The sequence below is a fragment of the Glycine soja genome, chromosome 12 (genome assembly GCF_004193775.1).
Source record: "Glycine soja cultivar W05 chromosome 12, ASM419377v2, whole genome shotgun sequence".
Classification (NCBI taxonomy): domain Eukaryota; kingdom Viridiplantae; phylum Streptophyta; class Magnoliopsida; order Fabales; family Fabaceae; genus Glycine; species Glycine soja.
In genome coordinates, this window is record NC_041013.1 from 3,018,823 (window position 1) to 3,161,309 (window position 142,487).

Sequence of the window (142,487 nt, forward strand, 5' to 3'; positions counted from 1 at the left end):
TTGTTAATGAGCTAATGATGCTGAATAAGGGCTGTGTTGGTGAAAAAAACAATACAAATTTTCCTCAGTGCAAAGAAAATCCATTAGCAGAGATGCAAGTATAATATTAACCATTAAGAAAAATCATACAACTGTACCAAATACCTTTAGAAACTGCAAACTGATTATTTTGTACCGCTTTTTCCCAAGATGCATTAACTTGCTTGTCAATCACTGGGACAAAGGTGACCTGCCAAATATGTAAGGAGAGTACCCAAAGAGCAGGTTAATTATGCAGTTATGTTTTCATCAATCATTTGTTTTACATTTCATTCAAAAGGAAGGTGCTTGTTCCCCACCATATAAATTATTAAATGTTATTCTGCTACATAGCCTTGAGTTTGTAAACACTGTCAATTACCATTTACCATGATTAGATGAATTATCTGCATCATGCTAATATATGCAGTTTCCTTAACGGCTTGGTTCAATTTGAAATATTTAGAATGGAAGCAACAACTAATTGAAATCTAAGAAACTTACTTCTGGAACAGCACCGAGTTGCACAGGGAACTACTCCACGGCAACAGATTCTTTGTTGAAAGGATCGTGTTCCTTAATATTATAGGAATAAAATAAAAGCAATCAAATCATCAGATTTTCTGGCAAACAAAGATGATGGGAAGAAGAAAGTTTCAGAACAAGACTGAACTTGAAACTGTAAAGTAGATAACTAGGTACCTTTTGGCATGCTGTTTCATCTTGAATGATTGTTTTCTCTTCAATCCCGGATAAGGTTTTCCTCTTGCATTTTCCTTCGCCATTTTGAACCATCTAATGCATTCAAAGAAAACACTTCATTATTTTATTTTCTAATTAAATAACTATAAAGAATTTGATCATACTACCTTCATGATTTCAGTGTCATTCCATGGTCCCTTGTCTGAGAGCATACAGCCACCTTTGTCTGCACAGGTACAAGTACCACCCAAGAACTCTGGAAGTTCACTGGTAAATAATAAAAATAAACAAGTTGTTATGTATAGTGCTAACCAGTAATGTTCTTCACTTATTCAGTCACATATATACCAACATATTCAAAGAACATCCTCATTAATCAATTTGATTAGAGATGGTTATTACTCAATCTAGACTATGTATGAGTATGGCCTTGATGCCATAAATTTCAATTTGAGATGAGAGTGAGATAAAATACTTCAATGAGAATGGAGAAAAACATTAACCTGGCATCAATGATTTCAAGCAACTTGCTCTGGTATTTGTTACCTAGGACCTGGTCAATAAAGCAGAAATCTATTAAGTGCTCCTACTTAACTGAAACCTACATTGCTTCATGGTGAAAAGTATATAAAAAATGCTTACATGGATTTTGGAGGTGGTCTTAGGATCAAGGAGCGACTACTTAATACTGTTCCACAACATTCTAAATCCAGAACCAGCATTGATGATGAACATACTGTTCAAGGACTGCAAAAAGAAAAGTTCAATCAGGGTAAATCCAGAAGATGTCATTTGAGCTAGGGAGGTGTCCAATATGACTGAGTAGTACCTCAGGGTAGTTGTCACCATCAATCTTCTGAAGACGCTGGATGAGATCCCTTGCAGCTTTGTTCAAACTTCTGAGACCCTAAACAACCATGCTAGTCAGCAGTGTGAAACTTCTTTTACATATGTAATAGGTGATAATATAATATGATATCTACAATTATAATAGGAAATGAAGAGCACCTCCTTAAATGTAAGGTGACTATATTTAATTAAGGTCTTATAATAGTACTTTTACTCTTGCTGGTTTTATTTGGGAAGAGGGGTTAGAAAAGTAAAAACTATTTAGTAGTACTGTTGCATAATTTCATACATACCACTCCTTGCACATCCAAGATAGTTGTGCTTTGGTCAATGTGCTTCTTTGCTGCAATTGAACAGGCAGGGAACTTAACAACGAATGTCTTCTCAAACTCTCTAACTGGGTACTTAAGATAGCGATCCATAGTTGTTACTTGCATCAGCTTGTTAGAGTCAACCTGACCCAGCTTTTCAATGTAAACAGGTCTCCCTTCCTTATCAACTCGATGCCCTTGCGAGTAGTATTTTTGAACTTCATCTATCTCCTTGAGTTCAAAATCCTTAACAAAAAACAACAGAAATTTTCCGCATAAATAAAATGTTACATAGAAAAGTCTAACTGTGAACATTGTTTTTTCTACATCCACAGGAAAATACCTCCATGATGGTGTCAGCACCAAACTCCCTCCTCCACTGAAGCATATCTGCCCACATTTGTTTTTGTTTTGTTAATGTCAAACTTCCTTGCTCTCAAAAGAATCTGGATCATCACACAGTAAGGCATTAAATGATACCACTCATGCTACAGCTGTTAGTAAATAAATGAATGAACAAAAAATTATGTCCTAGGGCTACCTTAACATCTTATGATGATCATCATGTTTTGCAGGTAATAGCTCTTCCAAGATAAGTGCTTGGCGAAAAGCATGAACTACTTGCAACTGTTCTGCGTCAACATCATCCTCAATAGCAACAGCCAAAACCCTGCTATGCCTTCTCCCCTTCTTTTGCAAGGAATGCTTGAACTTTGAAGATGCACTGATTGCTACCTTCTTTGAAGAACCAAGCTTTGTTTTCTTATCATCCTCTAGTATTCCATCTCATGACCTGTTTTTGCATAATACAAATTACTCACAAAATTTTGAACAAGAAGACAAGATAGAAAAAAAAATTCACAAACTAAACATCATACTGTTGCTTTTTGTTTCTGCAGTTATTAATAAGTATAACGTACATGTTTATTCGACATTAATAGTACAACATTAAATTGAAATCGTAACTGCTCTCTTTTTGTTATCAGCCTCACATTACAATCACCCTAATGAATTCTTTTTTTATATATATTTAATCACCCTAATGAATGACAATGAGTGCAATACACCAATAGAACTCTAACCGTTGTAAATTTTTTATCTCTCATATTTATACATATATCCATAATGCATATGTACCACAAATAATTATGCAATGATCATATGTTTAGACTAGAGATATATTATAAAGGAAACCACAGAGAAATAAATCATCATGATTTCTCTACTTGGTGAGTAAGCTTTAATAAGATAAGAGCATTCTAAATAGTAAATGCTTATCTGTTATATAATCATCTGATTTCAGCTTCCTTTAATTTTCATTTTTCTCAGTCATACATTAAACAGCATGCAAAACTGTTTAATTGCAAAAATGGCATAAAGAACATATGAAGATTTCTTTCATAGCACATGCATATATAAAAATATAAATTAACGACCAAGAAATGCAAAGAGAATTAATGGAATTGCAAAGCATAGAGTACCATCTTTAACAGGTCGATGATCTGCAATAGGTAAGGACGACATAGACATAGTGTCACACATGATTAATTATTGAACCTTCGTAGGCTTCCTCAAATGAGCACAGACACACACACAGAAAATGCAAATTCATGATCCGAATATATATATCTATCTCTGATGATGATATATAGAAGCTATGGCCAAAATGTGAAGCGAGGTTGGTGCAACTCATTTTTAGAGTTTGCCGTTTTTTGTTTGTTTACTTATATTAACAGGGTCTTCATGACGTTTGAGAATGGAGTTACGATTACCCAAGCGATTAAAACTATTGACATTTGAGTTGGCCGGTTGAAAGGATCATGACTTACAAGTTATAATACATGGTACTGCGCCAAGTTCAGATTAATGCTTCCTGCATCCATTCACATGAAAACTTAAAAATATAAAGAAATTGAATCATGCACTTGCGCTTGTAATTGATCACTGCATTGAGGCTGACTTTTTCCCCTTAATTCAATTATAACAATCTGCATTAAATTAATGATTACTCAATTTGTTGTAACTTCAGGATGATTTCAATTGGTGTTACAACTTTTGCTACTTTGTTTTTATTCATATATAACTGTTATGAGGATATCTGAGTATTTATTCCTAGCTCCTCAACAAGATGTATTTGTTAATCTTGATGGTAAATTTTATCTTGAAAATCATATTATAGCCGCTGCAAGCATTGCTAGTAAGATGAATAATGCTCTAGGAGTTCCCTGTTTAGGCTGAAGCCTAGTGTCCTATGAGTTGTGAATTGTGCTTATAATTATATCTAGAATTCCAGATGGTAGTAATTCATCATACCAACAACTATTTTTTTTATAAAAAAGAGTTATTACCTAGCTCATTAAAAAAGAGCTTTGGCTATTATCTTGTAGTATCCTCATTTTAATATGAACTCTTAATTAAGTTTTGCACGGATTGGATCAATGCTGGGCAGGACCAATGACCAATCCGTTGAACAGAAACATTGTTTAAAGGTAAAATTGCATTTTTGGTCCCCCAGTTTATCTCCAGTTTCGGATTTGGTCCCGAGTAATTTAATTTACGAATTTGGTCATCCTATTTTGTAAAATCGTATAATGTTGGTCCCACAGGTCACAATTGGACGTTGAGTGTTATTCTGTTAACAAGTGATGTCGACTGGTACGTGTCACGTTCTTATTGGATGATGACTGTGACATGTCATGTTCTGATTGGATGTCAACTTCATGAAAGATGAAATGCATTGTTGTTTTCATTGACCAATCAGAACATGACACGTGACAGTCAACATCACTGGTTAACAATCAACGTCCAATTGTGAATTGGGAGACCAACATTGCACGATTTTACAAAATAGGAGGACTAAATTCGTGAATTAAATTATGGGGAACCAAATCCAAAACTGGAGATAAATTAGGGGACCAAATTTATAATTTTGTCTTGTTTAAAAGACAGTGTAAAAGAGAAAAAAAAAAAAAAGGTCAAAATACAAAATCAACCGTTTGTGGCTTCCTGAATAAGTTGAAGTTCTTAGACAGAGTAATAGAAAATGGTAGCGTATATGTCGTTCGGAGTTCTTATTATGCAAAAAACAAGGATATTGAATTGCTCTTTGCTATAATTGATTCATGTCTATTGAATATGCTATTCTAACTAGGCTGAAGATAGCCCTTTCGTACTTCATCTTTTAACATATACTACCATTTCTTTCTTATTTCATTAGATGGTCAATCCTTTTCCCGATTATTGAGACATCCATTCTTATTGCCTCCTCTATCACCCCTCTTATTAGATGTAACCGTGTATGGGAACAACTTGCAATGGAAAGTAATAAAGATTATTTAAATGAAGCTTCTTATTATCTAGAATGAAGAATGAAGGTGTGAAGCTAGAAATAATAGATTTTTCAGCACTTAATGAAAGCAAGATTAGGTTGTAGATCTAGCAGATCTATGACTAGTCTGGCAGTTGGTTGACTTTGGAGTTCATTATAGTTGACACCTTTGTTAAACAATCCCCATTGAGGTCGATCTATAATAGCATAGCTAGAACTTGGTAGTTTTGGGTATTTGTTCCAGATAAATATAACATGCTATGAATAAGAGATTAACACATATTGTCTAATAAATCATTTTTTTACACACTATTATTTATAGAATTAACGTGAGACATTAAATAGAGTTATAGAGAATGAGACCTGATGAGTCTTGCATAATTCAATAATAATACTAATAAATGGTAGTATATTTTTCTTGTATACTATCATATGTATATCATACAGGTCTGAGAAGGCTAGTGTGTGTGTGTGTGTGTGTTTTTTTTTTCCAACTAATTAAGGCTTGCTGGTCCCGAAAGAAAAGGAGTAAAAAAGACAAACTGGGAAGGTTATAAGGGGCCCTTTTTTCAACAGATGCATTCATCTACCAATAGGCAAGTTAATAAGTAGGGAATGGTTACTTTCTAGATGTTTATTCTGTGGAAATCCTCTTTCCCACGTTTATTCTTAGTTCAAATTTAAGATTTAACTTTACTTTTTTCCCCTGCTACGATAAACCATGAAACTTGCATTGTACATATAGTAGTCTACTAGTCTATCACTGATAGGCATAAATAACTGTAAATGAATAATAATATACATTAGAGCAAAAATCCCAGAGAAACTTTTCTGTTTCTTGTGAGCATTATTGAAAATATATAACTAAATCATTCAAACTTTAAGCTTATACTAGTACTTTTGTTCCGGATGGGTTGACACTTTTCCACCTAAAGATAAAGAGACTGTGACAAAGAGAAGGGTTGCTGTGATTCTAAGCATTAAGGCATGGGAAGCCATTTGCACAAATGATGACAATCTTGATAGACAACGCCATTGGCCAATGGCCAACAAGGACTGATAATTCGAGCATTAATGCTACCCAATTACTACCTTTATTTCCAAATTAAAGCATCAGTTTGTCTGCTCTTAATTCTTTTTTTTCCTTTTCCTTTTTACCCTTTGGGTTTTCTTAGGAATGAGGACAATCATGATGTTAACTATGATAAGGAGACACTTTTTTATGTTTGTTACACTTCGATGAAGCTTTCCATCAGACAATTTCGAAGTGTACCAAAAATAGTGTGGTGATAAAGAGAGATTTGGCTACTAATGTGCCCATACTTTCTTGTTTCAAGGGCAATATTCAAAATAATGTATTTGAGTTTCTCAAATATAAATTTATTTTATTATCAATTATTGCTACATCATTTAAAAAGTCTTCAATTAATATTTAAATATGGTGATTACACAAAATATTCTATAAACATTTTTATTGGGACGAGATTAAGCTCAATCACAATAAAGAAACTATTATTGTGAAAATATTTAGATACAATCCTTTGGGTGTTGTCTGCTAATAAAAAAATAACAATGTTGTCACCATCGGTTTGACTCTATTGTTTTTTCTCTTACTCTTGCTCTCGTTTACTTTTACGTTCATTTTTTTTAACTCTTTTAACAAGTTGGAAAGATACAAATCTTACCTTGATCTTTGGCAACACCTAGACACTTATGAATTGTGTCAATTCTACAACGATAACTACCTCTTTGGCTTCAACACCCGAAATTTGAGAATGACGAAGAAGAAGAATGTCGACACAATTGCATTGTCTTCACAACCATCCTTGTTCAACATCAACATAGCTTGTATGTGCAATCCAATGAACCCTAACCTTGTAACCTACAACTAATATAAATGGGAGAGTAAGTCATTACAAAAAGAGAGAATAAAAATAGCAAAAAGGGTGAAGAAAATAGTGAAGTGGATGAGATATTGGGAGAAATAGAAAGGGGGGTTTGTAATTAAAAAGAAGGAGTTGAGGAGGATTCTTTGTTTTCGCTCTAAAGAACACAAATAACTTCAAAATTAGCCACAACCTTACCAATGTTATTTATTTTAATATGAAAAACTTGTAACAAAAATGAGATTTGAAAGATTGAGTTAATGTAGGCTCGGCTCATTGATGCAACGTTCAGTATTTATTAGTCATTTAATGTTTTGTGAACTTAACGTTGACCTAACTGATGCCAAGACCCACACTAAGTTCAACATTTATTATGTATTTATTATTCATTTATTAGTTATCAATTGGGTGTCAATGACACTAAGTAAATAACTTGGTTAGATCAACACTATGTATTTAAATATTAAAAAAAACCATAGAATTAAAAAGGTTGCATGCAAGTAGCGTTGTAGTTAACATTAATGCTAAACTTATAATTCTGAATAACCTTTTCTTGTAATGTTCTCTTTGATTAAGAAAATAAAAAATATATTTTAAATTAGATGGGATAAAACAAATTCACCTCATTCCATTATATTTTATTTAAAAAAATCTAAACAATGAGAATTAATTTCATTATATTTTAATTATTGTTTATTTTAATCATTTTCATCAATGTGAAGATAAATATAATTTTGTTTGGAAATCACATTAGTAATTTGATACTTGAAATTAGAAGTTAACACATGTTTTGTAAGATATTTTAATTAGTTTTTAATTTTTTTATGAGTTAAAAAATTTGTTTGATTTTTCAGTGAATAATATCTTTTTAGTAACTTGTAACATTTTTTAAAACACTACTTGCAATGATATTTTCTAAAACTCTAGCTTATACCTTTTAATTTTTTTATATTTTATTTCTTTTTTATCCATAAAATATTTATTCAATTTTCTTATTATCCATTTTAAATAGAACATGATTTTATTTGTTTGCTTATTTCACTCATTTCTCCTACACACTTTTTATATTACACTATTTATTTTAACCATTGTTTAATTTATAAATTAAATATATTATTTCAACAATAATAAATTTTAGATTTATTATATTTTTAAATAATTTTATATTAGATAATCAAAGAGTTGGATACTAGCATGAATTATCATTTTTTAGATTGACTTTTTTCAATCTTGCAACTCATTCTCTGACAAATGTTTCAAAATTTCATACTAGCATCCAGCTCTTTGATTATCTTTCTCATTTGTATTCAATCTCAATGAAATGCATTAATCTTTTTCCTTGAAAAATGTAATTAGAGCTCAAAGATATTGTTTTAATTTTCATTTAAATTAGTTTAAATTTAAAAGTCAAATTAATTTACATTAAAAATTTTAAATTAGATGTCGTTTAAAAAAAATAAATGCTTATTTTAAAAATATATAATTTAATTTTAGAAAGAAAATTGAATAACCAATAATGTGACTTTTTTTTACTTATAAATTGTCCTAATCCATTAAAAACTAGTTCGCAATAGAGTGGATAAAAGTATTCGCATACTTTATCGAGTTATTTAGGCCAACATAGCTTTACTATAACCGTACCAAAATTGATACTGTTCCAAACATAGGCATTAGGGAAGTTTCAAATGAAACTGAAAATTACAGTTATGTTGTAGATGAAGAGACATGGACGGCCAAGATTGCATCAGGAAATGTAATCTAATCAAGACGTCCACGCACCTACATTATTTATTGGCAATTAATTAACTACCAAAAGCCAATGATGTTACATGTGATTGCCAAGTGGACGGTCAAGATCCAAAAAGCGGACCCTACGATGCAAAAAAGACAGATGTCATGATATAACTGGGTATCCCCGAATTTCCCGCCCTTGAGCACAATGGGACCCGCTTATGCTTTTTGCTTGTTGTATTAATGTCATGTACCTACAATTTTTAATTATCCACTCCACACTGTAATTCATAAAATGCCCTCAGAACCTCCCTATTGTAATCAAACTATATTTTTATTGTATTATATAATTAAAGTTTAATGTTTTTTTCTATTATGTTTCATAATTATTTTATTTTGATATATTAAATTTTAAAAGTTTTATTTTTATTTTTTATATTTTTTAAATATATTATTTTTGTCATTCTTTCAATATTTCATTAAAAATGTTAGTGTTATGTCAATTTTTAAATTTTAAAAAATGAACAAAATAATATATTTCGAAAACATAAAAAATTATAATAAAATTTTTAAAATTTAAAGTAATAAAACAAAATAATTGTGAAACATAATGGATTAAAAGTGATATTAATTTTTTTAAAATAATTAACTTTATATATTGATAGTTAAGTCTATCATTATCTTTATTTTTATTTTAGAAAAATTAAAAATTAAAAAAATTTATCATCTCTTTCAATCTCTTTTAGATATAAAAGGTAGAAGATGCAACACCACACAAATTACATTATGTCAACACATAATCTCGTTGGAACCATTAAAAATTTTGGCCGCATAGAAATGTTGTGTAAATGATTAAATTGAATGAAGAAAATAATATTAATACTAATATGAGAGTAAAAGTTGTTTTATGTGATTTTCAAATCCATATTTTCTTCATTTACTTAATGTTTTTTATTTTTTTAAAATAAAAAATATTGATAATTTTTAGCTATTATTATGTTAACTTAACTATTATAAAATTTAAAACATTAACTGACACTGAATTTTTAACAAAAAATTCAAAAAGGACCAAAATGATGCATTTCAAAAATAGTAAAGACCAAAATCAAATTTTTAAAACATAATGGTCAAAAATGACATTAAATCATTTTAAATTTTAAAAGTTAACATAACACTAACTTTTCTAATGAAAAATTGAAAAAAATATCAAAATAATACATTTTAAAAATATAAAAGATCACAAGTAAACTTTTAAAACTTAATGTATCAAAATAAAATAACTATAAAACATAATACACCAAAAATCATTTTTAGACAATAATTAATTAACTCCTCAGCTAATTAATATATTATCTTCTTCATTCAACATTCGAAAATATCAATAAGCATTTTGTATGGTAAAAGTTAGAGAAATCATTTAATAAATAATTAAAAATTATTCATTTAAAAATAATAATTAAAATTTATACATAATATATTAAATAGTCTCAATTGATTCAGATATTATTTTAAATTATATAATGCATTAAATAATATATTAAATTACTTAGGACTTTTTAATGTATTTTATATTTAATTATTTATTAAATGATTTTTTTAAATTTTAGTATATAAAAATATTATTAATATTGTAATAAATTTAATGCAAAAGATAAATGTTAGAAAAAGAGTGTCTTTCTAGTCTTTATACTTCCAGCCATGATTAAGGTTCCTATATCATGAAGTTAGTCTTCAAATTTTAAAAAGCACGTGGATTTAGTCAATTCTCTAAGAACTTATTATATTTTTTCAAAATTTACAGGAATTATATTTATGTATATCCTTTAAAGTTTGAAGACTAAATTCTGAAAATCGTTTGATTGAAAATATATGAACTGTAAACGTATTTTTTTTATTTTATATAAGTAAAATTTACAACAAATAAATACTTTTAAGTGTATAAATTATATTACAATTAAAATTTATAGTTGATAAATATTTTTTAACATGCAAATTATATTTTAGATTACAGATAAATAATTTTTATTATGATATACAATTATTTTTAGTTACTGATAATTTATTTTAAGAAAATATTTAAATTCAATTTAAAAATAAAGATGAAAAAGATAGATTGAATGAAAAAAGATTAAGAAAAATCTTTAAAAATATTATTGATAAATAAAAATTCTGAAAAGTATTATCATTAAATAATACTTATTAAAAATATAAATAAAGTGGAATTTATCAACCAACTCTTGATACAACAATCACAATTTTTATCTGTTAATGAAATGATTCAGGATTTAAATTTTGACGATAGAATACTCATCTTTTTTGGGCACTCATAATTTCGGCAAAGATGAGTGAATACTTTTTGGAGAATTGATTTAGACCAATTGTCACGGTGATAAAAGAGGAATTTTATAATTAATTATGTATAATGATTTATTTAATGGGAGTGGTTTGGTGAAAGGGCATTTGTGGAAAAAGACTTAATTGGTATAGACACCCACTATACGGTAACGTACACTGGGGAACAGCCCACGCATACGCTCCTTGGCGGCATTTCGCGTCAACTGTGGTTTTGGATTTTCTTCTCTCTCTTTCTTTCGCTTCCGTTGTTTTTTCTACCAACAAAAGGATCGAAAGCTCTGCATTCGGGAGCGTTTTCTCGTTCTCTTGCACCCTCACTTTCAGTTTCAGCTGCTTCTTTTCTTTCATCATTTTTTTCTGCTTCATTGTTCAAGGGCTGAAAATAGTTCGCGCTAGATTTTTAGGTCAGTGCGTTTCCGAAATCCCGCGCTTCGTTTTAGATCCGCTAGCTCCTTTGTTCACATTTCGAGTCCTGCATTTATCGGAATTCTTTTGGTTGGTGAATCTGTTGCATTTGTTGTTTATGGAGTTTTAGACGATTGATGTTCATTCATATTATATTAGATTGCGCATGAGTTTGGTGGTGCTGTACCTCGGATATTTTTTTTTTCTTTTTGACCAAAAAAAATTGTTTGCTTCTTAATTCATTCGTTTTTTCTTGATTGTTTTGATAGTTTCAGTCGTCTGTCTATGTTTCTGTTACTAGGTTATTGCGATGCATTGAGGAAGATGATTGTGTTGTATTATGTTTATGATTGGATTTTGGAAAACTTTCGTTATACTAGTTTGGATTTTACAGTCTTTGAATTAGTGCAGAGAATTTTATTTTATGCAGACATGGAAAGGGGGAGAGGATGCCTTTTTTTTATTATTTATCAACTCATTGCTAATTGTATATTGCATCTGTTTCATCTCATAGTGTTTGGATTTTTTGCTATGTTGGGTTTAGATTCCACTTAATTTCTGAAGGAATTTGCTGTGCAGGCTTTTGAGTCCTATTATGGCAACTGATGCTCTTGTGATTTCCAATGGCAATGGCAATGGCAATGCCAAGTCAGAGCTGCATCCGCAGAGGACTTACCAAGTAGTAGTGGTTGCAACCAGAGATATGGGCATTTCTAAGGATGCAAAACTGCCCTGGACATTACCCACTGAACTCAAATTTTTTGAGGAGATCACTACAACAACATCTGATCCGGGGAAGAAGAATGCCGTTGTGATGGGTAGGAAAACATGGGAGAGCATCCCTCCTGAGAACAGGCCACTTCCTGGTCGCCTTAATGTTGTTCTGACTCGCTCGGGTAGCTTTGATATTGCAACAGCAGAGAATGTTCTTATATGTGGAAGTATGGCTTCTGCTATGGAGCTGTTGGCTTCTTCTCCTTACTGCCTATCAATTGAGAAAGTATTTCTCACAGGAGGTGGAGAGATATTTAGGTATATTTATATTTTTGTAACCTTCCTTCTTTTTTCTCTCTGCTTCTCTCCTTTTGTAATCATATTAAGCTCTTTCACTGTTGTAGCTGATGACAATTTTCATGTACAGAGAGGCTCTTAATGCACCTGGATGTGAAGCTGCCCATATTACAGAAATTGAGGCAAGCATTGAGTGTGACACTTTTATGCCTCGAGTTGATACCAATGTATTTCAGACATGGTATTCATCTTTCCCTTTGGTGGAAGACAACCTCCGCTATTCTTTCACCACTTATGCGCGTGTAAGGAGTTCTCCACCAGAGTCCCTGGATCAGAATGCTGATCCATTTTTTTATAATAATTCAGACTCTTTCAAATTTGAGGTCAAGAAATTTTCTTTTCTTCCCAAAATGGTTTATGAGAGACATGAGGAGTTTAAGTATCTTAGGTTGGTTCAAGAAATCATTTCTGAAGGCACAACTAAGGATGATAGGACAGGGACTGGTACCTTGTCGAAATTTGGCTGCCAGGTAATATTTTGATTGGTCTGTTGATGAGTTGCTATGATTTATATGCTTATTTCGTCCTCTATAATTCCACAGATGAGGTTTAATCTGCGCAGAAACTTTCCTCTTCTAACAACAAAGGTATGTATGAATTTTGGTTTTGGGTTCATATATACTACTGCATAGTAATTTCTTATTTGTGTGCTACTTATCTGATGCAATTGTTGTTTGTGTTTATTGCTTGAAAGTTTATTGGAGAAGACTGAAGAATATCTGTTGTACATCTTGATATAAAAGTTGACATGATTTATTCATTTGGTTCCTAGAAAGTATTTTGGCGAGGGGTAGTTGAAGAGCTTCTTTGGTTTATCAGTGGCTCAACAAGTGCCAAGGTAATAATCTATTACCAATCTTTCCCACACACAGGCATGCACACATGACTTTTTCTAGTTAGGTTACAATTCACAAACTAGCTAGCATGAGCTAAATATCAGTGAACTTTAGGATGGTGCACTTGATATTTTTTATAGCTGGGGGTAGAATATGGGTAGTAGATATATGGAAAGCTTTGGAGTCTCCAACTGAACTCACTATCCCAATATTATTTTGTTTTCAAATTTTTAATCAACTTATAAATTGTTGATCAAAACTATATAATATGATTGGATTCTTATTAATCTATGCACAAGTGAATAAAATATTAGTACCTTGTATGCTCAATGTTTTCTTAGTTAAGAACGTAAAGATACAAAAGAAACAATATATGTGCCATATGCTTCACAAGATCAAAAAGAGTTTGTTGAAGTATGAGTTTTTTAGTGAAATAATAAAAGGCCAGGCTTAAGAAGCTCTGAACTCATATCTGTTACTGGATTCACGAATTTATAGGCTGGGATGATTACATAAGTTGACTCTAATTTTGATATTAGATCCCGACGATCCTTTTGGATGTTCATATAATTGACTTATTGTATATACTATTTTTTTAAAAAAAATTATTTGCAATTGGTATAAAATATCAGTATAAAACAGTTTCATGATGGCATGGTTAGCACCTGTTGCATTATTTATACTCTAAAAAATGCCTCTGGACCAAAATTCAATTCAATTACTGCATTGCATGAAGTGGTTGTTATTGATTCACAAGAAGGCCTCTTACTGGTTCATTAGATATGACTACAATGATTTTTATTCTGGAAGCATGTTATATTGACAGGCGCTGCAGGAAAAAGGCATTCATATATGGGATGGCAATGCATCCAGGGAGTACCTTGATAGGCAAGCATAACCATCTACTAATTTTTGAATTGCTAATTTTTTCTTTTCTATGCAGTTATTAACCGGAGTTGCTATTTATATACAGCATTGGTTTGACAGAAAGGGAGAAGGGTGACTTAGGACCTGTTTATGGGTTTCAGTGGAGGCACTTTGGAGCCAAGTAAGTGGATGTGCCTTTATCTTTGTAAGTCATTAGGCTGCATTTCGTAGGATTGCTCAGCTCTGTATTTCTCATCTACATTTTACAGGTATACTGACATGCATGCTGACTACTCTGGCCAAGGATTTGATCAGCTTTTAGATGTTATTAACAAGATAAAGCATAATCCCAATGATCGAAGGATCATTCTCTCAGCGTGGAATCCATCTGATCTTAAATTGATGGCACTTCCACCCTGCCACATGTTTGCACAGGTCCGCAGCTATATTTGGGTTTCTCTTTGGAAGAGCTCTCTCTCTTTTTCTCTCATGAAGTTTTGTCAACTTCCTTTTATTGTTTTTTCCCTGCAGTTCTATGTAGCTAATGGGGAGCTATCATGTCAAATGTATCAGCGATCTGCCGACATGGGCCTGGGTGTCCCATTTAATATTGCATCTTATGCACTCCTGACATGCATGATCGCTCATGTTTGTGGTATGCAAATTATGCCAGCTTTGCTAGACTTAAATTTGTACTCAGACGCACATACCATCTTAAATCCGACTTTCATGGGTTCAATAGAGATTTCTCATTGTTTGATTGTAGAGAAATACAGCTTTTATATAAAAGGAAAATTGACATTAGATATCGGACTGATCAATCCATCTGTCATATCCTGTTTTTGTCAGACCTTGTTCCAGGTGATTTTATCCATGTTATTGGGGATGCACATGTTTACCGCAATCATGTGAGACCCTTGCAGGAACAGCTCCAGAACCAACCAAAACCTTTTCCAGTATGTGTAAATGTTTAAGGATTTCGTTTGCTTTAATTTAGATGCTCACAAATATTTACCATTATGCATTCGTATAAATTGCCTTTTCCTTGTTGATTACCTAAACTTCTATTCAGATTTTGAAGATAAACCCAAAGAAGAAAGATATAGATTCTTTTGTGGCAGCTGATTTCAAGCTCATAGGATATGATCCTCACCAGAAGATAGAAATGAAGATGGCTGTTTAGGGATCTTGTGAGATTCTCAATCCCTGCTTCAGGCCGTTATGCTTTCTGATGTGAGGCAAGTAATACATATTTATTTTTCCATGATTTTATTTATGTAAAGGAGATTTGTATTATCTGGTTGAGACTTGTCACCTGGGCAGTATGGCAAACCCAAAAATAGGATTTTAGGATTCATTTTGAACTAGTTTTGACTTGATTTTCTGAATTTAAGGGCACACACTTAAAATACGTTATTAATTTCTCTGCTTTTTAGCAAAATTTATGTGGAGAATACACAGGTAGTACACCGTACATTTTTTTGAATATGTCTAGGCACTTGTTTTTGTGTTTCCATATTTTGCTCATCATACTGAAACATGGCATTGCCATTTTTTCAGGCGCAATCATAGGACGTATATGATAAATTTATGGACAAATAAAAGAATACTTGCTGGACATACTTCAAGCTTTGCATATGTTACTATAGTATTGGGAATCCTTTAGGTCCACATCACATGTATCGTGGCTCTAAGGTGATTTAGGTTAATTTCATTTTCATTTATTTTCGATGTAGACGTTCTGGTATATTATTGAGGGATCAGCGACTTGACGCTTTAAGATTAGAGATGTCTTATTTTGTGTTTGGCAATTTTAATTTGAGAGAAAGGAGGGACAGCCTAGATTCACTATTCGAATGTTGCATTGCTACATCCTTTTTTCTGGCTATGTTTCATCGTTTTACAAACTGTTCGTTGTTTCTTATTTTTTGGTGCTTCTGTACATATTGTCCTTTGCCAATTTTCGGTTCTGATTTGAAGAGATCAGCGCGAAAACGAGGAAGGGATGGATGGATTAAAACAATACATATTATGTATCTAAACTCAAAGTGCTCAAAAGAACATTAGTTGAATTTTACTATTTTTCCCCCCTCTAAATTATCCATGGATATCTGGGTTCGGTTGCACTTTTTCTTTTGTAAATATTAGAGTCTCCACAGTCCACCAGGATTTTCGTTTATAAAAATGATAGTTTTTGTTGAGTTTACATTTTATGATAATACATTAAAAATAAAGGAAATGGTAGACTTTCTCAATGGATTTTTTAATGCACTAATAGTTTAGCTTCGGCAAAGTACATAATAAATTTTTATTTTATATAATTAAAATTTGTAAAATAAATATTTTTTTAATATATAAATTGTATTTTAGATTTACAATAAATAATTTATAATGTAATACAAAGATGTTTTTAATTATTGATAACTTTTCAAAAAATAAAATTTAATTTAGAAAAAAGATGAAAAAATAGATTAAAAATGATAAGAGATTAAAAAAATAAATATTCAGCTGGAAATAAAAGAAGAGTGGTTTGAAATAATCCAAAATTAATTTTTTGAATTAGTTGTTAAATCAAATTAATTTTGAAATTAAAATTAAGAATGATAGATCTGATTAAAAAACTTAGTAAGATTGAATGCTTCCTTTTTCTTGCAAGTTGTTTTTGTTATTGAATCAATCTCTTTATTTTTAATCGTTTTCGATATTTCTTCACCTTGAAAAAGTAATCACTACCGATTGATTCCAGGGTACCCTTGATATTGATGTTACTGAGATTAGTAGTGAAAAGCACATTTCTTGTCATCTTTATGTTTTCTTTATTTGTCCTTTTATTTAAAGTGCAGCGTCATAAAATATTAACATTAACAATTACTTCCATTTATTTTTATCTATTATTTTGAAAGAATTTTTATATTTTATTTATTGTTTTAAAAGTCTAATTAGATAACATAAATTTACATTTTCATAATTATGCATTTACCTTTTCACTCATGAAAGAGAAAGAAAAATAACGTAAAAAATGTTAAGAGTAATAAATAACACATATTGAAGATGAATTAAGAAAAAATAAGAAAATTCTTAATAGAAATAAGAATATTAATTGTATTTCTTATTTCACATATTGTAATCTTAAATTACAAATAAAAAGGAACAAAGAGAGAAAAAAATTGAAGTGATTTTTATTTTTCTCGGTAGAGTTTTTTTATTTCATACATGTGAGCACGGATCAAAATGTATCTCTCAGTTGTGTCAAACTTAAAAGATTTTTTTTTAATTAACTAGAAAACTTCATGTTTTTTTTACAATCTTACTTGCTTAGCTCTATAAGTATTATTTTAGAAAAGTATTATTATTACGTTAAGTTTGAGGGTGGATATTTACCAAAGGACAATGGTTGTTGTTGATGTTTTATGGAGTGCATCCATTTTGTATGTCATTTTCTTTACTTACTTTTTGGTACCATAACTTTATTCTTTCTTATGACCTGAATATATTGTTTATCTGATGAGTCAGTCGGCCAAAAAACTATTCTATCTTTAGTGATGTGAGTTAAATACATTGTATAATTAATATATTTAATTTATTACTGATGTGATTTGTATGATTTATTTAATTTAATGACCCGGAAAAGAAACTATTCTTTCTTAGTTGATATTCACTTATCTTTGGATAAGAAATTTCAAAATTTTAATAAATTTAAAATGTCTAGAATTTGAATTAATTTATTTTTAATTTCTTTCATTTTTTAAATGTTTTATTTAGATAAATCAATTTAAATTTTTTTTAAATTCTTTGTTTGGATAGGGCAATTTAATTTCCTTCATATGTAAAATTTTAATTTTATATTTTAAATAAATGAAATTTTAATATTAAATTTTATAGAAAATAAACACAATCTAATTTTGAAATATTAATTAAAAAATATTTTCAATTTTTAATAATTTATAAATATAAAATATTGATAATTTTAACTAGGGTTAATTTGTTTGACCACAATCAGTGATGTTTTTAAACCCACATCAACCAAAGCTATTTTTCGGTCGACATTAAATAGGATTTTTTTTGTCAAAGTATGCCGGGAATATTTGTCAACTGACATCAGTCAGGACTATTTTTTGGCTAATGTTGGTTGAGTCTATTTTTTAGCCAATGTTGGCTAGATTTTTTTTACTAACATCGACTAGGGTTTTTTTGACTGACATCGGCTAGGGTCTTTTCGAACGACATTGACCTAGGCTATTTTTAGTCAACGTCGGCCTAAAAAATTCTAGCAAGCGTTGACAAAAAAATCTACCCAATATCGACTAAAAAATAGTTTGGTCGATGCCGACCGATAGAACCTATCCAATGTCGGCCGAAAAACATCATTGGTCAACATTGGCCAAAAAATCCCTAGTCGAAGTTGGCTAAAAAATAGCTCTAACCGATGTCGACTGAAAAAACTCTAGTGGATGTCGACGGTAAGAAACTAGTTGATGTTGACTAAAAATAGTCATGCCCAATGTTAGTAAAAAATACCTAGTTGGTGTTAACAGAAAAAATCATAGTTAATGTCGACCAAAAAATCTAGCTAATATGGTTAAGAAATAGTTTTGACTGATGTTAGCCAAAAAATCCTAGTCGATATTAGCAAAAAAATCCTAACCAACGTCGGCTAAGAAAATCTAGTTGACATCAGCCAAGACACCCTAGCTAACATCAGCTAAAAAATAACCTTAACCGATATTGACTAAAAATAACTTAGGCTGATGTTGGCTGGAAAAACCTAGCTGAGGTCAACTGAAAAACCCTAACAGATGTTTACTCAAAAGTTAGTCACGATCGATGTCAGTAGAAAAAATCTAGCCAATGTTAGCAAAAAAAATCATTGGTCAATATCAACTGAAAAAACCTGGATGACAACGGCAAAAAAAAATCCTTAACCGACATTAGCAAAAATTTTCCATGAGTGACGTCAGTGAGAAAATAACCCTAACCAATATCATCTAAAACAAATCTTAATCAATATCGGCAAAAAAATAGTTTTGGTTGACATCATATAAAAAAATTCTGACCGGAAAAACTTCGATCAACGTCAGTGAAAAACAACTTATGTCGATATCGGCCGTAAAAACTTTGATTACCTGTGAGTGTTGAGCGAAAAAGAGTCAAGAGCAAGAACGTGAGTTAGAGTGAGCATCTCCGAAAAAAGAATTTCAAATTCTATATTTTTTGAAAGAATTTGAAATCACACTATTTTAGTCAATCAAAATGATTCATAAAAATACCAGAAATTCAATTCCTTTCAAATATTCTATCCAAACAAATTATTTTATCATGAATCATTTTAAATTCCTAGAAAAAATTAATTCACTTGCTAAATTGCTCCATCCAAACACAGCGTTAGCTATGTTTTAGGATTTTCTCTTATACAATGTCTTCTAACACTCCAAGTTGTCTCCGTGCTGGAAAAATATGTTTTGATTCATATGGTTGAAAATTAGGGATAGGCGCACACAGAGAGAGATCAGACAGAAGATTCAATCCTTAGAATACTGTGTTCATGGTCACACTCATATAGTTATTGCTTTTAATCCTTTTTCATTCTGTTTTTTTATACAAGTTTTGGGTTTCGTAATCATCCTTCATTTTCAAAACTCTCTGCGGACTCAAAGCATTCAATGGTGAGAGCTGCTTTGTTCTTTTCATGGTTTCGTCCCTTCTCTATAAGGAGCTCCATCAAGCTTTCTAATGCAATTTCCGGGTCTTCATTCTTCAAAAACTGCTCCCCCACCTCCGCAGGAGTCACATTGGTCGTCTTCAGCAATGTCTCAACTTCAACAAAAAGTGGGTGCTCTGTGATCCCAAGGTAATTAAAAGCCAGCATTTTGAACCCACATGGGGTGCAGTAAGTCATGTCGATATGCACATCCATACGGCCAGGGCGCAACAGAGCAGGGTCCAATTTGTTCTTGTGATTGGTCGTGAACACTATGATCCTCTCATCCCCACAACTAGACCACAACCCATCTATGAAATTCAGGAACCCCGATAACGTCACCTGCAAGAAAGAAAAAGTAAACAAGCAAAATTACAACATGACAGAAAACATACACACACACACAGATTAATAGATTATCACACCCACCACATCAGAATAATATAGTGAAAATTCAGTTGCAAGTTGCTTCAGTATTTAATTTTGTCTCAATAGTTTATACTGACACTCTCTCTAATTTTAACTGAAGAAAGTACCAAAAGCATGTAATAAAATATATCAGTTTTGTCTACATAGTACTGTATAACAACAATATTAGCTACAATACCAAAGCTTTTGAGTATCATAGACCACAATTCAAAAAAGAGTAAACTAGTAATGTTTCAGTTCCTGAAAGTGTATTATGATGTTGTCAAAATAGTCCATGAAACTAAATCAATTTTAAACAAGAAGTTTCTTTAATTCCAGGGATTAATATGATAGTTTCAGAAAAAAAAGGTGGTTTAATCTTCCAAACCTTGTATAGTGAGCTGATTTAGTGATTTGATACCTGGGGTTTTGGATTGTCATGTGGGTGGAAAGGCCATGGTGTGATAGCAACTGGTTGCGATGATTTGGGTTTCGCAAGCCTATCCTGCAATGTAAGGGAACAATCAATATCCTCAACAACAAGAATAGAGCGATTCCCGGTGCCAATCAACAGCTTCCTGAGGTCAGTGTTTCTCCTAACATCAGTAAGTTCCAAGTCATAGACATCAAAATTCAGATAATTGGCCATGGCAGCGATCAAGCTCGATTTCCCAGTGCCTGGAGGACCAGATAGCAAGTATCCTCTCTTCCAAGCCTTTCCAACATTCTTATACAAAAACTTCCTCTCAAGAAACGTATCCAAATCCTTTATTATCATCTCCTTCATCTCCAAATCCATCGCCAGCGTCTCGAACTTGGCGGGATGGTCCAGATTCACGCCCTGCCACATCTCGCACCCTCTCCTTCCCACCATCCTCATGTCCGCCGGCGTGAAGAGCTTCAGCGTCTTCCTCCGCTCACGCGCCACCTCGGCTTCCTCCATCACGCGCGGGAGGTACTCCGAGAGGACCATGTCCCTATGCTTCTTGTGGAATCTCAGCTCGAAGAACCGAACCTCGGATTTCGAAAAGGAGTGGAAGGAGTCCTGATGGATGAACCTCGCGGGGACGCGTTCGGAGACCAGTTTCCACCGGAACTGGACGGAGTTGAAGGTGTCGGTGGTTTCTCCGTTGCGCTCCACGAGGAGGGAAACGTGGCGCGATTTCGGGGGCAGGGTGGCGCGGAAGCGTTTTGTATCGGGGGCGGCGTGGGGTTTGAGGTAGAGCTGCGCGGCGCTGAAGAGGGGATTTGGCGTCAGCCCGTGAAACTCATCGATGACCAGAGTCAGTTCGGAGGAGAATGAGGAGAGGAGTTTCGACAGTTTGCAGCGGAGGTAGTGGTGGAGCTCCGCCGGGACGTAGTCGCGGGCGAGGGAACGGAGGAGCATCGCGGTGGCCACCACGGAGGCCGCGGTTTGGAGTTTGGGAGTCATGATTGGGCCGGGCTGGGCTGCTGTCGGATTTGAAACGGACAGTAAAACAGAGCGATCAAGGGGAATCGATTAATTGATTATTCATGTAATTGTGAACGTTTACTACTTTAGGTATTTACTCTTTCTTCACGGAAATTTCTACGGAAATTTCTTTGCAGTTCAGTGCGTGACGAGTGACGGTCCCCTAAATTGGATTCCCGGGCTGAATACCACTATTACCCTTAGATCCGAGTGTGAGGTACGCTGTGTTTGTCAAACCAAATCACTGTTGCTAGTCCATTATTATTATTATTAATTATAACACAAAAATGATTTTTAGATATTCAAATATCTATTTGACATCAACAAAAATAAAAGATAAAAATGATAAGTGGTGTAATAGAAAAATAATAGATTTTTATTAAGAGTTTAAAAAGTGAAATATTTAAAAATATATTTTTATATAGCTTGGTTCAAAAGTTTGTTCATTATCAAATTCAAATATATTTAACATATTGCGCTACAATTTAACACTAGTTCCTAACTAGGAACATACACTTTCTCTTTAACACTGCGTATAAACACTTTTTTCAATATAAACACTGGTCGGGTTATTGTATAATTCACAACTTACAACATAATTATTGTCACATCAAGTATTAAACACACACACTTATTCACAACCAAATAACATGTCCACAATTTAACATCTCATAATGTCACAATCCACCATCACAGGTTTACATGTATCTTACAAATTAACACATGTTCTACTTTGTACTTATACTCGATTTCAACAATAATATTATAAGGAAGCACTGCTCATGAATTATACAATACTCACGACCTCACATTCGTGTTTCAAACACGTTTAACACAATGCACACATTGGTTCCTAATTAGGAAACCTACATTTTCCCTTTAACAATACGCATCAACATTTTTTAAAAAATAAACACTGGTCGGGTTATTGTATAATTCACAGCTCACAACACAAGTAATATCACATCAAGTGTTAACTACACACTTATTCACAACTAAAACTCATGTTCACAACTTCGCATCTCATTATCTCACAATCAACCATCTTATGTTCACGTGTATCTCGCAATTTAACACATTCAACTTTGCACTTATACTCAATCTCCATAACAATATTATAATCTCAAAGTAATATATTATTTTACAATTAATCATATATTCAATTTATCACTTATATACAATTTCAATCACAATTTCATAATCTCAATATAACAATTTATACAAAAGGTTTATCACAACATGGGAGAGTAAAACCCCTCAAATAATTTCACCCAATTAATCAAAATCGTAGGTATAAAAAAACAAAAACACTAAGAACACTCAATTTTATCAACCAATTCACATCAAGATATCAATATCGTATTTATAATCATAAAGGAAAAATTATAATTCAATAAACATAAAAAAATAAACCACAATTTAATCCTCTAAGGATCCCTACACATGTTCATTCTAACCTCAATTGTGATAAATTCATCCCTTACCTCTAAGCGGGTCCACATGTGTATTGTGAGAGCAATAACAACATCTCTAGCAGTTTCATGAGATTTCTCAAGATTTTCCTTTGACTACTCTGATAGGGTTTCCAAACGTTTGAGAGAAAGAGAATAGATTGAAGTCTTCATTCCACTGTCTACGTGCGACGAGTATTTCTCCATCCAAATATATTATTTTGAACCACATATCAAAATTTCATGACAATCCAACGGTTAACGAAGTTTCTGCGGGAAAAGAAAAATCTAAGATGAAAAGGGTATTTCTCTTAGCTCTTACATGTTTTCATAATTTCCAACGGTGATAATGTTTGGAAATGAGTTCCAAACCTGATGCTCAAATTTCGAGACGATCCGACGATGAATGATTTCGAGATCGTTTTTTTTTCTGAGATAAATTTGGTGGTATGCAAAAGAAAGAAAGGATTTTAGGAGGAAAAAAGAGAAAATAAAACTGAGAGGAAGAGGATGCATAAAAATTATGGTCGGTCTTATAACTGATCTAACATGTCTCTATTAGGATACTCACAACCTATCATTTACTTTATTTATTTATTTTTATTATTTTATAAAAACAAACTCTATTTTATTCCTTATCAAATGAATAAATAAAATATCCTTTTTATTTTCTCTCAAATTATTATTTTAATTAATAAAATTATTTCTCCTTATTTATTTATTTATATAAAACTCAATATTTTCTAAAACTCTATTTTTTTTAATAAATATCATTTTAATTTATATACGAAAAAATGGAATATTACACATTCCATAATTAAGTATACATAATTCCATAATTACTCATTCTGGAAGTGTTCAATTTTTTTTTCTATTTCAAATTCTCCAATCCGGGAGGTGAAATGGATATGAAGGAAAAGTAAAGAAAGAAGCAAACGATTTTTTTTTGTCCATTCAAGTTTTCTATGAGGTGCAAAAAAAAAACCTGGGTGCATTAAGCAATTTCATTTAACTTTTTATTCTTTTACCTTGTAGGCCATTTTTTGGGTTAGATACTAGATTTAGGGGTTGGGGTCCTCTTTTGGATTTTTTTTGTCAAAATGAATTAACGTTATTTGAGGTTAATTTCTACATTAATTAATTTGATTATTATTATAAATGATAGCTTATGTCGTAATTCAATATCAATTAAAAAAATTTATATTAAATTTAGGGACTACCATTTAAAATGATAAATTATATTGCAAATGATTTAATTTAGCTATTTTTACTAAATATAATAAAAATAATTAATAGACCTCATAAATTTAAATTTTTCTACTATCTGATTTTTCCTTTGTCAAACATACCGATCCTTTTATTTCTCATCTATTTTTCTCTTTATTCCCTATATAAAACACGTGATAGATTGTTTCTTGCATTACATTGTCTTGTTAGTTGGGGCCACACCAGTGAGAAAAGTGATTAAGTACCCAACAAATATCTCACTTGTGTATTTAGGAATCTAGCACGCCTGAGACGATGTTACGGAAGGGGCGTTTTATTCTATTCACAGAAAATGAAAGTAAAGCATAAAGAGATATCACGTTGATAAATATAAATCATATAATAAAATTATACCACAATTTATGTAGTATTCCCTTTTCTATTTATTTCTATTAGATTATTTCTCATTTTTATACCTCTTATTTGCATAACATATTATATTCTATATATTTCATGCTTTCTTTCCTTTTGATATTCAAATACTTTATTCTTTTATATTTCCTTTCTTGAACAAATTATGTATTTTAGCAAAATATGTATTTTTTATTCACAAAAAATTATTTGCTCAATAGATTTTTAGCAAAATATAATTTTAGTTGACAACAAATCGTTTTTTAATCACTACTTTTTTTGTTCAATTGTTGTTTTTACCAAAACAAAAAAAATTGTGGAAATAAAACTTATGCTCCAAGGCAAATAGTCAAATAGGAACATGCTCTTTTTTTAATCTGTTTTTTGAAATTGAAAGTGTGTTTGGTAAGATTTTTTTTTTCTTTTTTCTGCACCAGTGAGATGTGTCTTGAAACGCATGCCGTTGCAAATTGAACCAAAACCCAAACATACACTTACAACATCTTTAATGATAGACTTAATTTTGAGATAAGTTACTTTTTTTAAAAATCTACAATGTCACATAATTTAAGATTTCTCTCTCTTTTTTTTTTTTTTTTTTTTTTCTAATGAACAACGATCTTACATGATAGAGATTATGAGTCTATCTCTAGAGTTGAATCTTAGCAAGAATCCATCCTAAATGCAAGAACCATCTCCAAAATCTTACACTAAAAATGTTCTTATTAGTATATTAACTAAATAGCTCACTTATAAGTTGGTTTTATCATTTTTTTTTATCATCATACTATAAATTAAGGCTAACTAACTTATTAACTAAGAAGTTATGATCATCATATTTCATTTTTTTATCCCTCTTTTCATTTATCATGACACATTTATCAGTTTCTCTTTTCTTTTCTTTGTTGATTTCTTGCATCTCGAAAATTAAATGTATAATGTTTCATTTTTTTTCACTCTAAACAAACCACATCGACACGACAACTTTGGCATAAAATATTTTCCTTAAAAAAATAAACACAAATATATTCTTAAAAATTTGAATGCATATTATTAGTCGAAACCAGAGAATAGCATCTATTATGTCTTATGCCTCCGGGAAGTTCCCTCAGCTGCATGCTATTCTAACATGTAAAGAATCAGAATCAGAATACCTCGATGATGACATAACATAGAAGAGACAATACTCAAATTGCACCCTTGTTCACACTACGATTCACAACCCATTTGATACATTTTGTTTATTTTTTATTTTAATACTTTATCTACGCTCTTTTTACACAGATATATTTTTTCACATTAAATAATAATCTTCTTCTTCTTTTCTCATCCTCTGTTGCCTAGCAATGAAAGCCTCCACAGTGCGACGAAACTCCTCGTTGCTCATCCCATCTTCAGGGCACGAAATTCGCGCCACTTCTTCAACAGGAGCGGGTTCAATGCTTTTCCTTCCATTCTCAGTCTCACACCTGCGCAACACACGACTATGTTTTTGGCATAAAATCTCTGTCTCACACCTTCTATAACCTTTCTTCAAACCATTATTCACTTGCCCTGTTTTCATCCTCTGTTTTTTCTTGCTATATTCTGCCACAACTGTTTCTGTGTGTCTGTGATTTTTTGTGGTGTTCTGAACGAACTCCTGGTAAAGATCAGGCTCTGGAACGTTGTTACCCTGAGCAGAGAACTGAGCAAAGAGTGCGATGATTATGACATTTCCGATGAGGAAAACAAAGCGGGGGCTGTTCATGAAGAGTGACAAGTCCTTGAAGTACACGCTGGAGTTTTTTACTGCTACTGGTAGCTGCATGGAGAACCTTGAAATGAAGACCAAAATGGTACACACTTCAATGATTCGAATGAAGCTTGCGACCCTTCGAAGCTTGCGGTGTTTTAGGATTGCATTGGCTTTCTCTGCTTGGAGGTTGTTGAAACTGAACGAGTCCATTTATGAAGGGTTAATAGAGAGAGAAACAACGTGGGTTGTCTGACTCACTCGAAGGGGAATATAAACTTGTCAATAGCAACAGAACATGATGGTATAGCAAATAGTGCAGAGGTTTCTACACTTGGAAGCATGGATTTGGAGAGGAAGTTGAAGAAAGGAAAGAGAGTGAGTGAATATTATGTGAACTCTGTTTGAACAGAGTGGCTCTGTTTGTTGCGTTGCTAGGAAGTTGTGCTATTCCTCTTGGTCTTGGCCCCCCTCTTCTTTTATAGACCCGAATCCAACCTATTTAGAAAATACTAAAATAAAAATCTCTCAAATCTCAATATTCCATTATCTACTTTTCTTTATCCTTGCCCTGTATATGTATCAAATTATCTCTACTTTTCTGATACGTCATTCAGCAAAGCAGTTGCTAACGCAATGTATAGTTTTATTAGTTAAAGTTTTTATATATTTAAGTTATGAATAATGTATGCAACTGCTGCGAACAGAATTAATAACTAGGTTAGATTTTAAAGTACAACTTTATATAAAATGTTTGTATTGGTTGGTAGTGGAAGTAACTCAATCAAATATTTAAGAATGTAATCTTAGATTTGTTTTCAGAATTTAAATAGGTTCCAAAAAGGCCGTATTACTATAAAGGCTCTTGTTCATTTTATTTTACTTAATATGTAATTTTCATTTTTTTTAAATTTTAAAATTGAAATATTTAGTGATTCTATTTTAAAAAATCCATCATTTTGATTTCTCTATTTTAAAATATAAAACATTTAGTCTTCATATTTTAAAAAATCCATAATTTTAATTTTCATATTTTAAAAAATTCACTATTTTTATTTAATATTTAATTTTGCTACATCTTATTTCTTATTTTATAATTCATTAAATTATTTCTTGATGATACCTTAAATGAATATATTAAATTTAAAATTCAATTGAACCAAAACAAAAAGAGATAAAACATATATAAAATTAAAAATTTAATCAAAATTACAAAATTTCTAAAATCAAAGGATGAAAATCACAAAATTTTGATAATAGAAGAATCAAATGTTAATTTTAAAATAAAAAACAAAAAATTACGAATTTAATAAAATAAATAGATCAAAATTACATTTAATCCCTCGTAAAATTTACTATTAAAGCTACATATAAAAGTTAAAAAGAATAAAATAAATTTCATATTTTTTCATTAAGCAAAGAGAATATACTTATATAGTTCTAAGTAATATTAACCAACTCATAATAATTATTCAAGTGTGAATATTATATTATTCTAACATAAGTAATATAAAAACTATCATTTATAAAAAAAAAACATATTTAAAGTAATCTTTAGACCATTTAATTTTGAGCCTAAAACTCATCCTGTTGAGTAAAAAATAGTCCAAGAAAAATACATAAATCACCATCACCCTCTGTATACATTCTACTTTGAATTATGGATCGAACCTGGAATGTGCTGTTCTGAAGTATTTATTCTGAGTATTAATTTTTCAATCCGGTAGTAAATGAGAAGAACATAGAATAGAAGATGAGAAACACTAATCATACACGCCTTACCCCCTTTAACACTCGTTAAGAAAATGACAAGCACTCTTCCTTCTATCTGCATTTCTTGCTTAGATTATATTCCCTCAAGGCTCAAAAATAAAAAATAAAAAAGCCTTTGATTCAACTTTCAAACGGTTCCCAGTCCCCCTTCAGCCCTCAATAATAGACCCACCAATAATGTAAAAGGATGCAACTATTCTGCCTCCGGATGGAACATTGCATGCAGGAAAAATAAATTGTTTGTTCAAATAAAATACTTTCATTATATTCACGAATGATATCTATACATAACTTTTAGAATAAATTGTAACAGATTGTCTTAGAATGAGATTAGTCGTATGTGAGTCAGTAGACATGTAGTACAATTATCAATGCCTTAAAATTTCGAATAAGAACATGATGTGACATTAATGTTTCAAATTCAATCAATCATTCTCAGCTTCTTACGATATTTTTGAGTTATCTTCTGGATATGGTTCCGGATTCTGCATTATTGAAATCAGGTCCTTCCCACAGAATCACTAAAAAACGATGGGGAGCACTATAGATATTGGTGTTCCCTTCAAGCATTGCTTCTTGTTGTATGCATCCCTTGCTTCTAGTAGCCACCAAACGGAATCTCCACGTTGGTGGAAGGTAACTGGTCATGGGATCTGGTATAGAATTCAGGATAATACCTCTTATATAAAGTCAAAAGGTGAAACTAGTTACATCTAAAAAATTATGAGTCAAATTTTGAATACATTAGTAGACCGCATAAAGATTTATTTGATTAACTTCTATCTAAAGTATGGAAAAGGTTTTAGATTTAGAAGACTGAAAAAAGGTTCGTTAAACGCTTTACTACTGCTATGCCATAATAGATCTAAATATTTGTCTTAGATTGTATTGGAGTTCATAAAAGTAGAATAAATTAAAGAAAATATATAGTTTTTTTTGGTGTCGAGAAATTATAAAATATATAGATGGGAGATAGAGGAGAAAGAAATTCACTATGTACATCTTTTTTTTTGGTGGCTTCACTATGTACATCTTTCGCAAGTTCACTGAACTTGTTTCATCATGTTGACGGGTTTTTTTTGCATGTGTTATCTAAAAAAATGGAGGATTCAAAGATTATTTGTTTCATCGTATAGGAGTTTCATAAAACTTCTTCTGAAGAATCTTTTATTATACTCAAAAATTAAAAATATTCAAATTTTTATACAATTTAAAATATCACTAGTCTAAAACGAATTTGGCTGCGATGGCTACAAACATGAAACATCACTGCACAGTCGCCTCAATAGTCTGCCCTTTGCTCCTCACCCTTTCATATCCCAATATGAAAGAGATATTCATAAGCAAGAGAGAACCTCAAAATAGTCGATGGATCAACTATTAATTTAGATTTTGAGGGAATAAATTTTGAACCTAATATTAGGAAATCGATTTATCAAGAAAACCATAAATCCAAGTTCCTACAATACCCACCAATGTTCTCAAGAGATGAATATTAGTATTACAAGAGATAAATTATAAATAAGACAAGATTTTGAAACTCGTTAAAATAAAGATAGACAACAATGTTTTTTTTCCCTTCCAACCTTCTCTGAAGAACAAACCCAGAAATTTAGGACTATTTTTTATTAATATTTATAATAGAAATAATATTTTTTTTAAATGACTAGCAAATTATTGTAGTGATAACAAAATAAAATATCCCTAAAAGAAAAGTAAAGAAATACATCCTATTGAAAATTTTATTTTATTTTCTCTACTCAACAACATAGGTTAAGAGGTATGAGATGTATTTTAACTATTTTCATTTAACAACATAAAAATCAAAGATTGAATAATTTTTATATTTTTAATACAATATTTTTTTTTTTCATTTAACCCACATGTCGAGATGCAGTACAGAAGTATCGAGACCAACCTTTCAACCCATTGGGCTTTACGTCGGGCCTGTGCCTAGACCGGACCAAATACGAAGCAGAAAACGGATTTTATACATGCCATGTGCCTCTTATAAAGAACCTAGGGTTTCTGTTCGTGTGGTTGCGCCTCTGCTTGCAAGAGTGAAAACCTTCTCTTACCCTTCTCTCAAGTTTCAAGAGATTTCATCATGGTGCGTTTCTCTGATCTCTTTCTTTCTCCTATTCGATGATACTTATCTCATCTCATTTCTGCAATTGACTTGGTGGGTTTGATTGCTTGCAGGCTCCAAAGAAGGACAAGGCTCCACCACCTTCCTCCAAGCCCGCCAAATCTGGCGGTGGCAAGCAGAAGAAGAAGGTTCATTTCTCGTCAAAGTTTCATTTTTTCTTAGTCTTATAGCCGTTTGGTCAATTGGGTCTTCCTGGGTCGGTGACTTCAACTTTGTGTGTGATTAATGCAATATAAGGAGATATGTGATGTTGTGGTCAAATTTGTGTTTAACAGAAGTGGAGCAAGGGAAAGCAAAAGGAGAAGGTGAACAATATGGTGCTGTTTGATCAGGGCACCTATGACAAGCTCCTTTCTGAAGCTCCCAAATACAAGCTCATCACTCCTTCCATTCTCTCTGATCGTTTGAGGGTATTTTTTTTAATTTGTTGTTAATGCAATTTTCGCTTGTTTCTTAGATTTGTTCATATTGATTGCAGATTGTATGTGTTGTTGTTGCTTTGACGCGTGTTCTGTTTTGTGAGCCAATATGGGCTTGCTGGCTACCGCATTATTTGATCTGTCATTGGTTGTGTTTTATTTGTTTTATACTAAGATTTAAGCATAGTATAACTGCATTTCCTGTTTTGGTTTGTGGCTTCATTCCCTGCTGCTTCATTACCCAAGACTAAATGCGTTTATGGTTCTGCTAGTTTTTGGAGAAGTAATTGTTAATTTTTGTTAGCTTCAGGAGAGAACTTTTAAAGAAAGAGCTATTGTTTTCCTAAATGTTACCTTGACTTGGGCCAATCATGAGTTTGAACACGTGATTTTCTTTGTGCTGTTTTGTTGGCTATTGTTTTGGATAGTTTTGTTGGATTTGTGATTCTGTTTCAGGGTATTTCTATTTTCTAAAATGCATGTGGAAACTGATTATCTCTTGAGAAAACCAAAAGACAATATTCTCTCACATCTTGACGTGATATTTAGTTGCTTGTATGTTATAAAAATATAAACTGTTGATTTTCCATCAATTATTGTCAATTTCATATTTCATCCTTCATATTTGAGATTCTAATTTCTTTCAGATTTTAAAGTATTTTTCCTTGATAATTTCCCTCTATGTTTGTGAGTTTAGGGGGATAATATTCATTCAACATTAAAATTAAAAGTAAACTTAGTTTTGGTGAATTTTTAGGACAGAAAGTACTGTGTATCTGGTTAGGATTCAAGAGCTGGCATCTTGTAGGACATGTACATGTAATTGTTGTAGTTGAAAATTCAGATTTCTTATTTTCAGTTTGCTTTGTGGCAATGCCCTTGGACACATGTTTACTATACTTTTGTTATGCATTTCAAGTAGTTTAATCCTTGTTTACTCATTTTGAATTGGTACATTTCAAGTAGCATTTGTACCTTGTCCTACGCCTGATAGTCTGAAATTTGATGTCAGTTTGATAATGTTATTGTTGTGCACTCTTTTTGTCTTCAATTTAAGCCTCCCTTTGTAATGCACACTCATACTTACACTTGCATGCATGCAAGAATATTATGATTGTCAATGCCTGAGCACTATATGAGTAATGCTTTATCACAAAAATAAATTATATATCAAATAATATATAATATAATCATTTTACAGATTAATGGATCACTTGCAAGGAAGGCTATAAGAGAATTGATGGCAAGAGGTTCAATCAGGATGGTGTCTGCCCATGCAAGTCAGCAAATTTATACCAGGGCAACAAACACCTAGGTGGTGAACTGATCTTAGTTTACGGAGTATTGGTAGGAATAGTGAAGTATTGTTCTTTTGAAGTTTGAGATGCATCTCATATAGCTTCTATCAGATCTAGATTGTTGCTGAATCCGAGGCTGAGATTGTATTTTTGGTTTCCTTCAATGTTTTATCTTTTTGGATATTATGGCAGTTGTCTTATACTTGTTTTGTTTACTTGAATGAATTGTTAATGTGGCGGAGATTCTTTTTGAAAGCCAAACTAATTGGAATATATTCGTGTGGTGTTTTGTTATTTGTGATTTTACCAGGTGGGTATAGTAGTTAGTACACGAGTTCAGATGATTTTATTTGAATAAATTCTTTAATCTTTATTCGAACATTGATATAAATAAATTCGACAACTTGATCAACTTTTTACCCATGTGAACTTAAGAACTTAGCTATTAACGAGTGGAGTTATTTGTGATTTTACCAGGTGGGTATAGTAGTTCATTAATGTATACTATTACGATTGAAGTATTTCAGGCATTCTTTAAGCTTGGAATTTTATTCTTAATGGTATGTGGTTTTCTTATTATTCATAATCATGGATAGTCTATTTTGCAGTTGAAAAATTCGCAGTATATCCACGCTGTAAATACACCATCTAAAATTTGGGATTTCCATTGTGTGGGAGGGTAAATTTTTTTTTTTTATTTGTCCTTTTTTTATTTCTTCAATGGTAAGCTGATGCTGATGGTTGCAATATCCTTCATGGATCTTAATAAATTCTGTTTCTTGGGGCCTTAGCCCCTTTGTTCACAAAAAAATAGTTGATGTTTGATTAATTTGTTTTCCAATTTCATTTTTTCCTTTCCTTTTTTATTTTTCTTCCCTTTCTTTGTCACTGCCCTAAGAAGTTGGTAAAGTGAATGTGGAAAATTATTGGCCAAGCAATATGCTAATATTTGTGTCAGCTTTTATTGCATGGGCATAATGCGTGTATGCATGCTGACAATGTGCCACTGTGTGCTTGCATGCGTTCGAACACCTTTTGATGTACGTCTTACTATGTAGGTAATGCGCCCGTGCAGGCAAATGAGGACAATTTCTTGAACTAAAGAAGGGGTTGAATTTGTAGAAAACACTATTTAAGAATTTTTATCCTTTTTAATGTGAATATGAAGGGATCCCAGTGTCCCGTTTATGTTCTGTACTTTGCTGTAGTATAGGATTCGCAATCACTGTCAAAATCCATGGTGGTTTAGGGTACAATCTAGCAACTTAGCAGCATGTTATAATCCTAAATATTTCAATCAAATGAATCAGGCATCTAGGCAGAGTGCATAACCAACCAGAAAGCAAAAGTAGCTGCAAACAATCTTGAATAGTAATAGCTTTCTGGTGTAGAAAGAAAAAAAATAAAAATTATTCGTTTAATACATATATTCGTGGTCTGGGGTTTGGGAACAAGAATCGAGCAGCACCTGATATAAGGAACATTTTCAGTGTATCCATCACACGCATGATGCGCCCTTTGATTTTATAAATCAGAGACCTGTTTAAGCTTAGGAATGCACTCATTTAGCCCCTTGTATGGCAGATTCCTAAGTTGGAAATTGGCAATGAGCTGGGAACCATGGTGCGAGGGAAGCAGTTCACAGACAGCACCAAGGTGTCCTAAACAACCATATCATGATGATGATATGATGATATTCTATGAGAACTTTGTGACACTTTTGAGAGGAGTATATTCCTCGTGTCTCCCCCAACAACTTGGCTATAAATTTATATATATGTAGCATATGGTAGCACCAAGTACATCATTGTAGCCTCACTTGTCTAAGAAAGGAATTTGACTGCAATGGCTGCGAACATGAAAACATCACTGCATAATCGCTCCAATAGTGTGCCCTCTGCACCTCACCCATTCATTTCACAATACGAAGAGCAATTGCACAGATTGAAGGCTTCTGAAGCCACCTCATCATCATCAATAAGCAGTAAATTTGATGGTTTGCATGCTTTGCATGAATACACTGATAAGATTCTTCAATTGCCAACCATACAACAAGCGTTGGCAAAAGAATCCTGCAAAACACAGGTTGATGAGTTACTAGAAGGGTCTTTGAGGCTCCTTGATATCTGTAGAGCCACCAAGGGTGTCCTGCTACAATCTACAGAAAGCAGAAATGGACTTCAATTAAGTGTTCGCAGGAGAGGGGGTGAAGCAGCATTCAAAGTTGAGGGTGGCAAATACATGTCATCAAGGAAGAAGGCAAAGAAGACTATTCAGAAGGCCTTAGAAAAAATCAAGGGATTTAAGAAGGGTCTTATCTTAACTTCCTCAAACACGGACAATGAGACACTTTCAATGATCAGAAACTTCAAAGAAGCTGAAGCTGCCACTCTGGTTCAACTAGAGTCTTTGTTATCTTTTATCTCTGGCTCAAGAGGGAAACCAAAAGAGAGAAGGTGGTTAATTGTCTCCAAGTTGATGCAGCCTAACAGAGTACACTGTGATTCTGATCAATCAAACACAAATGAATTTGAGGAGTTGGATAGAGTATTGCAGTCTCTCTTTCACAAGCCTTGCAGTAATATGTCTGTTGAGACTTTCCAAAACCATATCGAAAATTTGGAGTTGTGCATTCAGGGTCTAGAGGCAGGAATTGAGCGCCTTGAAAGGCAACTAATTAGGAAAAGAGTTTCCCTTCTTAACATCTATAATCACTGAATTCATTTTGACCTCATTGAGCATTGACTATGATATGAGTATCACATACTTGTACATGAATGTAACTAAGATTTTACAAATGATTATGTATTATCCAACACTCGAATTCTTGATGTTACGTTTATCCTTCTTTCCCCCACTTTCCCTCCTTTCCTCAAATAGATTGATATAGCTCCAATATATTATTTTTCTTTGGGGATAAATCTACTCTTGTTTGGAAACAAGTACTACAAAAGAGTTAAGGTGTTAAGAAGTTTGAAGCATTGATGTCTAAATAATTTGATTAATCAATCATTTAAGTTACCAAAAAAAACGTGTTTAATATGGTTAATAGGCTGTTTTTTCTTTTATCTAAAAAACATGTTATGGTCTAATTCAAACCTTCACGTTTCTAAGCATATTATCTCCAACCACGTTGTAGACTTAGTTCAAGTATTGAAATCCACACGGTGTTTTGGATGAATATCGAAGATGATTGAGTTGGTTGTTGAACACTAATCAAGATGTATTATTGCCTCAATTATAAATCATGGGCTCAAATTTCATTTGGTGAATGCAATGAACCATTTGATGCGTGGCTTCTTGTTTTTGAGGACAATTAAATCAATAAGCACTTTCTTTATGCTATCTTTCTACCTAATAGAAAAACAGCACAGCAAAATCCATAATACATTATCAACGCCAGAACTCAAATTGTGTTACAAAAAGAAATTATTTGACAATAATATTTCAGCAACTTCCACATAATTGATAATTCCTCACAATCAAGGAAAAAAATCCGTCACTTTCGTTGTACCTGATCCCTAGTTTGTGTTGGAGGATTTAAATTAATGACTTGCCAAATAAGTTGGTAAGACAAGGGATTGAAAACTCGCTAATATGGTAAGACAAGGGATCCCTAGTAATTATTTTCTGGGTATGGTAATTCATACCCAGAAAATAAGAGACTTCTTTGGTAAATTCTATTGATTCCACGTTCATACGAGTCAGACTACCATGAATAGGATAAGGAATTATAAAATATATACAAGGTGGTTACTATTGCATTGTAGCTGGGCAGGGTATCATAAGCTACATTCATGCATATACATAAATATCAACAAATTAATTATGACTTGGGAACACTGCATCAACATTATAATCCAGATATGACCAACCATAGATGTCTGAAGATTAAGAGATACCCCCCAAATAATTTTATTTATGTCTTAAACGAAATTGTTATTTATAAATAGAACTGCTTCCCCTCCTGCAGACAAATTCTGATTATAATGTTGATGCAGTGTTCCCAAATTGTTCCAGCTTGAATTTTTATATCTTGGATCTATAATGATGATGAAGATATGACAATGGTATCACATCTACAGCGGAAACAATATTCATGTGATTCCCAAAAATTAAAAATTGTAGGATGAGTTGTGAAGCTTGGTTCATGGGAAGCATTGAGCAAACAATGCTGTGGTAGCGTTAAAATGATAAGATCCAAATTAAGAATAGTTGAGTTGCATACCCACTTTGTGACATTTGAAAATAAAAATATTGTTCATGTCTATTCAATTAGTTTCATATATATACATAAGCACATACCAAATACTTGAGTACTAACCAGAAGTTTAGAACAACTTGTATTCTTAATCACTAAGCCGCCTCTTCTCTGAGAAGAAAAAATGGCAGCCATAGAAACAAACACAAAGAGCTCCCTGCATATTCGCAGCAACAGCTTGCCCTCCGCACCTCACCCCTTTACATCACAATTTGAAGAGCACTTGCACAGATTAAAGGATTCTAAAGCCATCTCTTCTTCAACATCATCTTCAATAAACTACAAACTCAATGCCTTGCAAGATTTGCATGAGTGTGCTGATAAGCTTCTCCTATTGCCAATCACCCAGCAAGCCTTGGCACGAGAGTGTAGCAATGAATGTGTTGATGAACTACTAGATGGATCTGTGAGGATCTTGGATATCTGTAGTACAATTAAAGATTGCCTACTGCAACACAAGGAAAGAGTGCATGAACTTGAGTCAGCTATTCGCAGGAGAAGAGATGCCGAGGCCGGATTCACAGTTTCGAGTGGAAAATACTTGGCATCTAGGAAGCAGGTGAAAAAAGCAATTCGGAAGGCCTTAGGAAATTTGAAAGGATTCAAGAATGAACTCATATTTGCTTCCTCAAACAAAGACAACGAGACATTGTCCATGCTTAGCTTCTTAAAAGAATCAGAACTAGTCACCGTGAGCTCATTAAAAGCCTTCTTGTTGTTTATCACTGGCTCAAAGGGACAATCAAAACAGAACAGGTGGTCAATAATCTCCAAGTTGATGCAACCAAATAGAGTGGGATGTGACTCTCAAGAGGCAGATACAAATGAATTTGAAAAGGTGGATGCTGCTTTGATGTCTCTCATCAATCACAAGTCTTCATCTATTGATAATTTTCAAAGCCATATGGAAAATTTGGGGATGTGCATTGAGAATCTAGAAGTAGGATTTGAATGCCTCTCAAGGCAACTAATTAGAACCAGAGTTTCCCTTCTCAACATCTTCAACCACTAGGCAAAGAAAAAAAGTTTTCCCCCATGACAAAGTCATGCTTGTAGACATATGTATAAAAGAAAAAAAGTTAACATGTATTGAGATATTTGATCATATGTCAATCTTTCTAACCCTCCATATCTCTCTTCTCCATTTTTACTCTTTGCTAGAGAACCATAATTTTTCTTTATTTTCCTTCCAGATTATTAGGTTTAGAATAACCCTGCAAGAGTTAAATAAGAGAAAAAAGTATTAAAAAAATAAAAATAGCTTGCCTCTCAAGACGAAATGAATAATTATCACAGGATGTGCACATTTCTTCTAAGAATTAATCATTCACGTTATTGCTTATTTACAAATTTTATTCCCAGTTTGATACCTATTTTTTCTTAAATTACTTGTAAATACCACACGTTTTATTTAAAGTTTTCTGTATTAAACTAATCTGTGACAACAACGGAGAAAACTATTGCAATGTGGGAGTGGCCGAGAAAAATTGTTCACAATTTTTTTTACAGCTTCAGCTATTCACACGGTTGCCTTTGATTAAAAAATACAGTTTGTGGGCGAGAAAACAAAAGAATCACGTGTGCATGAATCACTGATCGACTAATCAAAGACGTTGCTAAGATAACTTATTTTATCATTTCATGAACAATAAATCACACTGCAAATTAATCAAGAGTGACTAACTTTTTATTTGTTGATTTAATATTTTTAATCTAATAACCGAGACTGAACTTTGATTAGTATTGATATAAGAGATTTTTTGTCGTCTTATCATTTTCCATAGTCAAACTGTACAACACTAAGAAATATAGCATTGATTATTAGGACTTTGCAACATTGATAGAATATAATAAAAGTGTGCAATTTATCTATTTCCCTACTTGACATTGACAGGCTGTTGCATTCCTTGTATTTGAACACAATCGTTTGATCAACTTTTCCTTCTCAAAATTGTTGATTCAGAACGTTTTTTTTTTGGCATATGAGCGTGTACTTAAAGATTCAGTGGTTAATTGATGTAGGAAATTGAAAACAACGCACGAACATGGCCATCCAGGTATGACCAGCCACTGGCATCAGAAGATTGAAGATGGAAAAAGATTCCTTTTATCCTTGACTCATTTTTGTTGGCAGGCAAGTTGAGAATAATTGGTGTTACAAATAGAAACAGCTCCTCCTCCTACAGACAGAAGACTCAATTATGATGCTAAGTCCACAATGGCTCCTCTTTATATCCCCATCCCATCTATGCCAGATGCATTCATGTGATTCTCAAGTCAAATTTTGAAGGATGAGTTGGGAAGCTTGGTGTGTGGGAAACATGAACTAAACAATCCTGTGTGGCAGCTCCAAAAATGAAATCACAATAGACTTAGCATGCCAACTTGGTGACATTTCTAAAGAAAAATATTCTTCTTGTCTCCTTTGTTTCCTTTAACCTGATACCATCAAGAATTTCTTATGATTGCATGGGAACAGGTTCATCTTTGAAGTATTTTTCCCTTCCAATATTTTAATATATATGGATCAGAGACATGCCAAAATTTCATATTCTATAATTTACTTATCCAGAGTTCAGAACTAGTAAATATCATCTCCTAGAATTCTTTTTGCCAAGTAGAGAAGATGGCAGACAAATACAAAGAGTTCTCTGCATCTTCGCAGCAACAACTTGCATATTGCACCTCACCCCCTTGTGCCACAATTTGAGGATCATTCAAATAGATTGAAGGATTCTCAAGCCTTCTCTTCTTTGTCATTATGTTCATAAGCCAAAAACTCATTGGATTGCAGGATGTGCATGACTGCACTGATAAGTTGATCCAATTGCCGGTCACCCAACAATCCTTATCGTGACATTGCAGCGACAAATGGATTGATGAATTACTATAAGTGTCTCTGAAGCTCTTGGATGTCTGCAGTATAGCTAAATATTGCCTACTACAATCAAAGGAAAACATGTATGGACTTGAGTCAGCTTTTTGCAGGAGAGGTGCTGAAACTGGATTCACAATTGAAGGTTGAAAATACCGGGCATCTAGGAAGAATATGAAGAAGGCAATTCGAAAAGCCTTTGGAAGTTTGAAAGGAATCAAGGATGAGCAAATTTTTACCTCCTTAAACAAAGTCAATGAGACTTTGACCATGCTTAGCATCTTAAAAGAAGCAGAAGTAGTCACTGTCAGCTCATTAGAATCTTTGTTGCTATTTATCCCTGGCTCAAAGTGGTCAGTAATATCCAAGTTGATGCAGCCTAATAGAGTGGAATGTGATTCTCAAGAGTCAGACACAAATGAATTTGTAAAGGTGGCTGCAGCTTTGCAGTCTCTCATCAACCACATGCTTTCATCTATTGAGAATTTTCTAAGCCATGTGGAAAATTTGCATATTTGCATTCAGAATCTAGAAGTAGGAGTTGAACGCCTCTCATGGCAACTAATTAGAATCATACTTTCCCTTCTCAATATCAAAAATCACTAGTCTGAGAAAAACCAAATATGATTAATTTGAACACCCAAATCCAATTTTCCCCAAAGTGTCTAACAGTTGTAAAAAATGTATCGTAATAAGATCAGTTGTTCTGTTACTGAATATAGATTATCCGATCAAACTATAGTCACTTTTATTCTCCCTTTTCTTCCTTTAATATGATCCCACTAACATCTCATCTTTCAATTTTCCATTTTTTTCACACCCCAGCTTCAATTGAAAGAGGGTAAAATAAAGACTAGACTAAATATAAATACTCAAATTTATCTTCCAAATATTCAAGGGATATCAGGGTAGTCCTAAAAATTTTGTCTTTAAATTTAATTTGGACCTGCAATGTTTAAAATGAATATCATTTTCTCCCCATAATAATGTATATTTTGACATCAATTTAATCCCTAATTATGCTTGTTTCATATTACACGACAAAGAACTGAGTTGATGTAAAAAATCTATGAAAGACCAACTTGATGGTATCCCTAATTAATTATGCTTGTTTCATTTTAAAAAAAAAAACTTGATGATATCCCAGGTATCTTTGGAGGAGCAATTTGAGTGTTTAATTTCAAAACTATTTGTATTGAACAAGACACAACTCCATTTGTTGATGATGACCCTTCAACAAAACCACACTTTTCTCTTCAGAACATGTAAAACTGTGAAACTGTAAAGTGTAAACATCCTTTTCCTCTTCAATCAATGCTGATATGAGGAATGTTTTGATAGATTGGTGGGTGGATATTGTAGAGGAATACAATTTTGTTTCAGGTGCTCTTTATTTTTCTGTATCTTACATTGATTGGTGACTTGTTGGTCATGGGTTCGAATCCGGAAACAGCCTCTTTGCATATGCAAGGGTAAGGCTGCGTACAACATCCCTCCCCCATACCTTCGCATAGCGAAGAGCCTCTGGGCAATGGGGTACGAAGTTTTTTTTTACATTGATTGGTTTTTACTTTTTTTATGCCTGAGTGCTCTATGTAGACAGGCTCAAAGCCTACAACTACTAGATGTTTCTTTGTTGTTGCTAATTGTTTCATGAGTTCACCAATGTCTTCAAACTGCAACCATGTAATTGCAAAGCCAAGTCAACAACTGATCCATAAATAAGCAACTTAACAAAATATATACATGTTTTCTGATCTGCAACAGTGTATGTGACTAGACCAAAACAGGAAAGCCCTATGGAATAATTTATCACCTCCATTTAGGAAACAAAATAAAGTTTAATGTCTATGTTTCATACTGACCTGCATTGCATACTTCACTTCCAAGCAAGTTCCTTTTCATCAAATATTGTACAGTGCCTGCACGCACCCTCTTTGTGGTACGTGTGTCTTGCACCATTTTAGTTCATGTTTCATATCTGAAATTGAAAATTCATGTTGTCTTCAATTCAGCAGACAAGTTTGTAGACCCAGTTCTGTTTAAGAATAGAAGCAGTTACTCAACCTCCAGCAAAAGCTTCCATTACAACGCATGCTCCATGAAGTTAGAATTTTTTTATCTGCAACCTGCAAAAGATACCATTTTCAGACAACCATGTGATGCTCAAGTAAAAATATCTAGAAGTGAGTTGGGAAGCCTGGTGAATAGGAAGCACGGAGTAAACAATACCATCATGGATCTGAGATTCAAATCAAGATGCTATAATTGCTAACCCATTTTGTGACATCTAGGGAAAAAAATATTCTTCTTGTCTCCCTCAAGTCAATTGATATATTTGGAGCAGATGGGACTCAGACTTCAGAACAATTGTGCATATCATCTCCTCCTTCTATATCCCCATATTTTCTTCTCCAACAAGAGTAAATGGAAACAAGCACAAAGAACTCTCTTCACATTCGGTGCAACAGTTTACCCTCTGCACCTCACCCACTTGTATCACAATTCGACGAGCACTTGCAGAGATTGAAGGACTCTGAAGCCACCATCACTTCTTTGTCATCATCTTCAATAACCCAAAAACTAATTGGCTTGCAGGATTTGCATGACTATGCTGATAAGTTGCTCCAGTTGCCCACAACCCAACAAGCCTTTGGACACAAATGCAGTGACAAGTGGGTTGATGTCCTATTAGAAGGGTCTCTGGGGCTTCTTGATATCTGTAGTACAGCCCAAGATTGCCTCTTGCAATCAAAGGAAAGTGTTCACATGGTTCAGTCAGTAATTCGAAGGAAGTGCCCTGACACTGAATTCGCAGTTGAGGGTGGAAAATACTTGGCATCAAGGAAAAAGATGAAGAAGGCAATTCAAAAGGCCTTAGGCAATTTGAAAGGAATGAAAAATGAGTTAATGGATTCTTCCTCAAGCAATGATAGCGAGGTTTTGTTTATCCTTGGCATCTTAAAAGAAGCAGAAGCAGTCACCATGAGGTTGTTAGAATCTTTGTTGATGTTTGTCTCTGACACCAAGGGACAATCAAAGCAGAGAAGATGGTCAATAATCTCTAAGCTGATGCAGTCTGATAGAATGACTTGCGACTCTCAAGAATCAGAAACAAATGAATTTGCAAAGGTGGATACGACTTTGCAATCTCTCATCAGTCACAAGCCCTTATCTATTGAAAATTTTCACAGCCATATGGAAAATTTGGAGACATGCATTGAGGATCTAGAAGTAGGTGTTGAACACCTTTCAAGGAAACTCATTAGAACAAGAGTTTCCCTACTTAACATCTTCAGCCACTAGTTAGAGAACAAATCTAAGTGTCGAACCGAAGTTCAATTTTTGTCCCTCAGTTGTACATAGATGTGATTAAAAGTTGATATTAAATACAATATTACCAAAGGATCAAACTATAGCCAATTTATCTCTCTCTCTCTCTCTTTTTCCTTTCTTTCTTTCTTGCTTGCTTTCTTTCTTTCTTTCATTCTTTATCTGTTGAGAATTTTCTCTGTCTTTCTTACTTGCTTTCTTCTCTTTCTTTCTTGTTTGCCTTTTCACTTTCTTTCTTTCTTTCCTGCTTACTCAATTTCATTCTTTCTTTGCAAATTCTTGCCTATATGTCTGAATTGTGTTTGCTTGATTGAATGGACAGAAGAAAGTGAGTCCCAAAGTTGTATATAGATGTGAATTTTTCTGATTCTTTTTTCCCCTTACTAAGTGTCTTTCTTTCTTTGGAATTTCTTTCCAAAAATTGTGGTTGTTTGATTTAATGGATAGAAAAAAGTGAGAATGTGAAATTTAGAGCAAGCTTCAAAGTGAAATTGTATTTTTTTTTCTTGATTTAGTTGTACTGATAAGTATGAAGTTATATTGATTTGAAAATTTTCATTTTCTCACTTGTCAGGTACTCATCCAAGCATATCTTCAGGAAAAATAAGGTAAAATAAACCTTTTTTTTTAACTGTAATGCATAAACAACCCAATGGCCGATGCCTGATATACCAAGTTGCCGACTAAAGTTGAATGGAGAGGAGTCCTATAGAATAATATTTTTTTTCTTCTTTAATCCCGCTATAAATTGTATAACCCATTTCAAATCCAGTATTTCGGGATAATCGATCACGTTGTTTCCATTCCTATCTCTAAATGAAGATTTATTTCTCATTTCACTATTTCAGCAATAAAAAAGTAAAGAAAACGAAGGATAGATGAGGCTGAGTAGCATAATACAATAATTACGTAATCAGCAACCCCTCCATATCAATTATTATGCCCACATGGGATTCAAAGTCAGTTAGAAATTGAATCCATAGCCCACTTGCCAAGATTACAATTTTACAAATGCAATTAGGTTGATGATTAAACAATTATCAAAACTAAGTGTCTGCACATGTTCTTTTATTTCATGTGCTGAAATTCAATGAACAACGTGATTTTTGTCTTCCTGTAACGAGGGAAAAGCCAATTTAGTTGTCACTTTTTAGTACCTTATATGATTCATTATTAAGTTTCCTGTGTTCCGAGCAGTTGCTAATCTGTACAACAGTTCATTTATAATCCGCAAGTGATTCATGTCAAACTGATGGTTTGCATTTAAAGTTATTCTATTTGCAAAAGACAATTTTATACCTGCATTTATTGCAATGAAGAAAGACCAATCAATCAGGCAATGCCACTCGTGAGTTTAATGCTTGATAACACCAATATAGATGACTGCAAGCGTGTGTTAAGAGGAAAAAAAAAAAAAGTCCTGAGTTGTAGTGTTCCTATGCAAGAGACATTGCATTAACATTACTGAGATTTTCGATAAATCTGAATCTGAATCAGTTAGCCCTTTTTGGATTTTTGTTAATATTTGATTCCTTCTGTCTCCTGAATTCCCAATATATATTGAACTAATCTCAGTGGAAGGAAAGGTATATCCAAAGACTTAATTGTAAAGAGTCAACCTCGAACAAAGCCTTTCTCTTCTCTCAGAAAATGGCATTCACTCCCTTTAGCCCAAAATCTCATCACCAATCTCGCTCAAAGAGCCTTCCCTGTAGACCACACCCTCTTATTCTACAATGCAATCAACACTTGGGAAGTTTAGAGGCTTCAGCTTCTGATAATTCAACTTCCTCTTCATCATCATTGTTCAGACACAAACTAACTGGCTTGCAGACTTTGCACGATTGCATTGAAAAGCTGGTCCTACTGACTCTTACTCAAGAGGTACTAGTCCAAGAGCGTCAAGAGAAATGGGTAGATGAGCTTTTGGATGGATCTTTAAGGCTCCTAGATGTATGTACTGTAGCAAAGGATGCTCTACTTCACACAAAGGAATGCGCACGTGAACTTCAATCGATTATGAGAAGAAAGAGGGGAGGTGAAATGGAGGTGACAGCTGAGGTTAGGAAATTTTTGGCCTCTAGGAAGGTAGTAAAGAAGGCAATCCTAAAAGCGTTGGAGAATTTGCAGGCAACTGTGAAGAAAGCAAAATTCTCTCCAAGCAACAAGGACCACCCAACCGCAACCTTGGCTAGCTTGTTCAAAGATGTGCTAGTAATCACTCTTTCCATATTGGAGTCACTGCTGAACTTCATCTCTGGACCAGCACAATCCAAACCAAGCAAATGGTCTTTGGTTTCCAAACTAATGCACAACAAAAAGGTTACTACCACACAAGAATCAGATCCGAATGAATTTTCCAATGTAGATGCTGCATTGCTATCGTTTGTGTTTCACATGACAAGAAAGTCAGACAGTGTCAGTCATTTGCAGAACCAACTGGAAGATCTAGAGTCAGTCATTCAAGACTTTGTGGAAGGACTTGAAACTCTTTTTAAACGTTTTATCAAAATTAGAGTTTCCCTTCTCAACATCCTCAATCACTAATTGTACATGGGTGGGAATGTTTTGTAATTATGTCAAAGAAATTGGCATCTAATATACAGTTTTAGAAGAATATCTTTCTCTACTCTTTTTTTTCATATGTTGATTATTTCCTCGGTAACTCTTTCTTTGTGAATATGACTAGCATAATTTTTGCATTTTAATGCATTTTCCATATCAAATTGAAAAGCATTTTCCATATCATATCTAATATGGCTATCAGACAACAGTGGTGTTTTTAATTTTTCCTGCATCCTTTTGTACTGTTAGTCCCATGGTTAAATGATCTTGTATCGTTGATTTTGATAATTACAAACCCTTAAGTAAAGTGCTTATAGCCTTTAGTGCATCCAGTTTCTTTTAAATTTCTCATAGCACTATTTGTTGGAAAATATTTTGTCTTTCATATATGATGAATTGATTTAATTACTTATTATTATAGTTAATTGCTGGATAATGAAGAGCTGTTATGGAATAATAATACAATTGTTACTATAGCTATAATAAGCATTTTATTGTTATTAATGGAGGAACTGATGAGGGCTGTTATAGTATTGGTCTTGCCTATAAATTGTCTTTGATATTCCATTGATTCACACACTTCAAAAAAGACAAAGATTAGAAAATTTCTCTCTATGTATAAATGCTTATATACTCTACATTTTTACCTGTAAGAAAGCATATTATATAGAGTTTGATAACAATAGATACAAGAGGTATGCTTTTTGTGTACGTTTTTACTTACTGAATAATTTATTCATGTTTATATCATGAACTAAGATTTTAAATTTCTTACACTATTGTGATCAGGGTGTTTGAAGAGGTCACTATCTCCTTTGCCCGTACAAAATCATTCCCTTACAACCAAATACTCCATGTTGTTACATCAAAGATAACTTAAGAGATCTCCATGCTTATGGAGGAAGGTGTTTCAAATAATCCACTCTCTTCATATCTAGAGTTTTAGACTGAAAAAAAAATCTTCATTAGTAAGATTATTATTAGCCATATTTGGGAGCATGAACAACAATCTCTATTAAGCTATAGTCTGAATTCTTGCTTCCACTTTTATTTCACAATTAGAATAAGGATAAAATGATATTGAAGACATAATCTGTAACATTGAAATATTAATGGTTGATACTGATAATTGTTTGATGAGTGAGATGCCAAAGAAACTTCATATCCCTAAAGTTTCCAATCTTGTCTAGCTCCAAATATGCATTAAAAAACTCCTTTTCAATCAAAGACTCAAGAAAAGAAGACTTAGGCTGCATAAACCTGTAAGTAAATATATTGTTAACTGTTAGAATACAAGTGTGAGGTGAAGTCCCAAGTAAAAATGAAAAAGTTGAACACCATATAAGTGAAAAGAAGACTTATAAACATGAACCTTAAAATTTTAGGTTAAGGTGTAGACGTGTAGTATTAGGTTTTCTTATATCAATTATATGGTTACTCATGCCTATTGATGTAAATATGACTCAATTTCCCAACCTTAACTCTCCATTTTAATGTATATCGTCCTACGTATACCAATTACAATGAACTTTGCAATCACAAACAATATGATAAAAATGGCAAGAAAGAGTGAGTGCATGATTTTTGAGCTGTCCTTGTTAATTTTCAAATCACAGGATCAAAAGAAAAGGCAACAATAAATTACTAATGACCTCCACTTGTGAAAAAAGAATATTCTGAAGAAAAAAATAATGTGAAATTCAGAAAACCAATTTGAATTCACAAAAGAAAAAGCAAACCAATTTGCATTAATTAGTTATTCACGTGTTAATGAGACAAGTAACTTACAACCTACAAAATGGTAGCAGAAGGGGATTAACTAATATGTATTGAGCTGGGGATAGTGCATAAACATTGGCACCAACAAGTGACCGATATATTAGTATCTGAAGATGAAGAGTCCTCTTGTCGTTAATCTGTCCTGTTGTAGGTAGACAAATTCATAGACTGAAACTCATTTATGTTAGGCAACAGCTGCTCTCATCCTCCAGACAAAAGCTCCCATTACAATGCATGCATCACACAGCATGAACTATTATATTGTCAAGATATTCCACTTTGCAAGAACCCATGTGATTCCCAACTCACAAGTAAAAAATTGAGGGATGAGTTGGAAGCATGCTGTATAATGGGGAGGATGCTGAGATTCAAATCCAGATGATATAATTGCATACTCATCGGGTGACATTTGAGGGGAAAAAAAGTTCCACTTGTCTCCCATAATCTATTAATCTGTTTCTTCATTTGCTATCTATAAAGCAAAAGCCAACCACAACAAGTCAGGCTTTGAAACAAACTCTACACATTACCTTCCAGCCATCTGTTTCCTAACAAGAAAAAATGGCAGCCATTGAAAATAAAACTCAAAGCTCTCTACATCTTCGAAGCAACAGCTTGCCCTCTGCGACTCACCCTCTTGTATCACAATTTGAGGAGCATTTGCAAAGATTGAGAGGTTCTGAAGACACTTCTTCATTGTCATCATCTTCAGTGTGCCACAAACTTAATGACATGCTTGATTTGCATGACTACACTGATAAGTTGCTTCAATTGCCTATCGAACAAGTCTTGGCACAAGAGTGTGAGATACATTTGTTGACTGTAACACCCTATTTTTTCATAAATAAATTAAAAAGAATTTTTGTTTATAAATAAATAAAATTTTAGATAAAATAATGAGATTTTTATAATTAAATAAATAAAGAAAATAAATTTATTAATTAAAATAATGATCTGAAGAAAAATAAAAAAGATATTTTATTTAGAAAATAAAATAGAGTTCATTTTTATAAAATAATAAAAATAAAGAAAAATAAAGTAAATAATAGACTGAGAGTATGCTAGCTATAAATAGAGACATATGACATTAGTTTCAAGATTGACGATGTGTCTTTACACTTTCTCTTCCTCTCAAATTCGTTTTCCCTTCTTCTTTTCCAAAACCCTCTCTTTTTGCCGCATACACTCAATCCTGTCTTAGTAAAACAATAATCCCGGATTTATTAAACATTGGATCATCGTGAAATTTGAAATGGTAGTTCAGAACTTAATCTCACACACACCCACCATTTGGATTTTTGAGGTAATGTTTATGATGGAAGAAATGTCCCTCCCACTAAGTTTTCTTTTTCACGCAGATACCTAAAACCTGTTCCAGAAAAGCTACGATCCCGGACTTGTCAACCGTTGGATCATCGTGAAATTTGGACACCACCTTCGAAATCCATTTTCACATATTCTCACCGTTGGAATTTGCGAAATAATATTTTTGCATAGATAAATTAGTCTCGCACGTTGACAGTAAAATAGAGGTTACAATCTCTTCCTTTTCTCTCTAACGCTTGAAAACCCTAACAGAAGTTTGAGGAATCTTAGGGAACTGTTAGAGACGCCACTATTACTGTCGGACTACACACATGAGCATGTGTAAGGATCCTTAAGGGATCAAATTGGGATTTATTTTGGGATATTTATTATATTGTAATTCTTCATGTATAATTATAACTGCCAGATTGTTATATTGAGATCATGAAATTGTGTGTAAGTGATAAATTGAATATATGATGAATTGTGAGATAACATATTGCATTGAGATCATAATATTGTTATTGAGATTGAGTATAAGTGCAAATTATAGTTGAACATATGTTAATTTATGAGATACACGTAAACATGTGATGGTGAATTGTGACATTATGAGATGTTAAATTGTGGACATGAGATTTGATTGTGAATAAGTGTGTGGTTAACACTTGATGTGACCATATTTATGTTGTGAGATGTGAATTATACAATAATCCGACTGGTTTGAGTGCTCCTTTAAGTCTATATTGATCCCATATGATTGGAGCATTCTCATAAAACAGAGTGACCCTGACTGATTACCTTATGATTTTACTTAATGAGAGTGACCTGACATACTCGTTGTGTGGTGTGTCTTGTTATATACTCCTAAGTGTCCCAATGTGGTTTTTCACTAACATGGTACCACATTGTATAAAGGCTTGAGTCTTAATATAATTGTTGCATAACGCCTGTTAATTGTTTATTATGAAATTAATGAGTGTTATTACGTCTTAACGTGAGTGTGTGATCCATGTGTAATGTGATTGATGATTGAAAAATAAATTTTAAATGATAAAGTAGTGAAGTGACGTTGATTGTATTAAGTTGAACTATGTTATAAATACTTCTATAATTTATTTTGATCATATCTTTGTTTATTTGTATTTTTTTTAGAAATGTTATAACTCACTCCATGTGTATTATTTGTCTTTAGATCCTGTGATGATCTCGAACCTTGTGTTCATGGGAGCAGATAATTAAGTGGATAACTTTAAAGAATCTCGTGTTAGAGGACGCTCGGATACAATACACTGATACGATATGACATTGGGGATGAGTTTTATTTTAATTGCATGATGTTATTTTATTTTACCTCACTGATTTAACAAAATTTCTTTTGTAAACTTTGATGGTCTTGTTCTGAGTCGGATATGTTTTTAATAAATGTTAGTTGATAACAGTGAAGTGAATGTGAATCTTTTACTCACGTGAATTTATTTATGTATTTTTATATGTTTAATTTATTTATATGTATGTCGGAGCAGAAGGTGTCACATTAACCACTTACTAGAAGGGTCTCTTAGGCTCTTGGATATCTGTAGTAAAGCTAAAGAGTGCCTTCCGCAATCAAAGGAAAGCATGTGCGACTTATAGTCAGTCATCCCAAGAAAGAAAAACAATGAAACTGGATTCACGGTTGAAGTTGCAAAATACTTAGTTGTGAGAAAGAAGATGAAGAAGAAAATTCGAAAGGTCCTGGAAAATTTGAAACAGAAGGACAACAACACTTCACCAATGCTCAGCTTCTTAAATGAAGCAGAAGCTATCACCCTGAGCTCATTAGAACAATTGTTACGGTTTATCTCTGGCCCAAAAGGACACTCAAAGCAAAGCAGATGGTCAGCAATTTCCAAGTTGATGCAGCCTAAAAGAGTAATTTGTGATTGTGACCCTCAAGAATCAAACACAAATCAATTTGAAAAGGTGGATGCAGCTTTGCAGTCTCTCATCAGTCACAAGCCTTCGTCTGAGAATTTTCATAGCCATATGGAAAATTTGGAGCTGTGCATTCAAGATCTAGAGATAGGAGTTGATTGCCTCTCAAGAAAATTAATTAGAAACAGGGTTTCCCTTCTTAATATCGTCAACCACTAATCATAGTGTCTATATGATTTTTGTGCACTCAATTCTCCCCCATGAGTGTCACACAACTATACATGAATGTGATTAAATCTGTTTATATTTTACTGAATACATACTATTATTTAAGGATCAAACTATTGTTACTTCAGCTTCCATCTATTTTGTCCGGTTCCCTCAACATTTCATCTTTCATGTTCCCTTTTTCTTCCAAATGGTCACCATTAAAATAAGTGAAAGGAAAGAGACGATAAAACATTAAACAAACTTTTTCACTTCTAGAGTCACAAAAGCAACTGCTCAGTAACTTTTTCTGTTTATTTAGTCCACCTACAGATGTTAACTCTATTATTTATTTTTCGTCATGTTACATGTACCGATGCCATGTTGCTAATCACATCTTTTAATCAAGTTTTATTTCTTCTTTCTGGGAAAAACAGAATTAAAGGATGAAAGAGAAGTAGGAGGAGTAAAATATATAATTTAAAACTTCTGCAAATCAAGTGCTGAACCCACAGGATACTCAAGGTCAATGTGAATGCATATCCTAGCTGTTAATCATACAACTGCCATGAGGTTGATGATTAAATCAAAACCTAATGCCTGCACATGTTCTCAAATTTTATATTCTAAGGATAATGAAAAATAAGCTAGTTGTGTTCATGTAAAGAGGACAAGTGAATTAGCATATTATAACCAAATATAACTAACGTGGATGTATACTAATATTGATTAATTAGTTGAAATGGAATTGGGGACATCACAAAACATAACTATCATTTTGAGATTGACAGCTAGGATATGTATTTTAAATTATTAGATACGTATGCTTTGCAGTGTCCCCAATACCCCTAGTTCAGTTCTTATATCATCATTAGCAACCTGCAAAGATGCTATAATTTTCAATAAATTGTCCGTGTGATTAGTAGGTTATAGAATTGAAGGATGAGTTGGAAGATTAATGCATGAGAAGCATCGAAAGGAAACTGACATATATAATTGCACACTCATTAGGTGACATTTGAGTGAAAGCACTCCCATTCTGCTCATTATCATACCCGCGTGAAATGAATGGGTCCTGTCATCAGCCCAAAAGAAAGCATAGCAACCAACTTGAGGCCTCTTCTTCCCACACTCTCTAAATATCACCTTACACCCCCTTTAACTTTAAAATAACTCACTCGTCAGTCTAACCCTCCTTCCCTTCCCATGTATTCTAGAATGAAGGTTTTCCATTCTAGAATGCCTAATCTGTAATTTATCACAACGCATGTATTCTAGAACAGGCAATCTGGATTGTGTCATGGACTGGGAAATTATAAGGTTTGCAATTTTGTGATGTTCTAGATCATATGATTCATCATATTATTGTATCTCTTTCAGAATAGGTGTTTGGAAATGTCACAACTAATCCAAATCCAAAATTTATCACAACACATGTATTTCAAAACAAGCAGTCTGGATATTCATTAGATTTGTTATGGATTGGGAAACCCCTAAGGCTTGGATTTCTTAGAAGGTTACAAATCACATGATATGTAATATTATTGTATCTCTTTTGGAATAAGTTATTTGGAATGCCACAACTAATCCATAAGGTGTTCCAGACACAGTAATATCACAAATCATGTGATCTGGAACCTCCACATAAATGCAAACTTTATGGATTTCTCAGTCTGTAACACAACATTCTTTCTGGAATGGGTATTCTAGAAAGAATACATCACAAAAAAAAAAAATCATGCCTATTAGACAACTTAAAAAAAATAAGGATGTGCTTGGAGGACAACGTGCAACGACTTTGGAGATTTAAGTTTATTTTAAACTTAAAAGGTGGTGTACGGTGAGATATATGGTTGCAGGAAGATAGAGTGCCAACCTAGCCCATGCCTACTAACATATGCTCCTCAGGCCAGATCCTGATCGAACTAGCCTTTGTTGCCTTGTTTTTTCGCCCGATGGATCTGAACTTGAGATCCAAAAAGAATTAAATAAAAAAGTTAAGATTAGAGTTGCCCTTCTTAACATCCTCAATCAATAGTTAAGATTATCTAAGGCATCCAACTTTTGTAATGTATATAGAAACATGGAAACAATTTACTCAAATTTTGGTTGCAGTATCCTAATTGAGCAATGATCCTTTCGTGACTCATGTTATTTCATGACAACACTTTGAGTACGTATCATTAGAAAGTGGCATTAATTAAATTTCAAGTATGCTAAGCTTTGATTTGACTTTTTTAAACTGAGAAAGTGTGTAAAGTTAGAAAGTAGCGATATTAAGGGATACCTGAACATGGTGATTGAACTCTTTTATTATAATAAACTGTTATTTCAAATTCGAATGTGTAGGATGCACCTTTATATTTTAATCTGAACTTTCAAATGGATGCAACAAAGTAAGATTATTTACAAGTAAGTGGAAACCATTGCATCAACAGCAACAATTTTGGGTTACAGTGTTATTATATAACATGGAGAAAATAGTTGAGGTGGATCCGTTGGAAAGTCTCACATCGCCTACATCAATTCTTGGGATATAACTTATATATCTGTTATGCTATTCACTTAATTGATTTTAAGATCAAATCTAACATGGAATCAAAGTGTATAGCCCATCTTGGTGAGTTTGTGTAATATCTGAATTTATATTCTAATTATTTGTCCTTTAGTCATAGGAACCTTGTTTTGAAGGCTTCTGAGCTAATCGACAACTTGTTAATAAGTTGGTTATTTAGGAAAACTTGCCATTGATCACTTTGGCAAAAAGTAATGGTCAATATCTAGAAGTTTGCTGACTGACAATATAATCAACAAAATCATCCACGGAGGTTGAAGTAAGAAAAATGGAATCCAACATCTTAAGATCAATTCATTTGTAAATTCTATAGCCAAGTCCTAAATTAAGGAAAGTATTCAATGCCAGTTCTGACACATTTTTTAGGCTTTCATTGCTTAATTTTTGTGTGCTTCTGTTAGAATTGAGACTTTTCTTGTTATTTTGGTATTAAAATATGTTGCTGTTATGTTTCTGATATAACTTAGTATTAGTCAACATGTAGTAGATGAAATTGAATGAAAGACCTTGTTTTAAGGGGGTGGTTAGGCTAAGTCAGTATGGGGTGTGTTGTGTAGCTTGTAACTTTGTATTTTCATCGACTACAAGTCACCTATGTATGCTGGAAAAACCAGAACGAAAATATATTTTCTATCTTCCACCATTTCCTGCTGGTTGTGATCTTTCTTTTATGCTTTCTTCTCCCACTTCACTCATGTTCAGTTTTTAGTTTCTTACTTTAACAGCTTCTCAATTTGCTTCAAAATATCATAATCTTCTTCAAGCAATTTCCAGGTTCTCAGCTAGAAATTCCAAAGTAGCTCGTTCGAATGCAATTCTAAGAAAATTAAGGTACAATAAGGTTTAAATTTAAATGATTACAAAGAAAAAGAAGGTATTTGCAACCATAACCCATTAGGAATTTCACTGATGATTGAAGTAAAATTTTGTATTTGACTTTGATGGAAATTGAAAGCAGGGAGTTCAGGAAAAGAAGGTACTTGAAAGCAGTGAGTACATGATTTCTGAGCCGTCCTTGTTAATTTCCTGATCACAGGATCAAAAGAAAAGGCAACCAGAAATTAGTACTCACCTCCATAAGGGAAAAGGAATATTTAAAAAAAAAATAAAAAATAATGTGCACTTTAGCAAACCAATTTGCATTAATTATTTTTGGAGGCGTTAATGAGACAGGCAACTTATAACATGCAAAATGGTAGCAAATAAAGATTAATTAATAGGTAATGATCTGGGGACACTGCATAAACATTGCCACCAAGAAGTGACCAACATATTAGTATCTAAAGATGAGGAGTCCTCTTGTTGTTAATCTGTCCTGTTGTAGGTAGACAATTTCATTGACCGAAAGACAATTATGATAGACAATAGCTCCCATTACAAGCATGCATCACACAAGTAAAATATTGAGGGATGAGTTGGAAGCATGGTGCATAATGGTGAGGATGCTGAGATCCAAATCAAGATCATATAATTGCATACTCAATAGGTGACATTTGAGGGGGGAAAAATTCCTCTTGTCTCCCATAATATGTTACTTTTCATTTGCTATATATGAAGCAAAAGCCAACCACAAGAAGTCAGGCATTGAAGCAAATTCTACACATTACCTTCTAGCCATCTGTTTCCTAAGAAGAAAAAATGGCAGCAATTGAAAAGAAAACACAAAGCTCTCTGCATCTTCGCAGCAACAGCTTGCCCTCTGCAGCTCACCCTCTTGTATCACAATTGGAGGAGCAATTGCAAAGATTGAGGGGTTCTGAAGCCTCTTCTTCATTGTCATCATCTTCAGTGTGCCTCAAACTTAATGACATGCTTGATTTGCATGACTACACTGATAAGTTGCTTCAATTGCCAATGGAACAAAAAGTCTCGGCACAAGAGTGCAATGATAGATGTGTTGATGACCTACTAGAAGGGTCTCTTAGGCTCTTAGATATCTGTAGTACAACTAAAGATTGCCTTCTGCAATCAAAGGAAAGCATGTGCGACTTAATGTCAGTCATCCGAAGAAAGAAAAGCAATGAAACTGGATTCGCGGTTGAAGGTGTGAAATACTTGGCTGCGAGGAAGAACATGAAAAAGCAAATTCGAAAGGTCCTGCAAAATTTGAAGCAGAAGGACAACAACACTTCACCCATGCTCAACTTCTTAAATGAAGCAGAAGCAATCACCCTGTGCTCATTAGAACAATTGCTACTGTTCATCTCAGGCCCAAAAAGACACTCAAAGCACAGCAGATGGTCAGCAATATCCATGTTGATGCAGCCTAAAAGAGTAATTTGTGACTCTCAAGAATCAAACACAAATGAATTTGAAAAGGTGGATGCAGCTTTGCAATCTCTCATCAGTCACAGGCCTTCATCTATTGAGAATTTTCGTAGTCATATGGAAAATTTGGAGTTTTGCATTCAAGATCTAGAGATAGGAGTTGATCAGCTCTCAAGAAAATTAATTAGAAACAGAGTTTCCCTTCTCAACATCTTCAACCACTAATCATAGTGATAGTATCTGTATGATTTTTGGGCACTCAATTTTCCCCCGTGGGTCACACAACTGTACATGAATGTGATTAAATCTGTTTATATTTTACTGAATACATATTATTTAAGGATCAAACTATTGTAACTTCAGCATCAATCTCTTCTTTCCAGTTCCTTTGCTTACCTTCAACATCTCATCTTTTAATTTCCCTTTTTCTTCTGAAATTTCACCATTAATATAAGTGGAAGGAAACAGAAGATAAAACAGTAAACATACTTTTTTCTCTTCTAGATTCAAAAGATTAAAAGCAACTGCTCAATGACTTTTTTCTTTTTTAGTCCACCTATAGATGCTATAGTCTATTGTTTATTTTTCATTCGTGGACATGTAACAGGAGTCAGGAACTGATGCCATGTTGCTAATCATATCTTTTAATCAAGTTTTATTTCTTCTTTCTGGGAAAAATAAAATGAAAGGATGAAGGCATATCCTAGCTGTTAATCTTACAACTGCCATCAGGTTGATGATTAAATTTAAATCAAAACCTAATGCCTGCACATGTTCTCAAGTTTTATATGCTAAAGATAATGAAAAATAAGCTGGTTGTGTTCATCTAAAGCGGACAAGTGAATTAGCATATTATCATAAAAAATGCTATTACAAAATGTGGAGTTAACATGCATGTATACTACTAATATTGATTAATTAATAGATATGGAATTGGTGACACCTCAAAACATATCCATCGATTTGAGATTGACAGCTAGGATATGTATCATAAATAAATAGATATATATGCTTTGCAGTATCCCCAATACCCCTAATTCAGTCCTTATATCAGCAACATGCAGATATGCTATTTTTCAATAATCTGTCCGTGTGATTTGTAAGTGTGATCATTATGCAAGTGGGGAGAAAACAATAAGTATTGAATGGGAAAGCATCCCTTATAGGAGACATTACGCTATCATTTCTTTGATATGTATATAGATTTAAAATTAAATTAATTAAAACTCACAGAGATTTGTTTAACATGAGATTTATTGTGTCCCCTGTATCCATATTATATCTTGAGCAAAGGCCTATTCACGCGTCCAATTCCATAGATCCAACACTTGTGCTACTAAAAAAAGTGTTGTCTTGAGCACCTAACATTGAGTTTATTTTTTGCAATTGATAGTATATTGCAGCACCTAACATTGAGTTTGATGATGTCTTGAGCAGTGGACATAAGAGATGCACAATGAAATACTATTTGCTTTTTTGAAATTAATTGCCAAAATAGTATTTGCCGATCGTGCGTTATTGCATATTAATTAAGACAAGCAATGTGTCAGGGGATTCCTTGTGGGAGACATTGCACTAACATTAGATTCAAATCTTGATTAATTAGCACTCATTGATGTTTGTTTAAGAAGAGACTCCTTGCATCTTCAGTTAATGCCCATTATGTGTTCACGTGGCAGTGGAAGGAAGTTAGATTCACATACTCAATTCTTACATTCATCTCAAGTGTTGTCTTCTTTGAACACAAAAACCTCTTCTTGAGTCTTGACTACACCCCCTCATTCTACAATGCAATGAGTATTTGGACAAGTTAAGAGGTTCCCATGAAAACTCTTCTTCAACCTCATTGCTAAACCATAGATTATAGAAGGCATGCAGAATCTGTATGCATGTGTTGAAAATTGTGTCCACTTCTCCTCACCCAAGAAGCTCTTTTCCATGAACTTCAAGAATCTTGGGTAGATGAGGTTTTGGAGTTTGGATGGATCTTTAAGACTCCAAGAGTTGCCAAAGATGTTCAGATTATTTATTTATGAATCAACATTAATTAATTATTTAAAATAATCTCTTGGAATTATTAAATATAATAATTATAGAGGATTTTAATTTAAGGATTAAATATATTTTTAATTCCTATAAATATAAAGATTTTAAATTTTAGTCTTTCAATAATAAACTGTCTCATTTTAGCTTCTCATTTTTTTCAAAATGTATCATGTGTAGTTTATGACTGGTCTATAACTGGTCTATATTGGTTCCTCATTTTTTTTAAATGTATCAGGTGTAGTTTCTGACCTTCACAAAAAATTGTCCCAAGTCCCTCTTTTTTAAAACGTGTCATGAAAGGTAAGTATCTATCGAGTGTCTATATTTTCTGAATCGAATATTTAATTTAGATGGTAGGCACGAAGCTCAGACCTCACGTTCCTAACCATTAGACAGTTTTATATTAACTGAGATGAAACAGAGACACAGGCTCGGGCTCCACTTCACCTCCCTTCTTTTCTCTCACACGTCTTTAGCTTTTATTTTAATCAAAGGAACAACAAGTAATGAGATTCTTGTTTCTGCAAGAGAGACAAGCTCGGCAGAACTTCAGCCATTGTTTTAGCTATCAGAGCAGTCCACACGTGTAGATGAATTACATTATTGCATGCAAGTTTTTGATAGTAAATGATGTCCATTGAAAACATTAATCTTGGAAGTGAGAGAGAAAAATAGAACAGTGTAATAGCTGGAGAGTTTTCATGTGGGAGACACTTCCCGAACAATTATGTGATAATGTTAGATCCAAATCTTGATTGGTTAGCACTCAATGATAACAGTTTAAGATGAGATTCCTCGTGTCTCCAACGCCCTAATATATATTGAGCACATGGCATTGGCAAGAAGGTAGATCCAAAAACTCAACATCTAGGCCTCTCTTTTCCTAAGGAAAAATGGCAGCCTCTCAATTGAACACAAAATCCAATTTCCATGCTCGTTCAAACAGCTTACCCTCTAGACCACACCCTCTCATCCTACAATGCAATGAGCACTTGGAAAGGTTAAGGTCTTCCAATGAAGCCTCCTCTTCCTCTTCATCCCTTAGCCATAAGCTAGGAGGGTTGCAAGATCTGCATGAATGTGTTGAAAATTTGTTCCAACTTTCCCTCACCCAAGAAGCACTTCACCATGAGTGTCAAGAAAACTGGGTAGATGAGCTTCTGAATGGATCCTTAAGGCTCTTAGATGTGTGCACAGCCGCAAAAGACTCTCTACTGCATACAAAAGAGTGCATGCGAGAACTTCAATCAATTATGAGAAGACGAAAGGGAGGTGAAGTGGAGCTCAAGGCAGAGATTAAGAAGTTCTTGACTTCAAGGAAGGTGGTAAAAAAGGCCATCTCAAAAGCCTTGGCAAATTTGAAGGGTACTACAAAAAGTTGCAACATCTCATCTACAAACAAAGACAATCAATTGATTAGCTTATTGGAGAATGTGGAAGTGGTCACTCTATCAACATTTCAGGCATTATTGCAATTGATCTCAGGGACTACACAATCAAAGTCAAGCAGCTGGAGTTTGGTTTCCAAGCTAATGCAGAGCAAGAAAGTAAGTTGCTCACAATTAGCAGATGAAAATGAATTTTCCCAACTTGATGAAGCATTGCAATCCTACATGTTTTCCCAGACAAGTAAATTTGAAAACATGAATAAGCTGCAAACCCAATTGGAGAAAGTGGAGTCGCTTGTTCAAGATCTTGAAGAAGGTTTTGAATTTCTGTTTAGGCGTTTGATAAAGACTAGAGTTGCCCTTCTTAACATCCTCAATCACTAGTTAAGATTATCCGAGTCATCCAAATTTTGTAATGTATAGATATATAGATACATTGAAACATTTTACCCAAATTTTGATTGTAGTATCATAAGTGAGCAATGATCATTTCGTGACTCAAGTTATTCAAGGCAACCCTACAAGTACGTATCATTAGAAAATGGCATTAATTAACTTTTCAAGTATGTTAAGCTTTGATTTGACTAATTTAAATTGAGAAAGTGTGTAAAGCTAGAATCACATATAGAAGACAAAATGCATAAGATTGAATATTTCACAAACAAACCCAAGAGAAATACATTACATAATGAGAATAAGTTGCACAAATGGGAAGAAGTACATTACATAATAACAACACCAAGTACATTACATAATGAAATGAAACACCACAAAGGCACAAACTAACATATATGTTGATCATCTTCGAAATAGGAAGTAATACCACTAGCCAACAATTCAACTGTATTAAACAAAACAAAAATGAAACAAACATTAAAATTGAAAAACTTTCAAACAAATAAAGTACAAAATACCTTCATCATCAGACTCCATTTCATTGAGCATAGTAGGACATTCCTGGACTACTTAAGAATTTAGACAACCTATATATATCATACATAAAACAACATAAAGAATAATCAGATAAAATATACAGTTTATTAGCCATTACAATGAAGAATTTAAAATTTTACCAGTATTCTGAGCACTCCATAACCAACTTTTAGCACACATCAAGGCCTCTAAAGTAGTCCAATGAAGTCAACTACAATGGGGGCTTAATATTTGACCATTAGTGCTGAATGCAGATTCAGAAGCTACAATAGAGATAGGAATAGCCAATATATCCTTTGCAATTGCTTGAAGTGTTGGATACTTGATTCCATTCAACTTCCACCACAATAAAACATCAAAATCTGAGGTCATTGGGAAAAGCTCCTCCTCTAAATAATGATCCAACTCTGTTTAACCATATGAAGTTCTAGCCTTTTTTTCTTCATCATATACTTTTCAAACTCATTTAATGCATCATCACGAACATTACTACCATCCAGTGATGAAGAGGCACTACTAATAATTGATATGTTTACGTAATTTGAATATTTAAATCACATAGCAATTATCTAATTTTCCTCTTTTTTATTGTTTCTTTTGTGTTAAAACATTAGGAATTTAGCTTCTTTTGAGTTTTTGTCTAGTAAATGTTAAAGTTAGTTAATTTATAGTGTTTTGGGGTGTATTGTTTTTGTAGAATTACACAACAGGAAGCTTGGAAGAGGGTTGAAGAACTGGAGCAGCGCGCTTTGAGCGTCAACATCCGCTCAGCGCGAGGAGCCAACTTGGAGGCCAGGCTTAGTCCGCATCTAGCAGCTTAGCACGCATCTACGGCTTAGCCTGCATCTTGCGGATTAGCGCGCATCTGACGACTTAGCCTACATCTAGTGGCTTAGCGCGCGATCACTTATGTCAGCTGGACTTTGCATGTGCGCTTAGCGAGCACATACAAGCTTAGCGCACAGTCAATGTCGAAAAACATGAATGTGCTGCATTTTAAAGGGAGAAAAGGGGGAAATCAAAAGAGTTCTTTTGGGGGACCAAAATAAGAAGTTAGGGCACGAGAGAAGAGAGAACCCATTCACTTAGGGACCCTTTCCTCCATTTTCTTCCACACCTCTTGTTTTCTTTTTGTATTAGTAAGCCTCACATCACAATGAGAAGCTAAACCACCCATTCTTGGGAGCTCAAGAACCAAACACTCTTGATGTAATGATTGTAACTATCTATTTAATGTTATTTTGATATTATTGTCTCTTTTCTGTGCTTAATATTATGTTTATGGCTTGGTCACCCATGCTCATGTAGTGTTATAGGGTTTATGCATTGAAAAATGTTTATCTCTTAAGAACTTGAAAATAGCATTTAGGTAATCCATGTCTAGGGATAGAATGGTATTATTTAGCCTTATTTATGCATCTTTATTCTTAAAGCAAATTATTTGATATAATTCTTAAGGGATTAGGAGTGAAATTAGGTAATCTAGGCTCTTTCACATGAGGGATCATGGTTAAGGTATGTTAGTGGATGAAAGTAATAATCGAAATAACATTAAATAGTGAAAAATCCTTAATGTTGCATCAAGAGTAGTTTTGGTAAGTTGAGTCTCAACACACTCCGTAATTCTACTTCAATCGACAACTCATCTCCTGAATGTTTGTATTCTATCTCTTTAATGTGTTCTGTTTAATTATCTTCATTTATGTCAAAATTTTATATTCCATATCATTATTTGACTAATATCAAATTCAGTTCATTGATTGCTTAAAATTGGACATATACAAAATCTGAGTACAGTCAAAGTCATTGTGGACTCGACACTCGGTCTTACCGTTTTAATGACTACTTGAACAAATTGGTGCACTTGCCAATCGGTTAACAACTACTAACAGAGTCTTTTTTCATTTTCAATTGATAATCACGAACCAAATCATAACACAACTGTCGAACCATCCTAACTTGACCTAAACAGTCATGTTCATACAACTTTTCATAATAATATTCAAGTAACTCCATTTTGTATTTAGGATCTAAAATAGTAGCAACTACCATTATGTCATGAATCACATTTCAAATTTGTTTGACATCTTTTCTGCCATTTTTTGAATTAACTCATCAGGGGAGTTAATCCATTGCGATATTGCTATCTTAATCTCACAAATCATAGGAAAATATGTATTAAGAGTTGGATATTTAGTGTCACAACAAATCTCTTCAGCGATATTATTAAACAACTTCAATCTTCGACAAACATCCTTTGCAAATAGTCATTGTGAATTAGTCAGCAAACAAGTGGATTGAGAGTCACGTGATTTAAACAATTAAATACATCCTCATATGATAAGCCAATTTCAAGCATCTTGTAAGTTGAATTTCATCTAGTTGTTTAATCTAAAATCAAATTTTTAGTGCAAGGAATTTTCAATTGTTTAGCTGTCTCCTAAAATTTTTCCTTTCTTGACGGTGTTGCAGTTTAATATGCTACACTATCTCGAATCTTTTTCACCCCACCTTTCACTATCAAATTTAAGATATAAGCACAACAACACATTTGAAGTAAAGATCCATCCCTCAATAAAGTCTTCTACTGCAACTTATCTTTAATTTTCTCAATGAAACCATCATTCGTGCAACAATATTTAAAGTGATAGTGGACAATTTTGTATCAACATTTTAATCCATCAAACATTCAACTAATGCATTGCAAAGTCTATCACTTGAGTGAGGAACAGGAACATATATGAACCTAACATAATAAATTTTGCATTCAATCATTTTATCAAAGAAAAAGGTCATATAATTATATGCAATATCAAATATGACTAGGAAACTTATAACTATAAGAATTTTTATTATTACCTCCAAATACGACTTTGTAAAGTACAAGAACTATCAATATAATGTGCAGTCACAGCCAAATATCCCATTCTTTGATTGCTTGAAGTCCACATGTTTGATGTAATGGCCACTCTTCCGTCAAAACTATCAAACAATTTCAAATCTCTTTCAGAATCATAAACTTCAGATATCTCTTTCTTGAGCATGTTTCTAGAAGGAACTTGGAACAATGGTTGGAGAGCAGCCATGAATCTCCTAAAACCAAGATGGTCCATTATTGAAAGTGGATAGTCATGCATAATAATTGCTTTTGCAAGCTATTTCCTTGCATTTTCTGCATCAAAAAATCCAGTATCCCACTCTTTCATACTTCTTTCAGAAATTGGTTGATATGCACTTTCTTGTGAAATTGGTGATTGAGAATTATCAACATCTGCCATTACTTTCCTGTAAAACAAAAACAAACATAGCCAACAATTTAACAAATTGTAATCAAATTAAACTATTCTTACATAGTACTCAAAAGAAATTTAGAAATGAATCAAAGAAAAAATGTTAGAAGCTTTTGTAGAGAGTTACTGAGTAATATTAACGATTGCTATTTGATATCAATTAGCCCAACCCACTGTGCTGAAACTAACTATACGCAACAGAATATATATATATATATATATATATATATATATATATATATATATATATATATATATATATATGTGTGTGTGTGTGTGTGTGTGTGTGTGTGTGTATAATATATATATGTATAAACTAAAATCAATCAACAAGCTAAACTGAATATTCCCATCAACATCTCAACAAAAATTAGTGGCTTAATTTGTTGATGAAATGCAACATACCAGAAATAGATGTTCATTATTTATTTTTTTCTATCTTAACAGTTGTTTAGTGTAATATTGATTTGTAATGCAAATCTGACTCCACTTGTTCAGTCTAGATATTACCCATCCCTACTACTAGCTCTAAGTAGAGCATAGTTTCAAACTAAATATTACAGCAAGTGAGCAAAATTCAATATTTAAATTTTAGGCTTCAGGGTTTGCCCATTATAAAACCTAGTAAGTAGAGATAATAAAATACCAGTAATAAAGATGTGCTGAACTGATATTTCGAAATTGATATCAATTTCTCCAATATCAGGTAATAAGAAGCAGTAATAGTTTCATAACACCTAGTCATACACTAAAGAACAGTGGCAATTCTACTAGCGTCCATGAAAATTCATATTCCATGCAGACAAGTTCATTACACAAAGCAGAGAGAGTCTGCAGAATTGGATTCCCAAAAGCCCTTTTAAATAATAAGGGAGAAAAATAATGATGAGAATGTTACAGTATTTAAAACTCAGTAAAAGTCCTTACTCAGGACATCGACCCATTTTCAGGTGAATCGTGGAGATCATTGTACAATGTTATGGCTACAACGTTAAATGCTTGAACAAATTTTCACCCCAGTTTTATGAAAATGAAGCATAAACCAGTGAATAGGCATTGATCAACAGTGAAAAGTAAAAAGAAGAAACAGAACAGAGCTTAAAAAACCTACCTCGCGCGGAGGGAACAGAAAAGAGCAAAGGGCACCTAAACGACAGCGACAGACAAAGTGAGGGCGGGAGGATTAAAATAATATTTTTAATCAAAAAGGGATTTTATAACCATCCAAAATAAATTAAAAACGTACTTGAAGTATAATTTTCAGCTTTTATAATTTTCTTAAAATAAGCTCCCTTAATCACTCACTCGTTCTAAAAGGTATCACATTTGAAGAAAAAATAATTCAAAATAAGAGTTATGTTAATTTTGAAATGCAATATTATTTTTTTCTATTAATACTCCTAATAAATATCATCTTAGCTTTTCATTTAATATTAATTTTTTTCTATTAATTATATAAGTTATGTTGATAAAAATGAATATTTAAAACAAAAATAATAAGTTAAAATATATAGTTGTAATTTAATTTTAATTAGATGAAATATGAAAAAAATAGAGAGATTACTAGAAAAGAAATAATTAGTACACTTTTTTAGAATGACAAATAATTAAGTGTTAAAATAATCAATAATTCGGTAGAATAATTAAAAAATGAGAGGAAAGTGTTTTACCCTAATATAAAATACAGTGTCATTAGGGCTACAAATTTTACAAATGATTTTTATTTTATCAGTAAATATTAATTTAGTTGTTAATTATTAATTTTTTTTGACGGAAAAATTAAACACACAATTTTTTTCACTTTTTTTTCTTTTTTTATCATTAAATCAATCTTGTAATTAATATGTGGTCCAGTTCAAAAGTATTTATCTTTACTATTCACACATAATTATATTAACTACGACAAGTATTAGTTCCAGCTGTTCAACTCGACTATGTAACATAGCCTGTGGCAGCAATTTTCCTACTTGCCATGGCCCATGAGTGACCGTGAAATTGCGTAGAAAATAATTATTACATTTTTCTCTGAATGCTTCAGGATCATAATATATCGAGTTATTTGTATATCCATGTGTAATTTGGCATTCATTTTTTTATATACTTCGTGTCACTCGCAAAAAAAAAAATCTAGAATAATGATAATGCACCTCTAAATATGCCTCGTTCTAGCATAAAATACTAAATTTTCTACTAATTTAACGGATTGTTGGTATGTTGCTATAGCTGTTGTTCCTTGCTTGATATCTCTTTAGACGAAAAGAGTTATGTCTGTATGTTTCAAGCAATAAAGAAAAACCACGCAAGTGTTAAAAATTATCGAACGTCTTCTTTGTTTCTAAGTCAAATATTTAATTTAATAGATGCTAGGCTCGAAGTTCAGACCTTATGTTCATTAAGCATTAGATAGACAATTCTATATTAAATGAAATGCAACAAAGACACAAGGGCTCAGGCTCTACCTTACCTCTCTGCTTCTTTTCACTCACAAGTCGGTAGCTTTATTTTTAATGTGCAAGAGAACAAGTAATGCGATTCTTGTTTCAGCAAAGAGAGACATGCCCAACACTGCTGCAGCCATTGTTTCAGCCATCAGAGCAAGTCTACGCGTGCAGATGAATTACATTATTGAACCCAAGTTTCTTATAGTAAATGTTTTACATTCAAAACATCATAATCATGGAAGTGAGAGAAAAAATGTAGCAAAGTATTAGTTGGAGAGTTTCCATGTGGGAGACACTTATCTTACAATTGTGTGATAATGTTTAGATCCAAATCTTGATTAGTTAGCACTCATTGATATTAGTTTAAGATGAGATTCCTTATGTCTCCAACACCCTAATATATATTGAGTAGATTGCATTGGCAAGAAGGTAGATCCAAAAACTCAACATCTAGGCCTCTCTTTTCCTAAGGAAAAATGGAAGCCTCTCAATTGAACACAAAATATCATTTTCATGCTCGTTCAAACAGCTTGCCCTCTAGACCACACCCTCTCATCCTACAATGCAATGAGCACTTAGAAAGCTTGAGGTCTTCCAATGAAGCCTCCTCTTCCTCTTCCTCTTCATCCCTTTGTTATAAGCTAGGAGGGTTGCAAGATCTGCATGAATGTGTTGAAAAATTGTTCCAGCTCCCCCTCTCCCAAGAAGCACTTAACCATGAGTGTCAAGAAAACCGGGTGGATGAGCTTCTGAATGGATCCTTAAGGCTCTTAGATGTGTGCACAGCCGCAAAAGACTCTCTATTGCACACAAAAGAATGCATGCGAGAACTTCAATCAGTTATAAGAAGGAGAAAGGGAGGTGAAGTGGAGCTCAAGGCAGAGATCAAGAAGTTCTTGACTTCAAGGAAGGTGGTGAAAAAGGCCATCTCAAAAGCCTTGGCAAATTTGAAGGGTACTTCAAAAAATTGCAACATCTCATCCGCCAACAAAGACAATCAATTGATTAGCTTATTAGAGAATGTGGAAGTGGTCACTCTATCAACATTTCAGGCACTACTTCAATTGATCTCAGGGACCACACAATCAAAGTCAAGCAGCTGGAGTTTGGTTTCCAAGAAAGTAAGTTACTCACAATTGGCATATGAGAGTGAATTTGCCCAACTTGATGAAGCATTACAATCATGCATGTTTGCCAAGACAAGCAAATTTGAAAGCATGAATAAGCTGCAAAACCAATTGGAGAAAGTGGAGTCTCTTACTCAAGATCTTGAAGAAGGGCTTGAGTTTCTGTTTAGGCGTTTGATAAAGACTAGAGTTGCCCTTCTTAACATCCTCAATCACTAGTTATAAGATTATCTGGGGCATCCAAATTTTGTAATGTATAGATATACCTTTACATAGTAATTGTAAATATAAATATCTAGTTATAATACATTGAAACTGTTTACTCAAATTTTAGTCGTTCTATCATCATTAAGAACTGATCATTTCGTTACTTGAGTTATTTCATGGCAATACTTTGAGCATTAACCTAACTTATAATTTTCTATTCCCATCCAGTAACTTTGAGGCCAGCTTTTTATATTAAGCAAAAGAAGAGAATGCTAAGGTGAAATGCTGAGATGATCTCAACTAGATTGGCACCAAATCAACAACCCACCATAACAGCAAACCAAAGAGAAATAACAAGCAGCAATGGGGGGCAAAACCAAACCCATGCGAAGAGCAAAACAAAAAGCTATTTAAGCCTGTGACTCCACGAAAGGAGCAAAATAGAACTCTATATCTAAACCTGAAATGATATCAAAGCCTTTGAGAACAGCTTCACATTTGCTCAACAATGTAATTACAAAAAAGTGAGGTTCATCCTAAAATTGCTCAACACAAATTCTCCAAAATTTATCCAATTAACTTTTTTTTTAAAGTTATTTACTATCATGATTTCTTCTAAAAAATAAGTTACTTCAAATTTTAAGAGTTTTTATATAAAAAGTGGGCTAAAATATCATTTTCATCTAACATTTTTGTATTTTTCTAATTTGGTTCTTTAATTTAGTTCTTTATGTTCATGAATGGACATCAAAAAGAATGTTTCCCAATGAATTCATTTTGGTCTTTTAAGTTTTAAAAAGAAATCAATTTCATCCTTTTCGACAGTTTTATTTTAGTTTTTTAAATTTAAAAAAAAACTAATTTCATCATTTTTCAGTTTAAGATTAACACCATTAACTTTTATATTTAAAATAATTAATTTTAGAATAATGATGGTTTAAAAACACTAAAATGTTTAAATTAATTGTTTTTTAGATGTTAATTATCCATGATATAATTTGTGTTGTGCTTGGTCGTATTAACAAGGTTTCTTGGAATCGTGTGTTTAGAGATGCTAATCAAGTTGAGAATGGAATAGCCAAACAAGCTTTGAGTTTTACTAAGGGTTATCATGTCTTTGAATCTGCTCCAGATTGTATTTCTAGTGCATTGAGGGTTGATCTAGCTCATATTTTATCTGCAAGAGTTTCTTAACCATGGTTCTTATTGAAAAAAAAATGTTATCATAAAGTTAATGTGAAAATATAATGGCCAAAATGATATTTTAGACCAAAAATTATTTAATATTGAGTTTAATTGTTATTCAGTTTATTATGATATCAATCAATCATAATTCATAATATGTATGACTTTTTTGGTAGTTAAGATTCAATTTTTTAAAAAATGTGATATTTTGTGATTGGTTGACAAATAAGTTAAAAATAAACTACTACTTATCAAGTGAAAAAAAAAACTACTATGTCGAAGTCTTTTTCATACCCAAGTCTATTGTCCTTGATTTAATCAATTAATTCTCATAATTTGTATATCGAGTCAAGTGCTTGTTTTTTTCATTTTTAAAAACATCTAAAAGATTAAATAAATCGGGATAATAAGACTTTTTTTTTCCTGAACAGGATAATAAGATCTGTACACTCATGTTTACTATTATTTCTTTTAAAAATATTAATTTTCATATTAGAATCAATTGAGTTGTACCAGAGGAAACAACATATCCCTTTCATCGCTAAAACATGTGATGTACTCTGTCTTTGATCATGAAAATTTTCTTATTGAAAGAAATATTTGGCCGAGCTTAAAGGATTTTACTTCTCATATTTACGAAAACGTGTAAAGTAATAAATTAGCATTATTCATATTATTGATTTAAATTAAGTTAATTTTACGAAATAGTCAATACTTAACTAATTCAAATTAAAAATAATACACTTTTACTATGTAGCATTGCACAATTGTCAATTTGGAGAGTCAAATCAAAGCTTTACGATACTGATATACAGTAACTAGATATTTACATTTACAAAATCTTAGATGTAAAATTAGGTTTAATTACTTATTTAGTTTTTATAATTTCCAAACTTATGCAAAGGCTAGAAATGGAGAGGAAGAAGGTTTTGACGACACAAAGTACGGCATGATTTTTCCATTTGAGACGTAGCACTCAACGATGATGAATCTGAACCCGTGGTTGTTGTCGTGGGAGCGGCGACGGGGATAAAAAGAAACAAAACATTTGTCATCATCGTGAGTGCTATGTCTGAAACGGAAAACCCCATCGTACACCGTGTCGTCAAAACCTTTCTTTCCATTTCTCGCCTTTGCATGTGTCGGAGAGGTTGATGGCGACGCCGATTTTGCAACGGGTGCCGGCGGTGAGGGTTGGGGTGGAAGTGCAATATTTGTTGCAAGGCGGGGGCCTCCCGGAAGAAAGGGAGCTCCGAGGAAGGACGTCCGGCAACAATAATTTAACGGTGTTAAACAATTTTAACGGAACCTATCAAGAATTAATAGTAAACTATAGGGACTAAAAAAACCACTTTATTAACTATAGGAACTAAAATGGATAAATTTGAAAACTATAGGGACTAAATGATTAATTAAACCGTAAAATAATATCTATGCCTTTACAAAATTTGGATGCCCCACATAATCTTAACTAGTGATTGAGGATGTTAAGAAGGGCAACTCTAGACTTAATCAAACGCCTAAACAGAAATTCAAGCCCTTCTTCAAGATCTTGAACAAGCGACTCGACTTTCTTCAATTGGTTTTGCAGCTTATTCATGTTTTCAAATTTACTTGTCTGGGCAAACATGTTGGATTGTAATGCGTCATCAAGTTGGGCAAATTCACTCTTATCTGCCAATTGTGAGCAACTTACTTTCTTGGAAACCAAACTCCAGCTGCTTGACTTTGATTGTGTAGCCCCTGAGATCAATTGAAGTAGTGCCTGAAATGTTGATAGAGTGACCACTTCCACATTCTCTAATAAGCTAATCAATTGATTGTCATTGTTTGCAGATGAGATGTTGCAATTTTTTGAAGTACCCTTCAAATTTGCCAAGGCTTTTGAGATGGCCTTTTTCACCACCTTCCTTGAAGTCAAGAACTTCTTAATCTCTGCCTTGAGCTCCACTTCACCTCCCTTTCTCCTTCTCATAACTGATTGAAGTTCTCGCATGCATTCTTTTGTGTGCAATAGAGAGTCTTTTGCGGCTGTGCACACATCTAAGAGCCTTAAGGATCCATTCAGAAGCTCATCCACCCGGTTTTCTTGACACTCATGGTTAAGTGCTTCTTGGGAGATGGAAAGCTGGAACAATTTTTCAACACATTCATGCAGATCTTGCAACCCTCCTAACTTATGATTAAGGGATGAAGAGGAAGAGGAGGCTTCATTGGAAGACCTTAACCTGTCCAAGTGCTCATTGCACTGTAGGATGAGAGGGTGTGGTCTAGAGGGCATGCTGTTTGAACGAGCATGAAAATGAGTTTTCGTGTTCAATTGAGAGACTTCCATTTTTTCCTTAGGAGAAGAGAAGCCTAGATGTTGGGTATAGAATTCAATTTTTGGATCTACCTTCTTGCCAATGCCATTTGCTTTATATTAGGGTGTTGGAGACAAAAGGAATCTCATCTTAAACTAATATCAATGAGTGCTAACTAATCAAGATTTGTATCTAAACACTATCATAAAATGTTAGAGAAGTGTCTCCCACATGGAAACTTTCCAACTAATACTTTGTTTCATTCTCCTCTCCCACTTCCATGATTATGACATTTTCAAAGCAAAATAATTTACGATCAAAAACTTCCATTAATAACTTAATTCATGTGTACGTATGGACAACTCTGATGGCCAAGACAGAGAGCGCAGTTCTGTTGGGCATGTCTCTCTTGTAGAAACAAGAATCGCGTAACTTGTTCCCGTGCATTAAAATAAAGCTAACTACGTATGAGAGAAAGGGGGATCGAGGTGAAGTGGAGCCAGAGCTTTTGTGACATTATTGCCTCTCGTTTAATATTTCTAATGGAGTAATGCTTTAAGGAACGTGAGGCATGAGCTCTGCTCCTACCATTTAAATTAAATATTTTGACCAGAAAAATGGAAGGTGTGGGATAATTTTAAACATTATAACTAAGATCAAAATGTAAGAACTGGATCATACTTCACTAATAGTCAAATGAGTAGTTAGACAAGTAGTTTTTTCCTTCTTTCTTCTACACTTGTGATGAAAAAAGATAAAAGTGATTGGTATATCACATAGGCTCTTGGCAGAAAAGATTTGAAGATAAATTGGTAATAGGGAATGATGCTAAAGTGGCTGCATCGGTAGTAACTTTAATTCTGGAATGATGGCTTTAAGATCAAATGTTGGATAGCTCATATTGGTCATTTGTTAGCATGACTGGTTCTGTATGTGGTAGGGTACTATGTGGTTTGGTATCTGATAATTGCCCTTTTCAAATGTAATTATTGATGCTTTTTGGACAATTGTTAGTTCATTTCTTTTCTTTTGGGCTTGTATTTGCTTTTTTTTTTACTTAATTTTGGGAAGGAATTAGAATAGATTTAGATAGTTGTAATTAAGCATTTTACCTTCCTTTTTAGTTTAATTTTTTATGTAAAGAAGAAGTTAGGAAGACAAGAGTTTAGTGAATTTGAAGATTTGAAGAAGCATTGGAGCTTAAGCGTTGGTTCAAACAAATCCCTGTACATTTCATATTTGAAAAGGCATTGGCACTTAAGTGTTGATCCAAACAGGCTTAAGTGCCAATTCTAATGCATCCCAAGTTTTTGAAATAAACACCACTCACCCAAAAAGAGTTTCATATTTAGCTTATTGATTTAGTTTCAGTTTTGAATACTATCTCTTAAACCAACTTTTATATGTAATTTATTGATTCTTTGTCCTTTGTGAATAATTTATGTATCAATTTATTTGATATTGTGCAAATCCTTTGGGAAACGATATTCTTGAGATACTTCAATACTTGAGCCATTGGTACACTTGTCATATTGTAATCAGTATCAGCACCTATTCCTATTTGGCCTACGGATAGTGGCAGCATATAATAAATTTGGTTAGCTTTTAAAAATCAAAAGCAATGTCATTGATCAACAATGGGAGAGGTGGGGCCAATGTTGCAACAATGTCATATGGCAAAATGCAAATACAGCTTTTGGTTCTTGTTAGCATACATTATATATAAATTCTGTGGTATGTTCGATTCTTAGGATATTATATATACGTTTTAATGTAAATGTAAAGATGAAATTGAATAGGTGAAATTAATACATGTTATAGTTAATTATCTGTATGAAGAGTAAAAATAGGCGTGTGTGATTCATTTTGTTCTCTTGTTTTAATTTATCATAGAATATTATCGACATAAAAATTGTTTGGAAGTTAAAAAAAAATTCATTTACAGAACTCCGAAAATCAAAATACAAAAATATAAGGAAAATACGTTAAAAAATGTATGTAATCAAGGTATTGTGTTTATATTTGCGTGAATAATAAAATGGATACTCTGCAATTTATTGAAAAAATAAATAATTCATTAAAAAAACTGCATCATCCAATAGTTAATAAAATTTAATATATTTATATTTATGATCTTTTTTAGTTATATAATTTTGGCGGTGGATATAATCGATATCCTCCACAGTTAAATAGCTGTAGATCATGATCCTTTCGAGTATTTTATTTTTTTTACCATGATATATATTAAATAGTACTAGTCTTTATTAAAAATTGTGAGTATACATAAAAGAGTATTTGTTTTTTAATATAATTTATTTTATATCCAAAAATTAATAAAAAAAATTAACTTATTAAAAAACACACCCCCTATCCTCGTGCTAATCCTTCATCAATGCCATAACATTAGCATGCCACGTGAGTTTTGTCACTCTTAAGTTGTTTTTTTCTTTGTTGCGCGCCCACTCTAACGGAATTTGGCAAATGCTTGTAAGTTAACGATAATAGTTTTTATTTTTGTAGAACCATAAATATATTTTTTTTTATAGAAACGTTAAATATATTAGTTAACGCGATAAAATTAAAAAAAGCATTTATAAATTTATTTTTATATACTATTGATGTAAAAAAAATTACACTATTAACCTATTAAATTAATTATTATAAAGTCAACAAATTTACTAAACATCTTAATTTATATTTTAATAACAATATAAAAAAATTATTTTTAATATAATGCAATTAATTATATTTTATTTATCATATTAAAATATAAAACAATTTTTTTATCATAATACTTTTCCATGATATGATTTAGTGAATCTTAATCTTATCATAAATGTGTTAGGAATTTTATTTTTCATTTTTTATCTTATATTAAAGAATTGTTTCTATTTTTATTTTAACGAAATTAGGTTTTTTTTTTTCAAAATTTTACATACTTTATATATGACACGAATAACTTGATAACTGATTAATATCGTCTATACGTTGCATGGGTCACATACATAATACATTAGTAATAAAATATAATCCTTACTGGTGTTGAAGACATGTAACCTTCACCATGATTTTTATTTTGTTTTACATTTTTAAATTTCAAAATCATTTTTTCCTTTTCATGTGTCACGTACTTATATTTTCTGTTAAATTCATTTTTAATTTTTTAATTTTCACTTTAAGTTCCAAATTTCTCCTTCCCTCTAAATTTCAAGTATTTATACTTTCAAAATAATCACTTTTATATATTAAATAAAATATTGTTTTCGTTTTTGAAAATAATTAAATTGTTTTTGTATATTAAGAATGACACATCTTTCTCAAGTGGTTTTAAGGGTTAATTTAAAATATAAAAATCTTAGGTTCAAAGAAAAAAGTATTGCGAAAGCATATTTAAAAATAACTGATAATTTATAAAGTTAAATTAAGTTTAAATAATTATATATTAATTGAGACTAGATAATTTTATAATTTCATAACATATCAATTCGATTCAACTCTTTTTTTTTATGTGTGTTTGATATTTTAGGGCACTTGGTGGAGAAAACACTGTGGATAACCAGTGATGATTCGATTTGCTGGGCACGTGTACGGTGGAGGCAAAGAGCCAAATAAGAACTTGGCAATGGGAGGGAACCTATGATTACCATCATGTAATCTATATATGAATCAAATAAACGATCAAGCATGGTTGAATTTAGTAGAAGAAAATAGAAATAGATCTTTACGGCGTGCAAATAAAAGTTCTAATATTTGTTTAAAAAAACATTTATATTATGTGTTTCTTTCTTGCAAAATGTTATTTCCCACTCATCACTGAGGCCTAATTGCACAAACACAAGTTGTAGTGATCCATCAATCTCTTTCAACACTCTGTAATCCTTATCTGCCCTTCAAGGCTTCATGTTGATCCCTATATTCTATTGTGGTAATTCATCTATTGTATTCGACCCCCAAAACAAAGTTCTTTGTTTTTAGAATAAATATCAAATTGTTTTGTCAATATTATGTTATTTGACAGCTACATGAGTTGGATCGTGAAATTCAGTTTGTCATTTACTTTCAAAATGGAACTGAACCATTTTAAACCGTTAAATCAATTAAAAATAAGAATGAATTAAATTGCTAATTACAACATTCATATTTTTTTATATCGGTTTATTTTAATTTTTTATTCTATTGTTAAAATTGAACTAAACTAAACTGAATTGCATTTTAGATTGTTTTTCTTATTATATTATGTTCCACATAAAATTAGTGTTTTTTTCTCTTGATGGATTGTATTAGGTATGTACGTAAATTATGGATTCAATCATGTGTGATCTTTTTTTGTTGAAGATATGTGATCTTTTGTTGATCGATCTATTGATTATAGTTATGCATATTTAATCAGAATTGAAGTGATTGTTAAATTATGTAGTGTATCTGTTTATTTAGTAGTTGTCAAATTAAACACATTTTTTTTAAAAAATATAACAAATTGAAAAATCTAAATACTATTTCAGAAAACAAAGAAAATTTGATTCAAATTTGATATTGCATTCAAACCAAACAAAGACAAATCACGTTATTTTTATATTTGATTGAAATGAGATCTTTTTATTTAAAAATCAAACTAAACGAATTGCGAAAACCCTATCCATTTTGTCCTTATTACTTCATGCACGGTCTACATTAAGAAAATATAAGTTTACAATTCCATTTTTATTTTATTTTGGTTGCCAGTTTACGATACATCTCGTGCACATCCAAAGTGATATTAAAATAAAATCAAGTAAAAAAAAAAAAAAGCCTATCAAATTTAATAGGAACCTGAAAATTCAGCGAGAATGGCCCGCAAAAAACACAAGACGAGAATAATTATTCTCTCTTATTTATTCATAATAAGATATCTATAATATCCATTAAAAAAATTTAAGCCAACAACTTATTTTGTTATACTTTACGGATTTTTTGTGGTTCTCCTTCTCCTTCTCTTTTTTTTTTTTTTTATCAAAAGTTCTCCTTCTCCTATGAACCGTATTATTCAGAAAAATGTAAAGTACAGTTAGTACATCAAACAGTATAGATGATATTTTCAATTATACATGCGTTTTTAAATATTTGCAATAATTTATATCAAACATTAAAAAACAGTGATTAACAAATGAAGAAAACAAATCATAGTTAGGATAAAAGGAAAAGGAAAAACATAAAATGATTATAAATAGGTGTAGATCAGATAAACACAAAGCAGAGTTAGGTACTATGGGAATAGTTTATTCTCATTTGTCAATTATGTTTGGATCGTAGCTAAACGTACTCTTTATGAGTTTATGGGTTAGCTAAAACGTACTGTCTCCTCCCAATATATTTTGATGTTTTAGTTTTCTAATTTTTTAGGTAAAATTATTAATTTGGTTTTTTTATTTATTTTAGAATTTGATTTTCATCCTCCTATAATTTAATTAACGAATTTAGTCCCTAAGTTTCTTACAATTTCGTCTCAACCCCAAAATTTAATGTTGATTATTAATTGTTTATCTTAATTGTCATGTGTCATGTTTTTATTTAACGTTGACCGTCATATGTCTTAATTTTTTTGGAAATTGATATTAATTAGATATATGAAACTAACATCCAATAAATACACAACAATTAGCGATCAACATCTAATAAAAATATGACGCAACGTTACCAATTAACATTCAACGTCAAATTTTGAAGGTGGAAACTGAAATAGTGGAATTACAAAAAAAAATAAGTAATCAAATTTGTAAATTAAATTATAAGGGGATCAAATTTGTAATTTTACCTTTTAAAAAAATTGTTTTACAATTTCAAAGTTTAATAAATATTTTTTTATCAAATATCAAGATATTAAATAAGTATATTTTAATTTGAATATAATAAATTTAAGTTCTACTAAATATTTCTTAATTTTCGTTTGATAACTGTAAAATTAAAAGAACAAGAAGAAGGTGGTATTTCATAATTGAGTACAATGCTAGTTGCTTAACTGAGCGAGATTGCATGCGAACATTGGCAAGGGTCAGCCGGAGTGCAGGAGATCCATAACCACAAACACAGAATTTGATGGTGGGCCAAATGGGCCCACATGAGAAATTGAGAACCGTGAATACTGCTGGATGGGCTCTATGTACAAAATCTGGAGGAGAGCTCTGTGACCCGACATTGAACTATCCACTTGAAACTTGTTCCTTAATGGGTCCCACTAAATCCACCAAACATCACCATTTTTTGGATTCAAAAAGAAGAAACTTATTTATATCAAGGTCTCAATCAAAGAAAAAACTTGATGTAAAAAAATTTAGATTGTGAACTAATAAAAAATCACTATAGATACTAATCAATTGTTGTAAAAATTAATAAATTTATCATATAAATTAATTATGATTAAATAATATTATAAAATCTTTTTATATTATTATTGTATAGTCTATTTTTTAATTTTTTTCATTAATATTGAATATAATTTTAAACGCAATTAACATGATTGTCCTTTTGAATTAACAAGAAAAATGATAACTTTTAAACGCATAATTACATTGGAAAATGATGTTTAGACACTCATTAAATAAAATTTATAAATAACATAGCATAATACAAAGAGAAGAGAGATATATTATTGATAATGTGATATGATGTAATAAGAAAATAAAGATAAAAAAATAGGAAATATCACCATCACATTTATACTTTAGAAATATCCAAAAAAAGAACTCAATTACACCCACTCAAAGTTTTTAAAAAAGTGTTTTTTAAGTTATATATATATATATATATATATATATCGATTTTTTTTTTCAAAATTTTTATATGAACATTTTAAGTGAGTTGGAATATTGGAATGGGAAAAAAAATCTCTCTTATAATAATTTGCTTTATATGCCTATCATGATTCTTTTGTGAATAAATGGGGGAAAAAGCACACCAAAACAACACCTAAAAGTCTCACAGACAGGAACGAATCTAATAATATATCAAAGAGAGGTTGAATTTTTTAACTACATAACTATTTAAATATTTAACTTCTAATAAATAATTATTTAATAAATAATAAAATTTTAAAATATTTTATTATTAATTTTATGAATAAAATTAAATATATGATCTACTAGAGAAATTTTAAGCAAATAACAACTTAAAATCTATTCTTATATATTTTTCTTTATTAATGTTTTTTTATTTTTTTATTTTTTCTCATACATACGCAAAAGATTCTAATGGAGGGAACTAAGGCCCCTGAACTACCATCTGAGCATCTACAGAATAAACATAATAGACTAAACAATTAGCCACCTTATTACCCTCCCTCAAAGTTTGACACCAGAGAAAGGAACCACCGTCCTTAACAAAATAAAGAATTATAGCTACAAGACCATAAGCTGGATGCAATCTTGAACAAGGGCTTGAAATCAAACTGATGGCAGCAAGAGAAATCATGATTTGTTTACTAGTTTTACCTCGATTTCATCAACATGATACTAGTTTTATTATGTTGCATTATTTGGAATAATTTTAAGGTACCGGGTGGGGGCAGCAAATTTTTTAAGAAATTTCATTTTGATTATGAAAATGAATATACTTACAAATACATATAAGTTATGTTCAGCAAGGTGTATTTTAGTTAGTTTTTAAATTTTTTTATTAGTTGAAAAATTTATTTGACTGTTTGTTTTAATAGTTTCAACTCTGAACAATAATTGGATGGGGAAATGCAAGTTGGCCATGGCCAGCATGAAAACAATCTATACCAAACTCAATCAATTTGAACAATAATCATGTGTACGCAGATTAGCTAAGTCATGCTCATAATCAACTAAACAAATGTTGCAAAATGTCAAGTAGTGTCTCTCTTGCACAATGAAATTAAAGCCCCGTCTTCAAATGACAGCCGTAGAAATTCACATTAATTTGTTGATTAATTTTATATACACATTCCTTTTTTTTAAAACTTATCAAAACTTTTCTTTGATTTCACGTACGTCTAGTGCCTGAAATTGACAGTTATTTGTTTCCTAATGACTTTTCCATCTATAAGAGGAGCCTAGAAACTTGGACTACGGGAAACGAGAGACTTGATCTACAGATTATAGAAAGCAAACCAACATTACTAGCTAGTGGAGTATTTAATTATACTTCACATGCTCCCTTATAATTTTTGGAAATTGATATATACCAAAGCCGTAAGATTTTTCCCATCTTTCTCGTGATATAGTTCTTCTGGCTCACAAGCCAATAAAGGCAACCACAACCTTCAACTTCAACAGCACTTGATCACATTCACTGTCTAGTGATCCACCTTCACTTCCCGTTTCCAATAATTTAAATCACACTCTAATCAGTTCTCAGGATTCCTGTTTGCATCATATTCACAAGTTAGTTCAATTCTGGTTCTTCATAGTTCATACTTCATACTCTAACTGTTCACCTTAAATTTCCTGTCCAAGTAACTTGGGTGATGTAGAGTTTTTTTATTTCTTCACCTTCCTGGGTTTTACTTTTCATATTCCTACTTCATTTGGGGTAGTTTAAAAGTAAGATTTTTCTTTCTGTTAATTGTTATTATTTTAGTATCACTTTAAGTTTCTGACATAATAAACTCTGTGTCTCTGTCTCCTGCTTTGTGTTGTACTATTTTAATGTAATGTATACTTCACTTGGTTTGCTTACAGTTGGAACTTCAAAGTACAAGCTTTTGAGATTTGGAGGTTAGCTCTTTGCAAGGAATTGAATTGTTGCACCTCATTACCATCTGTGACATCTGAAATTCAGGTTTCTTAGTATTATTTGAGACCAACACAATGGTGTCTGCTTGTGTGACCTTGAAAGCCAATACCCATTTAGTAAAATCGAGAAAAGACAATACTTTTCGTCAAGATAGTGGTTTTTTAGGTGAGAGAATCAAAGGGGGTCTGAATTACAGTCCCTGGATCATTAACCAATTGGCCTCAAGTTTGAGAACCCAAGAGAGGGTGAAGAAGGCCAAACCTGGTGTTGTTTCTGCTGTTCTTACATCAAGTAACACCAAAGAATCAGTGGTAGGTTCAATTCTGTTTTTGGATCCATTTTCTAGTTCCTAACCTTAAACTTTTTTTATGGTCTTGATCAGTATGGTTGTTGTAAGACTAGGTCCTTTGTTTCTGTGGCTAACACTTTTTGTCATTATTTGACAAATGGTCGTATTCTCATTATTGTGAATTTCGTTTTCAGGCTTTTCAAATGCCATCGTTTCTCAGAAGAAAGGCTGATCCAAAAAATGTTGTTTCCATCATATTGGGAGGGGGACCTGGGATTCAACTCTTTCCTCTTACCAAGCGAGCTGCCACACCTGCTGTGAGTAAATCATTGTCTTCTTGAGTGAAGAAACATCACTTATTGGAGAATAAAAAGAAAGACTAAAATTATTTGGAGTTCCATGTTAAGATGATACTGTATTCGTTTGCAGGTTCCTGTTGGTGGATGCTACAGGCTTATAGACATCCCAATGAGCAATTGCATCAACAGTGGCCTTAACAAAATATTTGTACTGACCCAATTCAACTCTGCATCCCTCAATCGTCACATTTCCCGCACCTATTTTGGAAACGGAATCAACTTTGGGGATGGATGTGTGGAGGTATGGTATCACAGAATTTGATCATGGTGATTGTTAGAGGTCCTAAATAACTCATACATCATTCTCTGGTTGCTTTTTTGTGTTTAAGATATATTTGTGGAACTTATAAAATGATAAAATGTTCATAAAATTGTATTATAGTTTTATTAAAGATACAGTTTTGGCTGTGATTGATAGAGAAGTATGAGCCATGAGATTCTTGTTAGTATATTTTGGGAGGAGGGGGCTCCAGGGCAAGGATTGTAGACCAATCAATGTTTTTGTTCATTATAATTTAATATGATAAAAACAAGTCGAATACTGAACAGGTTCTGGCGGCTACGCAAACACAAGGAGAAACTGGAAAGAACTGGTTCCAAGGAACAGCAGATGCTGTGAGGCAATTTACATGGGTATTTGAGGTGGGAACATAATCTTTAGTACACGCCAGATTTCTGTATATACGTTACTGCATGTCCCTCCTTTTTTTTTTATTCTCAAGTTGAATTGGACAGTAATAGTTTGAATGTATTAGGATGCCAAGCACACAAACATTGAGAATGTATTGATCTTGGCCGGAGATCATCTATACCGAATGGATTACATGGACCTTGTGCAGGTATACTTGTTAATTGTTACGTATCAGAGCTGTGTAATTCTTCTCATTCGTTATTATTGAAAATTATTATTAATTGTATTCTGTCAATGTTTTGTATCATTCACAGAATTAAGGCAATTAATTCACTCAAAAAATAACTAGTTCCATGGTTCTTTTATCTTACCATTCTTGTGTTCATACACTAAGTCTTTTTAATAATTTTGCCAAATGTTCCAAAGTTTTTAGACACACCCAGTTCATACTTGGAGTGTTTCTTCATTTTATTTTCACAATTTTTGCTGATTATATCTATCTTATAATAAATATGCAGAGTCACGTTGACAGAAATGCAGATATTACAGTATCATGTGCTGCTGTAGGTGAAAGGTGTGTTCAGTCTTCTTTTATATGTGTTTCTTTTTGTTGCACGTTTGTTTGTACTGTGCTGCTGGGAGAATATATTCTCTTTCACTGGGAAGGAAAGGGTCGCAATAGAAAAAGTAGAGACACACTAACTTCCTAAACAAAAAACATTAAAAGTTCAATCTTATTTTTAAGTTTCATTTCCAATTGCCTGTTTTTCAGCCGCGCATCAGATTATGGATTGGTCAAGGCAGATGGCAGAGGTCGCATCATCCAATTTTCAGAAAAACCGAAGGGTGCTGATCTGAAAGCAATGGTAAGTCCAAACACAAGGAACTAAAATTGGTTACTGGTCACTATCAGAAAGAACGAAACAAAAAAAAATACTATATTTCAACTGTCTTGCCTCAACTTTCTCAGAGTGAACAACCGAGCATCCTACTAGCACTACAGAAATTCCAGCGAAGTTCATATATGTATCCAGAATGACTTATCATACATCATACGATAACATCACAAATTGATGTACTAAACATATTAAGAACGTGCAGATATATATTTAAAACATATATATTATATAGGCTCAATTTGCAAACTTCTACATTTAACATTTGAATCCAAAAGTTGCCTCAGGCTCTATTTCTACATTTACTTTCTACAAGTATGAAATAATCCTGCAAACTTGCAGGTCCCAATATTTGAAATTATAAGTTGTGTTGTGGCATATTAATGTGATCATGATATATTTTCTCTACTCTCAGTCTAATCATGTTTTCCTGTTGCTTCTCTGCAGCAAGTAGATACCTCTGTGCTTGGGTTGCCACCCCATGAAGCAAAAAGGTCACCATATATTGCATCTATGGGGGTTTATGTATTCAAGACAGATGTTTTACTCAAGCTTCTGAAATGGAGATATCCTACATCCAATGACTTTGGATCTGAAATCATTCCTGCAGCAGTGAGGGAAAACAATGTCCAAGTAAGAGAAATTGCACTAAACATATCTCTTTTCAAATGTTTTGATCTATTCTAGAAAGAGTCTTATCTTGCATTTACAAGGAACTAATCACTATTTTAATGAGGTAACAATACAAGTTGAATGTTTATTGCCCTCTTTCAGGCGTATTTTTTCAATGACTATTGGGAAGACATTGGAACAATAAAATCATTTTATGATGCTAACTTGGCTCTTACTGAAGAGGTGGGTTCAAGACATTTACTGTTCCTAAATTTCTTATTTAATGGTCTTTCTATTTTGTAGGTTTAGGCACTACTATAGAACCGTGCACTAGTTACAAGCTACAATATCAAAGAAGCATACTTATTTAGTTTCCCTTATTTTGCTTTCAGTGTAATATAGCCCGGTGGTCATTTAGCATTAGGTTACCATGAATAAATCAACATAGTATATTTCAATTTGTGGCATACTAAATCTGTAAACCAGAGGAGAATGAATCAACATAAAGTGTATAACCAGTAATGGTTCCTTATATATGGAAGCTTGGAGTATGAGGAAAGGCATGCCCTTGGAATTTGGATATGTTCAAGATTCATCGGCCAAATACAATTACACTCACAGTTCAAATAGCTGCTAGAATGTAGCAAATTGTCATTGACCTGAAACTAATACCTGTTTTATGCTATGCTACTCTCTTACAGAATCCAATGTTCAAATTTTATGATCCCAAGACACCCATTTACACGTCTCCAAGATTCCTACCACCAACAAAGATTGACAAGTGCAGGGTATGACTGTGACCATCTATCTTAAAAGTTTGCTCTTAGTTTCATGAGATGTATCACTTATCATGTTTGAGTTGCTCCGTAGATTGTGGATGCAATAATCTCCCATGGATGTTTCCTAAGAGAATGCACTGTCCAACATTCCATTGTGGGTGAACGTTCACGTTTGGATTATGGTGTTGAGCTCCAGGTAAATTTCCTTAGTTTCTAGACCAAGGATGCTAGACCATTCTATTTAAGGTTCCTACCATCTAAAATTCTTAAATCATCTTTTACAGGACACTGTAATGATGGGAGCTGACTATTACCAAACTGAATCCGAAATTGCTTCTCTGCTGGCAGAGGGGAAGGTTCCCATTGGGATTGGAAGGAACACCAAAATAAGGTAATAATCTCACCCTAAGATGAACACTACACTACCTAATTGGCTAATTCAATATATTGGTTTTAGAAGTTCACACTAAATATTAGTGTCTTTATCATGATAAAGAATTAGCTTAAAATGTACCAAATACTAATAGTCATCTGATCCTTGTTACTTGTTGTCCTTGTTAAAGGAACTGCATAATTGACAAGAATGCAAAGATCGGGAAAGATGTCATCATCATGAACAAAGATGTGAGCATGATTGCCTTATCTTGTTTTTACATTTGAGCCAATTTTGTTAGTTAATAGTTTTTTTTTTTCTAGTCTTAGATAATTGTGTAGCACAAGTCATTAGTATAATGTTGTTATCTATAACCATGCAAATTATTTGTCTGTAGGGCGTTCAAGAAGCAGATAGACCAGAAGATGGATTTTACATTCGATCAGGAATCACAGTCATATTGGAGAAGGCAACAATAGAAGATGGCACTGTCATATAAAGGGGTGAAAGTACTTATTTCATGGACTGGTGAGGTGGCCAGCAGTAGCTCGAAGAAGCATTCCAAGGAACTTTGGGGACAGAAGGTTACAATTGAAAAATCAGCACCCCCTTTTGCTATATATGCAAAATAGAAGGCTCTCCCACTGCATATAAAAATATAGAATGAATAGTGTATGAAATCAAAATGCATAAACGTAAATAAAATTAAAAGCTGGATGTGAACTGCCAAACTATTTTGTCCTTTAATTAGTATCACTGAAGTATTTTACTATTAATTACTTGGGATAATGAATTTAAGTGCACAAAAGAATTTGAGGGATTCTTTCATTGTTCTCTTCCTCTCCACAATGAGCAACAGCTTTAAAGTATAGCTCGTAATTAATTAATCAAAATTTAAAATAGTACTTGCGAAAATAGAACTGTAAGCAAATGTGCAATAAGAAACTAGCACAGGCACTGAAGCACGTGTTTAAGTATGGAAGGTTGCATACTTGGAATCCTTTGAAAAATGCCACGTATTAAAACCAGGGTAATAGACTACCTAAGGATTGACACGTAGAACTTTGGATTTGTGAAATTGAAAAGGTTGCAAAACAGTAACAGAATAGGCTAAATGTGAAATTGAGTAAATCGGTGTCTAGGAAAAATGAGTAGTCACTTGTCAGAAGTGGGTGTAGATTGATTCTGACTATGTCTTTCAAAAAATTATTGATCACACACACGTTAATTTAATTCAATATCAGCATAAAAAATTCACGTGGCGTGTTCATAATTGTTAGCAATTTTTGTTGTTTAAAAAAATGGATACTCGCATGAAGGCGCTTATGATTCTTCTTAGGTTATATTGTGGGGACACTGTAGGGACGAAATTCGTATATTGTACGAAAAAGACGGATGCAAATGCTAATCATTTTCAATTGGCGTGAGTGGCTTTTTCTATCCTGGACCAAATTCCTCGGATTCGAAAAACAATCTTTCCCCTCTTTTCCTTCCGCTGCCTTTATGCCTTTCTATTTCATAGTTATGTCTTCTTTTTTTTTCTTTCTTAACCCTCTTATTCATAACAGGAAAGGAGAAACATGACTAATCTAAAATTGAGTCAGAAGAGAAATAAAATCTTATCAAAAATTATTTTTCCCAAAAATCAAATTCTGAGTACCATCCAAATGATTCAAATTTGGTTATATATATCTCCTTTCGGATTAGGGATACATTGTGCTTGTCACCTTTGCTTGGTGCCTTGGTCCTCCCTAGACAATAGTAAATTAAATCATGCAAAAATCAACTCTGTTCGAAACAGCTTGTTCGCACCAGGCAAACAAACTTCCTTGCAAACCCTGCTCTTTTCCCCAGCAGATGAGCTTTATAATCCAGTTTTGCTATTGAACTTTCAGCTCAAAAAGTAGCAGAAATCATCACATTGAGGAAGCTATTCACGAATGAAAAATTCAACCAAAAAGTGCACAATCGTATATGAAACTCCTTCAACAAGATATTCCATCAAACCTTACTATTAACGCTATTAATATATGCTTAACTTGGCAATATGACTAGGTTGGTAAGACAGGATTCAACCCGTCTTGAGACATTGCCCCCTTCCTGAGTTATTGCATAAGTATATACATTACATACAAAAAATGCACGCCCCGATACATAACTTCTTCAGATGCATGCACCGCTTATATTTGTTTCAATTATGCCAAATCAGAGAAAAACAAGGAATTGGGATAAGCAACTATTCAACATGATTGTGGCATACACATGACCCCGAGCATTTCTCACTTCTCCGCATGACTTCGAGTACAGAAGTAAGCATCCATAATGTCATACATGTATTCCTCTCAAACTAATCCTGAGAATCTCCCACCATAAACTTCATGAAAAATTGATATCACCAACGGCCAACAATTTCAAAATCCCTTCATATTCCAAACTATCACAGGTCCCTTTTTCGTAAGCTCGGAGGGATTCAAACTGTTCATTGCTTTTCCCATCATGGCCATGGCAGCAATGCTTGGAAACTGTTTCTTTTGAAACTCTTCTAGCACAGTATTTGAAGACTTTGGTTCATGAAGCTCCCCTAATTCATGCCTCTTTCGGGAAGATGTAGCACGATCATGACTCCATCTCTGTATCCAGGGATGTGAAAGGGTAATTTCTACAGTTTTCTTTGCTTCAGTCAAAGAGGACTTGCCATTTGTTGATACTGTTGCAGGTAGATCCGGTACCATCTGTCCTTCAGCATGATGTACCATTTTGGGTTCCAGACTAGTTCTGCTATCTTTCATAATTTTGCCATATATATTGTTAACTTTTTCATGTGAAGAAGTTTCTCCAATTTTTGTACTCCCAGTACCATGAGCAGAGCCCAATGTGCACAACTTGAGTCTTTTGACCCATCTGCTGCTTGGGTCTATTCTTAAAGTACTATTTCCAGAACTTGACCTTGCATGCTCATCTGAATGAGAAAGAAAGTGATCCAAATCAAGGCTGTGGGTTCTTGATGTGCTAGTCTCCCTGTCAACCACAGGACTTTCCTCGGCAAGAAGCTCCTGAGGCTCTTGGTTTATATCTGGTATTGTTGTATTCACTGATTTTGCTATAGTTTTCTCTCTAGCAGAAATTGTTGCACCTTGAGACGTACGCGAGTTTTGACTATCCTTGGAGCACTACAAAATTCAAAAGTTGGCAACTCCTACCTAATTAGCCTCTCAAAGTTTAATATAGTAACAAATTTTACAAGCACATGTTTGTTAAATTTAAAAACCAATTACAAATGCAAATAAATACACTATATGTAATATGTGTGGGTACATGTGTGCACATGTGTGTATTCAAAGTCTAGGTGTGAAGAAACAGTGCCACTCAAATTAGCTGCTTCTCTGTAAGACGCCATGCAGCATTCATCATAATCAATGTGAATGTATAAATTAATGATACAAAAGCCAGACTAAGATGTATTAAGTCTCAACTACGAACACTGAATCAAATAAAAAATAAAGTGTCAAAAACCAGGTCACAATTAATATTATCTAAATGCTTGAGAAAGAAGGTGGTGATTGAAAATTAAATGCCATGGTATCAAGAAGATCAAACATTAATATTTAGAAACATTACCTTATTTGTTTGCAATGGAACATCACCTGCAACAGACAAGAGAAAGAATCATCAGCAGTTAAGCCAGAAAACAACATTAAAGCCACCAAATTGCAGACACAACATCATCCCCCAAAAACTAAAACTAAAGTTAACTGAAAGTAGAACATTATGAAAGTAATTAATCAAACTAAGAATACCAGGAAAAAAAAACTAAATGAAGCCTTATGTATAGCATGATAGATATATCCTTCAAGAGTGTGCATACATACCAGGAAGATTATTCTTATGTAAAGCATTGATGTCCATAGTATCTGTTTCAGCAGAGGATTCATTCTTCAGGCATGTTGGATATTTGAAATCTTGGACATTTTCCTTTACTTCACTCTTCATGGAGCTCCCTAGAGCTTCCAGCTTCAGACCTTTCAGAGCATGGCCATTTGTGGGTGGAGAAAAATCAAGGATCTCATTGAAAGCACTTCCCTTGAATTTGATAGGTGCTATTGGCTCTCTAAAGGACTGACTGTCAGAGAAGTTAACATCAGTGTTTTTCGACATTAGAAAATGGTGAGTTGTCTGGGAAATTTTGGGACGACCTCTTGATGATTCTTCAACTGAATCTATATCGGTGTATATCTTCATACACCCCACATCATGAATAGAACAAGGCATTTGCGCTGCCACGGAGCTTAGTCCATAAAGGTTTTGTGGCTTAGCTGACTCTAAGGATTCAGTCTGGCATGTAATATTTGGATTAGCAACATATTTTTCAATCTCATGGTGCTGACCACGAATAAAATATCTATCATCACTACTAGCCATAGAATTATGCGGTAAATGAGCAGTACCACCTTGCATCCATCTCGGAAAAGAAGATTTTTGAGGATCTAAGAGGCTACTCATTTTCTTCTCGCTGATTAAAAGAGACGAAAAGGTATGATATTTGGTACTTGTGAATCGCCCTCTGGATGCTAAATTGTAGCTTGATTGACAAATTTCAAAAGGTTCATGGGTGAACTGGGGTATCACAGTTTTCCCTTTGTCACATCTATTTGGCACTATGTCAGAATCTGATTTTACAAAGTCATTCCATAGTGATGTTGAAACAGCTAGGTTCTTCTGTTCAACATCCCAAGGAGATTTCATTAGCAGAGCTGTCGGTAAAACTTCTTGAGACAATACTTGACACTCTTTTACTAGTGTTTCTATTTTAGGAGAAGCATGTGCAGATGTTGATGATAAGCCTGCTCCAGAAGTCCCAGTTCTGTTGAGAGAAATATTGTCATCTTCATCTCCAGAGCAGGGTTCAGTTTCAGATTTTCCACCTTCCCTGTCGTGCTGTTCCCTCTGCAGAGACAATCCTCCATCTAACTTTCGAGAAAATTTGAATGTAGGAAATGATTTGGAATCACTGCTTGCTTTCTTTGATTTTTCATCGTCTGCCTCATTGGTGAAGGTAACACTTGTAGCCCTAGCTGCTTCTCCAACTGCTCCAGCGTGCATAGAACTATCTAAGCCACCAAGTAAATCACGCTGCTCAGCGCCATTGTCTTCTTTTTCTTCTTTCACCTCACTATCAATCCTTAAACGATTGCAAGCAGGGGTTGTTGATTTATAATCTGTTTGCTTCCAATGAGCCATCCACGCCGATTGGTTCCTATGCATTGCTTGAGCTTCAACCCTCTCACCATCATAACGTGCTTGTGCCGCCGCAATATCATCAGACTGAGGCATCTTGATTGATAGATTAATTGACTTTCTCCGGCACGACACTGCTATTTTAATATTTTTTTACCTCACAAATATAGTCTATCCGTACAAGTGTTCAAAACCTAGATTTCAAGAAGCATAAATTAGCAATAATTAAAAACCAATCACATGCAGATACAGAAAAATGAACAGAACTAGATCATACGACTCAGAAATCAGAACTGAAAACCATCACTAAAAAGAAAGCAAAATCGAATTTTCGTCAAACTAACACAGAAATCACTACTATATAATTGAATATAGACTAGTAACTTTATCTTTTAGAGTAAATTCAAATTTGAAATCATTTCAGTGCAATTGAATTTAACAAAAATAAACCAAGGTAGCCAATCAAATTTCCATTGAGTTCATCAAACATTCAAACAACAAACTCAACGAAGAAATTAACTGGAAAACCGCAGAGATTGGAAGTTACCTTCAAAACTCAGAGACGCGGAAGAGCGAAGTCGGAGAAACTGAGAACCGTTGAGCTGAGAAGCAGAGAAATGAAATAAGAAGAAAAATGACGACAAAGAAAACACTGAAGAAGGAAAAGTGTGCAACTGTATAAAATCAACGCTCAGATGTTCGTCGTACGTGGGTCCCATGTGTATGGGATAAATCTGACCGTTGATTTTTATGCTGTGTAGTTGGGATTAGCTTGGCTTCCTCAGCCACACGAATCGAACTCGAACCGGTGGGACCCACCATCTGCACTTTTCCTTTCTTCCAATTGGCTCTTTCCTTTATTTTTTTTGGCCTTTTTCTTCGAATTACGCGTAATTATTGTGACCACCTTAAAACTTCACGCTAATTAATAAAATAATCGCCTTCTATAGTTTTTGTGCTGAATGCATCTAAATAAGAAAAAGAAAACCATTTGTTTTCTGTTTCTAAGGAAAATATCTTCATAATAAGTTCATTTTCCTGGACTCTATCTACACAACAACTTAAACAAGCAAGAATGTTTCAACTTTGCGTATCATTTACTCCAACAACATTTTGGTATCTATGCAGTAATATCTATTCTTTTGTAATTAATTAATTAAAATTTAAAATTTAATAACTTTTTTTCTTTTTTAAAAATATAAAACAAAACAAGTGACATTCTTGTAATAAATGAAATATATATCATCAGAGAATTCAAATTTTATTACAATATATCGATTGTGAGTATTTGAATTAATTTGTTTTAAAGGTGTATTTTATTTAGATAGATTAGGACAAAGAGATGGTGGTTCAGTTCAAAATAGGGAATTATTTAAATTAGAAAATTATTTATAAAGTATTTATATTTATCTCATTTTTACTTATATCTCCCTGAAATGCAGTTAAATTAAATCTTTTATAAATACTTTTTAAACTCAATAGCTTTCTCTATCCTAAATAGAAGCACCATCCTCTTCTCTAAAAAATTTCATCTACCAAAACAAATTTACAGTCTCAAAGCAAATTATTTTTCTTAATAACACATTAAGAAAATGTTTAAAATAATAAGACGTGTAATTTATTTGAATTCATATTTTAAATTTATGAAATAATATCAAATATAAAAATATATTTATAGATTTTATTAAGATAAAATGTTATTAGTTAATTATGTAATAACCCTTTTTAACAGGGATTCTGTAAGTACGTACGTTACGTTGTTATGATGACATGATTCTGTAGGTGTCATTCTCATGTCGGTCACGTGTACGTGCATATTTATTGTACCATTTTACTATAAAAGAATTACTACTGTAATAAAAAGTAAAAACACGCATGGAGTTCTTCAGTATGCTTGAGCAAAATATGCATTCTGTAAAAAAAAAAAAAACAGTTAAATATGCACGGTGCAATGAAAAAAAAAAGATGAATAAAATGAACATGGTGCACGATTTTTGTGCGGTGGGAGGTTTAACAGGTGTGTGGATAAGTTGGTAAAATTAATTTTCAATATGATTGATTTTTTATAATTAATTTTGATTTAAATTTATTTTAAAGTAATGTGATTTACATATATAGATATTTATATTATAAAATTAAATTATAAATAAAATTCGTATAATTTTTTTATTTAATGTAAAAGATATACAAAATTATTTAAATCAAAATTAATTCTAAACACACAGTCAATTTCAAACTTTTCTCAAACTTAAAATCAAATATTTAAAACTATCTAAAATTAATTTTTGGAGTAAAAAATAACTGTTTAACACGAAACCAAATACATATTAAGGAAGATAAAATGGAATAATAAATAAACAAATATAAAAGAAGAAAAATTGGATAAAAAATGAAAAATTATTTTTATTGAATTAAAAGGAATTATGACCGAAAAATAAATTTTAATAAAGTCATTTTATTTTTTTAACGTACATAAAATTAGTATTCTGTTTGTTTACTTTTTTTTTAAATTTAGTCCATTATTTTTGCAATTGTGCTATTTTTATAGCTAAATTTTGTTGTTTCTTTTAAGAATTGTAACATTTTATTAATATTAATGGTTTTTATTGATCAATAAAAACAATAACAACCTGAAAAAAAAATTATTTAAAAGAAGAAAAGGAGTTAAATAGTGGAAATGAAAAAAAAAATCATAACACTTTTTGTTTCATACTGCCTAGCGTGTAGATTAATGCGTATGGGTTGTTCTAATATAATTAACAATTAATGGTCTGAATTTCAATTTTGGATTACTTAATGGCAGGAGTTTAATATACTCCCTTTGTGTATTTTAGATAATATTAAATTAATTTCGATGTTTCCTACGATATTATATTATATTTAAAATATTTATATACTAATTTGCTTGGATGACCGAAAAAATTCACTTTTATAATAAAAAATTTCTCATTTGGGTCATGCAGAAATTTTTTTTATTTAGAAATAACCCAAATTTATAGACTATGTGCTTCTTATTTTTAAGAAACTTTTATAGATCATTTGCTTCTTATTTTTAAGAAACTTTGATTGTCACATCAATAGTCTCCCACATGAAAAAAATTTAAAAATGAAATATTATGTGATATTTTCTATCTTCACATATATATAATTAAGAAAAATATATAAAAATATTAAATTTAATAAAATCAATTTAATTCAAATTGTTTAAACAAATTCATGTGGATAAAAGGGCTGTTACCAAATAAGACTCATTAAAAACATTTTCGACTCAAAATAATGTTCTTCAAGTTTACAAAAGAACTCTTGTTAAGCAATATAATAAATAAAGTAAAATAACATCATGTAATTGAGATAAAAACTTATGTCTCAATGTCACATCCAATCAGAACATTGTGTTCTGACGTCATCTAGCATAAGGTTTTTCATAGTTATCCACCTAACAATATGCTCCCACGAATACAAAGTTCGAAATCATCATAAGATCCAAACACAACCAGCATACTGGGAGTTAGTTATCGCATTCCTAACTAATGGAGAGAAATGGAACAACATAGATATACATATTATGAAATACAACTTACTTCAACACAGTTCACGTCATTCCACCACTTATCGCGTAACATCACATCTCAATACTACATGTCTCACATTTTCACACCATTCCCGTACTCATGGATCAAAACACAATATCACTTAACCAGTCAATATCAATCAATACACAAGCGTTATGCAACAAATATACTAAGATTCAATCCTATATGCAATGCAATACTATGTCAATAAAAAATGTTGTTGAGCGTCTAGGAGTACATGACAAGACAGACCATACACTGGTAAGTCAAGTTACTCTCACTAGGTAAAATCATAGAGAGACTAGTTAGGGTCACTCTATTTTGCAAAAACATTTCAATCATATGGGATCAACATAGGCTTTAGGGAACATTCAAACCGAGTGTATTTACCCCTAAGGCCTACATTCCAAAGAGTTTGTCAGGGCCTCTCCCTCATGATTCAAGTCCAAGCCAGAAAATATTTTAATACGCAAACTATATCTATGACAGTACAAAACAAACGACTCCACAATTATTCTCAAACTAATTTTTACTCGTTGCGCTTCAAAGTGATTAAACTCGTCAGGTTCTCATAGTGGATCACATCACAATACTCATCACACATTAACTTGTTGCTCTTAAAAGGTTTTACAGTTATGTGATTGTACGGTTCGTAGCTCACAACTCAATGCACATAATATCTCAATACATGTATGATCTCACAATTTAATACATACTTAACTTGTCACTTATACACAATTCATCACACATCCATAATCCCAAGATAACATGTTATCACGTCTCACACATCATATACATGTCACACAGTAATAATATTAATATGTTATGCTCATATGATTAAACCACTAAAACAATTTCACATGATCATATCAAAATCAAATGAATCAAAATCACAGGTCAAAACACAAAAACATCAAGAACACTCAATCTTATCAACCAATTTGCATTAGGACATTAATTGGCCCATCAAACATAACAATCTCGTGATTATAATCATAAAGACAGAATTACAATATAGTAAACATCCTAAAATAAATCCCAGTTTGATCTTGTAAGGATTTTTACACATGTTCATTCTAACCCCAATTGCGATAAATTCATCCCTTATCTCTAAGAGAGCTCACGTGTGTAGTACGATAGTAATAGCGACATCTCTAGCAGTTCCTTAGGATCCCTCAAGCTTTTCCTCTGGCTGTTCTGCTAGGGTTTCTAAGCATTAAAGAGAATAAGAAGGGATTGAAGCCTCCATTTTACTCTCTCTATGCGATGAACATTTCTCTCACCACAGACACTATTTTGCAAACTCCAATGATAAGAATGTGAAAAAAATGAGTTTTGAACTTGGTTTTCAAATTTCATGACAATTCAATGATTTACGAGTCTGAGATCTTAGTTTTACTAAGACATGTTTGAGTGTAAGCGAGAAAAAGAGAACTACATGCGAGGGGCATTTCTTTCACCATATATATGATTTTGTAAATCCCAATGGTGGGGATTTGTAAAAATGAGTTCCGAACCTGGTGTTCAAATTTCACGATGATTCAGCGGTTAATGACTGCAGGATCTTAGTTTTACACGGACAATTTTGAATGTATACGTAAAAAAAAATGGTTTTGAGAGAGGAAAGGAAAACAAATTTGAGAGCAATAGAGAACATAAAAATGAATGTTAAATTTAAAATTGACATAATATGTCTTTATTTATATTTAGAATATTCTCAGCCTATTATTTACTCTATTTTTTTATTTAGTATAAAGAAACTTTATTTTACTCCATAATAAATGAATAAATAAAATCTCATTTTTATTTTCTAAGAACATATATTTATTTACCTTAAAATCATTATTTTAATTAATAAAATTATTTCTTATGATTTATTTAATTACAAAAATCTTATTATTTTTTTAAAATTATATTTATTTTTAAATATACTTATTTTTAATTTATTTTATAAAAAATGAGATTTTATATTTCTTTACTCTAAGCAACTTTTAAGTTTTCAAGGTTGGATATGACCTTAGACTATGTTTGATAAAATTAATTAAAAGCTAAAAAATTAGTTTATTAAATAATAAGTATATGGTAAAACTACTTACTGAAATAACTAAAAAATGTAAAATGATAAAAAATAATAAAATTATAATTAATTAAAAAGATAACTAGAAAATTGAATATATATATTAAGAATAAATATAAAAAATATAAAAAATTAAAAGCTAAAATTTTAAAAATAATACTTCAAATAAAATTTTAAAAATACTAAACATTATTTTAAAAATTTATTTATTTAACAAACTTTCAACTAATAAAAAATAACTAAAATATTTTATAGCGAGAGAAAAAAAAATTATTGTCCTCCATAGCTTGTTTTAGGTAGCATGAAAGTATGGAAAAGCGTGAAAGATGATATATTTCACTCACTGGTGGACCTACATCGTGGTAAAGGATAATAAAAAACACACAAATGTTTTTATTCAAAATAATTTTTTTCTTTTTTTACCTACAAGACATTTTTAATTAAATATTTGTTCTCAATTTTATTCTATTTCTTTTTTAACTAAACAATCTCGATTTTTATTTCATTTCTTTTTTCACTTACTTACTTCTCTTCCCTCTATTTATTTTCTTTCCCTACCAAAGAAAGCATTAAACTAGTTCAAGCATAATTGCCTTCAGAAGATACCTTTATCAATTCAAATACTTTTCTCTCTCTCATTTTTTTAGTTGAGATAAAACAAATTTCAAGTTTTGATATCTATTTTTATTTTCCTTTTCTTTTTTAAGTTTCTGTACACGTTTTTTTTTTCCAAAAATAAACAGAACATCAAGGAAATAAAAAAATTGTCAGATTTTATCTTTCTTTTAATTATTTGCATTTATCTTCGAAATTAAATATTTTTTATATCTTATTCATTCATTTTCATTCGTTTTCAACTTATACAAATAAAGATTTTAATGATTTTCAGATTGGTAAAATTAAACTTTAAATTTTAAGCAAATATTTTTAAAAAATATATTGTCTAGTTATTTCGTAATTTTTTTTTAAAAAAATACTGAAATGGTAATCTGCCAAACATGCTATTATATGATGTGACTTTGAATTATTCACATCAATCATTTCTGTCGAGAACACACAATTTGTGGCTAAAATAATTTTGTCGGCCAAATTATTAGCACTGGCTCAAGTATTTTCCTAGAAAAATTGGTGCAAAATACAGTGATCTACGGGATTAAAAAAAAAAGACTGTACAATCCGGTAATTAATTACCTTAAAGTTTAATTTATTGCAAACAGATGATATTTAAGTTATTTTTCTGTACCTTATGGGTGTAATTAGTTATACAAATTGAGTTTGTGAAAAAGTAGATTCAATTAATTTTTTTATAATATATTCACGAGGAAGAGTTAGAAACTTTAAGTATATCTATATTTTGGATTATGAATTAGTTTCGTCTAAAAAATTGAAATTTATGAGATTCCTTTGAATTTTGATGGAAAGTTAAAGGGTATAACTATAATGATTATCAAAAGTTATTTCCTTGAATGTGAATTAAAAAATTATCTTATATGAGAGTACTTTTATAAAAAAAATTATTAAGAACTTTTTTTCGACAAAAAAGTTTTTTATGAATTCTCCTTAATCTTTTTTATTATATTTTTTCTTAATCTTTTATCTCTTTTAATTTATGGTTTTTGTATTTATTTCTAAATTAAAAGGTCTCTTATTGAGAAAAAAAAGTTTTTTTAATGTTGAATGTTATATCAAATTCAAACCCAGCCTTATAAAATTGTCCCTTATGAAAAAGATTCTTGTAATTATCGTGTTTGAGAAGCGTGATATTTCATAGAGTCGTTCTTCTAGGAATTTGAATGTGATGAATATTAGAAAGGAAAAGTAACGAGTTATGGCTAAATATGATAAACAAGGCGTGTGAATCTCACAAAACTTACATCTTTCTATTCAATGCTTATGAAAAGTCCAACAAAATAATTGACGAGATGTTGGCTAAAAAATTTATGGATGGAGAAGAGATTAAAATGTATATTGTATACATATTATTTACAAATCACAAAATTAACAATAATGTGAACACTGTAGATTGTGGTGAGGTAAGAGATACAAGAAGAAGTGAGATGGTTGATGCAAGGTAAAAAAAAAAACCCTAAATCTTAGGTTTAAAAAATGATGTTAAAATTTTTTTATAGTGTAAGAAAAATTCGAGGAGATAAATACTATGAAGATCTATAATAATGAGACATGAATAATTATATAAGTGAGTTTAATATCACATTTTAATCTTAAAATCATAAGGTTCAGGTTTATGGATCTTTCCTTCATTTATATGGTATTCAACCTTCTCATTCTTATCAAACGTGGAACTTCACCTCACATTTGTAGTCCAACAATCTTTCCCCTAAGTGTGAGTTTCTTATTCTATATGGTAGTTTTCCCTTCAAGTGAAAGTCATTTTTAATCCACGAGTATCTAATGATGATCTTTAAAGCTTAACCCTGGTTGCTCTCGCTTGCTTAGCCTTTGATGTCAACTTACTCTAATACCTTGCATTGTTGCAATGTTCGTAGGACTCACTTCCTGACGATACAAGAGATTCCATGTCCATGGATCACTAATGCCATTATACTCGTCTGAGCTGGTAACCATGTTGAATCATCGACTTTGATACCAATTGTTCGAAAATCCAATGAAATTAAACACCAAGGAAATATATACTAATAGATCATGAATAATCACATAAATAAATTTGACACTATACTTTCATAATGTTTGATTGCTACTAGATGTGAACATCACCTCACACTTATAATTCAATATATAACAAAACCCTTACGACATGGCCTGGAAAATTTGATACCATCATTATTCCATATTTGCTATTTGAAGTTTTATGGTGTTGTCGGCCATATCTGTTATATCCCACCATGGTCGTGGTGCTGCCCACCATGGCCATTAGCAAATATTGTCTGAATAAAGATTAAATGATGTTGTATGACTAAAATAACTTCGTAAATCATTTAATGTGTGTTTAGTTTATTATTTGCAATTAAGAGAACATGAACAATATCAATCAAGAAACTAAAATAAATGAGAGAACATGAATAGGCTTCAATAGATATTTAAAGATAATATCCAAAATCATATACACAGTTTGAATGGTCGTATCATAAAGAGAAAGCATGCTTATTTCTCTAAAAGGGGTAGTGATCGGAGTGAAAGATAATTTCATGATTTTGTCTAATGCAGTTCTTTTTTTTAAATTATTGAATTTCTAAGAATAATGGTGTTGCCGACGCTATTGCAGGATGGATGATATGTTATGATTGATCTCCCTGATTTTATTTTTCTCGCTATTGCAGAATGATGTATCAAGCTAAATGCTTGTTTATTTTAGTTTTGTATGTTGTTTCGGATTTTGCCCCTTTCCTCCATAAAAAAACTAATCGAATCACTAATTAATACCTTATATCTAAACATGAAATAAATATATCAAGGTCGAGTAATTTAATTGAATGAATAATATGCATACGTACCGTAAATTTCGTGAATATTATCTTCGTTTCCTACTATTAAAAAAAAAATAAGCATGAAATAAATTCTGAGCAGTTTATTTTATGCAATTTAAACTAATATATCTAACTTTACAGTTTACACAGTTTTTTTGGGTCCATAACTTTTACTATTAAAGTGGACCAAATGTTATTCATGGGCTGATTCTCCTTAAATTGAAGCCCAATATAAAAAACCAAGGTTAACTCGATTGGATTCTATCTTGTGTCCCAAAACCCTAACAAAAACCCGAAGGGGGGAAAGCTTCAATGGGGAAGGCGAAGGGGAAGCACCGTTTGGACAAGTATTACCACTTAGCGAAAGAGCACGGTTACAGGTCTCGAGCCTCATGGAAGCTGGTCCAGCTCAACTCCAAGTTCGGCTTCCTGGAATCGGCCCGCGCCGTGCTGGACCTCTGCGCCGCCCCCGGAGGGTGGATGCAGGTGGTGGTCCAGCGCGTACCCGTGGACCACCTGGTGATCGGCGTGGACCTCGCCCCCATCGCCCCCGTCCGTGGCGCCATCGCCATCCAGGAAGACATCACCAGGCCCGAGTGCAAGTCCCGCATCAAGAAGCTCATGAACGACCACGGCTGCCGCGCCTTCGACGTCATCTTGCACGACGGTTCCCCCAACGTCGGTGGCGCCTGGGCCCAGGAAGCTATGAGCCAGAACGCCCTCGTTATTGATGCTGTCAAGTTGGCCACTCAGTTCTTAGCCCCCAAGGGCAAGTTTGTAACCAAAGTAATCATAATCATAATAGTCTCGTTTTGCTTTAACCTATTGATGCTCTGTTAGCCTAATTCATGCTCTAATAATGTAATTGTTTCTTATTCTGATTCTGATTAATGTGATCGTTACTGCTTTGCTGTTTGATAGATTTTCAGGTCGCAAGATTACAGTTCTGTGGTGTATTGTTTGAAGCAGGTAATGTGTTGACTTATATTGACAAAAAAGATTGTTTGTGTTTTTGTGTGGTTTTTTTTGGTGGGATTGTTGAAGTTTGGTTGTGATTTTTTTTTTTTTTTTTGTTTTGCAGTTGTTTGAGAAGGTTGAGGTGGATAAGCCTGCGGCTAGTCGTTCTGAATCAGCTGAGATATATGTTTTGGGGCTTGGGTATAAGGCCCCTGCTAAGATTGATCCACGGCTTCTTGATGTGAAGCATCTCTTTCAGGGATCTGTGGAACCACAGCCTAAGGTAATAATTCAGTTTGTTTTCGGGGATGCTGGGTTGGCATTTTTGGTTTTGTTCGTTTTTGGTTCATTTGGTTTGGTTTTTTTGGGTGGTGATTGGTGTATTGGTGATGCAGGTGGTGGATGTACTTCGAGATACTAAGCAAAAAAGGCACCGTGATGGGTAATTAGTGCTTCTTTAAAAAACTTGGTTTGACTTTTAATTTGTATTAGCTTTTCTGTGGCATACTTTCTCAAATTATTCTGGTCATCTTCTTGCAATGGAATGTATGATCTTAATTTTTTATCTGCTATATTCATCACAAGCAATATTGCATAACAAACTAATTACAATGATTGGTAAGGTATCCTGCAAAACTGAAAACATTAAGAATGCAAAATAGTTGGCAGTTCAACTGCTTGAGCTGATTTATTGCTATGAATAGCAGACTTATTGTTCCCCATTCCCACCCCCTTAATTGCATACCCTTTTATTGTGGTTTTGTCTTCCAAACATTTGGTACTTGTTGTTGCTAACTACTTTGTGACTACAGCTATGAAGATGGAAACACAACTTTGAGGAAGGTGTCTTCAGCTGCAAATTTCATTTGGTCAAATTCTCCTCTGGAGATCCTTGGTTCAGTCACTTCCATAACCTTTACTGATCCAGCTGATTCACTGATCAAGGATCATGACCTAACTAGTGAAGAGGTATTTTTTGTCTAAATTATGTGATTGTGCATTTTTTGGTAATCAGTGGGGGTTTGAGCAACTATCAATGTGATTTTTTTGCAGGTAAAATCTCTCTGCGATGATTTAAGGGTTCTGGGGAAGCAAGACTTCAAGCATCTTCTAAAGTAAATACATTGCTGGAGTTTCACTTTGTGATTTTTGGCTTATTAAAAAAAGCTCAATACTGATTCTCTCTCTCTTCTATTGGTTTGGTTTCATATCTATTGGTTACGTGTAGGTGGAGGATTCAAGTTAGAAAAGCTCTTTCACCAACTCAAAAGCCTGATTCTACCACTACAGAACTGATGGACAATGAGCCTAAGGTGGTGGATGAAGAAGATAGAATACTCAATGAAATGGAGGAACTGACTTATGTAATGGACCGCAAGAAGAAACGTGCAAAGAAGCTTCTTGCAAAAAGAAGAGCCAAGGTTTTTAGCTTCTCAGCTGCCACTGATTTAGTTGGAACTTGGGATTGGCCACATACTTGAATAAGTTTGGAATCTGTGCAACATTATTGTTAATATTTATTTGCAGACTATGATAGGATCATATGCTTACAAAATTATACATGATGTCTGGTCCAACAAATAGTTTTAGGAATTATACTGGATGAAAACATATTGTTTACCCTCTATGTGTCATGACATTCTTAGATCAATTCTGTCCATTCTAAGTGGATGTGGATGAGATCAAGCGGATTCATTCCTTTTATTATTTGAATCTTATAGGACAAGGCACGAAAAGCAACAGGGATGCAAATGGATGCAATAGATGATGGTTATGTAGATCAAGAGTTGTTTGCACTTTCCTCTATTAAGGTTTGCTTTAATTTTTTCAACTTCTCTTGGTTTGGAAAATGATATAACATGTTGAAGTGCTTCAACTGCTTTTTCATCTTGAACACTTTTTGCCTCTTTAAAACTGCAAAAGTACAGGTTTGTTTGTTTGATGTATTTCCCAGATTCTACTTCTCCTTTGTAACTGGGAGGTCTAGAATATAATGTTAGATTACTCATGTTGGGCAACATTGTGAGTACCTTACTAATCTTTGATCTCTGAATGGACCCATGCATAGCAAACAGTCTTTTTAGAGAGTTACATATTTCTTTTTTATGTTTGCAAATGTCCTCTGTAGCCCCTCGCCCCTTCCTTCATAAGAGAACCAGGCCGAGGCATCTCTACATTTTGAATTGGGTTTATTCTTTCTATTCATTTAATGGTATATATTGTGAAGTATGTAATTATGGGTTTGTGGTTGAATTTTAATAGCAAATCGTCTTTACATGGTTGAAACATTTTCAACTTGCCATTTATGTTGTTTCTTGTTTGTTTGTCTTTGGGTTTCAGGGTAAGAAGGATCTGGTAGCTGTTGACAACACTGAGTATGAAGGTGATGAAGGAGAAGTAGAAGACAGTGAGAATGAAGAAACCCATGAAGGCCGCCCAGAGCATTCATCCAGTGACTTGGAAGATTCTGATGAGGAACGTAAAAGGTGATTGACATGTTCTTTTGATAATTGCTCATGTTCTGTTATGTTATCACTTATTGCTTAAATTATTCCTTAATAAGTTGTATGATTTCTAATCAATGTTATACTGGTATCAGATACAATGAACAAATGGAAGATTTGATGGATCAAGCTTATGAGCGGTTTGTGATCAGAAAGGAAGGAAGTGCAAAACAGAGGAAGCGAATTAAAAAATCCTATGATGCAAAGGCCCAACTTTTGGAGGTATGGATTCTTTTTTCAATAATTGTGGTATACTCACCCTGTTTGAGGTTTATATAAAAGGAGATTAGGAAAATGAGAGATTATAATGTGATTCTAGAAAATCCTCCCATGTGTACTTTTTTCTGAATTTTTTGGAGTTCTCCCAAAATATTTAGGATTTTAATATTTAAACATTCGGAGGGAAGAAAGACCATTATTGTTTTATTTTTCTTTTTCTTTTGCTGAGTGGGTGCAAATAATTTTTTTTCACTTATATTATCACCTTTTGGTTGTTCAGGGTGGTGAGGATGATGATATTGTTCAATCCAAGTATGATTCAGATGAAGATCAGGGTGATCAAGAAGCAAATCCATTGATGGTGCCACTTAATGATGAGGCAGAGCTCACCCAGGAGGAGATCATGAATAAGTGGTTTAGTCAGGATGTCTTTGCTGAAGCTGCAGAGGAAGGAGACTTTAAGAAGGATGAGAGTAAAGATGAAATGGATATAGATGAGCCTAAGGAGAAGATATCCATTGCCAAAAAGGTAAAAGAAAATAAAACAGCAGCCCCAGCTGTAGCAACTCACCCTCAGCCTCAACCATCCAAGGCAGGGGATGATTTTGAAATAGTTCCTGCACCCGATACTGATTCAAGTGATGATTCATCCTCTGATGAATGGGAAGAAGATATTGAAGCCAAAGCTGAGATATTGGCTTATGCTAAGAAGATGATGAGGAAAAAGCAACGGGAGCACTTACTGGATGATGCATACAACAAGTACATGTTTGATGACGAAGGATTGCCCAAGTGGTTTCTAGATGAGGAGAGGAGACATCGCCAACCAATAAAGCCTATTACCAAAGAGGAAATTGCTGCGATGAAAGCACAGTTTAAAGAAATTGATGCTCGACCTGCGAAGAAGGTGGCAGAGGCCAAAGCACGGAAGAAGCGTGTTGCAATGAGGAAACTTGAGAAGGTACGGAAGAAGGCCAATGCCATATCAGATCAGACAGAGATATCTGATCGTTCGAAGAGGAAGCAAATTGAACAACTATATAAAAGGGCTGTTCCTAAGAGGCCTAAAAAGGAATATGTAGTGGCAAAGAAAGGTGTCCAGGTAAGGGCTGGCAAGGGAAAAGTCCTTGTTGATCGCAGAATGAAGAAGGATGCTAGGAAACATGGATCGGGTAAGGGTGGAAAAGGAGGTTCTAAGACGAAGGGCAAGGCTCCAAAGGGCAAAGGAGGATCTTCAAAGGCCTCTGCCTCTGCAAAAAAAGGGAAACAGAGAACTAAATGAAAATATGTTAATACGGGAAGATCTTCAAAGGGGTTTTGTCTTATTTTCAGTGCCGAAATTTTGTTTGTTCATTTTTTCCGGCTTGTTATTGTGCAATTGATATTATAAAATGATCGAATAGAGCTGTTTTGTTCTTAAGAGGCAAATCTTAATTCAAATGAAATTTGTCTTAATCAGCAGCTAATAAAGTTCTTAATTTAGAATTTGATTATGGAAACCGGTATCTTTAAGTGCTCGATTAGAGTTCTGTACAATTAATTTTATAAAATTGGTTTTAAATCATTAAATGTGATTCACGTACGTATATAAATTGGTTAATTACAAATTTATTCTAAAATGTGTTTGTTATTTTTTGCGGCGTCAAAATGTTTGTTATACGTACAGGAATTATATCTTTAGTGGTCTTTTATTGTGTTTCAAAGTAGATTATCCTAACCCAATATGGAAACTTAGTGGTTGTTTAAATTTTATCGTCATTATCTTAAAATAGTTTGACTGTCCCTTTCAAGTTCAAGAGAACTTGTGTTATAATTAAAATCATAATTCTCATGGGTATGTTTTGTTTTTTTAATTCTTTTTTATGCTGAATCTATGGGCATGCTATAAAATACTGAAATGTTACATTCTTTGATTATTTTGTTAGTGTTTGGAGAACTTAGTCCATCCCTACATCATAGATTCCTATGAGAAATATTTGTAACACTTTTTTTTAGCGTGCGTGAATTTGTAAAATTTTTTATGATTAAATTTAATTTTTATGAATAAAACATTATTTTAACACATTTTTAATACATTATTATTATTGATTGATACTTAATTATAGAATTATAAAATCTTATTTCTTAGTTGACAAGTGTTTCTCGTAATTTTATAATTTTTATTAAATTTTAACTAATAAAAAAGTGTTGTTAACACTCATCTTTCTATATTTAAATAGTAGATAATATGAAATCTAGATTTAATTTCTACTTTTTTTAGTCATTATAGTTAAGTAACAACATTAATTAATTAATTAATTAATGATGTGACATTAAAACAATCATATCATTGTCGAGTCTATGTAATAATTATATATTTTTCTTTCTTTTTTAAATTATAATCTTTTTGTTTCAAAATGATTGATATTTATGATTTTTTCTTTCACACAAATCAAGAAAATAAACATTTTAAGAGTATTAACATTTATTAGTGGACACTTTTATCAAAATACATTTGTTCTTTTTCTTCATTTTAATAAATGTATTATTAAATCTTTCAAGATAATATTATTTATTACATGATAAAAATGGAATTGATTTCATTTAAAAGCAAGAATATCAATCAATTTGAATATTTTTAAAGGTTAAAATTGTCGTCAGATCATCAATTAGTTTTATTATAGGAAAATGTTAATAACACGTTCTTTTTAATATATATCTTCTTATTATTGATTAAAATTTCTTGAAAATTATCAGAAATAGTAGATCTCATGTCTTGTTTAATGATTTTTTGTATGATCGTGTAATTTCTAATAAAATTCAACTAATAATAGAGTATATGTTTAGAGAAGTGTGTTATAAAATTATTGTTAATATTTCTTTTTATCATTTTATGCTGTCAAGATGAGAATGAATAGGAAAAATAACCATTCACTCGTTAATAATATTATTTAAGAAAATATATTTATAATAATAGTAATAATTTATTTTGTGTACACCTGTGTGTACGTTATAGCGATAATTTAGTTTGTGTTTGTATTTATAACAAAAAGCAAATTTAACATATTCATAATTATATTTAAATAAAATATAAACCTACATTTATAATTTATATGTAAAATTAGAGGTAGTCGGACAGCCAATAAACATATTTAAGCTGTAAATACATATAGAAATTATTAAGTTGATGATCTTAAAAAAATATTAAAATATATGGGATTAAAATGTGGATTTAATTTAAATATAATTATATTGTAATTTTTTTACACAGTTATAATACAAGCACAAATTATATGAATTTATAATAATAATAATAATTAATAACAGCTTCAAAAATTATACATTTAACATGATTTATGGTTAGTTTCACTGTGCACAAAAATATATCTACCATTGATTTTTTCCCCGTATATTTTCATTAAATTATTTTAACAGTTATATAATGACTAATGAGTGAATCCTAACAACCTTTAATTGGATCCCGCAAAAGATAGAGATAAAGAGAGAGTGATAGTGATAATTGTGATTGTTATTACATTAGGCAAGGCAAGTTAGTTTGGAGAACCATGAAAGTGCTTAATCAAATTGGAACGAATAAAGGGTGAGATATGGAGAAGAGCAAAATTTTGGTTATTGGGGCGACAGGAAATTTGGGTTATGATTTAGCGGAAGCAAACCTCAAGTTTTGTCATCCAACATTTGCTCTTGTTGGAGACTCTGCTTTCTCTGACCCCATCAAAGCCCAGGAGCTACCATTCTCAAAGTACTTCTTATATCTCTCTCTTCAGTTTATTATTTGAATTTCTTATTCTTATTGTTCAATTTTGTTTTGTGGTCAGGGTTCGCTGGAAGATGACTGAGGCTGTGAGGTTAGTAGACGTGGTCATTTGTTCCGTTTCAGCCAGAGAGACTCTGCATCAAAAGCTTCTTATCCGTTTCATCAAACAAGTTGGCTCTATCAAGGTCATCATCCATGTAATTTTGTTTCTCTATTTCTTGTCTTTTGTGTTTAATTGTTTTTTGAGAATAAATTACAAGAGGGTTAGATTCGTCTTCCACATTGGTTGTTTCAAATAGGTCCTGCATGTTATTCTTAAAATACAATTTAGTTAGTGCATATGATATAAGGACTAAATTGCCTTCTATTGATAACATGCAAGAAAACGAAGGACACATGTGAAAGATGAATGTTACTTTTGGACTTTTAAAACTCATTTAAATGTGACATGTATCCAATGCCACCATGTCACTAACCACTACAAGGTGACACATAATGTGACATGTTTAAATACAGGTCACTATTTCAACCCACTAAAATAGGTTAGATTTGGTTGTGATTTAATCTGCATAATCTAACCCGCATAATCATCAACCCAACAGGTTATAGAGTGAGTTGGGTTGGGTTGTTCTATTGAGTATTTGAGTTAAAATTATTTTTTGGATGTTGTGATGCTATTAGTTAAATATTATTTTGTTGGACATGATTTTTTGTGAACTTTAGATTTAATTTATTTTTTAACTTTACATATTACTATTTAAAAGAATTATGTACTATTAGCTAGGTATTAATTAAATTTAAATAGTAATGTTTAAAAAGAACAAAAATCATATTAATTTTTTTTATATAAAAGGTGAGTTTCTTCACACACAAAAAATCATAACAAGAGTTCATTATGAAAATGGGAATTTATTAAATACAAGATTTATTATTATTAAACTTCTTCAATATTTCTTTTTAATCAATAATAAACTAATGAAGCTTATTAGTGAAGTAAATGGTAATTATATTAATTAAAACAAAAACTCTAATTGCCTGGCCTTCTCTTTAAACGGATAAGTTGTTATATCATTTGGGATTTATTTATGATTTTGATTAATCTTCTGAGACATAATCAGATTTTTTTAATTTTAAAGAAAAGTTAATAAAACTTGACTAAGTAGGGATTAGCTCGAGGTGATCTGGGACCATAGAATAATTTCTTTTAAATGTTGATTTCTGACCTTGTTGATTGAAGAACTGTTGAGAAGGATTATCTATCCTTTATCCGTAGAAGATGTTAGAAATAATAATAATTAGAAAATGAAAAGTTGAGTTAGTATTAGAAGATGAATGAGTATGAATTAATAAGCATTAAGAGATATTAGGGCTATTGTCACTATGTTCTTTAAGTGTGTTAATGGAAGAGTTATGTGATGGCTATGGGTTGCTCTACTATAAATAGAGCACCAAATCATGTGCCAAGTGAACAGAATCTCCTCTATACTCTCTAGTCTCCTCTTCTCTTTTTCTAACAGAAGACTGTAGCTGATTGGTTCTGCAGTTTCTAAAGCAGTTATTGTCATACTTTTTTTCTTTTATTCAGATATACGTAACCAGAGTTCTCACTATACATCTGTGTATTGGTGAAGCATCATTTCCTTAAGTTATTTGAGTTGTTAAATCTGTTCAATAATCTGTTATTAATTAATTGTGTGCCTCAGAGGTTCATCCATCTGAATTTGGGTGAGATCCTACCAGGGTTCGAGTATCTGTGCTTGAAGATGGCTATAATTTCTATGCACCCAAAGTTGAAATTAGTAGACTTGTGGAGGCTGAAGGCATTCCTTACACTTTCATCTCATGCAATTTCTTTATGAGGATTTTGCTTCCTTCTCTTGCTCAGCCAGGCTTAGATGCTCCTCCAAGGGACAAGGTCACCATATTTGGTGATGGGAATACAAAGGGTCTGCTCCATCAATCCAGACCATTGTTTGTTGTTCTTTCACTTGGTGCTCTATTGCTTTTTCATGAATGGTTTCTTTGCAGGTGTCTTCATGAAGGAAAGTGATGTTGCTGCATTCACTATCAATGCAGTTGACGACCCTCGTACGTTAAACTAAGTGTTGTATTTGAGACCCCCAGGAAACGTTTGTTCTTTGAATGAGCTGGTTGAGATGTGGGAGATTAAGATTGGCAAGAAGCTTGAGACATTGCATGTCTCTGAAGTAGAGTTGCTCCAGAAAATCAAAGGTATTATAATAGTATATAAAACTTCCTTGTCAAGAATATAGGAGGCATGGACAATCATCTCATACAATAATTAGTATTATATGTTTATTGTATCATCACATGTCTATTGTCCTGAACAATCTTTACATGACATATAATTGGGGTTTTCAATTTACGGAAGAGTTAATAACATTTGATTACATGCCACATAGAGACTAATCCAAACCATAGTAATCACTGAATATAATAATTTCTGTGGATATGAATGTCTCTTCTTAAATATATGTATACACCATCTCATTTTAAATAGAAAAAGTGAGGAAAAATGCTAACATACGCCTACATTTCTTTTATAGTGTGTTTGGATGGAAAAATTTAAAATTCTGAGAAATTTAAAATTCTAAGAATTTCAAATACTTTAATTGAAATTCTTTTATTTTCAAAATTTTGTGTTTGGATAAAAAAAATTAAAATTATGAGGATGAAAAAAAAGAGAAAATATGATTTGTGTGCTAGTTAGACGTGTTCCTCTATGCTCATAGCCGATCGATATTTTAGTAGCTCAGACGGTGTTTCTTGAAAAAGACTATAAGAAGAGAATTTTAATTTCTCAATTTTTAGAAGGAAATTGAAATTTCAGATTTTTAGTTGTTTAAAATTCTGTTTTAAAATTCCAAAATTTTAAATTCTTGATATAAAGCATCCAAACAATGAATTCTAAATTACAGAAACTCAAATTCTCTGATAAATTACTTTTCTCAGTTAAAATTCTCTATCCAAACGCACTATGGCATTACAGGGACTTCTTTCCCTGCCAATTTCTAGATGCTCTTCATATATTCTGCTTTCATAAAGGGAGATCACACGTACTTTGGGAAAAGTGTGCAGTGCACATATTTTTACGTTGAAAAATTGTATTCTTTCTATGTTGTTTTTCCTTTATATTTCTCTAAACACAACTTAAGAATGTATGACTGCGTTGAACAAATTAATAATGCGATACCCCGGTCTGTTTCTTGATTTCCTTGTTACCCTAAAATTAGCTACAAGTGACAGACTGGTTGGCTAATATTACCTTGAATCTTACGTTGTACAATAGTGGAGCAGGATAGAAACCTAGCATGAAACTGGTTTTTTTTTGCACTTTGGTTGTTGAGAATATCATGTATTAATTGCACCGGAAAGAACTGCAGTTTCAGGAAATTCGTATTACAAAAACCTGTTAGAGCATCCACAATTTTTTTTATAAAAGTTGTTTAAAATTAAAGTGAAGGACCCGAGTCCAACACAAAGCGTATGCCTTGGACCAGATTGAGTTACCAGGCCACACGCACCCAATACCGAAGAAGAGGCAATTGCTAACTACATCTCCCTAAAACACTAAACATACCCTGTTTATATATTTGATGTTTTTTCTTCCAAAAATACCCCTTTCTTTAATGTGCTTTTGCCAAAGGATATTTCCGAAATTAGTTTAGAGTGTGTTATGAAACTACACCAAAATTACTTAGTAAATATCACTCAAGAAAATCGACAATAGAAGCAAATCGATTCTTTTTAATGTTTGGATGATTTTTTCTCAAAATTGATTGATTTGGTTCGGTTTCAAAAACATAAACCACAAATTACTTAGTATTACATGTTTTGTGTATATCACTCTTAAAGATGTTTTTGTTTAAAATGAATGGTAATTTGATAGATTTTTATTGGATAAATTGTTATAAGCAATTTTTTTACTCTTAAACTTCCAATTCACAGATGTTATGTTAGATATATGGTCACCTTATATGTAAGTTACTCTTCAATATCTCACCATTCACTTCCTTTTAATCTATTGATTAAATGTGAGTTACTTATTAAAACTATATGTTAAAAAAAATATTGAATAGTAGTACAAACAACACTTCAAATTACGCAAGTGTAAAGTTTTACGCTAATTCTCACTCATTGATTTTATTATCATCTAACAGTTCCAATAAACCAACTCCTATTTATCTATTTTTATTTAATCTCATCCCTTTATTTAATTTACCACCACCCGCAGCCACCATTGCTGCAGCTAAGTTGGTTTGAGTTGGGTTGCCTACTTAAAATATTATTAGTATATATTTTCCTCAAAAGAATTAAAACATTACAGTTAGTCACCCCAATTCTATCAACCAACTATGAAAAATGACACCCAACATTATTTATAAAAATTTGACAACCGAAGAATTACGTGAGTATTATTGTTTTTGTTTATTATTATTATTATTGCTTCCGATTAGTGTTTCGTTTATTTGACCAAAAATCGTATTATAGAGAGAAAGGGCCAACCAGTGGTAGGTTGCCATCAACACCTTATGTCAATTGGATTAGGTGCCTGGTCACACATGTGACCATCGCGATCAACTTTTTTTTTTTTGTTTTTTCTTTATATTATCAGCTATATAGTACTTTAAACGTGCACATGCACGTGTCTCAAGTTAACAGGTATTAATATGATCTTATTTATTCTACGGAGCAGTATACAACCAATATATGCGATGTACTCTAATAGAAAAAAATCTTGACAAAGGCATTCCGAGTGACCTAATCCAACATATTGTAATAATGGATTATCTGGTTTACATCTCCATTTTTAGATTGCTAGCTTCAACTAGACCTGCAGAGACATCAACATGCATTTAGAATTTTCATTCAGAAGTAGCCCAGTTCAACAACTTTCTCTATCAGCAAATAATCTTATATTGTTTAAAATAAGTGATTCTGCAATGGCCTAAAAGTCTCTAGAAAACGATTGATCCTTGGCTCATCATCTAAAGACCTTAGATGAATTTCAAAAAGAGAAGTTTCCTGATTTTGTACCTATTTTATTTTACTAAATACACTTCCAATCACATAAGTAAATTGTGTTGTATCACAAACAACTACAACTTGTTATATATGCATCTAGCAATTAGCACTGATTTTTATTTCGGTACATGCCCGTAAATGATGCATTGAGTAAAGCTGCAAAAAACTTTACTAGGAGTGAAAGTTGTGGGAAAGGGACGTAAGAAGCAAATAAAAGAGACAACTGGCTTGATGGGTGAATGATTAAAAGATCCCTTCTAAAAACATTTCTTCATTTTGATGGAAAAAGGACTTGTCAATAATCTGTGGGGCTCTCGGGTATCTATCACCCATGAAAATCCACTCTGCTTTGCTTCTACTTTCTACTTTTAGGATATCAGGCTAAGGAAAAAAGTGATTTTGACAAGTGACAAATTTGTAGCTACCTGTAAATGGCTGAGGGGGAAAAGATGCTGTTCGCCCTTGATCAAAAGCAACGTTGTAAAGGCTTTGGAAATCACCACCTTCCCAATTTGAGGAGGGTAGAATTTGCTGCAGTACAAAAAATTCAGATCAATATTTGGACAAGACTAATCATTAGAACAAGAAGAACAAAGAGAGGGGAAAACCTACAGCGAAACAGGAAGAGTCAAGAAAAGTTTCGGGCAAAGGTACAGTGCTAGTACTAATAATGTTCGTTCGGAGTCCCATGTTGGGAGGGCTTATTCCCATGCTGTTTATTAATCCACCACAGCACGATACAAGTTGCTGCGCTGAATTGAACTGAAGATACGAAGGGTTGTTACTAATACTCATATCTGAGGGAATCCCTATGTTTGGAAAACTTTGAGCACAAGAAGGAAACACCTGTGGGAATCCAATCAAAGTTATGTCATTAACAATAACAAGAGTGCTTATACAAGTTCTAAATTCTTTTTTTTGTTGTTACTCTTCTAATATAATTCGACCAAGGTTTTAAAAGAACAGTCCATAACCATACTTTTTGATGTAACATCAAGATTTTTAATTTTAACATGAAGTTTGGAAATTCTATGTTTTTTTTTACTCTTTGGATATAATTCGACCAAAGTTTTAAAAAACAAAACAGTCAAAGACCATGATTTTAGTTGTAAAACCAAGGTTTTTTTGGTTAATTATAATTATATTGGTGACATTTATCTGGAATTTCTCATAATATCAAAGTACACGATGAAATCACGACCATGTTTTAAAACCTTTGAATCCTAATAATAGAGAAAAAGGTGAAAAAATTGTGTCATCAGCAATGACCTTACCTCTTTGGCAAACAGTTCGTCAATGTTGAAGTCAAGCCTTGGGTTTACAGCCGCTAATTTCATTGACAAGAACTGTATGCAGAAATAAATACAATAAAATAAGTGACCTGACACATTCCAATAGCCTAAATAAATGAATTTGGTATAATATTTAATTAACTAACGAATAGGAATGAAGTTGAAGCATGTAACTAACTCTAACCTCAACTTGGCGTTGAAGAGACTGAACATAGTTAATAATTTCATCAAGCATTCCAGCTTTCCCTGCAACTTTGTTGCAACCCGGTACTAAATCTTGCAAATACTTCATTCTCTCGCTAATCTTCTCCCTCCTTACCTGCACCAAACAAAACTCTAGCATTAAGTACAGAGAAACAAAACAAAACAAAAACGAGTACGAAGCTTAAGAAAATGTTAATTAATTAATTTTGACTCACTCTTTCAGCTAAGCTATGACTATCCGTGGCTTGTCCACGACGCGCTCGGACATGAATGTAGTCTGGTTTCTGATTTTGAACCTCGGAGCCTTTGGAAGTGTCCGCAGAGGTTTCTCTGTTGTTCTTATTTGCGTTGGATTTGGCATTCTTGTTTCTGGTATGGTGCTCGGTTACTTTGGATTCTCCTTCCTCGCCAGTTACTTTGACTCTCTTGTCCTTGTCCTTGTTATTATCAATCTCCGCAACAACCTAAACAAAACAAAACCTCATCGTTTCTTTACCGTAATGCATAGCACACGTTAGCATCAACAAGTACTACTACCTTGGAGTTCTGAGGCTTTCTCTTCTTAGCATTTTCTTTCCCACTGGCCATGTTTTCCTTGGGCGAAACCAAGTCTCCGTCTCTGCTACAAGTTCTCGAAATGGCGGGTAGAAAACCGAATTCGGGCCAGACGCCCGGGTCGGGTTTGACGGAGTGAGTTAGGACCTGGCCGAGCGAGGAATCCGAGCACATCATGAGCAAGCCCTGACTATGAGAAGAAGAAGAGGAAGAAGAAGAAGAAGAAGAAGAAGAAGAAGAAGGGAAGACGACGTTAAAGTCCGTTAAGTAGGGTGGTTGGTGGTTCTGGCACTTGATGGTTGCTTCCCGTTGTCTTTCCAAGACTGTGATGTCCGAACAGGAAGTGTTGAGACAATGCAACATGGTTGGTTGTTGTAATTCGTTATTCTTAAGGATTAGGCACGGCGTTGTTGTTGAGTTGGCTCCGAAGCAACAAAAAGAAAAAAACGACGTGTGCGAGCAAACAGAGGAAGCGTGAAATGTTGTTAAGGATGAGGAGAGGGATAGGATGGGTATATATATATACGGGGGAAATTAAATTATATTTGTTTCCTTTTCAATAATAAATAAATATGGCCGGAATAATTAAGAGAGAAAGAGACTGTGGGCTCTGGGCCCCACTGATATGACCGCCACGTGGGTGTGTCCAACACTTCTAAACGGCACCGTTTTCTTTTTCTTATTGCATTTTATTTGGTTTGGATAAAACATGCTTTAACTTGTGGTGAATTGAGGTCATTAGTAATTTCAAAAATACAAAGCATGTTTTTGAAAAATAAGATGATAGTTTTAGTATAAACATTAATTATTTTAAGTGATTATTGATTTTCAATATTATAAATCAAATAATTTAAGATTTTTATTTTAAATTAATTATTTAACAATATTAGACACCGGTCGTGTAAAATGAGAGAAAACTAAAACTAAATATAAAAAATAAAACATGCACCTTTACGAGAAGAAAGTTGCATGCTCCATTTTATAAACCGTTTGGATAGACCAATCAAGTATAGTAAAGTATCCAGGCCATTCAAGTCGATAAATGTTTGAGGAATATAAATTACTCGATTGAGGACTACTTACATTGGGTGAGCTTTTAATCTTTGGGTCCAATTACAATCAATAGACAGGCGTGATCCTCTTAGATCACACCAAATTGACTTAATAGAGGTTTCTAGGATTTATTGAATTCTAGGCTTTAGGACTTTCTCTAAAGTCCTCGTATGTGATCATTCAAGTATAGGATAGCTCTTTAGGATTTCTTGAATTCTGAACAAACCTTAGTACTTCCTAGAATCTTGAGATATAAATACATTGAAATCATTTAATAAAAAATATTCTAAAATCTAAACATTTTGAGATGTTATGTTATTAAATAATAAAATGAGAATAGGAGCATTATTATCTTGTTTAATTTAAATATATTTTTAACTATTAGAAATGTGATGAATTTTAATTCTAGTCTTTTGAAAAAATATTGGATTTGATTTTTGTAAATTTATTTATTTTTAAGTAGTATCTATTCTAACTTAATAGTAATGTGGCATAAATATACTACTATTTTTAAATAATACATAATATAATATATTTGGATATATGTCAATTCATCAATAAATATTAACAGGAATGATTTTTAAAATTTTTAAAAATATATAAATACAAAAAACTGAAAAAAACGAAAACTAAAATTCGATATATTTATAGAAACTATAAAGAAATGATAATTATTTTTTTCTGGTCCTGAGAAGAATGGCAGGAAGTTTTGCCCAACCTAGTTCTCAATGATTCACGTGTTAATTTAAGAAAACTGAGTAATATGAAAGACTACAAAGTATTATATATAGGAAGCTGCGTATTTTAAAAGGTCACGCAGCAATGATAGCATTATGAAAGTTCGATTAACAATTGTTAGCAGCACATTTTATTATTAGCTTAAGATTCTCTTCTAAAATGGGTCAAGGTCTTGTTCTCGACCCCTTCTAAATTTAGCAATCCCTTTCTTCCTTGAACTAATCTTCTCAATCAACTTTCTAATTAATTGAATTCTATAATAATAGTACTTTCATAATGATTGTTGCTTTCTAATCTCTGTTATTCTTCATACAAATACTTGTGTTGTTTGTTTTGTCAAAGGATGTATTGATTTGTCCAGAGTCAAATAATCTTTGTGCCTTTCATATTTTATTTGCATCTCACGTCAAAATTCTTTTATAATTGATGTGATTGAGAAAAATAATATTACAAACATTATTATATGAATAGTATAACTCTAGTGAAATTAGCTATAGAAACACACCTAAATGATGCGTTTGTTTTTCATTCCAACAGATAAGAATTTCCAATAGTTGAGAAAGTTCTATCACATATTAATGCTGAATTATGGATACAGGTCTATTCAAACAAGTTACTTATGCTTGATTAAGCAACCACGAAGTCTACCTATATATTTGAGGTTACACTTCAAAGAAAGGGATTGATGGATTAACAAGGTTACAAGAATAGCCTATCTACATAATTGACCTCCTAGATGATAAACAAAACAATTTTTTTTTAATTACCCAGTACATATAATTTTTAAATTTATTCCTTTTAATCTTTATAGTTAATTAATAGATTTTTTAATTCTTCAAGTTTATATTTTAATTTTTAAAAGGTTCTTGCTGTTAAATTTTTTAAATTTACATCAAGAACTAAAAAATTCATTTATTAATTATAGAAACTAAAATGAATAAATTTGAAACTATATGGATTAAATTATTATTAATTAAACTTTTTTGTTTTAGTGACTTATAAGGGATATTAATTAGTTATTGTAATGGGACAGATTAAGCAGTCAAGGAAACCAGATCTTATGCTATAATAATATGTTTTGCAATCTTAATGATACAATTTTGTTGTTGGGTAAAATTCCAAGTATTAGGACAAGGCTTAGCAAGAGTGTCATTCCCACGATGCAGCCACTTGACATTAACACTATTGTCTAAATCATGCTTTGCTTGCAAAATTGTGCTGCGATTTGAAGCTTGAAGCAATATCGGAAGGTAAAGGTGACCGAATATATATATAATTTTGAGACTGGTAGGAACAAGTCCAGAGAGGACGAAGGCAACTTCCATTATCACCAAAATGGGCCCTCACTAGACTTCCCAATCTCTTTCTCTCTCTCTCAAACTTTATTTTTGGTTAAAGTCACTTTCAACTCTATCTCTCCCAGCCTCCTCTCTCTCTAGGTCCCCTCTTCCTCATTTCCTCTATCACTTTCTTTGTGGTATACATCAACACAAAACTGTGTCCCCCCCCTCCCTCTTTGTCTTTCTAGTGAGTCTTTCTTTTTGGTTTCTCAAGTGCTTTCCATCCTATGTTCTCTTTGACTAACTCTCCGTATACAGTGAGTACATTTATCATCAAGGCAGTACCTTACACCCTGTATAAACAATGTCCTCTTTGTTATCTCTTCCCCCCCCTCCCTCAAAATTCATAACTAATCTCTAAAATTTTGTATAATTCTATTTTATTTTAACTTAAAATTTTAGTTTAACCACAATTCATTAGCATTTTAGTGCATGTTTAATTTCACATATTGATTTTGTGTCAAGAATTTTTGAACAAATTTTGACATATTTGATTTCACTTTAAAAAATAGTTCATAATTGATTTTGATTTGAAGTCATTTTAAATAATTTTATGTTAAATTAAAATTTTTATAATGAGTTTTACTTTTAACTTTATGTTATATTAAAAACATTCAAAAATAAATCACATCACTTTAATTTTAACAAAAATTTATTTTACAGAATCAATTCTATTCATAATTAATTTTATCAACACTTATCCAATCACATACTTAATTAATAAATTGTTATGCGTATGATAAACTATCTCTACCTTAGCTTGTATAATTTCATGCAACAAAATAACAATACAGCATGACAGTTTTGAGGTATATTGTATAGTTGCTTTTCTACTCATTTCGTTTTCTACTGTAGAATAATAAGTATCTATGTATATTTTATTGTTTTTGCCCCTTTCATGGCTCATGCATTTAAAATTCATAAAATGTCCCACCTGGCACCTGCTAATATATTGGAAAAATAATTGGAAAGGCTTCTTATCTTATGCAACTGATATGTATGTATATATGAATCAAATTAATAATTTGGGGAAGGAGATGGCATATGAGGAAGCAATGGAAGAGAGCAGCAGATCCGATGTACAGGGAATCCTAGTTGTTGCAGGCCCCTCCTCCCTATTAAATATAAAATAATTTATTTTTTAAAAATATCTTTTTATTTAATTTTATATAAAGTATTACATGATTAATCTTGAATATAATACTGGGCGAAATATAAGAAGTTGGGTTCTTGGAGACTCTGTTGCTATATTGCTCCATTAGTCCACTTGCAAGCTTGAAATGATCATCATACAGATGGATGCTATGGGCTTCCTTCTCCTATTTAATGCACAAACATGCTCAACGCCTTCACCAAACAATCCCTCTCTACTCATTAAAATTGACTTGGTCTTACTTTTTTATCATAAATATCTGACAATGATACGAACCATAATTCAATTTTATATAAGAAAAAAGTTGTGAACGTAAGATTGTGTAAGTAATTCAAATTTATTAGTTAAAGTGTTTCTAGCTTGACATCTGAAATGGTTGGACATTGGGACCTTGTAATAAAACCAACAAGTTCCTTAAATTATGAGTGCGCTTGGTAAATTCCTTTAAGTTTTTATTTGATAAATTTTTTAATATCATAACTTCTATCATAAGCATTTAATTCAATAAGTATATAGAATAGTTGCATGTCATTTTCATAAAATATCTTCAATTTTTAGTTGAAATATTTACATTATTAGATGAATTTAAATGAATCGTAAAAACTATTATAAAAGCATCACTTGTGTCGGTGTCATTGTATTTATTCAAAGACGATAATTAAAGGTTAATTATCTAAATTTCAGGTCTTATTTATAGTGTCTTCTATAAAAAAAAAAGAATAACATTTCATCTGCGTGAGTGAAAATAATAGCTTGTAACTCGGAAGTTCTAATTTTACTATCTCCACTGAATAAATAAGTTAGTAATAAGAATGAGAAGAATTTGACTCTTCCTTAATTCCAACCTATTGGGTCTTTAGTCCTCCTATTAGCTAGTTTGCAATAAAATAAAATTATGAAATATTTTATTTTTGGTAGGTTAGGGTTAAACTTTTCCCTTCGTTAATTTTTGTCACGTTTGTGTATGTACATCACGTGGACCACCAAGCACATAGACTAATGAACAAGATATTGTTTTAGTAAGGGTTTTTGAGTTTGAATCACAGTTGCAATAAAAATCAAAAGAAAAACTTGACCTCTCACAGTTGTTTTACACTTTTACTCATCTCGACTCAAATTAGTTAGACAGTTAAGATTATGTTTAAATATTGATCGTCCCATCTTTTTTTTTTAAGGAAACTGATCGTCCTATCTATTATGTATATCATGCTTTCCTCTTACGAATAATAAATTGATATATCATATTTTTTTATAATTAAAATAAGTCAACTTTTGTTATATCTTTTAATTTTGAGAAAGTTTACTTTTGAGATACATGTAAATACAAAATATAAAAACAAATAAATAAATATAATTATTAAATATGGAATCAATTTAATATTTAAAAAATGGAATTGATTCATTTTAGCTTTCACCGTATCCCATTGTTTTAAAATCAAAATATAGAAGCATAATAAGACTTGTAAGTCATAAGTAAAAGGGAGTCCCATTTAATAGTAGTCAAGACAAGAAAGGAGTTAATTAAAGATATAATATGTTATGCATATTGCATGGTAAAAAGGGTCTCAATCTCTTAAGTTATTTCTGATGTGTGAAGATGAAGTAGGCGCAATCAGTGTCCCCAGCTAGTACGAGCAATGAAAATGATGGAAGGGTATCTTTCTTTGTGATAGCAGACATAGCAAAGCATTCGAACACAATGTATCGATTTGGAAGCGATTCTATTATTTATTTCCATCTTTTTTCCTTTGGATCCATTACACATGGAATATTTTTTTTCTTCTTAATCTTTCAGTTTATCAGAGAAAAACAACTCCTGACTTATCTGAAAATTTGACAAGAAGATAAGTAAAATTATCAAACTCCAATAATACTAAAATTATTTAACCTTTAACTTCAACTCATTAATCATTTATATATAATCACTTCATTACATGGAATATATAAACAAACACCCACCAATTAAAAAACCATAATTTCACCAAAAGCAACTTGTACAGCAGTCAATTTTGGATTCATATATCTGTGTTCCTGCCTTTCGTGTAAAATTAAATCTTTGTCCTTACCATTTTCGCAAATTGATATATTCCTATAAAAATTAAAACATATGTGAAAATCCATGTTGCATTAAAATATATGAAAGAAAATTCTGTTGATTAGCTCGCAATATATATAAAGGTTCCAGTGTTCCACCAATTACCTAGCCTCCAAACATATTTTTACAAATTTGCTTAAAAATGATATATATAATCAAAGTATATTTGTGCTGATATAATCAGTTGAAATCATGTTGATAATTTGGACTGATAAGGAGTAATATCGTACTATCTGATGAGAAATGATAGCTAATTAGCTACAAGTTGGTGCATGTCAATGATTGTAAAGAAGCAAATTGTTTTGAGAACTTTTCAAAAAAAATTTCATATTTTCAATAGAAAAGTTCTTAAAAGCATTTATGACTTTTATCTAAATAGATCATAAGCCCAAAGAAACAAAATTACAAAGAAATTAAACGTGGAGTAGAAACTCATGTGGCATCATTTGATACTATTAACCACCACCTCATGAGGCACGCCTTGCCCTTGCAATTCAAAGTCCTTCATGCACCCCATGCTCCCAACTCTGCCATATTTGCAGCAGTGTATCCTACAAACTTTGCATAACCATCAATCCACTGCCAGCAGAATCCCGTAACGGGCCACCAAGGGGTCTAGTACCTGAGTTTGATTTCTACAGATATAAAATAAAATAAAATCAGTTGTATCTCTCACTAAGAACTCTAACAGAATTAACTACCTCAACAACAACAACAACAACAACGCCTTATCCCACTAGGTGGGGTCGGCTACATGGATCAACTTCCGCCATAATGTTCTATCAAGTACCATACTTCTATCCAAATCATTAAGTTCGAGATCCTTCTTGATAACCTCTCTTATAGTCTTTTTGGGTCTTCCTCTGTCTCGAATTGTTTGTCTTCTCTCCATCTGGTCTACTCTCCTCACTACAGAGTCTACCGGTCTTCTCTCTACATGCCTAAACCACCTAAGTCTATTTTCCACCATCTTCTCTACAATAGGCGCTACTCCAACCCTCTCTCTAATAGCTCCATTTCTAATTTTATCCTGTCGAGTCTTACCACACATCCACCACAACATCCTCATCTCCGCTACACCTACTTTAGTCTCATGTTGGCTCTTGACCGCCCAACATTCTGTTCCGTACAAAATCACTGGTCTTACCGCAGTCCGATAAAACTTTCCCTTTAGCTTGATCGGTACCTTTGCATCACATAACACCCCCGATGCTTTTCTCCATTTCATCCATCCTGCTTGAATGCGATGATTCACATCCCCTTCAATTTCTCCATCATCCTGTATTACAGACCCAAGATATTTAAACCATGTGACTTGAGGGATAATATGGTCTCCTATTTTCACCTCTGAGTTAGATACCCTCCTACTTTTGTTGAACTTACATTCCATATACTCCTATTTGCTTCTGCTTAGACGAAAACCATGTGTTTCTAGAGCTCGTCTCCAAGTTTCCAACCTCTCATTCAACTCCTCCCTCGACTCTCCAAGGAGGACTATGTCATCTGCAAAAAGCATGCATCTCGGCGCTATCTCTTGGATTTGTTCCGTGAGGACATCCAGAATTAAAGTAAAAAGGTAGGGGCTAAGGGTTGACCCTTGATGCAAACCAATTGTGATGGGAAAATCGTCTGACTCTCCACCCTGTGTCCTAACACTAGTCGATACCCTATCATACATATCTTAGATAGCTCGAATATATGCAACCCTAACCCCTTTCTTCTCTAGAGCTTTCCACAAAATCTCTCTAGGCACTCTATCATACGCTTTCTCCAAGTCAATAAAAATCAAGTGCAAGTCTTGTTGGTCCATGCGATATTGCTTCATCACCCGCCGTAATATATAAATCGCTTCCATGGTCGACCTTCCCGGCATGAAACCAAATTGATTCTCAGTAACTTGAGTCTCCTTTCTTAATCTCCGTTCGATCACTCTTTCCCATAATTTCATGGTATGACTCATGAGCTTGATTCCCCTATAATTTGCACAATTTTGTATATCCCCTTTGTCCTTATAGATTGGCACTAACGTGCTTCTCCTCCATTCCTCCGGCATGCGTTTTGACCTCATAATTTCATTAAAGAGTTTGGTGAGCCACTCAAGATCTCTATCTCCAAGAGTTTTCCACACTTCAATAGGTATGTTGTCTGGCCCCACCGCCTTACCGTTACTCATTCTTTTCAACGCTTCCTTTACTTCCTGTTTCTGAATCCGACGATAATACTTATAGTTCCGGTCCTCTTCTCTTGTGTCTAGACTGCTAGAGTCATATCCATATCCATCATTAAATAAGTTGTGGAAATACACCTTCCACCTTTCCTTGATATCTTTTTCATGCACTAAGACTTTGCCTTCTTCATCCTTAACACACTTTACGTGATCCAAATCTCTAGTCTTCCTCTCTCTACCCTTAGCAAGCCTATATATAGATCTTTCTCTGTCCCTGGTTCCTAGAGCTTGGTATAGTCCGTCAAAAGCTTGGGCTCTTGCCTCACTCACCGCCTTTTTGGTTTCATTTCTAGCTATCTTATACTTATCCCAAGTTTCAGAATTTCTACACCTAGACCACTCCTTGAAACACTCCTTTTTTACTCTAACTTTGCTCTGAACACTTTCATTCCACCACCACGATTCTTTACCCTTAGGTCCAAAACCTCTAGATTCACCCAACGTCTCTTTAGCCACTTTAATAATCTCTTGGGACGTCTTGTTCCACATATCATTTGCACTTCCTTGTGATTGTCCACACCATCCCTCCCATATCTTTTGTTGGAAGATTCCTTGTTTCTCACCCTTCAAGTGCCACCATTTGATCCTTGGTGCTACCATAGGACTTCTTCTCTTTGCCCTATCTCTAATTCTTACATCCATAACCAAAACTCTATGTTGGGTAGTCAAGCTCTCTCCCGGGATAACTTTACAGTTCAAGCAATACTTCCTATCAGACTTCCTGATAAGGAAGAAATCTATCTGAGAACATGTCCCTCCACTTTTGTAAGTGATAAGATGTTCCTCTCTTTTCTTAAACCATGTATTGGCTATAGAAAGATCCAAAGCCTCCGCAAACTCCAAGATGGATTTACCCTCCCCATTCATCTCCCCTAGGCCAAAACCCCCATGCACCCCCTCAAAACCTCTATCCACGCTACCTACATGTCCATTGAGATCCCCTCCTAGGAAAACTTTCTCTCCTTGGGGTATATCCTGAAGTACCCCTTCTAGATCCTCCCAAAATTTTACCTTAAAGTGTTATGCTAACCCAACCTGAGGTGCGTACCCACTAATAACATTAAAGGTGTCCTGTCCCACTACCAATTTTAAGGCTATGATACGATCTCTTACTCTTCTTACATCTACGACATCCTTCTTCCACTCCTTGTTCACAATAATCCCTACCCCATTTCTTGATCTGATTTTTCCTGTATACCACAGCTTAAATCCCGAGTTGTCTAATTCTTTCGCTTTTTCACCTGTCCACTTAGTTTCTTGTAGGCACATAAAATTGATCTTCCTCCTCACCATAACATCCACTATTTCCATAGATTTTCGAGTAAGTGTGCCTATATTCCATGTATCAAAGCGAATCCTCCTGTCATGAACTAGCTTCTTTACCCACACCCGTTCACGAAAATGTGGGAACCCTTGCTTACTTTTCACTACATCCGGGCGGCGATGCAGCGGCCCTTACTCTTTTGATACTGTACTCGAGCCATACAGCACGTTGCTTCCGGGCAACGACCTAGCATTCACATTATTACGTAATTGATCCATGTCATAGAGATTCGACAAAGTTTTACGTTGGCTGTCGAAAGCCTAACACAACCCTCTCCTTTTATTCACTAATAGAATTAACTACCATTTGAATTACTCTACAACAAAGATCATCAACCTGTGCTTCAACAGAGCCCGTTGGATTTGGTATGGTACCTGAGAAATCTATATAGTTCTGTCCAGGAGTTCAGTTCCACCGGAGCATAATCCTATAAGGACGCTACATGGATTCACCATGTCATTTCATAGATATATCCTCACACACATATTTAGTACACTTTTTTCAACATTATATTGAATAAAATGTGTGTAACACCTACTATTAAATACCGTTTGTCTCGTTTTTATTTAAAGAGTTTCATTTATTATTTAGCAAATTTATACAAATTTATTTTACCAATAAATAGTATATCATAGAATATGTTAGTAGAATACTGGCAAATGTGTTTCAACTAGGTTCAGTATTGGACCATATTTAAACTGTTCAATGTGCTGAATGCAGATCCTAGCCGAATCACCAAGCCAAGTTCCGACAACATGGTTATATTGTTGTCCTTTTCGATAATCTTTTGACTGTAATGCTAATTGGGCATTCCTATGCTATAACTATTTTTAGAGAGTAATTCAATTTAATTGTAAAGTGGAGAAATCCCAAACAATCAATTGCTATAGCAGTGTTGCTGCTGCTTCAACGTGATATACCTGGCACAATGACTGAACCAAACTGAAAAGGGTCACTTATGTATAATGAACTAATGCTTGGTTCAATAAACAGTTTCAGAACATATACATTAACAGTTCAAGGCATGATGGTGACAAGATTTGACGACCCTCTGATATTTTCAGTTTTGCCTTTGCATATAGTATATCTTCATTATTCAAATCTTAACATCTCTCCAAAGAAATTGCATTGGGTTTTATCAAAGAATGCATAATTCATCCTTAGGTTCCAATTATTCTAGCTAGCCAGGGAGTTGACCTCCGAGTTAATTAACATCACTTAAAAGTGGCTCAGTTGATATGTGGAACCTTGAAAAAGACACTCATATCTCAAGATATTCACATATTCTAGAGTGACACTATTACCATATATATACTACTTTAATACATTAATGCTTCCAAAATCAGATACATGGAAGAAGGAAACCCATATAGCTTGAGAACCCAACTGGAGAAAAATATACGGATATATGAATGGAGGAATAGAGACAATACCACATGAAGGTTTTGGATGAACCATTAAGAACAAAGACATGAAAGTCCGAGTATGCCATATGTTTGAAAAGATAGAGTTTTTTAGTCAGCAAAGTGAGAGAGCTCTTAAGAAGATCATGGAGCAAATAGCTACAAAGTGGGACTGGAAGGGCCATGAGATCTCAAGGATATGTGTACAGTATCTTTGCTACATTAAATTAACATGGCATATGGGCTTGTTCCCATCTTTTGTAGGCACAAAGCTTGCTCGTTTCGTTGTATTTCGACTAGTTTTTATATGCGCACCAACTCATTATGCGTTTGTATCTCTCGAAACCCCTAGTGTACCTAGCTACCTACTAAAGAGATATATGTTAATAGTTGCCAAGCTATATGAGACTTTGTTTCTCTAAATATACATGCACTAACATAAATGATGACCTGTTATTATTATTATCTACTATGTTAGGAAATAGCAAATGTTCCGTGTGGATTAAATAAATGGACAAGTAGGAGTTCGAAGTGCTCGAGCGAGCTACTTTACACTTCTTTTTGTTCCATATTCTAATGTTTGAAAAAGAACATCATGTTGAGACCAATCACTTCTCAAATAAACGTCACGAAGATGCACATGTTCGCTGGCCAGCCATCATAATCAAATCCGAATGGTTAATTGACTGATGATTGTTAAGCATGTCTCCCTTGAAGTCATTTTTTAATCGATTTCCTCAAATTTTTTACTTTTGCTGTTGTTAGATCGCAACCCCCTTCCTTCTATTGGACCCCATCCCCAACAAACACACATGTAATGTTCCATTTCCCTTCCAAAACCATTGTCTCAACTATGTACCTTGAATAATTGGACGACAACTAGAAGTAATTAAGTGTATGTTTGGGAATCAGGTGTTCAAGTATGTTTGAGATAAAATTACTTTTGCAAAAGAATCAAAACTCTTGTTTTTATCTTTATTTTATTTTTATCCGTTGGATTGCATTGAAACACGTTATCACAATAATTTTAATTACAAATCAAACATGTACTAAGTTGATAGTCCTCAGAGCGCATAAATAAATAAATCAGTGATTGATATTCATATATATGTGGTCCACACAGTGTAGGTGTTACCATCTAAGAGAAACGACATCCTCCCCTTGAGTTACAATTAAATGATGACTTGGGTAGATATTATGGTATATTGATAAACTGAAAATGCAAATTTCACTTTCATGACACAATAGTACCCCAATTTTTATTTTTTTTAAGGTTATGTGGAATTCTGCTGCACAGGTCCCCCTAGGACACATTATTGAGGATGGGGGAAAGGAACTATTGAAATATGTGTACTTGAGAGTAAAAGATGGTGGGGAATGAATAAAGTCATTCAATAATATGATTGTGCCTGGTTAGGTGTAAGCAAAGGCAATATGATTTTCAGAGGGCCAGCTGTACTTTGGTGTTGAACATTTAATTTTATTTAACTATAACATATGGGAATAGATAGATAGATAGGGTCTGTACGCCACTCCCAATGGTGGAAGCACACCAGATATTATTCTCAACATTTTGTTTAGATGCTTATTGATTTTGAAGTGATTGTTAGAAAGATGATGCAAAGGTCATGTGTACATTGGATATCAGAGTCCAGAAGGCTTTAATGAAATTTTTAGGAGCATGAAATGATTAAGGCATAGAAAGGTATACATCCCCCATCCTCTCTGGTTCACACTAGGCACTAAGCATCAAACTGAATCTAACATGACTAGATTTCTACTTTGACATCTTCTTCCATTTGGCCAGTATTGCAACAGACTGAACTGGTGCAAAAAATCAGATACTTCATGCAAGGGTCACTCTATCTCTGTCCTATTGCTTGTTTCCTTTGGGAGAATATTTTCTTTTTAAAGGAACTCTCTCAATTCTTTTATTATAAACTGCTATTCTGAATTTAAATTAAAGTAATACAAAGACGTATAAAGATATTATTTTTATTTAAAGAATTACGTAGAGCATTTTGGACAAGGATAACTTAAAGGGAAATGTTTCGTGAACAATGACAACGAAATGCTATCCTCCTTTTATTTTAGAGCGTATATATCAAAAGAATAAAAAATAAATAAAAATATAAATAATTGTATATAACATTATATATAATATCAATTTTTATGTTCAAATAATGAAATTTTAACTTAAATTATCCTTAGATGCAATATTATGGATTCCATTTTATATACACATATATATATATATATATTACATTACACAAATTTACTTTCTTTAAAAAATGACGTGTTTGATTCTTAATTCTTAATAAAGATATTGTACCTTGACTCAAATGATTTATTTTCATAATTTATTATTTAATATTATTTTATATCTATTTTGATTTGTTCGTATTTAATAAAATATTGACTATTAATAATGAAAAAAAGTTACTATTCATTTTTATTTATAAATTTTATTTAAATTTAAAATATCTTTATAAATACATGAAATAATTTATAATTAATATCAAATTTGCTTAGTGGAAAATCAGGCTTTATTTATAAAATATAAACTCTAAATCAATGCTTATTACGCTAACATCTCAGTTTCAAATTTCATATTTTTTAGCACAAAATTCTTATCTTCAATTTTAATATTTTTCATTGTGTTTTATTGTTGATATCTCAATTTCATTGTTCACCATTCATTGTGTCTGAAACAAGGTTATTTTACAGGAGTTTAACTATGATATAATGATGATGCACTTACAGTCTAAAACACTTTTATATTTTTGTCCAATCATAATTTATCATAAATATGACTTTTTAAGTAATGATTATAAAAGTCAATCAACTGATTGATAGATTATAATTAGATAACAGTATAAAACTTTTTACACATCATTGTATAACTTCTCCTCTATTTTATAATCTTTGTTTGTAACACTACTATTGACAAATCAAAACCATAGGAGCTTATAAATTTGGAGGAATGTCAAGAAATTGAGCTTTGGTGAATCTGTACGTTTCAAGTTATTCCTACTAATTAATTTAATGGCATAGCTACGTGAAGAAGGAAAACTTGTAGGACTGAGTCTGAAACCTTAAAAAAGATTTATTATATGACTGAACAAATATTTCTGGATAGACTTCCTTATAATCTTTGTCAGGCAAAATTTAGTCTTTCTTTGTCATGTCTATACATGATTGAAGTGGATATATAGGTTGTAGTCCACAAATGACCCATGTAAGTCGTGAGTACTAAAATATTGCTTTTTGAATTGCTTAATTAGTAATTATCAGAAAGTAATTTAATTTTCACAATTTTTATGTATTCTGTATTTGTCATTCCAAAAAAATAACTAAATAATAGTTATTTTATATTTTTTATTGTGTGGAGATAATAGTTATATTATATGCTGCAAGGTAGTTTCGGGAATTTGTAAAAAAAAAAAAAACAAATATAATTAACGCGAAGGTGCAGGAAGTAATTGCCACGATTATGCGGTAGAAAGTTGTTAATGGACTGAAGAAGTTAAAGGAAAAGCCCACTTTAGATAGGTTTGGGACATTCAACTCAAGAATGGAACCCATGCTTGGCCCACTAAAATAAAACAAGCTACAACAGAGATCCTTTTCATGCATGAGTATTTCTACACTGGGGCAAAATAAACTTCTTCTTTTTTTCTTTCGATATTAGGCAAACAATATCAATTTTAAATAAAGATAAAAATATAGTTTCAAAGATAAGAGATTAAAAAAAATTCCTAAAAACATTCTTGTTGAATAAAAACTCATAAAAATGTTCCGGATAAAAATATCCCTCAATTTAAATTGATATTGTTTTAGCATTCAAATAATTTTATATTGATTGATGTTTTAATTTTTGAATGAAATATTAAAACTTTATTTCAATTTTGTCCCCTAATAAATAATATTTTCTTAAAATAATTAATAATACATTTATAGAAATTAACAAAGAGAATAAAATGTTTTAGTAAAATTGGTCCCTAATAAAAAAATTTATTTTAGAATAATTAACTTTCTTAATTTGTGTAAACAAAACTTTAAACATCAATCAATTTGTAACAAAAAGAATAACTCCTAAAATCATCATTATTTAATATAGTTATTATAATTTTTTAACTAACATTTTGTTTCATCCCAATAATTAAAAGAAAAAGGGGGAAAATGAGCTTTTTAGTTTTTACTGTAGCATTTATCCCGGCCCTTGCATTGAAATGTCAACACCTAGTGCTTGCATCCAAATCAAGTGGCATGACTGAACTTTCATGTCTCAACCCTCTCCTCTTGGGGAAAAGCACCATATCTTGAGGAATCAATATGAGCCTCAAATACATTATCAACGCCCACACACCTTTATATACCTTTTTTATTTTACAACTACCTCCCTCCTCTTTTTCCACTACACTTTTAGCATAGAAAAACAATTTTCACCTATTAAGCAACACCTATGTGAGCCGATATATATGAACGTTCTAAATGGTTGGTTCCAAAAATTGGAACCTTTATCTACTTATCACCATTACGCCCTCATGGTGTAAAGAACACTGTCTCTACTTTGCAATTACGTACTCTATCTCTTTAAGATTCTCTTTGAAATTTTTGCGAGATTGCAGGGACCAGGTATATATGAGTGGTGAATTACTAAGTTCCTTTTTGTGACATTTAATACCCCCCAAAGATCTGGGACCTTAGTTTTTGGTGAGCAATGTAGACACTCACAATTCACTTAACCTACACTATACAAATTTTAGACCTTGCGAGTCAGGACCACTCCACCGTATTATATAGTTCCATTAAAGAGAATAATTAATAATTCATGAATATTGAATAGAACTTTTTCCAACGTTTATGTCACAAAATGTGCTAGGTGGGGTGGCGATGATTAGAGGATTTAGAAAACACGAAAAAAAAAGGAAAGGTAGAGTGAATCAAATTTTTTGACTCCTTCAGAATTAAAAAGAGTAAATTAACTAGCTACGTCAACTTGTGTTTGAATCGATGTTTGTTTGTAGACTAAAACTCTAATTGCCTTTGCAACAATGTGGACAACTCTTAACCATGAACCATGGGCAGAATGGTATCTTTCTTCAGTACTTTCTGGTCGTGCACTCGTGCTATGGCCAAGAACAGGAGATAGGAAGCCTTATTCTTTTTTAATAAAAAAATATAGAATTTCTTTCATTGTACTAGCGAGAGAGCAGTCTTTTTTTTAAAAAATAAAATAATAATAATTCTTATTTTACATATAAATTAAAGATGAGTGAGAAATTGGAAATAAGGAATTTAAACTTTAAATATATACAAAACTAGAGAATGCATAATATAAAAATGCAAGATAATTCTTATTTCATGAATTAATTTTTTAAGTTGAATTAACTTCAAATTTAAATATATCTAATCTAAGATAAAGATATATGTCAAAAGTGTGACATCTACTAGTTATATGATCAATCCAAAATATATAAAAGTCAGCGACAAGTCTCATCTTATTCCAATACAATAGCAATCTACATAACTTAATCACAACGAGTGTTACGGTATGAATAAGTTTCATGGTGAAAACAAGCAGAGAAAGTGCGAAAAACTTGTGAGAGCAAAAAGACAGACCTAATGACTCAGCTCTAGGTGTTATGAAAGCTACTATATATATGATTCCTTACATATATAGTTCATTGAATGCATAGTATTTTTTAATTCCCACAACCCAACAAGAGGTGTCTGAGTTCTGGTTATGGTTCCTCGCCCAATCCGTTAAATATTACTTTTGTTCTTATACTTAATTCATCAAAATTAATAAAAATAATTAGTTTTAATTAATAATATTATAAATTTAAATTTTATTTCAAAGATACCTATTAAATCAAATGATTTAAGTGATGATTATATTTAATGATATTACTCATTTTTTAAGGAATAACTTTTTTCATTAATGAATATAACTTATCTCATTAGTAGTCTTTAGAATAAATAAGGGTATAAAAGAAAATTAGCAATTGATGCATTTAAAAGCGATTATATATTTCTTATATTTAAGGGGGAAAATATTCTCATTTATTTCTTATATATAAAAATAAAAGTAGTATAAATCACTCCAGAGTTTTGCCTACCCGACCCAACAATTTGAACTTCAACAAGTGATCTACTCCACATTATGTGGTCAATATTAACATTTTTTTTAATTAGTAGTGAATTAGAGATGAACCAAATAAGAAAAAGAAAATATAGATATAAACAGAAGAGGAATATAGTAAAATAGATATGTTGTTTGAATGCATAAAAATAAGTATAAAAAAATCTACTATTTTGATGAGTGGAAAAGAAAGTAAAAAGAAAAAAACAGATTATATGAAAAATATTTTTATACTTATTAAAAAATTAATATTTTACTTCATTATTTTTTTCATAATGTAAAAATTTTATTATTTTAAAAAAAGCGTCCTGTAATTTTTTTTTTGGAAATTAAAAAATGAAAAAAGTAGATCATTTTTTCTCATTTATTGACAAAGATGTACTTCTAATGAGTTCTAGTTATCAAAACAACTTCTTTCTTTCCAATTTTTTTTATCTCTATCTTCTTTTTTTTTTTTCTTTCACTTTATTTGTACTCAAAAGGAAGGTGAAATTGCATGTATTGTAATAACTACGAAGGAATCAACAACAATAATTGTTAAACATCCACTTCCCCTTGTATAATTAATCCCATAAATATTGCTTGCTGAGGAAAGGTAAAACATGAATATTTTTACATGCATGTATAGATATCAGTAGCCTGTATTCCCAAGGCCAGATCACGTCGTCTTTTTGTATTATCTCGCTCTTGCATTGCTTCTGTTTTTTCTAAACATTTAAAAATATAATCATTTTTTAAGATCATATTTTAAAGAATGGATTTTTTTGTTGGTTTTGAAAAAAAAAATGGGGCTAAGCAATGCTATTCAATTGAATTTTTTTTCTTAGAAGAAAAAAAATGAAATAATTTTTCTTATAAAAAAAAACTAAATTTATTATAAAAAAAACAGAAATGCTTTGTGATTTCACAATCTAACCCACTAAGGTCAGTTTAGCAATGAGATGAGGCAGTATTTATGAGATATAGGTTGAAATATCAATGCGACTATTGTTCACTAAAAACCAATCTTATTTAATATGCCGTGTGCATGAGTTCATGTCCTGAATCTGAAATTCGAAAGCTTAAAGTAATAATTTAACACAGAGATATGAATGATTTTGCATCTAACCGTGTACATAAGACTTGAACAAATCATGGTTAACATCACGCCAATAGGAAAAGACTGCACAAGCTCTTCATATATATTACTACATTAACTTGATCGATTAATGATTATGTAGGTTATTTGCAGAATGTGATTTATTAATTTTATAATGGAAAACAAAGTGAAACTTGAAAGAGCCTAGCCTATCAGCTTATCTTTGTGATGGACTAATGAAATTAGATGGTACTTCACTGTTCCACCAATCAGCTGGCACACGATCCTTGAAGTATCCAACCACAAACCAGAGAGAAAAGATAAAAAAAAAAAACATGCAGTAGGACTTGTTTAAACATGCAGAAACAAACAATGTGATATGGTATGATATCATAGTACGGGTTTCAGGTAGCCAGCTACAACCTTTTGGAATGTTGCTCTGAGCAAAGATTGGGAAACCCAATTCCGAATATTTCACAACAGAACTCAACATAATAAAATATTTTTTTAACTCTTGCCAGATTCTTCTGAGTTTTACAGATTACGTCAGTGATGAGTGATGACCACTACTTTTTAAGATACCTGATGAACACTTATCTCTGATGCCAAATATTTGAGTCTAACTTGGATGGAATACCAAAGAGCCTCATCCAATCAAGTTTACTTGATGCACACTGACATGAATTGCCTAGTTAAAATTAAGATTTTTGCTGCCACCTTGGTTTACTTCATGTCTTGCCTTTGGAGAGTGAGCAACTGATAGTTGAGAATTGAGATAAAGGATCTGATCTCTAAGGTTTTAAGTGTGTGTTTGGTGTCGCACTGCATAAAGAGCAAATGGATTATCTTTCTACATTGTATAACTTGTACTTTTTCATGTTTTTTATGCAATTTTTGCCACTACTCCACCATGTATCGATCCAAGCATGTTGCAAGAATGTGTTAGATTTCATGGTGGGAATAATCGTAATTGATTTTGGTTTCAATCAAATTTGATTTTATGAAATTATAAATATTTGGTTATAATTAGATAAAATTATCTTTGCTTAAAAACTCGATTTGACTAGAAGCAATTAAAAGTAACTTTTGCATTAACATAAAAAATTTACACCAAATTTTATTGCAAACTTGCTTTTAAGATAAAAGTATACAAATATAAATTTGTTTACTTTTTAAATAAAATAAACTTTACAGAATAGATTTTATTCAAAATTAATCTATATTATTATAAAAATTGTCTACCTGTTCATCCATGTGTTGTTATTTAGTGTAATTTAGGCTCTCACTCTCTTTACTTTTTGTCTGCTGGTTTTGCCGTGTTGATGTTGGAGTTGCACAGGTTGAGCGTGCACAAGGCCAGTCCAAGACTAAAACAACCAAAGTTCAAAGCTTTAAACCCACCCACCAAATATAATTTACCATAAAGTAAAAAATATTACATGTTGACAAAAAAAGTCACCTATATTAATAAAAAGATCCAGCATATAACCTTTCATTTAAAGTAAACAAAGTCTTCTTAAAATTTGTTTTAGGTCTCACTAAAAATTAGATCAGTTCTATGTAATTAAATAGGTGTGCCGTCTAATTTTACAAAATATTAATCTAAATATACAGTAAAAAGTTATCTACGACCGCGATTTCATTCACACTGTCAAGACTTTTTAACTCTCAGATTGTATTGCGACCACTATTGCAGTTGCATTAACCATATTTATCTGCAATTTCTTATAATTTTAAGGATTGCAATGAAATCGTGACGGGAATTTAAAACTTTGGTGATTTAAATTTACAGTTGAGATAAAGGACCCAGTACTGGTCATATTGCCAATACCAAAAAACATGTTATTGTTGGAGATTCACGTACACTAAACAGAAAGGTAATAAAAATTCCATAAAGTTTAACCACTCAACGTTTTATGTTTCGAATATTGTTCTCCTAGACAATAATTATGTTTTGGCGTATATTTTACAGAAACACTATTTAAACCAATCATACTCAACCAAACACCCCTTCTTTAGTTACATGTCCAAAAATGATTTATATAATTAATATCAAAACAATATAAACGACATAAGTGCAAATGCACTGACCAGCAAGAGGTCAACGAGTTCATGCAATCCAAACAAACACTAAATGACAGAAAGGATTCCCTAATGTTCACCCCGGCTAACCTAATTTGGGAACTTCGAGTTTTGATAAATTTAGCAATGTTATGTGTTACATCGGTTTCCATCAGATGCACCCATTAAAGTAAAATGAAGATTAAATTTGCATGACAGTTCAGCTAGTGAATTGACCTATCAGAATATACTTTGATTCTATTATATTTCTTCTAAGAAATACTTGCAATACACATACTACTAATATATATACTTTCTCCATGTGATATTATGAGTAACACCAGTTAAACTAAAATTGAGACTCAAATTATGAAACAGGTCGGTTTGTGAATGTTAATAATCTCATCACCTTTTGTTTTCTTAGTCCTATATGTAACTTAATTTCTTCTTTTTTTTATGATGATATTGATACGTAATTGTTCTATTTTATATCTAAAAATCAATTAGAAGTTGAATCATCGATAATCAGGGACACAAATCGTTATTATTGGTATTAACCATAATTAGTATGTAGCTTAACATCTGATATTAAGATTTTATTTTACTTTATTTTTTAGAAATGGTCCTCCTTAGTCCTTATTTGATGCTTAAATCAATCAATGTCGAGCTTTAAATATAACAAGTTTATTCGTTCCCCCATATCTCTAATCAGCCTTTATGCACCTGACACGCACCTGATTTCAATCATTTTGATTCTAACAAGTTGATTAATGAATATATACAAAAACACAAAAAACTACTTGAAGGAAAGGTTGGAAAATTCCTAAGCATTAATAAGCTTCACAAAATATGCTACTATCAAGCTTCTAATCAAGTATTTTTTCAAGAACCAGATTCGTTTTAAACTGATTCCCCTCTCTGAATGTAGGCTTTGGCTAATAAAATCTTCTTGTACTACTTCATTTCGTGGTTCGAAAGCAGACGGGCCACAAGACCTTCCAACTTTTGGCAATTCAGATTCCCTTATTAGCTACAACCCACTACCCTGAGCAATATATAAGCATAGCACCAGCTGCATATTCTTACAGAACCTTTCCCTTCAACTAAAAAAAAAAACTCCTTGTTCTTTTTTCCCTTATCATTAATCTTTCTCTTCCTTTTCTAGCTAGCAAAGTGCAACATTACAATCCTTCTTAGGCTCTTAGTATCCAACAAAAGCCTAGATTATCATTTTATCACTCATGGCGTCAAGCTCTCTCAGCAAACAAAAGGCTTCTGACTCCTCTTGGACACCAAAACAGAACAAGCTGTTTGAAAAAGCACTTGCAAAATATGACAAGGATACCCCTGACCGATGGCAGAATGTAGCCAAAGCAGTAGGTGGAAAATCTGCAGATGAAGTTAAGAGACACTATGAAATCCTCTTGGAGGATCTGAGACACATTGAGTCTGGTCATGTTCCTCTTCCCAAGTACAAGTCCACAGGAAGCAGCACCAATGTTGAGGAAGAAGAGAGGTAATTAATGCATCCAAACAATAACTCTACTTCCATCTTTTTTAATACAACAAATCATATACTTACCATTAACTAACTATTTTTCACAGTCCCTTCTAAATTCTAATCCTTCTCACGCATGCATTATTCCATTCTTTGTCACTTCTTAATAGCTATTCTCTATACATAATGTGAGACAAAGGGGATTCACTTACGTTGTAGTTCAACACACATAAAGATCATTTCAATATTGCAAAACCATATTTGATACAAAACAATTCATCCTAATATAAAAAAGGTGCAGCTGATGACTTCTGTAGCATTGCCCTGCAACTGGGTCACTAGACAGAAAGGAAAAGAAGAGACCACTAACTAAAATCATTGACACCTTTTTTCAATTTTTGAATGTTTTTACACGTCACGTAACTTTGTTTCTAGAAGCACCATTTTCTTGCACCGATGAGACATACAAATGAATTGTTATGCGCCACATATTTTTTCAGTTTCAAAATTCCACACTCAATTATTTAGTTACCAATTCAATTTGACAGCTTAGCAAAGGCAAAATTAGGTGTAACTGCTTTCACTAAAAAACATTTTTTATGTTATACTATTTTTTTTTTAAATTTGTGGCGAACACTATTAATTACACTGATTGAAGTCAAGTAACAAAAATATTGTTGCACTGCATAAGTGGATTATGTTGACTATGCAAGTTCAAATATTTCAACAGTCGAAAGTTATAACTCAAGATTATGTAGCAATTATTTTACTTTTCTTTAGCTGGAGATTATTATGTCACATTGCAATAGCAATCCAAATGATCAGGAGCCTGACAAAACATATGATCTTAACTGGGACCTAATGAATCACTTACCATAAACAAAAATTAACTTATTCTAGCCTAATGACCAGAACAAAAACAAGGACCTAAAACTTCTATCACAATCAGACAGATAAGTCCCTCTCACTTGGATAAATCACGTGATCATTTGGTGACAACAAATTGACTCAGTCATACCAAACGTCTTCTCTTGTAGTCTGCATTTTTGTCACAATTTGGTGTTCTTGTTAGTTTGATATTTTCTTATACACGCATGTTTGATTTTATTTTAATTATTATTTGGTTATCCCAGGCTTCTGAAGTATCTTAAATTGAATTGATGGAAGCAATGTTTATGTTATCCTCAGCTATTGGCAGAATTTATGTGGCCATCCTTGAATCTGCGGAAATATCTTCCCTCTCTGTTCTATTTCCTGCCATTGTAATTTAGATTGTTTCAAATTTCAATGAATTATCCTATTCTAGAAACAGCACAGGTTCTTAACCAGGATATTCTCCCCATCCAACCTCTCTCCACACCCTTTAAAAAGGATTAACAAATTAAAAAAAAGAAAAAAAAAAGAAAAAAAGGAGGACTTGCCTATAGTATTAGAATAACAGCAAACACAACTAGGATGTAAGGTTAACACCCACGGGTATAGGACACACGCAGAAAAAGTATAACCTAGTCTAGACCAATTTTCAATTTTTTATATACACCTAATCATGTTTGCTTATTTAAGAAGAAAGAATTAATAACGTACTACGTGAAAATTATATGTAAATCCTAATAATATAATATTTTTTCAATGTTGAGAGAATTTAATTTAATTAATTGAATAAAATATGTGAATTATTATAAATTTCAATAAATTATTTTTTTTTCTTACTGATCAAAAATAAAATAATGATTTCTCCGATACCGAAATTAAAGAGATGTTATAAACCGCTTACTGTATCCTATTAAAGAAGCTGCTTCAGAATTTGTATTATTTATCAGAAACAAAATAAAAAGAGAAAAGTGAAAAGTGGCTTGATTTTGTAGCTTAGTACAATAGTACCCAGTCCATTAATATATTCCCTCGTACAAATCAAATGAACGCAGCTCTACCCCATCTTCACGTGAACCATTTTTTCTTGTTCAAGATCGTAGATGGCTTTAACCTTAATCTGAGTTTCATTTGGTTTTCGTAACCTTAAACTCTTACAAATTACGAGTTTAGGTAGAAGGACCAAAATAAACCAGTATTATAAACAAAAGTAATCCTTGTCTAGCTAGCTGCTAAGATACCAATATACTCAAAGGAATGCTTGTGATTAAGGACAGAAAAAATCATAAAACAAAGACATGCAATGATGTAAAACTAACAGGCATATCAAATGAAATCACCGTCACACAAATTTCAACTCTGACAATGATTATCAACCTTTAAAATTATTGTCACACGTTGATTAGACAGTTGACGCAACAGAGGTAAAACTATCATAACAATGATACACTTACGATAATTTATATGATATTATATTTTATATTTATTTTTCTCTTTTACTCTATTTTATTATATTTTCAATTTAAATTTATCTTTTCTTTCTTTCTCTCTTATAATTGTATATTTTATTGTATAATTTATTATAAAAAAATAATGTTATACTCTTCTCAAATCTTAATTAAGTATTATTTTGAAAATAATTTTATTTTATTTATATTTTATCTTTAATGACTCATTGATTCTCATGATATTAATCACATGACCTTCAAAATAGAAAAAGAATATTTCCATTTAAAAAGTTTTCATGAAATTGAAATCTTTCATCATTTAGCATGAAAAGTAGTTTAAGAAATAAAGTTTATTTTCTAAATAAAATTAAGAAAATAAATAAAGTTAATTGAAATTCTTAGTACGAATTACTACTAGTTTCTTTTATTTTTCCTTATATTTTAAATATGATGGAGTAGGCTTACAACCATAAAGCAAGTATCCTCGAAGATCAAACTTAACATTTGGAATTTGAAAGGAGCCCAACCCACATTAATTTGTGGATCCTAATCACCCTAGAAGTTTGTTGATCTTTTTATACCATCTTTACGAGATGGAAAATGCCTTATCGTACGAATGCTATTTCGTACTAATGACACGAATGACGTGGCCTCTACAAAGGTTGAGTACGAAACTTACGAAAAACTAATCTAGTTAGTTTTGAATGCTAATAAGTTAAAATGTTGAGAGGATTCTAAAATCAAACCTCAATATCCCACTAATCATAATATTATCGTAGTATCCGCCCAATAATTGTGGAAGCCTTCCCAACATCAACAACAAAGGCCACATCCTGATTAAAAGAGAAAAATGATCTAATGTAGGGATGTAATTTGAATTAAGTTTAGTTAAATCTTTGATTCAACTCAATTAAATTTGAATGAATTTATTTGGATCAATTTTAAAATAAAAAAAAAACTTAACTCAAATCGATTAATTTGTAAACAATTTAGATTGAATTGAATTAAAGAGTCAAAACAATTAATTTTGTTTGTTTCTTTTTTAACACCATATTTTGTATAAGCTAAAATTTTTTATTAAAAATAATAATTTGTAATACCATCCCATCTCACTCTATTTCACTAACCTCTATTCATTTATTTATCCTATCTATCCATTTATCCCACAGAAATATTTAAGATAAAAAATTTCAGTAAACACAATAAAAAGGAGTTTTTAATACTTTTCTACCAAAATCAATAAAACATTAGGAGATCTACTGATTATGAATAGATGGGACATATTTTTAATATAACAACCAACCCAATTGCAGCGTGGAAAAATTTTATCCAATGACACTGGAAACGAAACTTGGGAAATAAGATTGAAATTAAATAATTTTTTATAGCATTGGGGGAAAGATGGGGTGGATTTCTGATTGAGGCATTCAACCCAAAAAAAGGCTAAGCGTGACGAGATTGGGTATGTGGGGGAAGCACATATCACTGGCATTGTGAGAGTGAGAGCAAGATTAGTCATCAAAAATTGAAATTGTCGGACTTCCTTTTTTTTGGGAAAAAATTTAAATTATATTAAATTCAAGATGATACAATAATAAACGGGGGCATACCCGCAGTTAAAGAAAATCAAAAGTCTTCCTAATACAAAAGGACCTATATCAAAGTGCTAAAACAAATGTAACATATGCGTTTATCTAATCTTGCTAATAACTTTTATGAATTGTCGGACTTCCTTTGATTTGAATTGAAATTGCTTAAAAAAAAAATGATTTTGGCGTGACAACAAATACATGCGAGTTGTATAAACACTTTTTTAAATAAATCTCTAAAACTTTATTTCCATCTTAGTTAATTTTAAAATTCTTAAGAAAGTTGGGGCTAAGTAACAGAGAACAAATCATGCCCCTATTTTTAGATTCAATCTTAAGCATTGAATTATTATTTTTTAAAAATACTTTCTTTATAATTTTCTACCTTTTAAAATAAAAAAAAATGTAAAAGATTAGAATCATAAATCTGGCTTACTCTTGTTTTATGTATTTATATATTATCTGTTTATATTGAAAAAGTCATCAAGTTTGTGTAATTTGTTTCTTGTTAATCATACGTCTTAAGGTTGTACATTTGTTCTTTTGTTAGATATTTATCATTGTTTATCATTGTTAAGTGCGTGCTTCAAAGACCAAGGATCAAATGTTGCTCAAATTAAGGTGGTTTGGAAACAGAAAAACGCCCATGCTAACATGCTTCAGGTTGATAGGAACACTTGTGCCACAGTGGTTGTCACCCAAGAAGAGGCCAAGAAGACGCTGCTCAAATTAAGGGAAACATGAAGCCCATGTTGATACCCGATTGTTTTCTTAAGCCTTGGTGACAGAAAAAAAAATAAAAAATCCATGCTCAACATGCTAGCTTCAGGTTGATAGCAACACTTATGACACGGTAGTTGGCACCCAAATTAAGAGAAATTAACATGAAGCATATGTTGATATATATACCCCTTGTTTGTTTGTTTGGCTTGGTGGTACTTGTGAGTTGCAAAAAAGTCACGAAAAAGAGACAACATACAAATATTCTACGCAGTGAGAAGAAACCAGGAAAAGTTTGTCTTGTTCTGTTCTGAAATTAGAAGTCCGAGTCAATTGCCGATTCATGTATGCCATGATCAATTAAAGTAGCAAAACTCAGCCCAAAACACACAAGACGCAGTTAAGTTCAGCACTTAGTTTGTGATATGCAGTTATAAGGTGAAGAAGTTGAAGCCAGTCACGTTGAGTTACCTAGTTATTCTTTGGCGCCATGCACCTTTTTCCTTCCCTATATATAAAACCTGTGCTAGATGCAGAGTCATCATCATAATTCATTCGCATAGCAGTGACCAATACCATGAGTCCCAACCTTTTCCATGATGTGAATCTCAATTACGTGAAAATGGGTTACCATTATTAATTACCTCAATGGAACCTTCAACGAATCCTCCCTCGACTTTCAGCGCTATGGCCTTGGAGAAGAGACTTATCTCCCCCAACCCCTTCCATGGCTGCGAAGGTTATGTTCGGCGCACTCGATGACGTTTTTGCCAACACCAAGGTCAAGCCAAAGGACATTAAGATCGCCCTTGTGAATTGCAGCTTGTTCGATCCCACCCCTTCCCTCACTGCTATGATTGTCAACGGGTACTTTTAGATATTTATTAGCATGTGAGTTTGAGTATGATATTATATGTATTTGTAACATGTTATTTTGGTTACAGTCATCTTATAAAGATAAATTTAGTCCGATTTGTAGCATTTCATTTGATTGATTGTATAATTTGCTGGCAACGCAAGTCTTATTTTTATTAATATTATTATACATGGTTGGCTAAAATAGATACAAATATATATATATATATATATATATATATATATATATATATATATATATATATGTGGTCATTACTTATTAAGAATGGATAAAGATTTTTAGGACATTATAATGAAAAAGTATCAAGAAATCTAGTTGGTTTAAGTATGAGTTGTTATAAACTTATTCGTACTACTCGAGTTCATGAAAAGTTTCAAGTTATATGCAAAATTTTCTTCCTAACATTTCATCATTAGAGAAGGATAGAGAGAAATTATGCATAAAAACATAGAAGATCAAATAACTCAACTGTTTCTTCTTCAAACTTACCTCAATTGATACAGAAACGCTTCGGCTTCAGTCTTGTGTTACTGATGATTTTATACAAAAGTTTATGTTATGATATTTATCATTATCTAGTTTGATGATCTCTTTAGTTTCTAGCAGGTACAAGATGGGGGGTGACGTGAGAACCTTCAACTTGGGGGGCATGGGTTGCAGAGCCATTGATCTTGCAAAGGACATGCTTCAGCTTCACGGGAACAGCAGAGCCATGCTGATACCAAATTGTCATGATAAGCACCATGATTCCTGATGTTTTTTCCTCAATAGCCTTCACGAATGGCTGTTGCCTAATCTAAATAATACAGTTGGATTGCATTGCTGATGTTTTTTCTTCAATAGCCTTCACGAATGACATTTGTGCTTGCTGTCACATTGGATTGCATTTAGTTTTGTGTAAACAATTAGCCTCTGGACATCAGCAAGCTTTCCATCAGATTAAATACGCAAAGTCGAAAGGAAGTTTTTAGCTTCCAGGATTTCGGCTCTCGGAAGTTTAACATAAAGCATCAAAAATGGATTATGGTTGGTTCTATACAAAGGATGGACTTGTGAAATTGTATTGCCATGGATTCATAGGGCTGTGAGCAACGGTTCTCATTGTAGATAGGAAATAATGGTTATGCAGATAACATTGATTCTTGTACTATTATGCTGAACACTGGGGCATTTTTCTGGGTCTCATGATTTTGTTTGCTCGAAAGCATTCAATCACAATGATGTAGAATCGGATTGCTTAGTTGTAATCATCCTTGCAAAGGTCGATAAAACAAATCAGCTGAACAGAGCTTTAAACATACACTGCCTTAAGGATGTCCAAGGTTCTCCAGATCTCCAGATCAGAAATGAAACCCTTTCGTTGTGTCTATTTTTCTCACCAATCTACACAATTTCATAGATCCGATTCTTTCAGAACATTGAGCGCGAAAATCGTGTTTTATCTTTCACATATCTCAGAAAGATACATTACTATCTGTAATTTTATGGTAAATTTCAGTGAGGGTTTTGATTTATGTTGCTTATTATTTATTTTGGTTGTGTTGACCAGAATAAAATTACTCATCATTAGTGAATTAAAATAATTTTCCACATCCAGCGTACAATTAAAAACCTGTAGAAACTCGATACTCCAATTACTGATTATCATTTCACTAAATCAACTATAAACAACCAGATATATTGGTCAAAAACAAGAACCACGGTAACACGAAACCATAAAGAAACTCGAACTCAAACCACAACAACTAAAAATACGGGGCATAATCATAAACCCTAATTGACGACATCAAGCCTTAGTTTCTCCAGCCTCCATCACCACCATCACCACCACGAGAGTAACCACGGTCTCTGCCACCGCCATAACCACCACCACCACCACCACCATAGCCACCGCCATAACCACCGTCACGGCTACGGTATCCACCACCGCCACCGCCACCGCCACTACGACCACCATATCCACCGCCACCACGATTGTATCCTCCTCCTCCGCCGCCGCCGCCGCCACCGCGGGACTGAGCTTCATTGACAGTGATATTACGGCCGTCCAAGTTCTGTCCATTCATCGCTCCGATCGCATCTTTCATGGACTGCTCCGAGGCGAAGGTCACAAATCCAAAACCCCTGGATCTGCCAGTCTCACGATCGTTGATAATCTGAACATAAGACAGTAAAACAATTATCAGATCTAAAGCAAAACAGCACGAAAAAACAAAACCAGAACCGAATAGAAGCCGATCGATCTTCGCCTTTGGTGAAAGGAAGAAGATGAACGTACCTATTGGCGTGAGTAATAAAAGAATCATATAGTAACACAAGTATCATAAGATCAAGTAACGCAAACAGATCAGAGATCACAGATCAGAACGGGATCGAGAAAATTCCGAATCCGAATCGTGTGAGATCAGATGTGATGCCTGCAACAAACAGACCTTCGTTTCAACGATTTCGCCGTACTGAGAGAAGGCTCTCTCGAGGGCATGGTCGTCAGTGGCCCAAGCGAGCCCACCGACAAAGCAACGGTACTCAACATCTGCAGAAGCCATCGGAAAATGAATAAAACCCTAGAAAATTGGGACTAAGAGGGGTAAGACTGGCACGAAGAATATGCATACCCCAAGCGATTGTTTTATAGCTGGTGAACTTTTAACCAGGGTTACGGCGCGCGTGTTGGACCTAGACTAGGGTTAAAGCTAAATGAATCATGGTTCAAAATTAGGTCATTGTAAATGTTGGGCTCAAATTTGGACCCATGTGAAATATATGTTTAGGCCCAAATTTGATAGTGTTACTCAATTTTTAACACAGAACTAGTTATACTATGAATCACATCGAGACTTTTGTAGGAAAAAATACCATACTATCATGGTTAAAATAATTTTTTTTAAAAAAATAAGAAACACAAACAAAATTCAAATTATAAATAAAAAAATTAAATATTATTATATTAATAAATAAAAAAACATA

The 142,487-nt window shown here is 32.5% G+C and overlaps 21 protein-coding genes and 1 pseudogene across 25 annotated transcripts; 14 read left to right on the plus strand and 8 right to left on the minus strand.

Annotated features, from left to right (window-relative positions):
- Positions 1-2,326, minus strand: part of LOC114379846 — a 3,303-nt pseudogene extending 977 nt beyond the window's left edge.
- A 9,026-nt stretch (positions 2,327-11,352) lies between these two features.
- Positions 11,353-16,319, plus strand: LOC114379844 (bifunctional dihydrofolate reductase-thymidylate synthase-like). Of its 2 annotated transcripts, none has more exons than XM_028338627.1 (12): positions 11,353-11,675; positions 12,165-12,617; positions 12,727-13,126; positions 13,199-13,243; positions 13,429-13,494; positions 14,319-14,380; positions 14,466-14,540; positions 14,629-14,794; positions 14,891-15,014; positions 15,209-15,315; positions 15,432-15,597; positions 15,920-16,319. In XM_028338627.1, the coding sequence occupies exons 2-11, from the start codon at positions 12,181-12,183 to the stop codon at positions 15,540-15,542; spliced, it is 1,593 nt and encodes a 530-aa protein (XP_028194428.1). In that variant the 5' UTR covers positions 11,353-11,675; positions 12,165-12,180; the 3' UTR covers positions 15,543-15,597; positions 15,920-16,319. The 2 variants fall into 2 exon arrangements, with proteins under 2 accessions (XP_028194428.1, XP_028194427.1); XM_028338626.1 differs by having other exon boundaries at positions 11,353-11,584.
- A 3,476-nt stretch (positions 16,320-19,795) lies between these two features.
- LOC114379845 (protein HYPER-SENSITIVITY-RELATED 4-like) lies at positions 19,796-22,104 on the minus strand. Its single transcript, XM_028338628.1, has 2 exons — positions 20,887-22,104; positions 19,796-20,399 (listed from the first exon to the last, which is right to left on the minus strand). The coding sequence occupies exons 1-2, from the start codon at positions 21,895-21,897 to the stop codon at positions 19,977-19,979; spliced, it is 1,434 nt and encodes a 477-aa protein (XP_028194429.1). The 5' UTR covers positions 21,898-22,104; the 3' UTR covers positions 19,796-19,976.
- Positions 22,105-26,022: 3,918 nt separating this feature from the next.
- On the minus strand, positions 26,023-27,164 carry LOC114379648. The gene has a single exon (XM_028338334.1). The coding sequence runs from the start codon at positions 26,932-26,934 to the stop codon at positions 26,281-26,283; it is 654 nt and encodes a 217-aa protein (XP_028194135.1). The 5' UTR covers positions 26,935-27,164; the 3' UTR covers positions 26,023-26,280.
- Positions 27,165-30,445: 3,281 nt separating this feature from the next.
- On the plus strand, positions 30,446-32,654 carry LOC114377942 (40S ribosomal protein S25). The gene is made up of 4 exons (XM_028336421.1): positions 30,446-30,604; positions 30,697-30,771; positions 30,919-31,053; positions 32,264-32,654. Exons 1-4 carry the CDS (start codon positions 30,602-30,604, stop codon positions 32,375-32,377), a joined length of 327 nt encoding a protein of 108 aa, XP_028192222.1. The 5' UTR covers positions 30,446-30,601; the 3' UTR covers positions 32,378-32,654.
- Positions 32,655-34,205: 1,551 nt separating this feature from the next.
- On the plus strand, positions 34,206-35,078 carry LOC114380270. The gene has a single exon (XM_028339274.1). It carries the CDS (start codon positions 34,206-34,208, stop codon positions 35,076-35,078), a length of 873 nt encoding a protein of 290 aa, XP_028195075.1.
- A 1,543-nt stretch (positions 35,079-36,621) lies between these two features.
- LOC114378084 lies at positions 36,622-37,743 on the plus strand. The gene has a single exon (XM_028336608.1). It carries the CDS (start codon positions 36,746-36,748, stop codon positions 37,631-37,633), a length of 888 nt encoding a protein of 295 aa, XP_028192409.1. The 5' UTR covers positions 36,622-36,745; the 3' UTR covers positions 37,634-37,743.
- Positions 37,744-39,670: 1,927 nt separating this feature from the next.
- On the plus strand, positions 39,671-40,102 carry LOC114380271. Its single transcript, XM_028339276.1, has one exon. The coding sequence runs from the start codon at positions 39,671-39,673 to the stop codon at positions 40,100-40,102; it is 432 nt and encodes a 143-aa protein (XP_028195077.1).
- A 1,666-nt stretch (positions 40,103-41,768) lies between these two features.
- LOC114378047 lies at positions 41,769-42,914 on the plus strand. Its single transcript, XM_028336556.1, has one exon. It carries the CDS (start codon positions 41,924-41,926, stop codon positions 42,800-42,802), a length of 879 nt encoding a protein of 292 aa, XP_028192357.1. The 5' UTR covers positions 41,769-41,923; the 3' UTR covers positions 42,803-42,914.
- A 1,456-nt stretch (positions 42,915-44,370) lies between these two features.
- Positions 44,371-45,484, plus strand: LOC114378020. The gene has a single exon (XM_028336526.1). The coding sequence runs from the start codon at positions 44,480-44,482 to the stop codon at positions 45,374-45,376; it is 897 nt and encodes a 298-aa protein (XP_028192327.1). The 5' UTR covers positions 44,371-44,479; the 3' UTR covers positions 45,377-45,484.
- Positions 45,485-54,757: 9,273 nt separating this feature from the next.
- On the plus strand, positions 54,758-55,900 carry LOC114378102. The gene has a single exon (XM_028336642.1). It carries the CDS (start codon positions 54,816-54,818, stop codon positions 55,668-55,670), a length of 855 nt encoding a protein of 284 aa, XP_028192443.1. The 5' UTR covers positions 54,758-54,815; the 3' UTR covers positions 55,671-55,900.
- A 2,455-nt stretch (positions 55,901-58,355) lies between these two features.
- On the plus strand, positions 58,356-59,425 carry LOC114379467. The gene has a single exon (XM_028338134.1). It carries the CDS (start codon positions 58,385-58,387, stop codon positions 59,261-59,263), a length of 879 nt encoding a protein of 292 aa, XP_028193935.1. The 5' UTR covers positions 58,356-58,384; the 3' UTR covers positions 59,264-59,425.
- A 3,060-nt stretch (positions 59,426-62,485) lies between these two features.
- LOC114380272 lies at positions 62,486-62,925 on the minus strand. Its single transcript, XM_028339277.1, has 2 exons — positions 62,672-62,925; positions 62,486-62,558 (listed from the first exon to the last, which is right to left on the minus strand). Exons 1-2 carry the CDS (start codon positions 62,923-62,925, stop codon positions 62,486-62,488), a joined length of 327 nt encoding a protein of 108 aa, XP_028195078.1.
- Positions 62,926-65,977: 3,052 nt separating this feature from the next.
- On the plus strand, positions 65,978-66,956 carry LOC114378030. The gene has a single exon (XM_028336536.1). It carries the CDS (start codon positions 66,020-66,022, stop codon positions 66,887-66,889), a length of 870 nt encoding a protein of 289 aa, XP_028192337.1. The 5' UTR covers positions 65,978-66,019; the 3' UTR covers positions 66,890-66,956.
- Positions 66,957-69,407: 2,451 nt separating this feature from the next.
- On the minus strand, positions 69,408-70,456 carry LOC114378010. Its single transcript, XM_028336513.1, has one exon. It carries the CDS (start codon positions 70,395-70,397, stop codon positions 69,534-69,536), a length of 864 nt encoding a protein of 287 aa, XP_028192314.1. The 5' UTR covers positions 70,398-70,456; the 3' UTR covers positions 69,408-69,533.
- Positions 70,457-78,429: 7,973 nt separating this feature from the next.
- Positions 78,430-83,862, plus strand: LOC114380557 (glucose-1-phosphate adenylyltransferase large subunit 1-like). 2 transcript variants are annotated; one of them, XM_028339667.1, is made up of 15 exons: positions 78,430-78,743; positions 79,041-79,406; positions 79,579-79,701; positions 79,814-79,984; positions 80,293-80,385; positions 80,499-80,582; positions 80,893-80,948; positions 81,147-81,240; positions 81,718-81,903; positions 82,045-82,125; positions 82,584-82,670; positions 82,753-82,857; positions 82,946-83,052; positions 83,225-83,285; positions 83,432-83,862. In XM_028339667.1, exons 2-15 carry the CDS (start codon positions 79,170-79,172, stop codon positions 83,531-83,533), a joined length of 1,587 nt encoding a protein of 528 aa, XP_028195468.1. In that variant the 5' UTR covers positions 78,430-78,743; positions 79,041-79,169; the 3' UTR covers positions 83,534-83,862. The 2 variants fall into 2 exon arrangements, with proteins under 2 accessions (XP_028195468.1, XP_028195469.1); XM_028339668.1 differs by lacking the exon at positions 78,430-78,743 and adding an exon at positions 78,776-78,902.
- An 840-nt stretch (positions 83,863-84,702) lies between these two features.
- LOC114380555 lies at positions 84,703-88,905 on the minus strand. Its single transcript, XM_028339666.1, has 4 exons — positions 88,817-88,905; positions 86,904-88,463; positions 86,653-86,678; positions 84,703-86,204 (listed from the first exon to the last, which is right to left on the minus strand). Exons 2-4 carry the CDS (start codon positions 88,363-88,365, stop codon positions 85,446-85,448), a joined length of 2,247 nt encoding a protein of 748 aa, XP_028195467.1. The 5' UTR covers positions 88,366-88,463; positions 88,817-88,905; the 3' UTR covers positions 84,703-85,445.
- An 8,714-nt stretch (positions 88,906-97,619) lies between these two features.
- On the plus strand, positions 97,620-102,543 carry LOC114379798 (adoMet-dependent rRNA methyltransferase spb1-like). The gene is made up of 11 exons (XM_028338528.1): positions 97,620-98,150; positions 98,286-98,333; positions 98,446-98,604; positions 98,717-98,763; positions 99,134-99,290; positions 99,375-99,436; positions 99,550-99,742; positions 100,043-100,132; positions 100,662-100,807; positions 100,921-101,047; positions 101,325-102,543. The coding sequence occupies exons 1-11, from the start codon at positions 97,677-97,679 to the stop codon at positions 102,324-102,326; spliced, it is 2,505 nt and encodes an 834-aa protein (XP_028194329.1). The 5' UTR covers positions 97,620-97,676; the 3' UTR covers positions 102,327-102,543.
- Positions 102,544-104,513: 1,970 nt separating this feature from the next.
- On the plus strand, positions 104,514-107,223 carry LOC114380452 (probable pinoresinol-lariciresinol reductase 3). Of its 2 annotated transcripts, none has more exons than XM_028339522.1 (4): positions 104,514-104,786; positions 104,863-104,998; positions 106,505-106,747; positions 106,830-107,223. In XM_028339522.1, the coding sequence occupies exons 1-3, from the start codon at positions 104,632-104,634 to the stop codon at positions 106,658-106,660; spliced, it is 447 nt and encodes a 148-aa protein (XP_028195323.1). In that variant the 5' UTR covers positions 104,514-104,631; the 3' UTR covers positions 106,661-106,747; positions 106,830-107,223. The 2 variants fall into 2 exon arrangements, with proteins under 2 accessions (XP_028195323.1, XP_028195324.1); XM_028339523.1 differs by having other exon boundaries at positions 104,863-104,986.
- Positions 107,224-109,468: 2,245 nt separating this feature from the next.
- Positions 109,469-112,396, minus strand: LOC114380451 (transcription factor bHLH63-like). 2 transcript variants are annotated; one of them, XM_028339520.1, is made up of 7 exons: positions 111,878-112,396; positions 111,559-111,807; positions 111,324-111,458; positions 111,122-111,193; positions 110,460-110,693; positions 110,273-110,378; positions 109,469-109,656 (listed from the first exon to the last, which is right to left on the minus strand). In XM_028339520.1, exons 1-7 carry the CDS (start codon positions 112,259-112,261, stop codon positions 109,619-109,621), a joined length of 1,218 nt encoding a protein of 405 aa, XP_028195321.1. In that variant the 5' UTR covers positions 112,262-112,396; the 3' UTR covers positions 109,469-109,618. The 2 variants fall into 2 exon arrangements, with proteins under 2 accessions (XP_028195321.1, XP_028195322.1); XM_028339521.1 differs by having other exon boundaries at positions 111,881-112,395.
- Positions 112,397-133,324: 20,928 nt separating this feature from the next.
- On the plus strand, positions 133,325-135,321 carry LOC114379685 (protein RADIALIS-like 4). Its single transcript, XM_028338373.1, has 2 exons — positions 133,325-134,034; positions 135,150-135,321. The coding sequence occupies exons 1-2, from the start codon at positions 133,760-133,762 to the stop codon at positions 135,175-135,177; spliced, it is 303 nt and encodes a 100-aa protein (XP_028194174.1). The 5' UTR covers positions 133,325-133,759; the 3' UTR covers positions 135,178-135,321.
- A 5,812-nt stretch (positions 135,322-141,133) lies between these two features.
- LOC114380009 (glycine-rich RNA-binding protein GRP2A-like) lies at positions 141,134-142,139 on the minus strand. Its single transcript, XM_028338889.1, has 2 exons — positions 141,953-142,139; positions 141,134-141,676 (listed from the first exon to the last, which is right to left on the minus strand). Exons 1-2 carry the CDS (start codon positions 142,064-142,066, stop codon positions 141,314-141,316), a joined length of 477 nt encoding a protein of 158 aa, XP_028194690.1. The 5' UTR covers positions 142,067-142,139; the 3' UTR covers positions 141,134-141,313.
- Between the last annotated feature and the right edge of the window lie 348 nt (positions 142,140-142,487).

Excerpts from the sequence above, each read along its gene's own strand:
- LOC114379844 (XM_028338627.1), top strand. The coding sequence starts at position 12,181 with ATGGCAACTGATGCTCTTGTGATTTCCAATGGCAATGGCAATGGCAAT. Across the intron at positions 12,618-12,726 it reads GGAGGTGGAGAGATATTTAG|AGAGGCTCTTAATGCACCTG; the intron begins GTATATTTATAT and ends TTTCATGTACAG. Across the intron at positions 14,381-14,465 it reads TCCAGGGAGTACCTTGATAG|CATTGGTTTGACAGAAAGGG; the intron begins GCAAGCATAACC and ends ATTTATATACAG.
- LOC114379845 (XM_028338628.1), bottom strand. The coding sequence starts at position 21,897 with ATGACTCCCAAACTCCAAACCGCGGCCTCCGTGGTGGCCACCGCGATG. Across the intron at positions 20,400-20,886 it reads ATGACAATCCAAAACCCCAG|GTGACGTTATCGGGGTTCCT; the intron begins GTATCAAATCAC and ends TCTTTCTTGCAG.
- LOC114379648 (XM_028338334.1), bottom strand. The coding sequence starts at position 26,934 with ATGGACTCGTTCAGTTTCAACAACCTCCAAGCAGAGAAAGCCAATGCA.
- LOC114377942 (XM_028336421.1), top strand. Across the intron at positions 30,772-30,918 it reads GTGGCAAGCAGAAGAAGAAG|AAGTGGAGCAAGGGAAAGCA; the intron begins GTTCATTTCTCG and ends TGTGTTTAACAG. Across the intron at positions 31,054-32,263 it reads TTCTCTCTGATCGTTTGAGG|ATTAATGGATCACTTGCAAG; the intron begins GTATTTTTTTTA and ends ATCATTTTACAG.
- LOC114380270 (XM_028339274.1), top strand. The coding sequence starts at position 34,206 with ATGGCTGCGAACATGAAAACATCACTGCATAATCGCTCCAATAGTGTG.
- LOC114378084 (XM_028336608.1), top strand. The coding sequence starts at position 36,746 with ATGGCAGCCATAGAAACAAACACAAAGAGCTCCCTGCATATTCGCAGC.
- LOC114380271 (XM_028339276.1), top strand. The coding sequence starts at position 39,671 with ATGAAGAAGGCAATTCGAAAAGCCTTTGGAAGTTTGAAAGGAATCAAG.
- LOC114378047 (XM_028336556.1), top strand. The coding sequence starts at position 41,924 with ATGGAAACAAGCACAAAGAACTCTCTTCACATTCGGTGCAACAGTTTA.
- LOC114378020 (XM_028336526.1), top strand. The coding sequence starts at position 44,480 with ATGGCATTCACTCCCTTTAGCCCAAAATCTCATCACCAATCTCGCTCA.
- LOC114378102 (XM_028336642.1), top strand. The coding sequence starts at position 54,816 with ATGGCAGCAATTGAAAAGAAAACACAAAGCTCTCTGCATCTTCGCAGC.
- LOC114379467 (XM_028338134.1), top strand. The coding sequence starts at position 58,385 with ATGGCAGCCTCTCAATTGAACACAAAATCCAATTTCCATGCTCGTTCA.
- LOC114380272 (XM_028339277.1), bottom strand. The coding sequence starts at position 62,925 with ATGGACCATCTTGGTTTTAGGAGATTCATGGCTGCTCTCCAACCATTG. Across the intron at positions 62,559-62,671 it reads TTACAAAGTCGTATTTGGAG|GTTCATATATGTTCCTGTTC; the intron begins GTAATAATAAAA and ends TTATTATGTTAG.
- LOC114378030 (XM_028336536.1), top strand. The coding sequence starts at position 66,020 with ATGGAAGCCTCTCAATTGAACACAAAATATCATTTTCATGCTCGTTCA.
- LOC114378010 (XM_028336513.1), bottom strand. The coding sequence starts at position 70,397 with ATGGAAGTCTCTCAATTGAACACGAAAACTCATTTTCATGCTCGTTCA.
- LOC114380557 (XM_028339667.1), top strand. The coding sequence starts at position 79,170 with ATGGTGTCTGCTTGTGTGACCTTGAAAGCCAATACCCATTTAGTAAAA. Across the intron at positions 80,386-80,498 it reads AATTTACATGGGTATTTGAG|GATGCCAAGCACACAAACAT; the intron begins GTGGGAACATAA and ends TGAATGTATTAG. Across the intron at positions 82,126-82,583 it reads ACTTGGCTCTTACTGAAGAG|AATCCAATGTTCAAATTTTA; the intron begins GTGGGTTCAAGA and ends ACTCTCTTACAG.
- LOC114380555 (XM_028339666.1), bottom strand. The coding sequence starts at position 88,365 with ATGCCTCAGTCTGATGATATTGCGGCGGCACAAGCACGTTATGATGGT. Across the intron at positions 86,679-86,903 it reads ACATAAGAATAATCTTCCTG|GTGATGTTCCATTGCAAACA; the intron begins GTATGTATGCAC and ends TGTCTGTTGCAG. Across the intron at positions 86,205-86,652 it reads TTCCATTGCAAACAAATAAG|TGCTCCAAGGATAGTCAAAA; the intron begins GTAATGTTTCTA and ends TGAATTTTGTAG.
- LOC114379798 (XM_028338528.1), top strand. The coding sequence starts at position 97,677 with ATGGGGAAGGCGAAGGGGAAGCACCGTTTGGACAAGTATTACCACTTA. Across the intron at positions 98,334-98,445 it reads TGGTGTATTGTTTGAAGCAG|TTGTTTGAGAAGGTTGAGGT; the intron begins GTAATGTGTTGA and ends TTTGTTTTGCAG. Across the intron at positions 100,808-100,920 it reads TCTGATGAGGAACGTAAAAG|ATACAATGAACAAATGGAAG; the intron begins GTGATTGACATG and ends TACTGGTATCAG.
- LOC114380452 (XM_028339522.1), top strand. The coding sequence starts at position 104,632 with ATGGAGAAGAGCAAAATTTTGGTTATTGGGGCGACAGGAAATTTGGGT. Across the intron at positions 104,787-104,862 it reads CAGGAGCTACCATTCTCAAA|GGTTCGCTGGAAGATGACTG; the intron begins GTACTTCTTATA and ends TTTTGTGGTCAG. Across the intron at positions 104,999-106,504 it reads CTATCAAGGTCATCATCCAT|AGGTTCATCCATCTGAATTT; the intron begins GTAATTTTGTTT and ends TGTGTGCCTCAG.
- LOC114380451 (XM_028339520.1), bottom strand. The coding sequence starts at position 112,261 with ATGTTGCATTGTCTCAACACTTCCTGTTCGGACATCACAGTCTTGGAA. Across the intron at positions 111,459-111,558 it reads GTCATAGCTTAGCTGAAAGA|GTAAGGAGGGAGAAGATTAG; the intron begins GTGAGTCAAAAT and ends TGTTTGGTGCAG. Across the intron at positions 111,194-111,323 it reads CTCTTCAACGCCAAGTTGAG|TTCTTGTCAATGAAATTAGC; the intron begins GTTAGAGTTAGT and ends TTCTGCATACAG.
- LOC114379685 (XM_028338373.1), top strand. The coding sequence starts at position 133,760 with ATGGCGTCAAGCTCTCTCAGCAAACAAAAGGCTTCTGACTCCTCTTGG. Across the intron at positions 134,035-135,149 it reads AATGTTGAGGAAGAAGAGAG|GCTTCTGAAGTATCTTAAAT; the intron begins GTAATTAATGCA and ends TGGTTATCCCAG.
- LOC114380009 (XM_028338889.1), bottom strand. The coding sequence starts at position 142,066 with ATGGCTTCTGCAGATGTTGAGTACCGTTGCTTTGTCGGTGGGCTCGCT. Across the intron at positions 141,677-141,952 it reads GCGAAATCGTTGAAACGAAG|ATTATCAACGATCGTGAGAC; the intron begins GTCTGTTTGTTG and ends TCTTATGTTCAG.